This window comes from Sorex araneus, chromosome 3, assembly GCF_027595985.1.
Source record: "Sorex araneus isolate mSorAra2 chromosome 3, mSorAra2.pri, whole genome shotgun sequence".
NCBI lineage: Eukaryota > Metazoa > Chordata > Mammalia > Eulipotyphla > Soricidae > Sorex > Sorex araneus.
The window spans coordinates 194625068-194746963 of NC_073304.1; the positions used below are offsets into that span (position 1 = coordinate 194625068).

At 55.0% G+C, this 121896-nt stretch overlaps 1 protein-coding gene across 10 annotated transcripts; it reads left to right on the top strand.

The window, feature by feature from the left end:
- Positions 1-12121: 12121 nt before the first annotated feature.
- MYO18A (myosin XVIIIA) lies at positions 12122-118715 on the top strand. 10 transcript variants are annotated; one of them, XM_055133999.1, is made up of 43 exons: positions 12122-12239; positions 25075-26153; positions 69647-69790; positions 72076-72163; positions 72357-72463; positions 72552-72728; positions 72965-73172; positions 73378-73520; positions 74127-74227; positions 74649-74712; positions 74930-75074; positions 77286-77297; positions 78101-78277; positions 78482-78572; positions 78819-79011; positions 80265-80351; positions 82755-82896; positions 83000-83159; positions 84035-84221; positions 84440-84689; positions 87794-87903; positions 89761-89826; positions 91860-91988; positions 92597-92740; positions 93063-93152; positions 93287-93406; positions 93508-93619; positions 93986-94113; positions 94331-94485; positions 96687-96810; positions 96906-97106; positions 97684-97794; positions 98789-98893; positions 99100-99246; positions 99589-99702; positions 100996-101112; positions 101304-101387; positions 101960-102097; positions 105708-105893; positions 106313-106452; positions 107194-107238; positions 110026-110148; positions 117151-118715. In XM_055133999.1, exons 2-43 carry the CDS (start codon positions 25155-25157, stop codon positions 117293-117295), a joined length of 6309 nt encoding a protein of 2102 aa, XP_054989974.1. In that variant the 5' UTR covers positions 12122-12239; positions 25075-25154; the 3' UTR covers positions 117296-118715. The 10 variants fall into 10 exon arrangements, with proteins under 10 accessions (XP_054989974.1, XP_054989975.1, XP_012787374.2 ...); XM_055134000.1 differs by having other exon boundaries at positions 12220-12239; positions 25078-26153; XM_012931920.2 differs by lacking the exon at positions 12122-12239 and adding an exon at positions 75369-75389 and having other exon boundaries at positions 69647-69682.
- Positions 118716-121896: the final 3181 nt, after the last annotated feature.

Genomic DNA, 121896 nt, shown 5'->3' on the forward strand with positions numbered 1-121896 from the left:
TTCCCCACACAAACACACCTTTTCATTGAGTGACCTTGAACAAACCGGTTAAACTAAAATCCATTATTATGATAATAGAAGATCAAAACCTAATAGGAGCTATTATCAAAATCTAAGATCTTAGACTTGCTGTGAGTAATAATCAGACAAACCATGCAGAGAGCTCAGAATTGTGCCTGGCAGCAAATTAGCATTTACCAAACTTAAGAGACCGTTATTTTTGTAATTTTTGTTTTGTTTTATTTTGGGTCAAGATTCAACTGTGCTCAGGGCTTATTCCTGGCTCTGCACTTACAGGTGCCCACTAGTGGGGCTCAGGGGACTACAAGTGATGCCAGGGATTGATATCCAGTCTGTCGCATACAAAGCAAGTGCCCTACCCACCCTGTACGTTCTCTCTGTTTCTCTGAGAACCTTACTGGATCCTCTTCAGAAGGTGTATATGAGCAATCAAAAGTACAGTGAATGAGAAGCAGAAGTCCAGGTTATATGGGGTTCAATCTAGATTTTTCTCACCAGCTGTGAGTGTCCTTAGGAAAGATGCTTCCCTGGGCCTCAGTGCCTACAAACACACACACACACACACACACACACACACAGAGAGAGAAAAAAATAGAATTAATGTTTCTATACCACTGAGCTGACCAACACCAGAAATGACCCCTATTTAAACAGAAAAAAATAAAATAGGAGAGGCCAAAGTGCTCAGGGGTTACTCCTGGCAGTGCTGGGGAGATCATATGCAGAGCTGGGGATCATGCTAACTATTTGTCTGGCTTTACATAGTCTTGTAAACTGACATTCTCTCAAACACAAAAGGAAACAAAAAAAGTCAAAGCACTGAGGTGAAACGGAGCCCAAGGACCCTTGACCCATTTAGACAGGTCTCTGCCCCCATAGCATGACTCTGAAGGAATATTCATTTTCATTGTCTTAATGTTCTGGCAACCAGAAATTCCTAACTTTACTCATTCACATTGTTATTTTAGAGCGTTTAAAGGCTTTTTCCTTCATCCACACTCTCCTTTTGGGCAAGCTGGCATTTCCCGTCATTGTTTCTATGCCTCACTGATTTCTTTCTCCTCTTTCCTTCTCCTCCGGGAGGTCAGATCAAGAGGAGGAGGTGGAGTTCCGTCCTGACTTCTTGGTCCGGTTTTAATGTGTATATGTGATTTGAGGTCAAACCCAGCCTTTTGGCTGCTCCCAGCTCCGTGCACAGGAGTGCTCCTGGCCGTGCTCAGTGGATCATGTGGTGCTGGAAATGGGCCTGGGGGCTCCAGCATGCGATGCATGTGCTCCAGCCCTTTCCCCCATCTCTCTGCCCTGCTTCCTTGGTTTTGAGAAGAATCCGAGCCTCTGCTCTGTGGAGAGTGAGCTGGGAAATGTGTTGCCCAGTTCTCTGGCAGCCAAGAACCGACAAGGATAAGGGAAGTCCAGGTGATGATCATAAATATTTGAACAACAGAGAACAGGGATTTTCCACCTTCTTTTGACTCTTGCAGATCTTTGCTTGGCAAGAGAGAAGAAAGTTTCCAGAGGCCTCGACCTCCCAGGCCCCTCCTCCTTGCCTGAGAGACAGGCAGGAAGCCCCAGGAGCACCAGCTCCTGTGGGGAAGTGCTCAGACCCAGGTTCTCAGTTTCTCATTCCTGAAGAGTGAGGGAAGGAAGATGGGGCTAGGAAAGGAACTGCTGTTACTCTAACAACAACCTCCGCTTTTTCCTGACTACACGCTAGGTGCCAGGCACTGGGCAAGGATCATGTTTGTTTGTTCTTTCACCACCACACCTGGCAGTGCTCAGAGTTAACTCCTAGATCTGTGCTCAGGGATCATTCCTGTTGGTGCTCATGGGACCATCTGGGGTGCCAGGAATTAAACCGAGGTCAGCGAATCACAAGGCAAGCCCCCACCTGCTGTACTACTGCTCTGGCCCTTGTTTGATTATTTTTTGGGGGCCATACCTGGTACTGCTTAGAGACTATTCCAGATTTGGGGCTTGGGAGGTTACTTCCTGTGGTGTTCTGGGAACCGTACAGTGTTGAGGTTCAAATCCAGGCCTCAGGCATATGAAGCATGCAGTCCAGCCTTTTGGTCTCTCTGGCTTAAGGCAAGGTTTGGCTTTTATTTCCATTTATTGTTTTAGGTAACAAGATTGCAATTATGTTTACACTTAGGTTTTAATGTACAAAGTTACTGCACCTTCACCACCACCTAAGTGTACTATCCTCATGTTACTTCTGATCCCTTCTTCCTTGCCTCCTCCCCTTCATGCACTGCTTAGTAACGTGAGGTGTGCTGTTTTTGTTTCGTTTTAAATTTTGGGGCCACTCTCACACTCAGGGATCACTCCTTGCCAGGCTCCGAAAACCACCTGGGGTGCCAGGAATTACTAGCTGTGAGCAAGGCAAGCACTCTACCCACTATACTATCCCACCAGCCCCCTTTCGAGCCTCTTGAACTCTCTCTCAGGTCCCATTCACAGTCCTTCCTGCCCCCGGCCCACTAATCCCACCTGTTCTTGTCTAGGGCCACAGAGAAGATCTTCCTTAGTTTCAGTTCACCATGGGGATGTCTGCTTCCTCATGCACCTGGAACTACAGTGCCCAGGATGGTCTTTACCCTCTTGGGCACATCCCCCCACTGCTGCCATCCTCAACAAGGCCCTCATCCTCCTTTGCTCCACCTGGATGAGGCAGGACTGACTCTAGGGATCCTCCTACCTTTAAGTCCATAGCATTCCTCAGGCTTCCTGCCTCAAGAGAAGAGGTGACCAGCTCAGGGCAGCAGCCCACCTGAGATTCAAATGGACATTGCCAGAAAAAGCCCTGCCATTGCCATCACTCTCCTGTTGGGTCCTGAGGGAGTGGTATGGAGTAGGAAGGGTGAACCCTGCAAGCAGGTCCTCAACAGACCCAGTACAGTGCAGTGAAGAAGAGTGAGGCTCAGGGACTAGAGAGATGGTGCAGAGATTAAGACCTTTGTCTTGCATGCAGCCAACCCTGGTTTGGTCTCCAGTACCATATATTTCCCCAAGCACCATGGGTTTGTACACCTCCAACAATAAACATATTTAAAATTTAATATATATGTAGATTTAATATGTACCGGACTCCATGCCAGAGGCTGTTTCCACTCGGGGCTCCCCAGAGGGGGTGGTAAGAGCCCTTCCCACCCTAAGGGACCCAGCCCCGACAGCCGACCTCCACTACCCAACTGCTGCTATGCTCCAGGCTGCTTTCTACATGCTCGGGTCGAGCCTCATGCATGAGTGAACATATTCCTGGACTGTGTGGCCATAAGACACTCCCTACCCATTTTCCATAAAATCATAGAGGGAAATATATATATATATATATACATATATGTATATATATATAAATGCCTCCCAGAGAGCCTGGCAAGCTACCGAGAGTATCCCACTGGCATGGCAGAGCCTGGCAAGCTCCCTGTGGCATGTTCGATATGTCAAAAACAGTAACAATTATGGGTCTCATTCCCTTGACTTGAAAGAGCCCCCAATCGTTGGAAAAGATGAGTAAGGAGAGGCCGCTAAAATCTCAGGGCTGGGATGAATGGAAACTGGAGCCCGCTTGAGTAAATCAATGAACAACGGGATGACAGTGATACAGTGATATGTACATTGTACATATGTACATCACTGTCACTGTCATCCTGTTGTTCATTGATTTGCTCGAGCAGGCACCAGTAACATCTCCATTCGTCCTAGCCCTGAGATTTTAGCAGCCTCTTCTTACTCATCTTTCTCAATGGTTGGAGGCTCTTTCAGGGTCTGGGGAATGAGACCTGTTATTGTTACTAGGCTACATCTTATAGCCTAGTTCTCCTTCTGGGAGAACCTGGCAAGCTACCAGAGTTTCCTGCCCACATGGGAGAGCCTCTCAAACTTCCCATGGTGTATTCATATGCCAAAACCAGTAACAATGATGGATCTCATTCTCCTGACCCTGAAAGAGCCTCCAATGCAGCACCATTGGAAAGGACGAGTAAAGAGAGGCATGTAAAATCTCAGGGCTAGGGCAAATGGAGACGTTACTGAGAAAGCTCAAGAAATTCGACAATCAACGGGTTGATGATGATGAGGAGGAGGAGGAAGGACTCTCGCAGAAACAAGATTTCTGTGAGTTGATAGCAATCAACTTATCCAGCTGTGTGATGGATACTTGGGAGTTTATTAAATTATTTTGCTCCCTTTTGTATATGTTTGAAGTTTTTTAAGGAAACCCATATTTATTTTATTTATTGGGGCCACACCCAACTATGCTCAGGGCATACTCCTGGTGGGCTTGTGGGGGGACCCTGTGGAGTGCTGGATATCAAACCTGGGTTGGTTGCATACAAGGCAGCTGCCTAACCTACTATACTATTGCTCTGACCGCCCCCTCGCCAAGATTCTCTTCTTAAAAAGTCATTTTAGATGGGGCCAGAGTGATAATCCAGCAGGGAGGGCATATGCCTTGCATGTGGCCAACCCAGGTTCAATCCCCGGCATCTCATATGGTCCTCTCTCTCAAGCACCACCAGGAGTAATTCCTGAGTGCAGAGCCAGGAGAACCCTGAGCATCACTGGTGTGACCCAAAAATCGAAAGAAAAAAAAGAAGTAATTTTAGAGACACGCTCCTTAGTTTCGGAGTGCTCTTCAACAGGTACCCTCCTATAAGAATTTAACTTCAAGATTCCTGAAGAGCATTCTCTACATTTTCATGCAGAGGAATAAAGGCCCTGAGGTGAATGAGTGCATTTTGAGGAGCAGTATGTAAGATGTGTTTTCCTCTTCTCAGCTGCACATGCTTTCGGGCACATTCACAATTCCAGGAATGTTCTGGAAAACAGTCTTGTTTATCTGGTATCCTGATTGGAGGATTGTAGGGTGCTTTACATGGGCCATTCCTCTAATACAGTAATTCTGACATTGGTATGAATTATATTACCATCCATGGTGGGGGTGGGGCATGCAGGATGATCCTACTCAGTTGTGCTCAGGGCTTACTCGTAGCTCTGTGCTCAGGAATCATTCCTGGTGGTGCTCAAGGGACCGACCTTAGGGGTGCTGGGAATCAAATCTAGGTTGGTTGCCTGCAAAGCAGTTACCTTGCCTGCTGTATTATCTATCTTTCAACCCCCTTAAGGGGGAATTCCTTAAAGCAGGTGAGAGTTTTTCAGGGGGCCACAGCCAGAAGTTCTCAGGATTTATTCCTGTTTCTTGTGCTCAGGGATCACTCCTGAAGGTGCTGGGGGATCATATCCCTGCCAGGGATTTAACTGGGGTTGGCTGTGTACAAGGCAAGTGTCTTAACTCCTGTACTAATTCTCTCATTCTCATCATTCATTTCAGACATGAGGAAATGAGAGTTCAGAGAGATAAATGAATTTGCTAACAGCCTACTATGTATCAAGTACTGGGATAATTGTTTCATTTTTATTTATTTTGGTTTTGGAGCCACACCCAGCAATGTTCATGGTACTCCTGGCTGAGTGCTCAGGGATCATTTCCTGAGGAGCTTGGGGGAATTCTACAGAGCGGGGGATTGAACCTGGGGCTTCCAGTTGCAAAGTGTATACTCAGTCATTTGGCTTTCTTCCTAGCCATGGGCCAATGGCTTTAAATAAAATCGCTTATTTTATTCTTTTGCACCCTGAAGAAAGAAGTATGCTCATAACCCCATTTTATAGATGAGGAAATTAAGGCCTGGCGGGGGGCTAAGGAAATTGCTCACAGCTTAGTACTGTCAGTCTGTGTGGCCCTGGCATTCATGCACAAGACATAGGACAGTAGCTAAATTCAGTGTTCTGGGCTCTGCCCTTATTAGCCATGTGGCCTGGGCAAATCAGTCCATCCTCCTAAATCTAGGAGGATCTGTAAAGTGGGAATAATAATGACACTTCCTAATGGGCTGACTGTGAGGATAATTGAGATGATGTCCATCAAAGGGTTAGCATAGCAGGTGAGCCATGCCAAGAGCTCTATTGATGTCAGTAGTTTTCATTATTATTATTACAGAAATTCTCACCAACAGCCAGTGAAGGACCAAGCTACCTGCCTTGAGAAGTGGGAAAATGCTAATATATTACTCTTGTGGACCCAGTGAGCTCGTGCTCCAGAACTGGGTTCAGAACAAGGCCAGAGCTCCATTTTAAAGAATATCTGATAGGGGTTGGGACATTCGCAGGCAGCTGGCAGGAGAGTACAGAAGCAGAAATTCCAAAGCATGCTATTTGCAAAGCAGAGTCTGGACCACCTCAAAGACATGAATACATTTGGCAAATGCTCCCGGCCACTAAGGTTATAATGCAAGACTGGCCACCTCAAGGACATCCCAAATGCATTCATGGTTGTGTTATGTCTCCCAGACTCAGCTGCCCCTTGGCAGGCCCTACTCTGTGTTAGTCTGCTCGAAGTGAGCCTCTTTGAAATGTAGGCTAGGGCTCTTTTCCTCATTATTACCAGCTTTCTTTTTTCTTTTTTTTTTCTTTTTGGGTCACACCCAGCGATGCTCAGGGGTTACTCCTGGCTTTGCACTCAGGAATTACTCCTGGTGGTGCTCAGGGGACCATATGGGATGCTGGAAATCGAACCCGGGTCGGCCGCATGCAAGGCAAACGCCCTATCTGTTGTGCTATCACTCCAGCCCCACCAGCTTTCTTAAAGTCAAATAATTTTAGGAGCTTAAGAATCTTCTGGTGCCAAAAAAAAAGGGGGGGGGTGCTGGAGTGATAGCACAGCAGGTAGGGTGTTTGCCTTGCATGCGGCCAACCTGGGTTTGATTCTCAGCAACCCATATGATCCCCTGAGCATGACCAGGATGACTCATGCACTCTGGAGTGCATGAGTAACCCCTGTGCATCGCCAGCTGTGACCCAAAAATAACAACAACAACAACAAAAGAATCTTCTGGGGGTCTAGAGGATTGTTCCATGGCTTGGAAGCCAGCCTCACATGCTGGGGGAAAAAGCAGCTCAGATAGAGAAGGAACCACCAAGTAAAGGGTGCTTGGAGGGCCCGTTTGGGACGGGAGAGGTGTGCTGAAAGTAGGCTATAGACCAAACATGATGGCCACTGAATACCTATATTGCAAACCACAACACTCAAAAGGAGAGAGAGAGCAAAAGGGGAATGCCCTGCCACAGAGGTGGGGTGGGGTGAGGGGGGATGGGGGTGAGAGGGATACTGGGATCATTTGGGTACTGGTGGAAGGATAGGTACTCGATCATTGTATGATTGAAACATAAGCACGAAAGTTTGTAAGTCTGTAACTGTACCTCACGGTGATTCATTAAAAAAATGAAAAATAAGAAAGAGAATCTCCTGATGGTAATGAAGAAATAGTACAGGGGGCAGGGCATTTGTCAAGCATGCAGCCAACCTGGGTTCCCTCCCCAGTACCACATATGATTCCCCAGCACTGCCAGGAGTGATCCCTGAGCACAGAGTTAGGGGTAAGCCCTGAGAACTGCTGAGTGTGGTGCATAAACAAAAAACCAAATCAAAACCAAAAAAATCTTTCGGCAAGACTGGAGAGATAGTACAGGGGTTAAAGAGCTTGCCTTGCACCCAGCAGGTCCTGGTGTGATTCCCAGCACCTCATATTATCCCCCAAGCACTATGAGGTGTGATCCTTCAGAACAGAGCTGGAAGTAAGCCCTGAGCACCCCTGGGTGTGGCATGAATCAAAGCAAGTATTATCTGGAAAAACTGGCCTTTCCAGGGGGTTTGGGCTACTGTGTGTGGTCACTGCTGTTAACAGTTTTCTATGAGGGTAGAGAAAGTTGCTTTCCTTTTACTTAATGCCAGGTCAGAGATTATTCTGGCATTTGGGAAGAAAAATCCAAAAACTCAAGTAGCCATGTGCCAGAGTTAGTTAGAGGGCCTTTCAGTCTGCCCGAGCTCTGAAACGGGTCCCTGGCTCAGGCCAGCAGAGCTCCTGGCACACCATGTACTCTCCTAAGAGTGCCCTAGATGTGAGGCCATATCCCACCCCACAAAAAAAAAAAAAAAACCACCCAAACACAGTTGTTAATATGCCTATTCATAATTTCCCTACACTGCCACAGTGTGGGCAAAAAACACGGGCTTTGGGTCTTGATACCTGACCCCGTCGCCGCAGGCTGTGTGCAAGCCACAGTCTGGCTGCTCGATTTTCCGTACCTGGGAGTCAAACAAGATGAAACTAATAAGGAGAATAGCTGTGAAAATATTGCTATCTACTGGGCATTATTCTTTTCGTATTTTGCACATTGAAACATTCATCAACACTTTTCGAAGGAAGAGGTATGTTTCATTTTACTGTTTTAGATTTTGGCCCACACCACACCCAGCATTCTCTGCACCCACCCTGGCTCTGTGTTCAGGATCATTCCTGGTGGTGCTGGGGGACCATAAGGGGTGCCAGGGATCCATCAAGGTTGGGTGTGTGCCAGGCGAGCACCATACCTTCTGTACTACCTCTCCAGCCCTGAGTTCTTTGTATACTTTAAATAATTTGTATCTTTCCTAAATGTTTTCTTCCAATTGTAACTTGTCTTCTCATTTTCTAGGTATTCTCTTTTACAGAGTATATGTTTTTTGTTTTGTTTTGTTTTGGTTAGGTTTTTGAAGTAACCCCAGCAATGCTCAGGGTTACTTCTGGTTCTGTGCTCAGGGGTTACACCTGGGGATGACCGCAGGGACTTGAGTGATTTAATGTGATATAAAAATCTGGTCAGCCACATGCAAGTCAAGTGCCTTAACCCCCATACTATCTCTTTGGCCCAAGAGCAGAATTTTTTAGTAAAATCTAGCTTATCAGCTATTTTTTTGTTTGTTTTTTAGGTTTTTGGGCCACAGCCATTGGTGCTGAGGGCTTCCTCCTGGCCCTGTGTTCAGGGATCACTCCTGGCCAGGGGCTCAGGGGACCATATGAAGTGCTAGAGATTGAATCTCTAAAGGCCACATGCGAAGCGAGTGTTCTACCTGCTATACTATCTCTCCAGCTCCTAATTTTTTTTTATGAAAAAAAGTCTTTGATGTTGTATTTCAAAAGTTCTCACCATACCTCAGGTCACCTAGATTTATCTTTGTGTTTTCTTCTAGTGGTTTGTTGGTTTTTTGTTCTACATTTAGGTCTCTGATTGCTTTTAATTGCTATGAAGGGTATAAGATCTGGGTGCAGTGACTGGGAAGATGGCTCAAAGAACTGGAGCACATGCTTTGCATGCAGGAGACTTAGTTTCATCCCTGGCAGCACATGGCCCTTGTTGCTGGGAGCCATCCCCTGATTACCATGCCTGGAGTCGTCCATAAGTACTGCCGGTACAGTCCCCGAACAAAACCAAACCTAAAAGAATTATGGTGGTGGGATTGGTGTTGGAATATTGAATGTAATAAATTATTGTGAACAACTTTATAAAAATAAAATAAAATTGGGGGGAACCCTAAAAGAATCTGTAGATAGGGGCCAGAGAGATAGTACAAGGGCACTTGCCTTGCACACAGTCAACTGAGATTCAATTGCTAGGATCCCACATGCACATGGTCCCCCAAGCACTGCAAGGAGTGATTCCTGAGTCCAAAGCCAAGAATAAACCCTGAGCATCACTGGGTGTGGCTTCCTACCAAACACAAAACAGACAAAACAAAAAACAAAACCACACACAAAACTCTACATAGGGGGGCTGGAGCGATAGTACAATAGGTAGGGCATTTGAGTTGCACGTGGCCGACCTGGGTTCGATTCCCAGCATCCCATATGGTCGGTCCCCTGAGCACCGCCAGGGGTAATTCCTGAGTGCATAGCCAGGAGTGACCTCTGTGCGTCGCCAGGTATGACCCAAAAAAGGCAAAAAAACAAAAACAAAAACAAAAAAACCTCTACATAGATTTTTTAAATACTTAAAAAAATTCTTTGCACTGACAAAATTGGTCCTCCACACGTGAAGCATGCTTCTACCACCGAGTAACATCCCCTGCCCAGATTTTCTTTTTCTTTTCTGCCTATGGATGTCCAGCATCACTTGTTGAAAAAATTAACTCCACCTTGAGTAACACTGCAAGTATTAGACAGATCTAGGATTTGAACCCAAGAACCTGATTCCAGAGTTCACATTCGCAGGGGTTGGAGAGATAGAGGAGGCCAGGCACTTGCGGTTGTGGAAGAACCTGCTTTGAATCCCTGGCACCGTATATGCTCCCCAGGCACCACCAGGGGTCACTCCTAAGCACAGTCAGTAATAGTGCCTGAGCACCAGGTGTGGCTCAAAAAGTCAAAAAGAGGAGGCAGAACAATAGTACAGCAGGAGGGGCATTTGCCTTGTACACGGCCAACCTGCGTTCAAATCCCCAAGCACCGCCAGGAGTGATTCCAGAGTGCAGAGCCAGGAGTAACCTCTGAGCATCTCTGGGTGTGATCCCAAAAGAGGCGGGGACAGAGGTAGACAGAGTGCATGCTGTCATGTCTTTTGTTTGTTTTTAGAGCACACCAGATGGTTCTCAGGGCTTAACTTATTCCTGGCTCTGCACTCAGGAATCACTCCTGGTGGGGCTCAGGGAACCATATGGGATGCAGGAATTGAACCCAGGTCGTCTGTGTGCTTAAGCAAGTGCCCTGTCAGCTGTACTACCCCATGCTATCAGTTTCTGTGACAATAAATGTCTCCCTCGAAGGTTTGATGCGAGAAATGAAGATAGGTACACAGTAGGTGTTCAGGAAGAAATAGTGATCGTCATTGTTTTCTCTAGCCTACAAGTTTCACTCAGATGTCTCCTCGGGGGCAGAGTCAGAAGTAAGCCCTGAGTACCATCAAGTACCTGTGCCCCCCTTCCCCGTTCCAATCAAATATTTTCTCAGAGCAGCTCTGTTCAACTCCTTCTGCCAAAGGCGCCTATACCAATGTAGGCCTATCTCACCGTGCAGGGGACACCAGCCAGCAAGCCCGCTCCCCTGCCCATCCCCCACCATGTCTAGATCCTGGAGAGACTGCGCTCCCTGGAGTGGCTGAGTTCTCTGTGTCCCTGAGTTCCCCGGGCTGCACTGACCATGCAGCAGACCCTCCAGACGTTCATTGAGTTTGGTTTGTTTGCTGTTCCTTTATCCAAACGCACACTCAAGCTGTGGTCCATTCCTCAGGATTTCTCCGCTCTTACTCAGCTCTCTTGGCTCAACCTTCCGTGGTCTGTCAGGTGGGGGCACCTGGGGAAGTGCCTGTTTGGTCTGTCTCTGCAGGCAGCTGCCCTACTCTTCTATGTCCTCTTACCTCTCCATCTCACTTAGTTTCTTTCACATTCTGCGGTACCCCACACCAGTAGAGACATGGTCTGGAGAAGTGGCAACCTGTCCCTCATTCCCCCAGACGTAGGACCAAGCACCTGTTTTGGACACTTGGTTTCCAAACCTCTCTGGTTTCTCTCAGGAGAGCTAAGTTTTTTCTCCCCGTGTAGAGTGGCCCACTTGATATTTGCAGAACCCATCCAGGGACAAACCTCAGCCCCCAAAGTGCTGGAAAGGCTGTGCCCCTCTGTTTCGCTCCTTCAGGAAGTAAACGCCACTTACGGCTAGCAGGGTGCCTTGGGTCCTGGCTGACATCCTCAGGTAGCTTTCGCAGAGACCCTGGTCTCAAGCCAAGGCCCCAGAAGCCTGTGTCCACTCTGGGGAGAACATCCTGCAGTGCCCCCGCGGACGTGGCAGTCAGTCCCTCTCCACCTGGCTCCACCTGGACCCCCGTGTCTGCATTTCCAGAAGCACTGGGTTTTAAAGCGGTGGCCAGCACGACTCAGTTGCTTCCTCTGTTTAGCACTGCCTTGGGGGCACCTTCTTGGGCACAGTCCGAAGAGTGAGTGCCCGCCGATGGTCAGAAGCTGTCCTCCGCTTTCCCCGAGACCCTACCCGGGTGCTCGCCAAGCTCAGTGCGCTCAGCGCCTTTCGAACGCACAGTGCAGCACGCAGCCTCCTCCTGTCCCCGGGGCAGCCCGGACCTGGGGCCAGAGCCTTTCGGACACGGCCCCGGAGGACTCCGGGGGTTCCCAGTGCCCGCACGGCCCGTCCGGAGGCGCGCCCAGGCGCGGCCAGGAAGGCGGGCGGGCGTTCATTCCCCGAGCCGCCAGCAGGGAGCTCCCTTTCGGCTCGGCTCGCGCGGCCGCGGGGGGCGGCGCTGCGCTGCGCCGCGCTGCGCTCCAGCCCCGACCGGGCCGGGGCCGCTGGATGCCGCGTCTCGGCGTCTGCTGCCTGGCGGGCGGGCTCCCGCGGCGGGTGAGTGCGGGGCGGCGGGGACGGCCGCTCGGGTGGCGGGCCGGGCCCGGTGGGGCGGCAGGCCGGGCGCGGGCCGGGCTGGCGTGCGGGTGGCGGGGCCCGCCGGCTCCTCCTCCTCCCCGTCCCCTGGAAGCAGCGGCCCGGACTCCCGGCTCCAGTCCCCGGCGGTGCGCGGAGCTCGGCGCCCGGGAGTGGGGGCCGGCCGGGAGAGCCGAGGGGGCGCTCGGGTCTCTTTACACCTCGGACGACGCGGGGAAACAGGACCGGGTGCCGGTGGCTTTCAGTTTAGTGTAGGCTGAGTAGGGGGGGGGGCGGGGGGGCGGAGGAGGGAGACGCGGGGCTTGGGAGAGCCCAGGTGGCCGGGAGCTGCAGGATGGGGGTGTAGCCCCGGAGACGGGGGATGGTGGGGGGCTTCTGGGGCCAGGCCCAGGCTCCCAAACAGAGCGAGCGAGCGAGGCGCTGAGAAGGCGACAGGAAGGGCGAGCACCTCCACCGGCTCTTTATCCTCCCCGCGGCCTTCACTCACTCCTGGCCAGGCGGACAGCGGGCTCCTCTCGGAGGAGCAGCTGCTAGACAGCTGGCAAAACAATGGAGACCCCGCTTCCCCGCGCCCTCCCCCTGGACAGAAGATGGGGGGATGGGCGGCGTTAGGGACTCGAGCTTGCAGGTGTCCCCTGTGCCTGGCGGCTCACCTCACCTTGCCCTGCCCAGGGTGGGGTGTGTGTGGGAAGGTCGGACAGTCTGCCCCAGGCCTCTGCCAGGGACCGCCCTGACGCCCCGCCCTACCAACCTGTCATGCCAGTTGTTTCACCAATGGGAAGGAGAGGTGGGCCGGTCAGCTGCCTTCCACCCCTGTGTGGGGTAGGTTTGGGGTGCCAGCGACATGGTGAGTGGGTCCTATTCCTGACTGATAAGGCCTACAGGGCCACACCACGCATTGGGGCTTTGTTGTGTGTGTGATGGGGGTGAGGGTGTCACCCTGTTGCAGGGCACGTGTGTCCTGCTGATTAGTTTCAGAGCCGCAAGCCGGCTAGGGAGTGGGGTGAGGGTGGAGAGGGCAGTAGCTTTCTGCGGAGTGGCCACTCATCTGGTCACTGGGTATGTGTTTACCAGTGTGCTGGTGTTTGTGTGGGCCAGGGAGGGTGCTTCCTGGAGGAGCCCTGCACTTAGGGATTTCCTGCCATCAGTCTCCCGGAATTATGGAATGGGGGTCCCAGCCCCCTTCACGTGTGGGAAGGGCTTAGGCTGGTTTGCAGTCCAGTTTGTGTTTTGTGGTTCCTGCCATGTCTAGGCTGAGGAAGCCTTGTACGTACTAAGCTCCCAGCACCCCTCCCCCATTTGGTAGTGAACTATGTGCATGTGAGTATGTATATGTGAGAGTGTATATGTAAGAGTGTGTATGTGGTATGAGTGTCTTGTATATGAGTTGGGAATGAGTGTGAGTATGTGAATGTGTGAGAATAAGTAAGTGTGTGTGTGTGTGTGTGTGTGTGTGTGTGTGTGTGTGAGAGAGAGAGAGAGAGAGAGAGAGAGAGAAAGATCGAGAGAGGCAGTATATGTAAGAGTCTGTGAGTGTGTGAGTGTGAGAGGGTGTGTGCATATGTGCTGGCCTGTGCTGGGAAGTCACCCAGATGACTAAGAGTACAATTACCTTAGCAAGACATTGATAGGCTGAAGAGGTAGTACAGCAGGTAGGGCAATTGCCTTACATGTGACCAACCCAGGTTTGATCCCTGGTACCCCATATAGTTCCCCGAGCACTGTGAGGTGTGATCCCTGAGCACAGAGTTAGGAGTAAGCCTTAAGCACTGCCACGTGTGGCCCCAACCCCCTCCAAAAAAGTAAGACATTGAATCTGGAGGTGCAAGATCTATGTCCGGGGCGTGGAACCCTTTTCTTGGGCAGGTTGGAATCCTGTTGTCATGGCAGTGGGCCCGGGCTTGCCTAATGTTCCCCACCCAATTTTTTCGGGGTGCTTTCTATTTGAGATATTGAAAGTCACTCTCCTGAGCGCTCTGGCTTCCTGGCTGACCTCACTGGCTCTTTTTCAATGGCCTGCCATCTCCTCAGCTTCCCCTCTGTCCTTTTGTGATGAGGACTTTCCAGGAAACGTCCTCCTAGACATGACTGGTTATATATAGCCTTGGGTGGAGGTGTGCATGTCCATTTGGTCTTGGGCACACTGGGTTGAGGCCTCAATTACAGGAAGACCAATAGGGGAAGCTATTGTGTATGGGGGGAGGCTAAGGGTGGAAGGTGGGGTGGAGAGGGGGCGTGGGAGGGATAGAATGCTGTCCCTTCCTTTAGGAGCTTTGAACTTTGAACCTGAGGGGCTGCGCCTGGTTCCTTGGCAGCCAAGGATCCATTTTGTTGACACTCTGGCCTGGCTCAGGTGCCAGGGTGTGTGCCCGAGAGCCTCCTCAGGGCCCTGGCTCTCCTCAGAACCCTCACTTGCATCGGGCTTTTCCTGATTCCAGCCCCCTTCAGAGGCCCCGCTTGCTGCTGCTCTCCTGGACAAGGATGTTTCAGTAAAGTTGGGCCTGAAAGCTCCAGGGTCCCCCCAGAGGCAGGGATTTAAAGGTGGTGGGTGGGGAAGAAGTGTGGCTGGTCTGAAAGGGATAATGCCCCCTACTTGCGTTGCTGGAACTCAGGAAGCCTTGCTCTGGACTTGGGATATTCCCAACCTCCAGAGGAGCTGGATGAGGTCCCACACCCAGAGTGGACACCATAGGAGAGATCAGAGTATCCAAGTGAGCCGAGTCCTGTTGATGGCTGTGGGTCAGCCCCAAGCCTGTTCCAGGCCTCTCCTGGGTGTGGGGGACAAAGCTGAGGGGCTGCAGCCTGCGGTAGTTTGAAGGTCAGAGGGGTTGGGAAGGCCATATATATCAATTTTTTTTTTGTTTGTTTGTTTTGGGGCCACCCTAGAGATGCTTAGGGCTTACACCTGGCAATTTTTGAAGGGCACCATATGGGATGCTGGGGATGGAACCCTTGTTAGCTGCATGCAAGGCAAGCGCCCTACCCACTGTACTATCACTCGGGGGCCCATCCCTCTAGGACTTTTAGGGGGGATGGTGGTGATGGCGCCTTTAAATTCTGCTTTGGGCCCAGCCCCTGGATGCCTTGAGATTTGCACTCTTCCCCATTTCCATTTTCTGGGGTCCTTAGAGGGTGGGGTGGGGTCATAGAAGTTAAATTGGGAGGGGATAGGAGAGGAACAAACCTGAACCCCTCACACACCTCCTCCCCACCCTTCTGTGGAGGTGGGAATTGTGCATAGTAAATCAGCTCCAATTCCTTGACATTTCCAGTCGTTTACACTCAAGCAGCTGTTTCAATTGTGGACTGACGATTTTACAGGGCCCAGGACTCTTTGCCTCTGCCAGGTACTTTATTGTCACTTACAGGGGATTATTTTTATGGTTCTCTGGTATTCAGAGATGCCGAGGAGCCCAAGGTCACACGGCTCTGTGCAGCGGGATTGGAACCTGCAGCCTGAGCAAAATAGCTCTTTCCTCAAAGACCAGGGCCTCCGCCAAGTCGGGACTCCCCGGACCCTGGAGATTTTATAGTTGAGGCCTCGGAGGGGAGGGACTTGCTCAAGGTCACAAAGAATGTGGGGGTGGCGCGGCGCGGCGCGGCGCGGTGCGGGGAGTGTTGGCGGAGTTGAGCGCCTTCGCCCCGCACCGGCCCACCGGGGGGCAGAGTGCTGGCGCCTCTGCCGCTCTCCTTTCCCTCGTGGCCTGCGGGATCGCCGCGTTCCGAAGGAGACGGCGTCGCCGCGGGAGGCGCCGCGGGGCTGCGGCTGCGCCGGCCCTGCAGCCTGCGGGTGGCGAGGGCCGCCGGCTCTCCGCGCGCGGCCGGCGGGCCCCGGGAGCCGGCTGGGCCGGGCGGGCCGCCGAGGTCATGTGAGAAGCGCAGCCCTGGCGGGCGAGCGCACCTGGAGCCCGATAAGCCCCGAGCAGGCCGTGAGTCACGCGGCGCTGCGGGGCTCGGCGCTGCCGGCCGGGGAGAGGCGCGGCGGCGGCGGGCAGCCCGCGCGCGGGGGCTGGGGACCCGCCGGGCCAGGTGCCGCGCAGCCCGCGCCCGCGTGCGCAGTCGGCGGGCGGCGGGCGAGCAGCTCCAGGCCCCCGGGCCGGAGGAAACGGCCGCCCCGGGAGGTCAGAGGCCGAGGGAGAGGGGCTGGCTCTCTGGGGAAAGTATTTCCTTTGTATTTATTTATGAGTGTGGTCTGCGGGTGGGGTGAGGGGACGAGCCCTTTTAAGTATCCGTCCACAGCGGCCAAAGTCTGGGCGCCCTTGTCTTGGGATTCTAACGTTATAGTTTCCACTTCCTGGGGTTTCTACTTTGCCAACGGCAGGGGTGACCCACTTAAATCTGTCCCGCTTAAAGCCACAAGACACCAGTGAGATCTATTTTAGCCAAGTCCCTCAAGTCCCTGAAGCATTTGAAAGGCGTGAGATGGCAAACTCCTTAATGTTAAAAAGAATTGCTTACTATTTGCTTAAGCTTTGCTTCTCGCTTTCCCTTTCCTCCTCTTCCTTTTTTTTTTTTTTTTTTGGTGCTGGAGGTGAATCTAGGGGGTCCCTTTTTTTTTCTTTTTTTTTTTAAAGAGTGGGCCACAAGCATTGGTGCCCAGGGGTCTGGGTCCTTCCTGATGGGCAGCTAGGCTGTTGGCTTGTCTGGGTGGATCATATAATGTGCCAGAGAGGAATCTGGCTATCAGGTTTTCTACATGCAAAGTACATGCTCTCCTTTGAACTGTTTCTCCCGCCCCCAGACACTTTATTTAAAATTTATTTAATCACAAAAGTAACATGCCAATGAAACATTCAGTCCCCCAGAAGGATTACTTGAGACAAAGCTACAATGTTACCTCTCTTTGCCATACTCCACTGATAAAACCTCTAAAAACTTTCTTGTAACTTTTAAACTACTAAAAAAAAGTACTATGTATACTCATATTTTAATGTTAAGTGAATATAGTTTTATGTATATTGTATAAGTATTTGCTTTTGTTTTGGGGCCACACCTGGCACTGCCAAGGGATTCCTCCTGGCTCTGCACTCGGATCACTCCTGGTGGGCTGTGGGGAATCATTTGGTGCCAGGAATCAGCCCAGGTCAATTGCATACTAACTAGGCAAGTGCCCTGGCTGCTGTATTACCTCTCCAAACCCTAAAAGTATTTTGTATAGGAAACAACATGTAGAAAGTAGAATAAAAATTGCACGTCTTCCTACTATTTAAAGTTCCTAAGTTAAATACAGCATGTGCACACACCTACTAGGTAAATACTCTTCTTGTAAAGAGCTAAAAATGGGCTGGAGTTTTAGAATAGCAGGTAGAGTGCTAGCCTTGCACAAAGTTGACCCAGGTTCGATCCTTCGATCCTGGCATCTGATATTGTGTCCTCTGAGCCTGTCAGGAGTGCAGTCGGGAGTAACACCTGAGCACCGCTGGGTGTGCCCCCTCAATCTCCCTCCTGAAAAGAGACTAAAACAATGTAGATAAAATACAAGTTTGCTTTAACCCTTGTAAAAGCCCTTTTCCCCAGAGTATGCTATCTGTTCTGTGCAGTATTTCTGTGCAGATTATATTTATGTGCAAATATTATGCATCATATGTATATGTGCACATATACATAGTTAAAACTTATAGTAAAAAGTTACATAGTATTCTACAACTTGTTCTTTTTCACTTAGTAGTATAATTTAGTCAGTCTAAACAAATCTACCTCATCTTCATGAAACCTGCCTAATTGTAAGGTTTAGCTATTTCCCTTATGACAGGCATTTATATTGACAGATTTTTTTTTTACCATCACTGGCAGTGCTACAAAGATTAGCCATGCTAATTATGTGATGATGCCTCTACATGTACTATAAGTGGAATTGCCTAGTGAGATATTATGCTCATTTAAATATTTTCTTTACTATCACCGACTTGCCTTCCTTATACCAACAGGCATACCCACTTACACTAGCCAGTACAGAGGAGACTCCCTTCTTCCCATCCTCTGATGTTATTGCTCCTAATAGTTTATTTGACTATGCTGCTATATGAAACAGAACAGTACATCTGTGAATATCACTGATGCTGATTATCTGTTCATTTCTGTTGGCCATTCTTATTTCTATGTATATGAATGGCCAAGGTAAGCCCTTGGCAGTGGCCAAGGGGGTTCTGGACTGGAGCCAGTGGAATCCAGCTCAGCCTTCACGTGCTTACTTGGTTGCCTTCACTTCTCTGGACTTAACTTTAATAAGGCATTTTTTAAGCATTAAGATTTTATATCTTGGACCAGGGATGTGATTCAATGGGTGGAGTACATGCCTTGAGTTATGTGAGGCCCTGGATTTGATCCCCAGCATCAAATGCCCTTCTTTTGGCACCCATGGGAGATAATCCCCATCAAGGAAAGATTTTATGTCCCAACTTGTACTCGTAGTCATCTATGAACTTTATCATCCACTCTATGATCTCCTGTAGATGGAAAGAATGTACTCTGCTAATACTATGTCCTAATGCTAAATCCTAGTTTTTTGTTTGTTTTTGTGGCACCAACAATCAAACTCAGGCATTGGAGGCATGTGCTCTATTGCTGACTCTAGGTACCATTCTTTTTATTATTTTTTCAGTTTGGGGCCTACACCTGGCTGTGCTCAGGGCTTGCTTGCTTACTTACTCCTGACTTTATGCTCAGGAATCACTCCTGGCAGTGCTTGTGGGCCAAATATGGCATTGGGGGTTGAACTTGAGTTGACTGCATGCATGGCAAACACCTAACCCCCTGTACTATTTCTCTGGCTCCACAGTACCATTCTCAAGAGGTTCCTCTGGGCTAGACATTACATGATCAGTTTATGTACATATTTAATTCCCATGCCTTATGTGTTAGTTACAGTTATTATCTCCATTTTACAGATGCAGAAACAGAAACACCAGGGACCTTAGTAATTTGTCCAAGATTGCATAGCTTTTGATTTATTTGGTTTTGTGGCCATACCCAGCAGTACTGAGGGGCTGCACTGCCTGAGATGATCAGGAGACCATGCAGTGCCAGTGATTGAACCCAGGGCTCTGGCATGTAAAGCATGCAGACTAGCTCTGTGAGCTATCTCCCTGCCCAAGATTACATAGTTTTAAACTCCTATTTCTTTCCAGGTTGGGTTTTTTTTGTGTGTGTGTGTGTGTGATCCTGGCAGTGCTCAGATCCTGGCTCTGTACTCAGGAATCACTCCTGCTAGTGTTTGGGAGACCATCTGGGATGCTTGGGATTAAACCTGACTCAGTTTTAATCAGGTGCAAGGCCTTACCCACTGTAATATCACTCTGGACCAGATTTCTTTCTAGGTTGTTAACTGACATCTGATACCTACGCCCTTTCATTAGTTTATTTATAGCCCATATATTTTGTAGGAGTGATATCCCATATATTTTGGCTGGAGCGATAGCGCAGCAGGTAGGGCATTTGCCTTCCACATGGCCGACCCGGGTTCGATTCCTCTGTCCCTCTCAGAGAGCCCGGCAAGCTACCAAATATCCCACCTGCACGCCAGAGCTTGGAAAGCTACCCGTGGTGTATTCTATATGCTAAAAACAGTAACAACGAGTCTCACAATGGAGACGTTTCTGGTGCCCGTTCGAGCAAATTGATGAACAACAGGACGGCAGTGCTACAGTGCTATATTTTGTATGTGCCTGATAGATATTTCTCCCAACATTTATTACAAAACAACTGGATGAACATTCAGAAAAATAAAAGAATATTACAACCTCCACCCCACCCCTCACCCCCTAGAACTTCACTAATATTTTACTATTCTTGCTTTCTCTTATTTCTTTGTTTTGGTTTGTTCTTGTTTTAGGACTGTCCCTTCTCAGTGCTCTGGGATCACTCCCAGGGGATCATGCTCAGGGTACCATGCAGTGCTGGGGACGGAACACAGGCTGCCTGATGTGAAGCATGTGCTCCTGCCCTCTGAGCCAGCATCTCCCAGCCCTGCTTTCACTCACACCCCCCTTGGTCTATCAAACCTTCTTTCATGTTGATGCATCTCAAAGTAAAGTTCAGACCTCAGTATCCTTTGCTCCAAATACTTTAGCACATGTGTCACTAACTAGAATTCAATATTTGTTTATAGCTCTCTGTTTTCTGTTAAGTCAATATCTCACAATGAAGTGCACAAATCTTAGGTGCACTACTTATGACCGTTGACAAATACTAACACTTGTCAGTCCAAACTCCTATCAAGATAGGAGTTTTTTCCCCCGAACAGTTGCTTCCATTTTCCTTGAGTATGAGTCGTAAATCATTGCTCCTGTTGCTGAAAGGAACCACACACATGTTTGAGTGGAGCAGTGCTTGCCCTCATGATCTTACCTTGTCTTAAAGTGGTAAAGCAGCTTAGTTTACTGTACTTTGTTTTTGTTTTGTTTTTTTGTTGTGGGGCCACACCCGGCAATGCTCAGGGCTTAGTCCTGGTTCTCTGCTGAGGTATCAGTCCTTGCAGGGCTCAAGAGACCATATGAAGTAGCTGGGGATTGAACCCCTGTCATTGGACCACTGTACTATCACTTCAGCCCCTGTGAAATACCTTAGGCACGTAATTCATTTTGTATGAATACCTTAGTTTACCCTCCGCCCCTCTCAGAGAGCCCAGCAAGCTACTGAGAGTATTCTGCCTGCACGGCAGAGCCTGGCAAGCTACCCGTGGTGTATCCGATATGCCAAAAACAGAAACAAGTCTCACAATGGAGACGTTACTGGTGCCCGCTCGAGCAAATTGATGAGCAACTGGATGACAGTGATACCCTAGTTTACACACTGACCTTCCTGCCGCTTTAAATTATAAAAGCCTTTTTGGAGTCAGTGTGAGGGGAGAAAAGTAGAGAAGGAAGTCAAAAATTGTAAGGTCACTTTCCCAGTAACAGATAAGATGCTGGGAAACCCAAGGTCTCTAAGAAGGTGACATTGCCCACGTCTTTAATGAAGTCGTTCTCTTGTCTTTGGGGTATGGGGTGTAGAGGGCACATTCAGCATTCCTGGGGCTAGTCCCAGCTCTCTGCTTGGGGGTCACTCCTGGCAGTGCTGAGGATCCAGCCCAAGACTCCCGCTTGCTGAGCATGCGCTCTAGCCCACTGAGCTCTTTCTCCAGCCCTGTTGGTGGATTGGCAGGTGGGAGTTTAGGAGCAGTAACTTCGGCAGCTGTTGTAGATCTGATTTGGTGGGGGAGGCTGCAGCTAGCCAGGCTGATCCATACGTGTGGTAGGCCCAGGGGAGAAGCCAAGCCATGGCAGGCCTGGCTATGGTAGTGAGAAAAGATGGAGCAGGAGAGGTAACCTGCGAGCTCAGGGTCTCTGTGGTGGATGGGGATGTTTGGGAAGAGCTGAAGTGGCCTCAGTCTCTGAAGGCTTCCAGTGTTGGAACGAGAGGTGTGACTTGGCAGAAGGTTAATACCTAATCTGTGTCCACAAAGAGTTAGATATTTGGAATTTTTGAGTTAGAAGAGACCAAGATCATCTGAACCAATCATGAGCAAAATGACAGGCAGAGATTTGTTGAAAGTTCTAGGCCTGAGCACCAGACCCCTCTCTTCTCCCCCAGCCCCCACCCCCTTGCTCTGCTCTGCTCTGACTGTCCTTCCGGTTGGCTCTGCTGCTGCTGAGGGCCAAGCTGTGGCGAAGGCAGGCTTTGACCTGAAATTACTTCTCAGGAACCTTTCCACCCTGAAGATCCTAGAATTCTGGGACCTGTTTTTAGCTTCTACTGCTCAGATAGCCGGCGTCCAGTAAGAAACGACCAGGATTGGGTAAGGATTGGAGTGAGAGTTGGAGACCCTCCAAAAAGTGTCTTGGTGGGGGAGTACTCTAGGTAATTGGGGTCTCTGTGGTTTGGCTAATGACAAAATACTCTTCTGTCCCCTCCAAATTCCCAGCGCAGTTTTGTTTCTTTATTTCTCCCACGCAATCCCGGGGAATCATCTTCTAAACCAGCCTCTGTCTGTGTAGGTAGTGTCGAGGAGGAGGAACTGTCTGTGAACTGTCTCTGCCCCCACCCTGCAGATTTTCAGGAGGAGCGAGACTCCCCCACGTGCAGGCTCTGCCCTGTCAAGAGGCTTCCGGCTGTCAGGCACCCCCTCCCAGTGTCGGCCCAGCTGCCCAAGGCCACCCCTTTCTCTCTGCCTCCTGGGCCCTAAATTTCTTATCTTTCTCCACCTAGATCCTGGGTATGAAATTGATTTTTGTTTTGTTTTTGTTCTGGGGCCATACCCAACAGTGCCCAGGGCTTACTCCTGGCTCTACACTCAGGGATCATTCCTGGCAAGCTCAGGGACCAGATGGGTGCTGGGGACTGTACCCAGGTCAGCTTCGTGCAAGGCTAGTGTCCTCCCTTACTCCTGCCCCCTGTGCATGGAACTGAGAAACAAGAGTTCAGAGGGGACTTTGTTTTACCAGGTAGAAGCTGAGGTTGGGAGCAGGGTGGGTGGAGGGGGAACAAGGGTACCTGCTAGTTCTACAAGAAACCAGTGACTACCAGATTTCCCACCTCTTTGGATGTGCCCTGCAGCTATAGATTTCTTTAACATTGCCCTCAGTCTGATAACCTGCAGCCACCTGGGGCTGTTAATAGCTGCAATGTGGTTAGTCTGAATTGAGACACGCTCTAAATGTAAAATACACACTGGATTTTGAAGATGTAAAGGGAAAGGGAATGTAAAATAGTTCATTATTGTGTATATGGATTATATATCGAGATGGCAGTATTTTGGATATACTTTTTATTGGATATATTTACACTTAATAAAAAATATCACTAGAGTTAATTTCATCTGTTTGTTTCTGCTTTTTAAAACACGGCTGCTTGAAAATCTTGTTTTGGCAGTGGGGTGTAGCGGTGGGGGTCACAACGCTCCTGTGCTGAGGCTGCTCTGGGCGTGGTGCTTAGAGGTTGTTCCCAGCAGTATTCGAGGGATGGGAATTGAGATACTATTTTTTTGTTGTTGTTTATTTGTTTTGGGGCCATATCCAGTGGTGTAGTGCTCAGGGCTTACTCCTGACTTTGCGCTCGGGGATCACTGCTGGCAGTGCTCAGGAGACCATGACCATGCCAGGGAGAGAACTGGAATCAGCTGCATGCAATGCTAAGTGCCTTAACCATGGGAGGATGGGAATCAAACCCAGGGCCTCACACATGCAAGGCTAGCGCTGTACCCCTGAGAGCATCTTCAGTGCAGCACTGCGGTAGAAAGGATCAGGAACCACATGGGGCGGGGGTCTGGGCAGCAGGAAGCACCAGGGCTTGGAAGTTCCTGGCCTGGATGCCTTCCTAGTCCTTGTACCGGGATCGGGGAGGGGGGAGTCCATTTAACAGAGTGGGGAGCCTGGAGGGCCCTGCTTGGTTGTGGACAGTACGCAGAGAGGAAGACTCTCTCCAGTGCCCTCTCAAGGAGTGAGCTTCTAGGTCCTGTGTCTGGAAACAGGTGGGAGGCCTTCGTGGAAAGAAAGAAATTGCATTTGATTTCTAATTAGGTGCTGTGTCCTACTTCTGCTTCATGTTCCCTGTTGATTGGGTAAATAAAGGTGCTCTCAACTTCATACCCACTAGGTTTTTCTCTGTCCTGTCCCCTGATTGTAAAGGGTAGAGGGCTGGAGATGGGTTGGTGCCCTGGGCATGCATGCCCTGGATCTGAGGGTGTCTTTCAGGCGGCCACAGACTTTTTTCCTGAAGCTATATTTAGGTGTCTGGGGAAAAGGATGTGAGTTTTTCAGGATCCTGTTTATCCAGCAACCCACCCCCACCTTGCAGCTGTCTGTTCTGTGTGTCTGGAACTTCCTTCTCTCCCTCTGTGTTACATTTTGGGTGCCCAGGCCCTGGGAAGAGCACAGTATTGGCCACTGAGTCCCTGCACTGCCACTTACTGGTGGCATGACAATTCCCTTATACTCTTCTAACTCCTCATTTGTAAAGTGTAGATAATGCTATTGAAGGGAAGAAGCGAGGTTCCAGTGAGATAGTGTAACTGCCTGCTATTATGCCTGGCACGTGGATTCATTCTCTGAGCACTTCAGCAGGCAATGACTAAGGATCCTGCTCTGGGAATGGCAGGTTTGGGTTAGTATCCAGGAGCACAGATGCTGCCTTCATGGGCACATGCCATGGGGAGGTGATGGTGCACAGATCCCTTCCATTTCTTCTTTGTATCGGTTTGGCAGGGGGCACACCTGGCACTGTTCCTGCTCAATGTTCCTCTCTCCCAGTAACAGTGGGAATTGAACCCAAGTCTTTTTTTTTTTTTTTTTTTTTTTGCTTTTTGGGTCACACCCGGCAATGCACAGGGGTTACTCCTGGCTCTGCACTCAGGAATTACTCCTGGTGGTGCTTAGGGAACCATATGGGATGCAGGGATTCGAACCCGGATTGGCCGCGTGCAAGGCAAACGCCCTACCCGCTGTGCTATCACTCCAGCCCCGAACCCAAGTCTTATGCATGCGAAGCAGGAACTCAACCCATTGAGCTATCTTTCTAGCCCTGCCTTAAATTCTTAAATAAAACTCTTAATTAAATGAAGTCCAGACTCCCAGGAGGTTGGACTCCTAGATGTCTCTTTCACACCTAATTCGGAGAATTTGGAGTCTGGACTTTTACAACCTTATCCAAACTTTTGGGAAATGAGGATAATGGTATCTGTGTTACCCAGATTCAGAAGCAGGGGACAGTACTGTGTTGAGCAGAACCCTAGGCCCTAAACTAGCTCTCAGGTAATTGTGCCCCATCCTGGGAACTAGAGACCCAGGAAGTCTCTGAGTAATCTTTCTCTTTCTGTTTGTAGCAGCCAGGTGGGATACAAAGGTCCCAGACTAAGCACTCATAATCCTCCGGGGGTGCCACCCCTGAAAACAGCCCCCCACCATGTTTAACCTCATGAAGAAGGACAAAGACAAAGATGGCGGGCGGAAGGAGAAGAAGGAGAAGAAGGAGAAAAAGGAGCGGATGTCAGCGGCGGAGCTGCGGAGCCTGGAGGAGATGAGCCTGCGCAGAGGCTTCTTCAACCTGAACCGCTCCTCCAAGCGGGAGTCGAAGACGCGCCTGGAGATCTCCAACCCCATCCCCATCAAGGTGGCCAGCGGCTCTGACCTGCACCTGACGGACATCGACTCAGACAGCAACCGGGGCAGCATCATCCTGGACTCGGGGCACCTCAGCACAGCCAGCTCCAGTGATGACCTCAAGGGCGAGGAGGGCAGCTTCCGGGGCTCTGTGCTGCAGCGGGCCGCCAAGTTTGGCTCCCTGGCCAAGCAGAACTCGCAGATGATCGTCAAGCGCTTCTCGTTCTCCCAGCGGAGCCGGGATGAGAGCGCCTCGGAGACCTCCACGCCCTCGGAGCACTCGGCCGCCCCGTCCCCGCAGGTGGAGGTCAGGACTCTGGAGGGACAGCTGGCGCAGCATGCTGGCCCAGGCCTCCCTCGGTCCGGGCCCCGCTCCCGAGTCCCTGAGCTGGTGACCAAAAGGTTCCCGGCTGACCTGCGCTTGCCTGCCGTGGTGCCCCCACCACCCCCTGCCCTCCGGGAGCTAGAGCTGCAACGCCGGCCCACTGGGGACTTTGGCTTCTCCCTGCGTCGCACCACCATGCTGGACCGGAGCCCCGAGGGTCAGGTGTACCGGCGGGTAGTTCATTTTGCGGAGCCTGGGGCGGGTACCAAGGACCTGGGCCTGGGACTGGTGCCAGGAGATCGCCTGGTGGAGATTAACGGGCACAACGTGGAGAGCAAGTCCCGGGATGAGATCGTGGAGATGATCCGGCAGTCCGGGGACAGCGTGCGGCTCAAGGTGCAGCCCATCCCGGAGCTCAGTGAGCTGAGCCGGAGCTGGCTGCGGAGCTGTGGGGGGCCCCGCAGGGAGCTGGCGGAGGTGAGTGACTCCCTGGGCTGCAGGGAGGGTAGCTGGGCTGGGGGAGGCTGGCATCACCTGCCCTGCGCCTTGGCTGGATGACTGGTACCCAGTGCTGCGGTGAAGCTGTGCAAGCACGTATCGGGACACTGGTGCTCGCTGGACTTCAGAGACCGCTCATCAGCCTGGGGGGAAGCTCCACGTGGGTGTTCTCAGCGAGGGTGGAAGTGTATTCGGAGGGCGGAAGTGTATTCGATTCCAGCTTCGGGGAAGAAGGCTGGGTTAGGGCTTTCTTTGGGCACAGTGTTTTCTGAATTCTATCTAGGGGGCATGTGCCACTTGCAAATTTGAGAGACATACTGGAGTAAAATATACACTCTCCCTTTATTTAGCTTTTCTAGGTTAAAAAAAAAAAAGACATTATTTCGAACCTGTGTTGTGGTGGACCTTCTGGGATCTATGCCACTTTGGTCAGTGCCCCTGGAGTGAGACTGGCCACGAAAGGCTGCCGGTGGGAGCAGGGAAGGGCCAGATCATGGAGGATTGTGTTTATCATGGTGGTTTAGATTTTAATTCCAGGGGAACCATTGTAAGGGTTGAAACAGGGAAGTGGCCCATCTGATTCATAAAGATCTGGGGCTCCATGAGGATTAATCACCTCTCCTGGCAGAGGAAAAGCACAGCACTGAAAAAGAGCTAGAATCAAGCTTGCAGAACTAGCGTGACCTCACTACGTCTGAGACCCCAGCTCCCATCCCATGCACTTAAAGGGGCCCAGTTGACACAGGGGCAGAAGAGATTCAGGTTTTACATCTGAGTGGGTTTCCAGGGGATTGGAGGTCACTGGCCTTAGGGGGTATGATGATTGGCTGGTTCCATTAGCAGCTTGTAATGTTCTGCTTAAACAATACGCTTGAGGGACCAGAGAGACAGTACAGCAGGTAGGGTGCTTGCCTTGTATGCAGCTGACCTGGACTCAATTCCCCAAGCTCAGTGGATCACAGAATCAGTAGTAAGCCCTGAGCACAGCTGGGTATATGACCCCCAAACCAAAAATATTCAAAAAGTGCATATGAAGGACAAGTTGGCCTCTGGCCTACCTCTCTACCAGGATGTGGGTATTTTAGGACTGTCCAAACCTGGCCTCTGCAGCCTAAATAGCACACAACCTGGGCAGGACCATTTTAGCACTAAGTGACCAGCCAGATGTGTCAGAGTCTGAGTACGCGGAAATGCTAAGGAAACAGGCAGAGTCCAGCACTGTTTCCCCTGGGAGGGGCCCGGGGTGCTCAGAGCTGCCCAGCCCACAGCATATCAGGAGCAGGGGGTCAAACGCTGGCAGGAAACACAGAAGTTGGGTTCCAGATCTTCCTTTATCCCAAGTTTGGATATGGTTGGGGTGAGGCAGCTCAGGAAGGGGGAGTGAGTGTAAGTGAGTTCTGGAATGCAGGGAAGGACTGGACTCATTTATTCCAGAGATACCCATGGAGTGCCACTAGGCTGAGCTTAACATGGGGAAGGCTTTTAGTGTCTTCCTTCCTTCCTTCCTTCCTTCCTTCCTTCCTTCCTTCCTTCCTTCCTTCCTTCCTTCCTTCCTTCCTTCCTTCCTTCCTTCCTTCCTTCTTCCTTCCTTCCCTCCTTCCCTCCTTCCCTCCTTCCTTCCTTCCTTCCTTCCTTCCTTCCTTCCTTCCTTCCTTCCTTCCTTCCTTCCTTCCTTCCCTCCTGCCCTCCTTCCTTCCTGCCTTCCCTCTTTACTTTCAAATAGGTTTTTTTTTTTTTTATTATTTTGGGTCAAACCCGGCGATGCACAGGGGTTACTCCTGGCTCTTCACTCAGGAATTACCCTGGCGGTGCTCAGGGGACCATATGGGATGCTGGGATTAGAACCCGGTCGACCTCGTGCAAGGCAAACGCCCTACCCACTGTGCTATTGCTCCAGCCCCTCCCTCTTTTCTTTCAATCCTTCTTTTTCTTTCTTTCCTTTCTTCCTTATTTTTTTTCTTTTTTGGTTTTGGGCTATATCTGACAATGCTCAGAACTTACTCCTGGCTCTGTGCTCAGGGATCACTCCTGGTAGGCAAGGGGGATCATATGGGGAATATATGGGGAATCAGCTGTGTGCAAGGCCAACACCCTACTTGCTCTAGCCCCACTTTTCTTTACCTCTCCTCCCTTACCTTGTTCCACCCCCTTCCCTCCACTGGCCTCACACTTTCAAGGCCCATGGTCTACCACCAAGCCACATCCCAGGATCGCCAGGGGAGCAGACCTTAATTTAGGACCAGATCAAACCATGTTGCAATGTCTGTCTGCTTTCTCACAGGCTCACATGGCATTTAACAGATGGAATTTTCTTCTTAAACAATGAGTTCCCTAGAGGCTTGTTGCCAGCTCCCTGCTGAACCACAGACAGGCCTCCCTGGGACCCTGGGGCTGGCATCCCAGATGCTGTTTATAGTGCAGGGATCATCCTGGCATCTCATGTTTCCCAGCCACCCTCCCTGCCCAGCTAGCTGCTGCTCTGCCACTCCTGGGTAGTGGGTGGTTTAGGTTGGGAGGTCCTGGTAGATTCTACATTACAATTGGTATCCCTGACATGCTGGCTTGCTCTGTCCCTCTTGGGAGCAAGCCCAAGGGGTTTGGGGGATGTCTGGAGGATGTCTGGGGAATCTGCCAGAGGGCCCTGGGGAGAACCTATCATCATGGGTCTCCTAGAGCTACTTGACAGGACAAGCAGAGGGCAGAGAGAAGCCCCATACCTCTTCCTCGGGTGGTGGTGGGGCAGCTGAAGGGCGCAGAGGGAGCTGGTGCGGAAGTGCTGCCTCCTCTGAGCCTCTCACCCGCTGTCTCCTTCTCTTCCTCCCACTCCAGTTCCTGCTGCTTTCTTGGCAGGGGTTCTAATCCCCATTCATGCCAAGGAAAGAATCTTCCCGCCTCCTCCAGGCTCCTGGGCGAAGTCCCCTGACAATGCTAGCCCTGCAGGGGCAGCTCTGGGCAGCCACTCTGCCTGTCCACACATTGCCTGTCCCTAGGGAGTCCTGGGGGCGCTGACGAGCCACCTGTTCTCTTTTTGCATGTGGGGCAAGGGGCAGGCCCCGAGACTTCTCTCCAGGATCTTCATGGAAGGCCCCAGGGAGAGGCAACCCCTGGGGTTCCACTGTATGTGGGGAGTCCACAAAGCATGGCCCACGCCTCTTCCTGTGACCCTGGATCAGGTCCTGGGATCCAGCAGCAAGCAGTACATGTTCTAGCTCTGTCAAGACAGACACAGTCAAGTCCAGAAGGGTTCGTGGCTACTGGAAGGCTGAGTGATGCCACAGGGGAGACAGGCGTACAGGAGTTCCAACCCCATGCTGGGAGCCAGCAGAGTGCACTGGCCTCCAGGGGGTGAATGACAGGGAGGTCTGGAGGGTGGAGAGAGGACACACTCGGGCCACATGGGGACAGTGCTCTGGGATTGAGTATTGTCCGAGCAGCCTGAGAGGCAAGCAGGGACCAGGTCACCAAGGCCAGGGGAAGCCAGGCAAAGGAATGTGAACTTTGGCCTAAGGGCATTGAAGCGCTGCGATCTGCGGTTGAGAGGAGCAGATTTGAGAAATTCTGTCTGGCTGCTGATGGAGAATGTTTTCTGGGATAGCTAGGAGAGCCTTGGAGACAGGTGAGGGCGGATGGACGTGAAGGCCTGGATCTGGGTGGAAGCAGTGGTGAGGGAGACTTGGCCCATCGGAACAGTGGAGATGGGCACCGTAGGGCCTGAGCGATAGTACAGCGGGTAGGGCGCTTGTCTTGCCTGTGGCCAGCCCCGAGTTCTGTTCCCGGCATCTCATATGGTCCCCTAAGCAGGGGTAACCCTTGGGTGTTGCTCACAAACCAAAGGGGGGGGGAGAGAGAGAGAGAGAGAGAGAGAGAGAGAGAGAGAGAGAGAGAGAGAGAGAGAGAGAGAGAGAGAGAGAGAGAGAGAGAGGGAGAGAGAGAGAGGAGAGAGAGAGAGATCTGTGACCTGCAGATGTGGGAAAAGAGGCGAGGAGATCACATGTCACTGCCACTTTAGGGAGAATGTAAATTCTTTCCCGGGCTTCTCAAGGGAGGCATTGGAGGGGAAGAGGGGGACATCAGTTTCGGAATAATTACTATTTTAAGTTTTCCAGAGACAGAATTCTTTGAGTGTGGCGAGATTAGGTGAGGTGTTGCTAAAGAGATGGATCTCAAACCCTCTGGCCTGGGGAGATAGTGGTAAGGGCCTGTGCCTGTGGGAGGTCCGGGTTCAAATCCCCAGCACTGCCTGGTCTCCCCACCCCGAGGGCTGGGGAACCCCCAGGACCAGACTTAAAAATAAAAATAACGTCTTGTGTTCTGTGAGTCTGGGAGGTGTTGGGGTCATCAGGGTAGGAACTAGGTTTAGTCTGTTAGGGTCTCTGTTGTGGGGACAGGCAGGTGGTCCGGGAAAGTAGGATGTTTCTGCGGAGCTCAGAAAAGCCCACCTGGCTAAGCCTGGGTTGGTGTGGTTGTTGGCCTGCGTGGGAGCCGCCCAGGGAGCACTGCCTGCCCACTCGGGAGGCCATGCGGGGAGAGGGAAGGTGGGGGTCAGCGGGAGGCCACATTTCCGCCCTGTCCAGTCCAGTTTCCTGAGCCCTTGGGAGCTGGCCGCCACACGCCTGAGGTCTGGGGTGGTGTCTTCTGTTGGGCCGTGGGGTTTGTGCTCAGAGGCACCGAGTTCCTTTTTGAGACTGTCTGCATCAGTGTTTCTCATCTTTTTCCTGACCATGGCTCGGTTCCAACCTTATCTTCTTCATGTGGAAAGAACGTCCCTGCCCCCGCATCTTAATGGTTGACTCCCTAGTCTCAAACTTTGGCTCCCAACACTTAAGAAACTTTAACCTGTGGCCCCATTGGAATATTCGGTGACGCCCCCCCTCACCGTCCCTCCCCCCGCTCCCCCCCCCACACCACCACCAGAGGGTCATATGCAGCCATGTTGCCCTGGCTGTGAAACACTGGTCTAAAGGTTGGAAGAGAAATGGGCACTGTGGAAAGCACATGCACTCTGGAGTTGGAAAAACTTATGTTTGCATTTTGCTGAAGTTACTGAACCTTTCTGAGCCTTCCTTTGCTCATTCCCTTAAATATATAATGAAGTCTTCTTAAGGACCACGCACTGTAGGGACACCAGGAACTACGTAAGGAAAGCAGAATCTCTCCTTGAGGAAGCACAGCTAGCACCCTGACTGCTATCCACATCCTCTGTCCAGTATCCAGAGGAGCAGGAAGCAGAAGTGGCCGGATCTACTAGGGAGAAGGGGCCTCAGTTGGAAGACACTCCTGGAGAGGAAGTCTTTTTTTTTTTTTCTTTTTCCTTTAAACACATCCGGCTGTGCTGACAGCTGTTCCCAGTGGTCCTCAGGGGACCGTGTAGTGCTGGGAATCGAATCTGGGCCTCCTGCAGGCAAAGCCTGTGCTCAGCCCATTAAATACTCTCTTTGGCCTTCTTTTTCTCTTCTTTTCTTTTAAGTTAATTAAAAAAAAATTGTTTTGGTTTGGACCCTACCAGCTGTGCTTACTCCTGGCTCTGTGCTCAGGGATCACTCCTGGAGTGCTCAGGGGATCATTTATGCTGCTGGGGATTGAACCCAAATTGGCATGTGCAAGTCAAGTACATGCAGCCCTACCCATTGTAGCCCCCTTTTTTCTCTTTATTTTTTTGCAGTGTCAGGTCCTCCCCATGTAAGGCAGGTGCCTTACTCCGCCCTTGTGAGGAACACTCTTGTTCTCTGTATGTGGGCCTTGTTCTATTCTGAGAGAATCTGAGCAGACTAATCATAGGAGTGCTCTCACTCTGAGGAGCACAGGCTGAGGGTGGTGAAGCAGCTGGGCACTGCCTCAGCTCAGAGTTTTCTAACCTTTTTTACACTTGTAAAAAGTGACTTGAGTCTTGGCAGTTGCAAATCACAGTTCTAGAATGCTTCTGTTCTATTTTTTTTTTTTTTTTTGCTTTTTGGGTCACACCTGGCAATGCACAGGGTTCACTCCTGGCTCATGCACTCAGGAATTACCCCTGGCAGTGCTCAGGGGACCATATGGGATGCTGGGATTCGAACCCGGGTCAGCCGCGTGCAAGGCAAACGCCCTACCCACTGTGCTATCACTCCAGCCCCAAGAATGCTTCTGTTCTTAATGTCATGCTACATGATCCTTGGGAGGTTTTTGATTTTTATGTTTTAAACGAGACTATTATTCATTTTATTTGTTTTTTACTGGGAGGCACCTGGTGATGCTCAAAGATTATTTCTGGTTTTGATCTCAAAGCTTATTCCTGGCTTTGTGCTCAGGGTTCACTCCTGGCAGTGCTCGGGAGACCATACAGGATGCTGGGGATTAAGCCTAGATTGGCAGCATGCAAAGCCAGTTCCTTCACCCCTGTACTATCTCTCTGGCCCCAAACGGGTCAGTTTTACTTCATTTTGTGCCAAAGCTTCAAATGGCATCCGAGTCTCATCATATGAGAGCCCAGACTTAGGGCCTCAGAGTAGAACCCCCAAATGAAGACTTTCTTGGTAATGTGGGGCCAGTGGGTGGGTGCTAAGGGTGTGGGTGTGAGAGGGTGAAAAGTCCTTGAAGGGCTACCTAACCTGGATCCGTGGTGCGGGACCAGCAGGCCTGAGTGAAGGTCTCAGTCACACCTCTGCCACTGGGCTTGCTCTCCCAAGACGTTCTTCCTTTCTTCCTCCTTTTCCCTGAGATGTTGAGTGAATGGTGCCCCCGGATCCTGGCCACCGAGCTCATGGGTAATGGGCACAGTGCCCAGACCACACAGAACAGGGTGAGGGGATAGATTCTGGTCTTTGCGGGGGGGGGGGGGTGGTTTGCAGGCACAGCGCAGAGCCGTGGTGTGGGAGCCGGGGAGACATCTCACCCTGACCCTTTCTGGCCCCAGCCTGAACCCCTCCCGCTCACCCCGACAGCACAGCCACCCTGCCCTCTGCTCCCTTCTAATCTTTCTTATTTACTTTGACATGGTTCTGGAAAATACCAGATAGGCAAACACCCAGCCTGGGGGTGGGTGAGGAGTGGGGTGAAGCGGAGAGTGTAGCGGGTGGGAACACAAGTATTTTAAAAATGCTGCAAATCTCTTCAGCGTTTCTCAGAAACCACAAGCACGCGCACGGCCTGCCAGTGGGGCTCCGGCCACCCTGCTCCGCGCGGAGCTGCTGGATTCTCCTGCCTGGGCCTGAGGTGTAGAGCAGCATCTGGGAAGTGGGGATTGGTGACCCAGTTGGGGTGGGGGCTCCCCTGCTGCCCAGGCCGGCTGCCTGGCGCCTTCATTGTCAGTCCTGGGCATCAGGAACGGATGTGCCCCAGGACATTACCAGACTGGCACTGCATGGAGAAGTGGAGTCTTCACGGCCCCCCACTTCCTGCACCACAGTTTTGGGAGGGTGGGGGCTCAGTAAAAGTCTGGCATGGGGTTTGGCAGCAGCTTCTGTTCTGATTTACATTGGGGGACAGTGTCGGCGGAGCTGATTTGGGGAAGCAGTTTCCTTAGACTCTGGCCTCTTTGCACAAACTCCTGCATAGGGAAAAACAGGGGTGTTTGCTCAGCATTCTGTGTAGCATCCGAAAGGTGTGTGGCACATACTTGCTTCCTGAGCAGGGCTTACTGAAGATGCAGCTGAACAGAAATGCCTAGAGGGAGGAGCCTGAAAAATCCCTCTGAGGCTCAGGGCAGGCGGACGGGCATTCCCTTGTTCCCTACCATCGGGCTCTGTTCTAGGTTTTCGTTCATTTTATCTTCCCAACTGCTCAACGATTTTTTGGGTTTGGTTTTGGTCTTTGGACCCGACCGGCAGGTGCTCAGAGATCACTCCCGGTGGTGCTGCCCGCCAGGGAGCAAAGCCATCTGCTGAGTGCAAGGGAAGTGTCTTAACCTCTGCACTATCTCCCTGACCCCCAACAGTGCTTTGAAGTACGGTTGAATAATCTTTATTTTACAGATGAAGAAACTGGATTGTAGGAGGCGAAGTTTAAGTAATTTGCCTAAAGGCTGGAGAGATAGAGTGGCAGATAGTATGCTTGCCTGGTACATAGCCTACACGTGTTCAATCCTAGGCATCGCATGTGGTCTCAGATCCTTGAGCACAGAACCAGGAGTAAGCCCCTGAATATCACGCCTCCCTCCGGTGTGGCATCCCCCCACCCCCGCCAAAAAAAAAAAAGTAAATTGCCTAAGGTTTCCAACTATTAAACAGCATATGGGGATTTGAACCCAAGGCATCACCTCCTAGCTCGTCATTGCTTAGAGGGTAGGGGGGAGGCAGTAATGGTCTGACCTTAGCTGCCTGCTGCCTGTCTGTCAGTCCCTAGAAGCCTGTTCTCCAGAGGGAAGGGAAGCAGGAGGAGCTGGCTATCTTGCTCTGTGGCTCTGTGGGAGGAAGTGTGCTCAGGCGCGCTGGGTGCTGGGAGAGGTCCCAGAAAGGAAAATTTAGGAAGACAAGCCGCGCCTGGCTTGGCAGCACTAGGATGTGGCTCCCAGGTTGGTGGAAGGGGCACATTTGCCCTTCTGCATCCCTGCTACTGGGTCCTGGAGGGCAGATTGCTGTCCCCCTACCCTTGGGGCCCTTACCCGCTAACACGGATCCCTGTGACACGTGGGGTGGCAGGGTCCCTGGAAATTCCTCTGACACAAGACAAGCACCACTGTTTGTGAGAAGGTGCTGTGGGCACAGATGGGGAGCAGGGCACCCAAGGTGGGTTTGTCGTGGATTTTTTTTTTTAATTGGGGGGGGAAAAGTTTGCTCTTCTGTGCTCAGGGATCACCTCTAGGTGTTCAGGGAACCATATAGGATGCTGGAGATTGAACCTTGACCACTGTCTACAAGGCAGGCACCTTGATCCCTCGGCTATCTTTTCAGTCCCTAAGGTGGAGCTCTTATTTGCCATGTCCTCCCTGCTGTGCCCTTATTCTTAGAAGCAGTTCCCTGCCCACGTCAGACACTCATGTGCAGTGCCAGGGTTTGCTCCTCATTTCCTCAGGGCAGCCTTCCCTGATCTTCTGGGATCATGTCAGGTCTGCCTCTGGGAACATCCGGGAATACCCCCATCCTTCTGCTCTGATGTTTTGGGTTTTTTTTTTCTTTTCCCAGGTCTGGGCTTATCTGGCTGTGCTCAGGGCTCACGCCTGGCATTGCTCAGGGATTATAGTTCTAGGGATTGAACTGGGTTTGGCCATATGCAAGGCAGTTTCCTCACCTGCTCGCTGTACTGTCTGTCTCTTTCAGCCCCTTTGCTCAGTCTTCATCTCCAGTTTCGCTCTTTTTGGTTTTTGGTTTGGAGGCCATACCTGCCAGTGCTCAGGGCCCGTGCCTGCTCAGGAATGACTCCTGGTGGCGCTGGGGTGACCATATGTAGTTCTGGGGATTGAACCCTGCACAGCCATATATAAGGCCAGCGCCTTGAGCACGCACTCTCTCCGACCCTCCATCAGCAATTTAATCCACGCTCTGTTTCTCCCAGACGAGAATACGCCATGGGAGCAGTCCATGGGTGTGCGTTAAAGGATTTCTACTCAGGACCTGCTTTCCCATTCTGCCCTTGTTTGGCTCACCTTGGGGGCCTGGAGGCCTCCTAGTCGTGTAATGGGGTGCTGCTGTGATCCAGGAGAGCGAGGTGGGACATATCCTGCAGAAGGGAGGTGTCATTGGGGGAGCTTCCTGGGAACAGCCTGACTTCTGCGGACTCCCCCTCTCCCCGGCACCCCCTACTAGGGACACATGGGTCACACAAGGGCCTCCCCAGGGGGCCTGGGAGGAATGTGCCTGTCTTTGGGACTGAGGGCTCAGAGGGGTGGAATGTTGCCCCGGCAGGGATCAAGGCTTCCTCTTCCCTCTTTCCCGGCTGCTGCGTGTCGGAATGTCAGCAGGCTGGGAATTTTCACAGCAAGGATCTCCCCCAGTTAGAGCAACAGATTCCAGCTGGAGTCTCAGGACAGCTCCTGCCTGGCTAGGGCCGACTGAGAGGGCAGCGGTGGCGGCTGTGCTTTTTGGCGTGGGGGGTGGCAGGGCAGGTACAGTGCCTGGCCTTTCTGGGACAGGTCATCTGTCTCCCTCCGCAGCCCAGGTCGGGCTTCTGGAGTTCCTGGACTCAGGTGATGGGAAGCTGTGGGGACCGGAGGCGAGAGAAGGTGGCTGGCAGACCGCCATGGGCTGTGCTTTCTCCAGCCCGGACCTGAGTCAGAAAGGGAACCACCTTGGATTCCGTCCTCAGGTGGGGCAGTGCTGGGTGCTTTGGCCTGTGGGGGCCATGTGCTTTGGCAGCGTCACCCTGCTGCCTTTGTCACTCCTCTCCACTCTGGGCCCCATTACCCCTCCTGCACCTGGTTCCCATTCTTAGTGACCTTTTGGGCTCCTGTGCCCTATGCCCCCTGACCTCTCTTCTGCTGGCTCCACCCTCTCATTCCCTTTTCTGCAAAGAGCTGACTCATTTCCTCCCTCTTCCCGGCTTCTCTCCCTGCCAGGCTCTGTGGCAGGCAGGCGAGGCACCCACAGGGAGGCTGCTGCCTCCAGGGTACTTCCTTGGCTCTCTCCTCTGGCAGCAGGACCGTGAGGCTGTCCCTGGCTCGGGGTGCAGAAGAGGGCTGGGTTGTGGGGGGCATGTGAGGTGTTGGCGTGGCTCCGGGCTAGAGACAGGCCAGGTCGGAAGGGCCGGGAGGCTTAGCACAGTCTGGGCGGGAGCCCCCCACTCTGCCTCATGCTGTGGGTTTGGTTCTGGGGAGAAGTGATGCCAGCCTGTGAGCAGGCACTCGCGCTATCCTCGGAGAAGACATTTGTGAAACAGAGAGCTCTCAGCCCAGGGTAGCGTGGGCTCACAGCAGCAGTGACACTGGCAGCAGCACCAGCCAGTTAGGACTCCGGGTGCCACCCAGTTTCATGCCCAGCCCGTCAGCTCCAGGGGAAAGTGCTGGAGCTCTTGGGAGCCTTCCAGGGCGCTGCTGAAGGGAAAGGCCCCATCCCGGCTCCTCCGGGGCCTCCTCCTCTGGGGCTGGGTGGGTTGTGGAGCCGATGGCAAAGGCACAGTTCAGCACAGGGCAAAGTCTCCCACAGGGGTGGCTGCAACTGTACTTTGTTCTGGCCAGAGCTGTTCAGACCCTGGGCACTGGGTGCCTGCCCCAGGGACACAGCTCTGGGCCTGCCCAGCCTGTGTCCCTTTCCCAGGCGGCCCAGGTTACCAAAAGGACACAGGCCCGGGCTGAGGTTGAGGCCCTGTGCTCTTGGCCAGGCATCAAGATCAATAGAAGTGAGAGGGAATCCGGGCCCGTCGCCCAAGCTGCCTGGGGGACTGCTGCGGTCGGTCTTCCCGGAATCAAGTGACCAGCAAACATCCCCGTTCCCCCGAGTCCTTGGCTCGCCTGGCAGAGCCGCACTAGTGAGCCCCACTGCAGGCTGTGGCCATCCGGAGGTGCCTCAGGATTTCTGGGCAATGACTGGAGTTTCTGGTTTAGGTGAGGTTGATGGCAGCAGCCAGGAATGCAGCTGAGGCTTAGAGGAGATGAGGGGTGCCAGTCTGACCACCCCACCCCAGAGGCCCCCTCCCTTGTGGAGGCGAGTCACCCTGTGACAGATGCCTGTCTACACTCCTCTCCCAGAGCTTCGTTATTTTTCTTGCACACACACATGCATGCACACATCCACATCCATACACATACATCCACATTCATATATACACATACACATGCATACACATCTACATAACAGGCACATATACATTTATATACATACACACATGCACACACTTTTATACATACCTACATACCCAGACACATATACACATACACATCCATATACACATCCACACACTTTCATGCACACCTATATACCCAGGCACATGCACATATACACCCATATACACTTATACATGTATACACATTCATAGACATCTACATACCCAGACATATATACACATACATATTTATATGCACATACACATAACATCCCGCACTGCAGAGCCTGACAAGCTACCTGTGGCGTATTTGATATACCAAAAACAGTAACAAGTCTCACAATGGAGATGTTACTGGTGCCCACTCGAGCAAATCGATGAACAACGGGACGACATTGCTACAGTACTACACATAACATAAACACACATTCATACATGCCTCCATACCCAGATACATATACACATGCACACGTACACATCCATAGACATAGACACATATGCCCTTCCACATATCCACAACCCACTTCCATACACAAACACACAGGTACACAAATGCACACATTTATAGCCATATACACGTGTGCACATACACAAACATTCATAGACACCTATACACAGAAACACCTATGTACATATAATTGCATACCTATACACAAACTCATTACTTGTCCTAGATCTCTTAGTGCTGTGACAGGACGCCCAGCTAAGAAACGTCCGGGTCTCGCTCCTTATGTCTGCTGCCCTCTATATATTCTTCCATTCCTTCTGGCTCTCATCTGCTCTGGCCAGAACCCCAGGGGTTTGGTCTCCAGGGCAGGGGCCAGTGGAGTTTCCGTGCTTTTACCAGGCCCCTGAGTTCCCCACCCAGCTCCTGGTTTTGAGGTCTGTCCTCTGGAGGGCCCCTACTAGAAAGCAAAGTGGTTTTCAGGTTTTTCACACCTGCTGCCTGCAGCGTCCCCTCCCCCCATCCAGTTCTCTTTGAAATCCTGAAGCTGCATCTCCTGTTGTAGAAACAGATGCTAGCAGATAGGAAGTTGGGTGAAAGGCTTCTTTGGCTTGTAGGAACCATTCCTAGCTCCTTTGCGGGAGAGGAAAGCATAGGTAGAGGAGGTATACTCATGGGAGTGGGGTACACTGAGGTAATGTACTGTCAGTACTTCACAGTGTGTGGCCCTGGCACTGCCATCTGCATTCAAATCCTACCTCTGCTGCTTACAAGCTGGGGCACCTTGGGCAAACTATTAAATTTCTCCATGCCTCACCTTCCTCATCTGTCAAGTGGGTTTTTTCCCCCTCACACCCAGTGGTGCCCAGGTTTACTCCTCACTCTGCACTCAGGGATCATTTCTGGTAGGCATTTAGGGAATATACGCTCGGGTCCGAATCAGCCACATGCAAGGCAAACACCCTAACCACTGTACTATTGCTCTAGCCCTCTCATCTCCTAAATGAACCGTGGGCTCTCCACCACTCCTCCTGTGTCCTTTATATGTCTGGTATATAGTAAGAGCTCAAAGTGAGCATTCTCATCATTGTAGATCAGTCGCTGACACCTGGGGAAGAGACTCTCCCCCAGCCCCAGAATGCCACAGGCCTCTAAAGGACTCCTGTCTGCTGGTCATTTTGTTTAGTTTTATTTGGGGCCATATCTGGCTGTACTCAGGGGCTACTTCTGGCTCTGTGCTTGCAGCTTGCTCCTGGCCGTCCCTTTCAATGCTGGGGGTGGATCTTGGACCTCCAGCGTGTGTGCTCAGCTGTTTGAACTCTATCTCTCTCTCTCTCTCTGGCCTGCTTTGCTAATCTTGCCCCAGGATGGTGCTTTAGCTCAAAAGGCCTTTTTTAGCTGGAGACAGGAAAATAGCCCAGTGTGATGTCCACGCTGACTTGGTAGACTTAGTTGAATTACTTAGCCCTGGGTTTCCAGTCTGGTCTGTAGTTTTGATAGATTTTTGATGTATCTTTATTTGGGGGTAACACCCAGTGGTATTCATGGCTTTTTCCTGGCCCTGCATTCAGGAATCACTCCTGGTGGGGCTCAGGGGACCATAGTGGGGTACCAGGGATTGAACCCGAGTAGGCTTCATGCAAGGTAAGCACCTTACTTGCTGTACTATCTCTCTAGCCCAGTAGCAGATTTTTTTTTAACCATGCTGTTTTGCTTTTCTCTTTCCCCAGTAGAATTCTTGGCTGATGCCACTGCATTTAGAATAGCAGGCTTCTTCCGACCTACTTGTTTTCCAGTCGAACAAGCAAACTCCACTTTTTTTTTTGTGGTTTCTCTACAATTTAGTTTGTCTCATGACACCTGCCTTGCCCCTGACAGTTCATCTTGATGAGCTCTGAACCAGAATTGCAGACAGAATGGAGCCCAGAATCTGCTAGCCCCTGGCTCTGTCCTCTGCTCCTTCCATTCTGCTCTCGTAGCAAAACTTCTCAAACTCAGTGCCTGGGGCTAGAACGGGGGAGTGGGCAGACCGGGCTGGCTCCCTGTGAGCCTGCCTTTAGCACCCTGGCTCTCGACCTAGATACTCAAGACATGCAGCTCAGCATGAGGTATCCGTGCCAGGGGCTTTATTTGCCATCGCAAGGCCAGGCTTCTGCTGGTATTGCTGTCTCCAGGAGCACCCAGATTAGGGGAGTCCAGCAAAGAGTGAAGCGGGGAAGCCCTCAGGCCACAACATTCCAGATGTCTTACCCATGTACGGGTTGGAGAATCTGCAGAAACAAGGACCGATTGTGTGGCACTGAGGGGCTTTCTCTGGGGCCTGGGATGCCTTGGGGTGGGGGCTGGCTTCCATCCCGCCTTGCCTTTTCAGCCCCTCTACGCTTGGCTTCTACTCCCAGGCTGGGGATGGTTGCTGTCCCCTCCCCCACCTCTCACTGAGGCCTCACTGTCAAGACAAGGTCCAGGCAGAGAAGAGTACAGAAGCGCAATGAGAGGCAAGACTGACTGGGATATGGTGAACAGCATCCTCCAGGCGATTGTTTCTCAATGGGGAACCATATGGCCCTCTATGGATATATCCATGATCCGCCAGGATATTCCAAGGAGGCCACAAATAGAGATCATATAAATGGGGGTCATGCATAAGACTAGAGGGCCAGCCTCTAGGATGTGGGGTAAGGGGCGCACAGGAAGGAAACAGGATCAGAAGGGGCTTATGATCAGAAAAAGGTTGAGAAACATACCACAGACCAGATCTGTTAAATGAGGCATCTGCAAATTGGGAACTGGTCCATCAGCTGAGCTTTCCTACTTGGTACCACTAGTCACATGTGGCTACACGGGAAATGTGGTCAGTGTGACAGTAGAACCAAATTCTGAATTCTTGACTTTTTTAGGAAGAAGTAATCCCACAATTATTTAGTTTTAGTTTTGTTTTGTTTGGGGCCCACACTTGGAGGCCTACGCCTGGTTTGTTGTTCAGGGATTGCTTCTGGCAGTACTTGGGGTACCATGCATTATCCAGGACCGAATCTGAGCCTCTTGCATGCAAAGCATGTGTTCCAATCCCTTTGCTATCTCTCCAGCCCCATTGTTTCAAGTAATGCCAGTCTAAACAGCCATAGAAAAAAAGCAAGCAGCTTGGAGCCGGAGCCATAGCACAGCAGGTAGGACACTTACCTTGCATGCAACTGACCCAGGTTTAATCCCTGGCACCCCATATGGTGCCCCGAGTACTGCCAAGAGTAATTCCTGGGTCAGAGCCACTGAATGTGGCCCCCAAACAAAACAAAAGCAAGCCCCTACCCCATTGAGCATCGTGCTCCTGACATGGGCTCAGAAAGTCCTCTTTGAAGACTGTGGAGGCTGAGAATAAGGACACACGTCCTTCCTCTGAGGAAAGGAGGCTTGCCTTGGCAGTTTCTACACTTCACCAACTCTGGAATCCCAATGCCCCAGGGCTGGCAGGTCCCTGGCCATGTGCCACCACAACTGGGGCAATGCCGCCTCACCTGGCCAAGCATGTTTTCTGCCCAGCTGAGTAACACACAGGTGCTCACATGCCCTGGTGGGTTTGGCCAGGGCTCTTAACGCGGAGGTGGGGGGGGGGGTGCTAGGAAAGGGAGAAGCTTCTGCCGCTTCCTTACTTCTATGGCAGTTCGATTTGTGCTTTCTTTCCACTTCAAAGAGTTCGAGAAGCAGGCCTCGTAGGGGCCTCCAGAGGTGAACACACGGATCTCAAACAAGGATTGAATGTTTCGTGTTGGGAGGAACAGGAGATTTGTCTACAGGAGCCTTCCCAACTTTGAGAATAAACCCCCTTGAAGACCGTATGGAGATTTTATTTAAACCCGTGTGGCTGGTCCTTAAACAGAGTTTCCTTTTTTCCTCTGTGGAAATAGAGAAGAGTTGTCATTTATGTGGAAAAGCAAAGAACAATACTTCATTATGCTATTTCCCTCAACTCTGCCAGAGGGGGTGGGGTCGGGAATATCATGTATGCGGCACATTTAGCAGATTCAGAAGAGACCCAAGTCTTGGTGGGATTTGGGGTAGGGGTGTGGAAGGTTTGGGGAAGCCATTTTCAAGCCTCCTGGCCCTTGGCTTTGAGCCTCGGGAAAACTTGACAAAGTCGCAGTTTGGGATCTCTGTAGCGGTGAACAGCTTGTTGCCTAGAGCTGGCAGTGGGGCGCTCTCTGCAGGCTGCCAGGACCTGACTCCTACAGGGAACACACCAATGATTGGAACGGGAGGACAAGTCCAGCCATCCCGCTTGGGCACTATGCCCACATGCTGGTGTGATGTCACCAGTCTCTGAGCAAACCTCGAGGTGTGCCAAGGCAGAGGCAGGGAGGTGCCAGTGACCATCTCTGCGACAGCAATCCAGAGCTGGTCATACAAGTCCGCTGAACCTTCTGGATGCAGTTCCAGACCTCTTCCCACCGCTGAGGCTCCAAGTGTCCCTGTAATCTTCTGTTTATTCATCCATCCATTCATTTGTCCCACCAGTGAGCATGCATCGAGCATCAACTATTATCTGGGACTGTTTTGATCTTCGGATATGGAGCAGCGACAAAAACAAAGCCAGCCCGGGCTCACCCTCGCTTCTTTGTGCCACATCCCTTTGCGATAAGGAGAGAGGCCATCTTACTGCTACATCCCCCCTCTGTCCCTACCTCCCCGGGGACGCCTCTTGGGGGCGGGGCTAAGAGGCGAAATCCGCGGCCTCGGCAGCTCCAGCCGGTCGGTGAGAGGAGGGCGGCCGCCCTCTACCGGGCTTTAGTGGTACTGCTGGGCGGGTGCATACTTGTACACTGGCGCATGCGCAGCATCGGCTCCGCCCCTGGCCCTACTCCTGCCTTGGCTGTTCTGCTGACTCCGCCCTCACCTACCGGGACCCACCTGCCATTGCAGAGCGGGTGGGCACTGCGGGGCGGTATGCCCCTTTGCCGACTCTAGACTTCTGCCCAGACCTCCTTTCCGTCCCTGCGGCTTTGAGGGTGTATTCCCTCTTTTACTTTGGGATCTCTAATCATCCTATCATCCTTGGTCAGTTAAAATACCAGTCCATATACCAACACTGTTATTTCATAAAAGAGAAGACACTCCCGCCCCTGCCCCCGCCCATCCCTTTCCCACCACCCCCACCTCCCCCACACCCCCTCCCCCCCCCACACACAATAGTGTTGCAGATCTGGGGCTGGAGATAGTGCAATGAGTAAGGCACTTGCCTTGCACCATTGAAGAGACCCCGTCAGCAGGGAGAGTGCTTGCCTTCACAAGGATAGCTGGTGTTCCTGGGGTCTGGGAAACCATCCTTCCCAAGGAAGCTTTATTGCCCAGGCTCTCCATGGCACTGAGATGCTCCCCCTAACTCCTTTAAAATTCTGTTAATTATACTTTGCACATCAAAAATAAGCAATTGGGTCTTTGGTTGATTGGGTTTTTTGGTTTTTGTTTGGTTGGTTTTTGGCCACATTCAGAAGTGCTCAGGGGCTATTCCTGGCTCTGTGCTCAGGGGTTATATGGGATGCCAGGATTAAACCCGAGTTGTCCATGTGCAAGGCAAGTACCATCCCTATTTTTCTGACCCCGGCCATCCCTATTTTGTTATTGGTTTTGGATAGGAGTCCTGCCATGCAGGGTAGAATTGGGGTGGGCAACAAGTGCCTTTACTCCTAGGTTATCCCTCAAGCCATTTGGTACATTTTTTTTTTGTTTTTTGTTTTTTGGGTCACACCCGGCAATGCACAGGGGTCATTCCTGGCTCATGCACTCAGGAATTACCCCTGGCGGTTCTCAGGGGGACCATATGGGATGCTGGGATTCGAACCTGGGTCGGCCGCGTGCAAGGCAAACGCCCTACCCGCTGTGCTATCTCTCCAGCCCCCGCCATTTGGTACATTTTATAGACAGTGTTTATAAACTTTTAATAAAAAGGATTTTTGCTTTAATTGGGAATTTGACTTATGGAGACAATATGGGTCAGAAGAAGTACTATTTTTGTCTTTAGCTTTTGGTTTTGAGCCATAGTTGGCTGTCTTCAGGGTCTATTTCTGGGCTCAGACCTCCCTTCCTCTTTGAGCCATCTCCCTGGCCACATAAGTATTCTTATATTAAGATGTTAAGTAGATTCACAGTCTCAATGTTTTTCAAACTGTTTTGCACTAAATTAGCTATCTCCTGATCCTTATTTGGGTGGGGAGTGGGGTGAGGATTGGTCCATACCTGGCAATGCTCGATGCTCAGGGCTCACTCCTGGCTCTATGCTCAGGGATCACTCCTGGTGTGGCTCAAGGGATCATTTGGGGCACCAGGATTGAACCCGGGTTGGCCATGTGCAAGGCAAGCGCCCTACATGTTGTATTATTATTTGGAATAGTGCTTTTATACTGACCTCTTGAAGTCTTACCACTTGACACCTTGGAATCTTTAGTTCCTCTTGCCCTTTCTTCCCTTCCTGCCTGTTTCCATCTTGTCTTCTTATTACTACACCCAAATGATTCTCTTATACCACCCTGTGTCTCCACTCAATACCAGCATCCCAGGGAAGACCCTCTTTCTTTCTTTCTTTCTTTCTTTCTTTCTTTCTTTCTTTCTTTCTTTCTTTCTTTCTTTCTTTCTTTCTTTCTTTCTTTCTTTCTTTCTTTCTTTCTTCTTCTTCTTCTTCTTCTTCTTCTTATTATTATTATTATTATTATTTTGCTTTTTGGGTCACACCCAGCAATGCTCAGGGGTCACTCCTGACTCTGCACTCAGGAATTACCCCTGGCCATGCTCAGGGGACCATATGGGATGCTGGGAATCGAACCCGGGTCGGCCGGGTGCAAGGCAAACGTCCTACCCGCTGTGCTATCACTCCAGCCCCTCTCTCTTCCTTCCTTCCTTCCTTCCTTCCTTCCTTCCTTCCTTCCTTCCTTCCTTCCTTCCTTCCTTCCTTCCTTCCTTCCTTCCTTCCTTCCTTCCTTCCTCTCTCTCTCTCTTTCTTTCTTTTTTTTTTGTTTTTGGGTCACACCCGGCGATGCACAGGGGTTACTCCTGGCTCTTCACTCAGGAATTACCCCTGGCGGTGCTCAGGGGACCATATGGGATGCTGGAATTAGAACCCGGGTCGGCCGCGTGCAAGGCAAACGCCCTACCCGCTGTGCTATCGCTCCAGCCTCCTTTCTTTCTTTCTTTCTTTCTTTCTTTCTTTCTTTCTTTCTTTCTTTCTTTCTTTCTTTCTTTCTTTCTTTCTTTCTTTCTTTCTTTCTTTCTTTCTTTCTTTCTTTCTTTCTTTCTTTCTTTTCTTTCTTTCTTTCTTTCTTTCTTTCTTTCTTTCTTTCTTTCTTTCTTTCTTTCTTTCTTTCTTTTTAAATTTCTTGTTGCTGTTGTTTGGGTCACACCTGGCAATACTCAGAGGTTACTTCTATCTCTGCACTCAGGAATTATTCTAGGTGGTGCTTGGGGACCATAGGGGATGCTGGGGATCGAACTCTGGTCTACTGTGTGCAAGGCTAGTGCCTTACTCATTGTACTCTTCCCAGCCCCAGATCTTCCTTTCATCTGGCTCTTGCCTTCAATTTTTTTTGAAATGTGTTTTTAGCTGCAAGTCTTTTCTTTCCCGGGCATCTTTCTATTAGATCAGCATTCCTGAGCACAGGTTTAATCATGCCTTTTCAGTCCCCAGAAACCTGCTGTGACTTCCCTTGTTTTCCAGGTAGTGGAGTGGAAATAGCTGCTCTAGGTTAGAGTGACATGGTTTGAAGGCCTGGTTCTGCCTGTCACAGTCTGTGATTCTGGGCAAATTATATAAACCATCATAAGCCTCAGTTTATTGGTCCACAATTTCCCTTCACTTCACTTATTCCCTACAGTTGAGGAAAAGGAGTGCCTGGCAGTAGTGGGTGCCCAGTCTATGCCTTCCTCTATAGACACTTACTTTGCTTTGGTCTTTGGTCTAGATAATGCTTTGGTATTTTTCCATCACAAATGCCAGAGAATCCCCATTCATCTAGTTTAAGAAGAAGAGGTATCTGAAACACTCAGGAGTGGAACTGGCTTAGCCTTTTCTGAAAAGTTAAACAGTGTGATCAGAATTCAGATTCACTCAGTGCATCATTCATACTGACTTGGTTCTCACATAAGTAATAGCAAAATGTCATAGTCACATTCCTAAGTTCAAGATTTGAGTGTTAAGAAGTATGGCTCTGTGTCTGGAACATGGCTCTGTGATAAAGGTCATGCCTTACATGTGTGAGATCTGGGGCTCATTCCCAGATCTGCAAAAGAAAAAGGAGAAGTATGACTCAGTGATCCCACTGAAGGCTTTGGTGTTTGTTTTTGGACTACACCCAGCAGTGCTCAGGGCTTATTTCTGGGTCTGCACTCAAGAATCACTCCTGGCAGGGCTCAGGGGACTCTATGGGATAACGGGATCAAACTTGGGTCATCTGCATTCAAGACAATCTGCTGTAGTATTATTTCATATTATTTCACCCCCAGTTAAGGTTTTATTATATGTGCTTTGGGGGGTTGGGTGTTTGGGTCACATTCAGCTGTACTTAGGGCTTATTCCTGGTTCTGTACTCAGGGATCACTCCTGGTAGGCTTGGAGAGCCATATGGGGTACTGAGTTTTGAAACCAGGTCAGCTGCATACAAGGCAAGCGCCCTATCGGCTGTACTATCTTATCTCTCTAGCCCCTTACCATGTGTTCTTGATGCTGATTCTGTCACATAGCTTCCATAAACCATTCCCTATAGCCTGGGAATATCACACATTGTTGGCTGGACACAAGTCATGTGCTGGGATATGATCAGACAAAAATTGGGGTGTAGTAATCACAGAATGGAGGACTGAAGAGTGGGGAGCAGAAATATTCTAGTACATGGGCCAACTTGATCTGGGCCACACCAATATTTTTCTTTTCTTTCTTTATTTTTAAAATTTTTCTGGCTTTTTGGGTCATACTCTGCGGTGCTCAGAGGTTACTCCTGGCTCTGGAATCAGGGATTACTTCTGGGACCATATGGGATGCCGGGGATCGAACCCAGGCGGCCACATGCAAGGCAAACTTGCTGTGCTTTCACTCTGTCCCCCAGACTTCCTTTTTCTAGCTTTGGTTTCCCCCACTTTTCCCTTCCCTTTGCTTCTGCATTTCTAGGCGTGGCATGGATCATGCATTAGGTTGTGGCCTCAGCTATCACCGGGGGTTGCATTCCTTTAGTTGAGGTGCTCGTGTGCTTCCCAGGGCTCCCACTTCCTGGTCTTGATTGTGGTGCTCCACGCAGACCCAGCTGCAGTGCCACTGAAAACTGCTTGTGGCCCCTCGGGCAGAAGCAGCAGAGCTGCCAGGCACATACTGCAGAGCTGTCAGCACATATGGAGGTATAGGGGATCAAACTTGGGGTCTTACACTTGTAGTGGAAAGGCTCTAAGTCCTAGGGCCAGAGAATAGTACAGTGGGTGTGGGGGGGTAGGGCGCTTGTCTTACACATAGCGTACACAGGTTAGATTCTTGGCACCCCATTTGATTCCCCAAGCCCCGCCAGGAGAGACTCCTGAGCGCAGAGCCAGGAATATGCCCTGAGCACTGCCAGGTGTGGCCCCAAACAAACAAAAAGTTCTGAGGCACAAAGGGGTTACGAGTGGAAAGAGTTTAAAAGCCCTAGTATAAGAGTGGGGACTGGAGCAATAGCACAGCCGGAAGGGTGTTTGCCTTGCACGCGGCCTACTTGAGTTCGATTCCTGTGTCCCTCTCGGAGAGTCCGGCAAACTACCGAGAGTTTCCCACCTGCACGGCAGAGCCTGGCAAGCTACCCATGGCGTATTTGATATGCCAAAAACAGTAACAACAAGTCTCACAATGGAGACGTTACTGGTGCCTGCTCAAGCAAATCAATGAACAATGAGATGACAGTGCTACAGTGCTACAGTGTAAGCCCTGGGTGTCTAGCTCTCATGGTTGACTTTTTTTTTTCTTTTTGGGTCACACCCGGCAATGTACAGGGATTACCTCCTGGCTTTGCACTCAGGAGTCACTCCTTGCGGTGCTCAGGGGACCATATGGGATGCTGGGAATCGAACCCGGGTCGGCCACGTGCAAGGCAAATGCCCTACCCGCTGTGCTATTGCTCCAGCCCCCATGATTGACTTTTTTGTGCCCTACACTTCATCCAAAATTACTGTCTGTGCTTCACGCTTCATGCTTTCTTATCTTTTCCTTTTCTTATATTAATCACTCTGAAATTACCTTCTTCCTTCATCCCTACTTTATAAATATCTGTCTTTTATGGGCTACTTTCAAGCAGTCTCACACTTTTTGCTTTCTTATCTTTCCTTTTCTTGTATTCCAGTCACCCTGGAAATCCCTTCTTCCTTCATTTCCTACTTTACAGATATCTGTCTCTTTCTTTTTCTTTTCTTTCTTTTTTTTTTTTCTTTTTGTGTCACACCCAGCGATGCACAGGGGTTACTCCTGGCTCATGCACTCAGGAATTGCTCCTGGTGGTGCTCAGGGGACCATTTGGGATGCTGGGAATTGAACCCGGCTTGGCCACGTGCAAGGCAAATGCCCTACCCATAGTGCTATCACTCCAGCCCTAGATATCTGTCTTTTATGGGCTATTTTCAACCCATCTTGAAAGACCTCTGCCACAGCACTGCCCTTGGGCATTATGAGTGCCCTGGTGGGAGGGTCAAACAGATTCTAAATAGAGTGGAATGATCACTCTTATTTTTTGTGGGGGCCATCCCCGGCAATGCTCAGGGGTTACTCCTGGCTCTGCACTCAGGAATTACTCCTGGCAATGCTTTGGGGATCATATGAGATGCTGGGGATCAAACCCAGGTCGGCATATGCAAGGCAAATGCCTTCCCCACTATACTATCTCTCTAGCCCCTGGAATAATCATCCTTTGTGTACATTTCTTACCTCTTCTTCCAGTTTGTACTCTGAGATCAGAAACTATATACATGTCCATTCCATCCCATTTCATTCACTCAAAACTAGATCATGTATTGCTCTGTGCCGGGCGCGGTGCTGGTAAGTGCTGGGGATACAGCTCTGAGCAACATGCTTTCTCTGCTTGAGGAGCACTGTCTTCCCCATTGTTCACCTGGAGTTCTCGCATGGCTGTGGTTGACCAAGAGTAAGACTTCCTTCACTCCTCAGAGTCCTGTCTAGCTCACGCCAGGCTCTGCAGAGACACTTTGCCTGACCCAGGGACCCAGGGCCTTTGCCTCATATAGTACCACCATTACAGGAGTGCTGTCACTGTCACTGTTATGCCATTATTCATTGATTTGCTGGAGTGGGCACCAGTAACATCTCCATTTTGAGACTTGTTACTGTTTTTGGCATATCGAATACACCACAGGGGGGCTGGCGCGATAGCACAGCGGGTAGGGCATTTGCCTTGCACACTGCCGACCCGGGTTCGATCCCCGGCATCCCATATGGTCCCCCAAGCACTGCCAGGAGTAATTCCTGAGTGCAAAGCCAGGAGTAACCTCTGAGTATCGCTGGGTGTGACCCCCCCCCAAAAAAAAACAAAAACAAAATCAAACACACCACAGGTAGCTTGCCAGGCTCTGCCGTGCGGGTGAGATATTCTCGGTAGCTTGCTGGGCTCTCCGAGAGGGTGGAGGAATTGAACCCAGGTCGGCCGAGTGTAAGGCAAACGCCCTATCTGCTGTGCTATCGCTCCAGCCCAGTCTGACCTCAAATATATATATATATATATATATATATATATATATATATATATATATATCACTGTCATCCTGTTGTTCATCAATTTACTCGAGCGGGCCCCAGTAACGTCTCCATTCGTCCCAGCCCTGAAATTTTAGCAGCTTCTCCTTTCTCGTCTTTCCCAACAATTGGAGGCTTCTTTCAGAGTCAGGGGAATGAGACCTGTTATTGTTACTGTTTTTGGCATATCGAATGCACCACGGGGAGCTTGCCAGGCTCTGCCGATATATATATATATATATATATATATATGTACATGTATATATATATGTACGTATGTTTGGGGGCCACACCTAGTGGTGCTCAGGGGTTGCTCCTGGCTCTGCACCCAGGGATCACTCCTTGCTGTGCTCTGGAGACCATATGGGGTACTAGGGATTGAACCCAAGCATGCAAGGCAAGTGACTTACTCACTGTACCATCCCTCTGGCTCTGAACTAATGAATATTTTTTGAGATCTATTATGTGCCTGGTGCTGAAGAGTGGAATGGGCTATAAAAGAAACAGGAAATGGTTCCTGCTTTCCAGGGATAGAGGGCCAAAACATACGACATAATTGTTTATTCGTTGTAGTTGTAGCATAACCTCATTAACCATCAACAAATTCAATAATATGACTGTACAAAACTATATCAAGGGCCAAGGATGTGGCCTAGTGGAAGAGCACCTGCCTCAAATGTGTAAAGCTCTAATACTGCCCCCCATGCCACACAAAAGAATAAAAAGATTTAATATTATATAATCATAAAAAATTCAATATTACATCATTTTAATTGTGAACATTGGACCAAAGAGAGAGTGCATCTTTGTATGCAGAAGGCTGGGTTTCGTCCCTGACACCTCCTAATCTCCTAAGCATCGTGGGGAATAACCCCCAAGCACACACCCGGGATATTCTCCAAGCATTGCCTTGCATGGCCAGCCGCCACCTCCCAAACTGTTGAACACTGTGTTTTGTCTATTTCTTTTCACTTTATGCTGTGTTCCTTTTCACTCTATGACTGTGTACAGTGTGTTTTCATGCAGATATATTCAATCGTACACATTATACCATGTGTACTATAATTTGTGAGCAACAAAGGTTTTTTTAAAAATAAGTTTGACTGCGTTCTATTTTTACCTCCCATGCTGATTATAGTGAGTTCATTGTACCTAATAGCACACCATATTGCATATAATTAAGAACCACCATAAATATATAGTGATCTTTAGACATAGAAAGTGTTTGTGGTTTTTAATAACAATTTAATTGCTACCTACAATTGCCAGACCTAATGCCGTGGGCTTTATCTGTATTAACTTTTAGTCATCAATGCATGAATGAATGAATTTGCAGTACTGGGAACATGGATCTCAGGGCTGCACACATGCCAGGCCTGCGCTCCACCCTGTCCTTGCCCTTGGTGACTGTCACTCATCCCCATAGAAATAAACTGTTCCAGACCAAAAAGTGGAACCTCTGAGAAGTCAGGGAGTTTTCCTTCTGGTCAGCCAGCATGAAAGCTGGAATTCAGTCTGCATCTGGCTAGAGTCATGCCCTTTGCACTTCCGTTCAAAGTCTGGTCAAGGGGAAGTGTTCATGAGGGAGGTGGGACTGGAGATGGACTTTGAGAAAACAGCAGGGTGGGGCGAGGTAGAGAGGTCCCTCAGAAGATGAGAGTGGGGCTGGAGCGATAGCACAGCAGGTAGGGCATTTGCCTTGCACGCAGCTGACCCGGGTTAGATTCCCAGCATCCCATCTGGTTCCCCGAGCACCAAGCACCGCCAGGAGTAATTTCTGAGTGTATGAGCCAGGAGTAGTCCCTATGCTGGGTGTGATCCAAAAAGCAAAAAAAAAAAAAAAAAAAAAAGATGAGAGTGTGGTCCCAAATAAGGGGCAGGAAGTAAGAGGCTGTCAAAGAGAAGGCATGAGAGGTCAGTGCTGAGGAGGGTCAGATTATGATCATACATGAAGGAATCTGGGGCAGCCCGAGGTTCTAGCTGACTGTGACCACTAGTCCATACCCCCAGCACCCGCCGTTGGTTAGTTCACACCTGCCCTGGAAACACTCAGGGCCTGGTATGGCTGTGTGTGAAGCTGTGGGCATGGTAGGCCCTGATTCCTACTGGATGAAGTGGACAGCCTTTCTCACGATGACAGGAAGTGAGACTGATTTGAGATGAGTTGTCAGTGCGTCAGAAGAATTAGTCACTTGTACAAAAGAGCACATGGACACATGGCTGCTGGGCATTCAGAGTTATAGTGCAGGCACAGTGACACCTTGATCACCTGCAGGGCCTCTTCCAGAGCACAGCTGAAGCTTGGCCTGGAGTCCTCAAGCCACCAAAATAAAAGATGCCAGGAGAGCATGTGGAAACCCGGCCTCTCCCCTTAGGACATCAGTTTGTGGGTGCCTGATTGTGCTGCCCTGGATACTGCCCCACCGGGCTAGGTTATCTGGTCCTTTAGCCTGGCAGAAACAGTCTATGAGGAGAAAGTGGGACTGTGGGGACCGCCCACTGGCAGCGAGAGTGACAGCTGGTGGCTGGCAGGGGAGGGGGACAAGAGAAGTGACACGTGGAACTGTGGACTCAGGGCTCTGGTCTTCCTAAGCTGGGCATGGAGGGAGGTTTCTGTGGAGTGTGAGGCTGGGGTGGGGTGGCATTCTTCAAGAGTGCCCTGTCCAAAGGGCAGAAGCTAGGGGGTAGAGTGAGAGTAAACAAGGTGGGGACATTTGCCCCACTGCGCAGGTTGGAGTGGAAATGAAGTGGGCTCAAGAGGGAAATGCAGAGTTTGAGTGTTTTAAAATTGAGGTCAGAGTGTTTTACTTAGGCTGAAGAGTACATTGAATGCTATTTTTATGATTGTAAATGGTAATGAAATTCAGAAAATAAAACAAAATATTTTGTTCCTTTAAAGGGTTCAGTTACCTGAAAACTTTGCTTATGATGCCTCTCTCTTTCTCCTAATGATCACAGTAGATGATGATTCAAACGGATTAGGTCAGGGGTGTGGCCTACTGTTAGAGCACCTGCATAGCATGTATAAAGTCCTGGTTTCAATCCTTGACACACACAACTTATTATAAACTTATGAACTTTGTAAGTATTCATTTAACCCCAAGAACCCTATGTGGTAGATGCCATTACTTCCCCCCATTTAACAGATAAAGAAATTGTATAACAGCTATTAAATTATGCAGTTGGGAGAACCAACATTGAAATAGGTCCTGGAGGTCTCACACATAACCTGATATGCTGTATATACTTTATTTCTATGTTCCCATGCTGAGGATTGAACCAGGGTTTCACATATGTAAGGCAACCCCCAGCCCTATGATAACTCCTTTAAAGTAGTGGTTCCCAGAATCACCTCGAGGGCCTGTTAAAACAAATGCTGATCCCCATATTCAGAATTGCGACATCAGAAGGTCTGGAGTGGGGTCCTAGAATTTGCATTTCTAACCCATTCCTAGGCTGAATCTATTGGTGTGGGGACCAAACCTGGAAAACCATGGCCTTTTTGCCGAGATTTCACTAGTTTGGAATGACCCCTATTTGTCAACAAAGGCATAACATTCATTTTACGGGTGAGGGAAACTTAAGTCGCCCACCCTGTACCCATAGCTAAGTCATTCATTCATCCATCCACCAACTCATGAGTGTAACAAGGGTACCCCCATGTTGGGCCCTTAGCTGTCCTTCCAGTTCAGTAGTTCTTTCTGGACTGCACACAAAAATCACCTCAGGGAGCTTTTAAAAACTCCAGTGGTTGGGCCAGAGCAATAGCACAGCGGGTAGGGCGTTTGCCTTGCAAGCGGCCAACCCGGGTTTGATCCCCGGCATCCCATATGGTCCCCCAAGCACCACCAGGTGTAATTCCTGAGTGCAAAGCCAGGAGTAACCCCTAACACTAGGTGTGACCCAAAAGCAAAAATTAAAATAAAAACTCCAGTACCGTGGGGCCAGAGAGATATTACAGCATGTAGGGCACTTGCCTCACTTGTGCTTGACCTGAATATAATCTTTTACACCTGTATGGTCCCCATCCCCGCTTAGAGTGACCCCTGAGCACAAAGCCAGGAGTAAACCTTGAGCACAGCTGAGTGTGACCCACAAACCAAAACAAGAAACAAAAACAAGCCCTACCCCCCCTAAAGAACTTTAGTTCCCAAGTTTCATCTCAGACCAAGGACATCAGAAACTGGCAGGGAGGGCCAGAATCGGGGAGTTGGCAGTTTCAGGTCCTCTCGGGGGTTCCTGGTTGCAGCTGAGGGTGACGGCATTGTGTCGAGCACTGAGGTAGCACAGACCCGAGACTGTGCATGTTGGAGGGCCAGTCTTCCTGAAAGACACACGCTCCTAGAGCAGAGGCACCAACACGGGTCCTGACTGGTCACGTGTGACCCCCGTGAATACCTGGACAGTGTGGGAAAGGTAGGGCTGAGCCTTCAGTCCCATCCTAGTCCATACCTACTTCTCCCCAGAGCAGGTGATAATGTTGTGGAACGAAGGACCCCCTGGCTCCCAGATCTAACTGTGGTGACAGTCACCAGCCACCCAAGTTGGGCACTGCCCAGGAGAGAGCTCTGCTGCAGGGCTCCCCGCTCTCCCACTAACCTCATACCATCCCCCACTCTTTTTTCCTGGAGGGGATGAGGGAGGCAATGGCCTCTTATTTCCTGTTGTACTGAGAGTTTCAGAAGACGTGTCTTTTTAATTGATTATTTATTTTTGGATTTTGGGGTCACACCTGGTGATGCTCAGGGGTTACTCCTGGCTCTGCACTCAGGAATCACTCCTGTTGGACTCAGGAGACCATTTGGGATGTTGGGGATCCAATCCTGGCCAGCCACATGCAAGGCAAGCTGCCTACCCGCTGTGCTGTCGCTCCTGCCCCTTCAGAAGACCAGTCTTTAAGGCTCCTTCCCACCTGCATTCCAGGTCCCATTTCCCCCTCTCCATCTGGGCCACCTGGGCAGGGACTGAAGCGCCATGCCAGGGTGTCCCCGGAAGAGCCCTCCCTGCCCCCCTCTACTGCTCATTAGCCAGACACCAACTTCTGTGCAGACCAAGGCCCACCCACTGCGTACTCTGACCTGTTCCCTCCTCCTCTGTGTGGTTCCCCTTTGCGTCCCTTCTACTGGCGGGAAGGGGGGCTGGAGCAATAATGTACAATGTTTGCCTTGTACACGGCCTACCCAGGTTTGATTCCCAGCATCCCATATGGTCCTCTGAGCACCGCCAGGGGTGATTCCTGAGTGCAGAGCCAGGAGTAACCCCTGTGCATTGCCAGGTGTGACCCAAAAAGCAAAAAACCCAAAACAAAACAAAACAAAAAACTACTGGTGGGGAGAGCTGTCCGCACAGTGACACTGATGCCCCACATGTACCCCCAGTGCCTAAGTTGGGGTGGCATGAGCAGTGACTGATGCCCGGGGCTCCGCTTGAGTCGAACCCCGGCCGAGTGTATGCTTGGGTGCTGGCGGTACCCGTGTTGTTTAGAGGGGACACCTTAGTGGTATGTTCGTTCGGTGATCGGATGGCTTGGGTGAGCCTCTGGTGTGTTTTCCAGAACACCACCAGGCTGTGGTGGGCATGTAGATGAGTGTAGGTGCTCAGGGGAGTGTGTGTGTGTGTGTGTGTGTGTGTGTGTGTGTGTGTGTGTGTGTGTGTGTGTGTTTATCTATCTGTATGTCTGTCTGCCTGCCTGTCTGCCTGTCCGTCTGCGCATGTGCCTGTCTTGTTCCTGGCCTCTGGGGTCTGGGGCTGCAGGTCTGAAATTCCTCTGCTATTTTTAGGGGCTCTATCAGCTCAGCTGTCAGAGCCTGGGTGTGTGTCAGTAGACAGTCCCACCCGCCCTGCGCCTCTCCGGAACCCTGTACTAGTCCCCGCACACCTGCCACTAACACCCTGCGGCCGGCTCCGCTCGCAGCCTGGGTTGGGCCGCTCCGAGGGCGGGGCCTGGGCGGGTCGGGCTGGGGGCGGGGCTGCCGCGGCGCTATTTTGAGCCGCTAACGGAGCAGCATCGCCAGGAGACTCCTTGCTCTAGGGCTGCTCCGGGCCAGGCCATGCTGGTGAGTGTCCCTCTGACCCCCACCCCGGAAATGGCCCGGCTCCTAGTGCTGTTTCCGCAAGTAGGGAAGGAGGGGCCTCTGGGGATTCCCCCAGATGTGGCTGGAGTAGATGGGGAGGAAGAGGAGGAGCTGTTTTTTGGGGGGCTCCCTTCTGAGCCTCCTGGTGGAGAGGGAATGACCTAGCCCCCGGCAGCCTCACCACCCCCCCTAGCCCTGCTCAGAGGGGCGGGAAGGGCCTCCTTGGAGCTTCAGAAGGGGGGACATCACCATCTTCTGAACCTCAGCCACGCGCAGGCAGCGACACGCCCTCCCCACAAACCGAGTGCTTCTGAGGCCTCCACTCCTCCCAATGATCTCCTTGTAAAGCCAGGACCCAGCCCCTCCTGGGCCTTTGAAAGTCTGGTTGGTGGTCTGTGTGGGGCTGTTACCAGCCCACGCCTGACCCCGTTGGCTCCGGCTAAATGGGAGAGCTGAGCTGGAGAGGGCTGGTCCCTTGGCCCACAGGCCCCGTGGCACCCTCCTGAGGTTCCCCCCCTCTCCCAAATGAACTGGCACCGTAGGGCCATGTGGTCTTTTGGGGAGTCCCTGAATGTCTCCCAGCCTCTTCCTGAGCAGAGATCTTTAGCTCTGCAGGAGCAGGTTTTGAAAAAGCCAGTGAGGACACGGACAGCACTCCGCCCGCCTGCCACCAGCCACCGGGGGTAGGTTTTCAGCAGCGTCAGCAGTTGGCAGCGGGCTCAGGGAGGCAGGGTGGAGGCTAGCAGGAGACAGAGATGTGCAGCTCAGTGTCGGGGCCTGCCCCACCCCAGCCATAAAACAGGCACCAGGGTGGGGGTGCACGGCAGGGGAAAGGAGGGTGCCTCCAGAGGTGGGTGCTTCCTGGTCTTACTTCCTGGAGGCCACACAAGAGATGGCCAAGTGCCCTGTGTGGGGCGGCGAGTGTCCCCGGGGAAGGAGCCTCTGGCAGTCTGGCCGTTAGAGGAGGAAGCAGTCCCAGGCCCCTGGGCCAGGGCAGCGGAGGAAGCTGGGCCAGAGCACCTGCTTCCTTCCTCCCACAGGGGAACAGTGGCTTTGGGGCACAGCAGGTCACCCGCTGCTGTCTGTCCCCGTGGGGGGAGGCTGACCCTGGGCCAGAGGGGCCCCCTGCCCCCTGCCTGGCTCTTCTCCCTCTTTTCATCTGGCTGGCAGCACCGGCTTCAGCTGCTCCCTGTGGAACGCCTGTTCTTCCCCAGCAGCACTGTGGAAGCTGTATTCAGGTCACGGGTGGAGGGGCAGGTCCCCTCTGGAAACTCCCGCTCCCGCCCACGCTGTGTGCAGCAGGGGTGTCAGGCACGGGAAGCAGGCAAAGGGATCGAGGCCGGGACAGAGGTGCTGGCAGAGAGTCCGCCCAGTGCCCCGTGCAGCTCTGAGCCCTTGAGCAGGCCAGTTCTGGGCCCCCTTTGCTTGCTTGTGGATAGGACTCATCTGAGCATCCCCCCGCAAGTGCAGTGAGTGAGATGCTGGCTAAGGGGTCCCACGCAGCGCCCGCACTTGATTGGTGCTCATACAGATGAGCTGCTGACAGTTATTCCTGCTCTCCTCGCTTTGGCTTCACCCCCCTTAGATAAGTGGGTGCAGGGTGGGGACTGGTGGAGGAGGGTCCCCAGCCTGGCCCACCCGCCCTGAGGTTGGAAACCGTTCTGGGAGTGAGCTTAGATGGAACCCGTGGTGTGTACATATATATATATATATATATATATATATATATATATATATATATATGTGTGTGTGTGTGTGTGTGTGTATATGTATATATATATTTAGATTTCTTCTCTTTGAAAACAAATAGCTTTTAGCTATTCTGCTTTTTTTCTTTTTTATTGACTACTAAGCCATCTTTACAATAAAAATAAGCTGTAAGTAACAAATGCATAACCAAATACCAAGTGTCTCTGTTGCATCTAATTCACACAATTTACAAGGTTATTTCGGTCACTCTTTGCATACTATTAAGACTAAGGTTTTTAATTGATAAAAATTTATAGGAAGTCTTCCATACGTTCACATTGTCCTTTTTTTTTTCTTCTTGGATCATGCCTGGTAATGATCCAAGGGGTTACTTCTTCTGGCTCCGTCCTCAGGAATTACTCCTGGCAATGCTCGGGGGACCATATGGGATGATAGGGACCAAACCCAGTTTTCAGCCACATGCAAAGCAAATGCCCTTTCACTGTACTGTTTGCTCCAGCCTCACACTGTCCACTTTTGTGTTAGTTAGAATGGCACCATTAAGTGCATTCTATGAAATATATACCCAAACCTTCCCTAAGTCTAGGGGACAGGGATTCTTCCAGTTGGGGTTTGTACGTGGAGTGCATCTATAAATGTCTCTGCATGGCTCTGTGGGCTTTCTCTGTTATTTCCCTTTCAAATATTACCTATTTAAATTTTCTGACCCAGGGGCCATACCCAGTGATGCTCAGAAGACTGTGTGGCACCAAGGATCCAACTGGAGCCTTGTGCATTACGCCTTCCACCCCTCTGCGTCTTCTCCCCATCCTCTTTTCCTTTTTGAAGGGCCCACCCTGGGCTGTGCTCACGGCTGGCTTCTGACTACACTCAGGGATCATTTGTGGTGGGGCATTGTATATGCAGCAGTGTCAGGGATAGAACAATACTTGGCCATGTGTGTTGCAAGCACCGTAACCCCTGTACTACCTCTCCAGTTCAGATTTTTTTTTTTTTTTAATGAAATCTCTTCTTGGGCTAAGGTGAAGCCTGTGGGTGGTTTTCAGGAGCAGCCGCTCAGGTTTCTGACCAGCGTAGGGTAGCTTCATACTTCGGCTCTCTGCCTCTTTGCCTCCAGTAGGTAGCAGTGCAGTGTGTTAGTGGGAGAAAACAAAGTTGCCAGAGGCTGTGGCTTCTCCCAGGTCACAGCCCTGGGTGACGGGCTTGGATCCCCTCAGGGCTCTTAGTATGCTTCAGCTTTATTTATCTTCCTTTTTTTCCCAGTTTTTGGGCCACACCGGGCTGTGCTCAGTGGTGACTCTGTGCTCAGGAGCCACTCCTGCTGGTACCTGGGGAACCATATGGGATGCCAGGGTGCGAACTCCAGCCGGCCACGTGCAAGGCAAGTGCCCTACCTGCTGTACTGTCATTCCAGCCCCAGGGCTTCAACTTTGTCAGTACAAGAGCAGAAAGAATTTCAAAATAATCTAGGCCCTTGCTTCTGGGGACTGGAGAGATAGTACAGGGGTTAAGGTGCTTGCCTTGTATGTGGCCAACTCTGGTTCAGTCTGTGGTTCCACATATCCCCTCCCCCCCCCACGCACACACGCGCGCGCACCCCCAGCCTGTTGTGTCTAACCCTGGAGGCCTTGGTTACCATTGGGGTAGTCTGGGTAATCCATACCCCTCAGCTTCCCGCAAGCTGCATTGCATCCTTGTTTTTGTGGGGGGACATGATCCCTTCTCTTTTTTTTTTTTTTTTTTTTTTGCTCTTTGGGTCACACCTTGCAATGCTCAGGGGTTATTCCTGGATCTGCACTGAGTAATTACTCCTGGCGGTGCTTGAGGGACCATATGGGATGCCAGGGATCGAACCCAGGTCGGCTGCATGCAAGGCAAATGCCCTACCCGCTGTACTATTGCTCTGACCCCACATTGCATCCCTGGACCCTTGCGATTACTGGTGGTCCTGGTAGCTGCTTACCACCAGGAGGGCTCCCATGGGCCTCCTGAGCACTGTATGGGAGACCCCTTAAAAACAAAAAATTTGCAGCCTAGGGCTGAAGAGACAGTGTAGGAGGTAAGGCACTGGCCTTGCCTGGGGCCAACCCTCAGCACCTTATATGGTCCCTCAGCACCATCCAGGGACAGTCCTGAGCACAGAGCCAGGAATAGCCCCTGAGCACCACTGCGTGTGACCCAAACCACTGCCCACCCCCATCTCTACTCCCACCTTCTCCAGAGGTGAAAACCTGGCTTCTTTTCTTTTTTTCTTTTTCTTTCTTTCTTTCTTTCTTTCTTTCTTTCTTTCTTTCTTTCTTTCTTTCTTTCTTTCTTTCTTTCTTTCTTTCTTTCTTTCTTTCTTTCTTTCTTAACTAGTGAATCACTGTGAGGTACAGTTACAGACTTACAAACTTCTGTGCTTGCATTTCAGTCATACAATGGTCAGGTACCCCATCCCTCCACCAGAGTCCACCACCAGTGGTCCCAGCATCCCTCCCAAAACCTGGCTTCTTCAACTGGGAATTATGATCCCATATGGGGTCATGGGGGAACAGTGTGGGGGAATCACAAACATTTGTTTTAAGATAAATTTGATTTATTAGCGCTACATGTTTGATGTATATGCCTTTTCTGTGTACCCCAAGGATGTGTAAAAAATTCCCAGGCCAAGGGGGTCATGAGCATCAAATCTACACAGCTCTAGTCTAGACTCATCCAATGAGAGACCCAGAGAGGTCAAGTGGCTTAGTGACGGGCACACAGCATCTGAGGGTGGAAGTTGAACCCGCCTTGCCTTCTCTTTCCACTACTGTTTTCTCCTGACTCCTCTATTACTCCCCTACCCCCATCCCTCCTTTCCCTTGTTGCCCACAGTGTTGGTTCCAGCAGGTGCCAGCCTTTAGGAAGACCCGGATCCCCTGAGAGACCCCCACCCCATCCCCTCTGAGCCGGGGTGCAGGCTGCTCTGGGCGCCATGGCCTTTTCATCACGGTTCGCCTTCTGGGAGCAAAAGGAAAGTTGCACTTCAAAATCGTTGACACTTGTCCGTGTGCTTGGCATGCTGTGTGCAGGCAGGAGCCTGGCTCGCCAGCTGCGGGCACTGGAGATGGGGTGGGGCACAAGCGTGTGTCGAGGGGCACTGGCGGACCCCCTCTTCCGGCTGGCTGGGTTCCTGCTGAGTCGCGCTCCTCCCCTGCTCGCCCCCTCTGGCGACCTGGGCTGGCCCTCCTGGTGCACCCCTGGGAATGAGGGCTGCGGTGGATTGGCTGCCCGGAACAGCCTTGGCTCTGAGGCTTCTGAAACTGGGTCTCCCCGCGCTTGGGCACTGTGGGACAGAGAGGAGGAGCCACGAGTGGGGAGCCGGGCCAGTTGGCTGCCCAGGTCCAGAGGGTGATTCAGGCTGCAGATCTGGGCGTGCCTTTGCTCTGCGCAAGGTCCCTCGCTGGGGTGGTGACCTCGGACTGGCCAAGCCCTTGAGAGGGGGAGGGGGCAGTGAGTCAGCCTGAGGCTAAATCCAGAGCTGAGCTCAGAGCCCACCCGGCCTAGTGTCCCAGACATACCGGAGGGCAGCCAGAGCTTCCCCCGATGCTGCATCACTTGGCTGAGATGCTTGGGGTCCCAAACTTGAACCCCTGGAGGGAAGGCCTCGGAGCAGGCTTGGCCTCTGGGCCGCTGGTGAGCCTGAGCTAACCGCACTGTGTGCCGTGACGAGTGTGTGTGGCGTGTGAGCACTAGCTGTCCTCTAACCCGTGTGCCGGGGACCCACTGCACTGTGTGATGGGGAGTTGGGGTGGGGGGGACAATGGGCCTTGGTGGGGAGTAGCACACAAGACTCATATTCCTCCACCCCCCTTCACTCCCTTCCCCCAGCCTCTCCCCGCTCCCCACTCTGTTCTGATCCCCATTTCTTTCTTTTTCTTTTTATTTCTTTTTAAATTCTTTTCTTTTTTTTTTTTAAATCCCAATTTCTAAGTAGTAACTCCACTCCAGTGAATAATTGCCATTTTCTCTGTCCATGGCACTGTGAACTAGCTTTGAAACTGGAGCCCATTGGAAACAGCTCCATGGGCAAGATATGGCCTTAAAATTGCATCAGCCAGCAAGCTGGCCAGCACCGTAGGACTGCTAATTAGAGCTCCCAACTTGCTTGGACCCTGGTTACAAAGGAGAGAGCCCCCCCACTCCCCAAGTGGATGATTAAAATGGCTCTGGACAAGTTTCTAAGGATCTTTTCCCAGAGGACCAAAGGATTATTTCATGCACTCCTGCCCTGGTGGAGAAACAGGCTGTGGAGTTGAGGCTGGGGATGACCTCAGGCTGGCCTCCCTCCCATCAGCCTCCCTCCCCGCAATAAGGAAAGGGCCTTGTAGGGCCCCTGGCTCCTGGACAGCCCATGCCCCCACTCTGGGAGGCAGAGAGGCCAGTGAGGGGGCAGGGGGCTGCTGCTTCCATACTGGAGACTGGACCCCTCTGAGTCTATCCAAATCCAGGCTCTGATGGAAAGAAACAGTTCCCCCAGATACAGGGGAGTATCTATTGCATCCCCCCCACACCCCTCTGTCTGGTCTGCAGCCAGAGCTCTGCCGTGTCTCCCCCTGCCTGGCCCCTCTCCTTCCATTTTTCTCCCTCAGCTGCATGGCTGACAGGTTTGTGGCTCTGAGGTTGGGGGAACATCGACCTCCCTCCCAGCCCAGTTGGGAAACGTTCTGCTCTGTACAAGTGAGAAATCTCAGGGTTCTGAGAACTGCCCCCTGTCTTCCTGCACTTGAGTTCTGCTGGCCTGCCCACTCCCACCCCAGGATCATTCAGTGGCAAGGTCAGGGGCATCCCGGCCACATGCCTTACCTGAGCTGCCAGTGACTTGGGTCACTTGTCAGGAACTGAATCAGCTGGATCTTGCCCCCCACCCTGTAAGCAAGGACATAGGCTCCTTCTTGGTGGGGTCCATTTGGACGGCTGGAAGAGGTCCAAGGGAGCATGGCCACCCCGCCCCACCAGGCTCTTTAATTCTTCAAGTCGTCACTGGACAGTTTTCACTTGTGCTCAGCCTTCCTGCACACACAGGCAGGCGCTCTGCCCCCCAGGAGAACCAGGCCACTGGGTGCTTTCGGGGTTGGCGCTCCCAGTGCTGACCTGCCCACATATCCTACATCTGCTCCCTTAGGTGAAAGACGAGGACAAAATCCCGCAGAAGCCTGGCCCTCCTGGCAAGGAGGAAGGGGCTGTAAGTGCTTTTCCGTGACCCTTATGTGTGTGTGTCTGGGCGGGGGGTAGAGACTAGCCGGGCGAGGCAGTCCCACCATGTGGGGGGCACAGCGGGGCACCCATCACTCTCTGGGGCGATGAGATGGAAGAGCAGGAAGTTCAGCATGAGAGGTGGCAGTGGGCGTTTGCAGCACTGTGAGGGTCTTCCCTTAAGCCTGCCCCTTGCCCCCTAATGTTGACCCTGAGTTCAGGTTTCCTGAAAATTTGGGGGCTAGAGAGGCTCCGTGGGCAACCCCCTAGGCCAGGGAACCAAAGGCAGCGCGCTGCACCATGCCTCGGACCTGCTCCGGGTGACACAAGGCAAGGTCGGGAGCAGCCTCCCTACAGCTGCTGCCGTCGCTCCCCAAAACCCCGTCAGCTGCCGGGTGGGTGACCCAGAGCAGGCTTCAGTGTCCCCCCTCCCCCAGGATTTTCTGTCTGGGGACAAAGACCCTGAATAAAGCTGGACTCGAGGCAAGCAAGACTCCTCCAGTTTGTAGCTAGGGTTGGCGGCTGCTGGCCAAGGCTGCGAGTGGCCAGGCCTTTGGAGCTGTGCTGGGGGAGCCCTGCATTGCCCAGGATGGAGAGTTGATGACCCAGGCATTTGGCTTCCTCCTAATCTCTAAGCAATTCTACCTGGTCAGCCCGTGACTTTATTTCTTTATTTTTGTTTTGGGGCCACGCCTGGTGGTCCTCGGGGCTTTACTCTGCCACCTGGCTCAGGGGACCATATGTAGTGCTGGGAACTGGCCGTGTGCAAGGACCGTACCCTCTGTACTATTGCTCCAGCCCTCAGCCTCTGACTTTAGCCTAATGGGTCGGCTGGGTGTCCCTGGATGATGTAGACTTTTCTTCTGGAAGGGTCTCCCTAACAGTGCTAAGGAGCCCAGGGCTCAGGCCCTGTCAGACTCGGCCCAGGTCTGACAAGTATATGGACCTGAGGTGCTGGGGCCACCAGAGCCATCGCCAGGTGGTGCTTGGGGGAGGACGTGGTGCCGGCGGGCACTGTGCTCGCTGAACTGCAATGCCCCCTCCCCACTCCCAATCTCTGTGGTGGATTTTTTTTTTAATGGAAATTATGTATGACATGCTCACAAGACTGCCTGGCACATAGCAAATGCTGCCTGAGTGTGTGAGAGAGTTGGCAGTTGGCATCGTCAGTGGCATCATTGTCTCCATCTTCACTGGGTGGTGTTAAGGAGAGGGAGAGGATAGAGATGAGCCCGCCACCAGCCAGCTCTGCAGCTCCTTTTCTTCTTCTTCTTCTTTTTTTTTTTTTTTATTTTGAGCCACACCTGGTAATATCCAGGGGTTTCTCCTGGCTCTATGCTCAGGAATCTCTCCCGGTGGTGTATAGAGAACCAGGTGGGATGCCAGGGGTCACACTGGGGGCAGGCGTGTGAGGTGAACACCTTACCCACTGCTCTGTGCTCCCATCCCTGCAGCACCTTCTTATTGAAGGTGACAGCCCCAAATATTTTTTCGTTTGTTTGGTTTGGCTTGGGGGTCACACCCGGCAGTGCTCAGAGTTTACTCCTGGCTCTGCACTCAGGCCTCATTCCTGGTGGCCTCCAGGGACCATAAGGGGTGCCAGGATGGAACCCTGGTCAGCCATGTGCAAGGCGAGCACCCTACCCCCTGTGCTGTTGCTGTCGCCCAACCCTGAGCATTCTTGGCCCAAGAGGTTGCACCCGGTGGAGTGCTTCCCGCCCCCAGGGGGCAACCTCTCTTTTCCCCCACAGCAGCAAGAGGCTCGTCCATTCTCGGCCTACTTCTGTAGCCCCTCAGAGACAGGGCGGCCAGTTTAGTATAGAGCCCATTATGTTCTAGAACCAAGGTCATCATTTTGGGAGTGAGGCCTCAAGTACAGCTCCTGCCCAGAACAGACCCCGAGGTTGGCCTTGCACCCCCCAGACGCTACTGGCTGGCCTTCCTGGGGCGGCAGTGAGGGACTGGGGGGCCACAGAGAGCCCCACCCAAGGAGGGGAAGGGATGCACCAGGTCACATATGCCAGCAGTTCCAGGCACTCCGTTTGGCTGCTGGGTGGGGGTCTAGAGCTAGTGACTTAGACGTGTGACCCTCTGTGTCCTGGGCATCCCCGCCTGCTCCAAGGTCTGTGGCCCCTGCGAGGCTGGTGGGAGGAAAGAGCCCGGCATGGAGCGGCAGAGGTGGAATTTCCAGGGCAGTTGGAGGCTCAGGGTGTGGGTGGGAAGAGGTGGACAGGGAGGAGGCCTGTGTGGAACCAGAGTGGCTCTGTTCGCCCTGGGGAGGGGAGGTCAGCTCTGGGGTTCCGGAAAGAGGAAGTCTGGGCAGCTACCAGGCAGTGGTGGCCAGTGGGCCTGGCTCCCTTTCTGCTCCTGGGTTGGGGCTTCCTGATGCCTGCGTGGAAACGAGGGTGTGGGGAAAGCCACTCCCTGGCGCTGCGTGTGCTCTGGTGGTGAGTGGGGTGGGGTGGGGTCACAAGGTGGCTTTCGCTGCCCAGGGTGGGCAGGGCCCCCGGGGCACCTGCTCATGCCTCCGGTGTCTGTGCGACCGTAGCCCGACAGCGGCCCCCAGAGCCCGCCGTGTCCAGCCAGCCCTGAGCCCGCAGACGCTCCCGGGCGAGCCAGCAGCCCCGCGCCAGGCCTGGCGGTCAATGGCCTGGGGGCGGCCCCCGCGCTGGACCCTGCCGAGGAGGCCCAGGGCCTGTCCCGGAAGAAGGTGGCCAGCGCCGTGCGAAAGGTGGTGAGCAAGGTGCTGCCCAGCGAGGAGCCTCCCAGCAGGGGCGTCCGCTCCCCCGAGCACCCGAGCAGGGGCAAGAAAGGCGAAAAAGCCGACCCTGCCCCACAGCCTCCGCCGCCCCCGCCGCCCCCGCCGCCCCCCGCGCCGCCCAAGCCCGAAGCCAAGAAGGACGCGGCCAAGGACGAGCTCTCGGTGGGCCTGCGGAGCCTGATGGCGCGTGGCAGGGCCAAGGAGCACAAGCCGCGCGGCAGGCCGGGCCCCCCAGCCGGCCCCGGGAAGCAGGACTCCCCCGCGCCCCGGGAGGAGCCGGCCGCCGCCCCCGGAGCCCCGCAGGCCCCGGCCCCAGCACCCGGCCCGGCACCCAGCCCAGACCCACAGCAGGAGGTACCGGCGTGTGCAGCTAACCCCTGTGTGCCGCCCGCCCCGCAGCCCGCTTCCCGCCGGCCTCCATGGGGAACCCCGCATGTGTGGTTCCCCACAAAGCACAACCTCCCCATTGTGTGGCCACAGGGTGGCTGCCGAGGGACCCGCTAACCAGCATGCAGCGGCTCTTGGGCACTAATGTGGCAGGCCCCCCAGTTCCAGGACGTCCCAGGACCCGTGACACGGGAGGGGGGAGCCTCCCCATGGTATGTCTGCCAGACCCCACCTCTGCACCGTTATAGGCTGTGCAGGGGGGAGACCCCTGGCGATCCCGTCTCTAAAGCCCCACCTGCGATACCTTGGAGAAAGGAGTGCTGCCTTTTTGTGGTCTGTTTGGGGGCCACGTCTGGTGGTGCTCAGGGCTTACTCCTGACTCTGCCATCAGGGATCAGTCCTAGAGGGGACTCGAGATCATCTGGAATGCCAGCCGCATGCAAGGCAAGAGACCGCAGTCCCACGCCTGATTCTTGGGTTGTAGCGTGTCAGGTGTGAACCTCAGCAGCAGCAACCCCAGAGCCACACAGAGTAGGGGGCACCGAGATGAGCCTCAGGGTTGCCGCCAAGTTGTGGTCTTGGGGGATCTGCCTGGCCGGAAGATTGGGCACCAGGCAAGGAGGGTGCTGCATGCACAGTCCTCCCACCTGAGGGCGTTTGGCAGCTGGCAGGCCCCCGGGGAGGCCCCAGAGAAGGAGGCCATGAGGGCCACCCCTGGAGACACTTCCTTCTGCCAGCAGGACTTCTGAGGAGCCCTGGCCTGGAGGGACACTGAGGCCCCCTTTGAGTTTGGGGCCCTGACTGCCCACACAGTGTCCTCTGGCACCCTATGGCCCAAGTACGCGTCCTTCCTCAGGAAGGTGATGCCTCTTGGCTGTCCTTGGGAGGACAGTTCACTGCCTGGGGACCTGTCATGGCCTGCTGCTCCTCTGGCTAGAAGGAGAGAGGCAGGGGACGGGCCTGTGGATACTATAAAGGACACTGACCTCTTAGCTCTAGATACTTGCTCCAGGATTCCAAAGCTCCCAGACCCAGCCTTGCTCCCCCTTCTGTTTTTAATTTGTGCCACACCTGGCGGTGCCTGGGACTTAGTCCTGGCTCTGAGCTCAGGGGTCTCTCCTGCAGGGGCTTGGGAGACCGTCTGAGGTGTTGGGGATCCAACCTGAGTTGACTGCATGCAAGGCAAACGCCCTCCCATCTCTCCCGCCCATCCCCCTTTCTGTTCTTCCTGGGCTTGGCAGCACTCAGAGCTGGCCGCTGCTTTCCCACCCCTCATGACCGCCTCAGCGCAGGGAAGTGACCGCGCCCAGCATGCAGGACTTGGCAGTGGTGTTTTGGTGCAGTGGGCAGAGCCCAAGGGGAAGCACTGGTCTCTGAGAGGAGAAACCGGAAAGAGCCCAAGTATGCCCATTCCTGGGCCAGCTGCCCGGCCGCGGCTCCTGCTTCCTCTGCCGCTCAGGGTGGAGTTGGCGGCTAGGCCCTGCCCACACCAGAAGTCTGGCCACCTATCACCTGAGTCTGGGGCAGGAGCCAGAGGCGGGCGGAGAGCAGGCTGGCCCAGGGGCTCCTGTCCTTTCCCCTCCTCCCATAAAGTGAAAACCAAGTCGGAGCCTGGCTTGCGCCCTGACCCCTGCTGCTTATCCCCTGGCCCCCGAGGCTGTCCGGGCTAGCAGCTTGGCATGGTGTGTCCCCACCTGTCTTGGCCCAAGACTAATAGTGGTTTAACCTCCAGGCAGGAGCCGCCCCCGAGGCTCAGCCGAGCCCTGCTGAGGAGGCCCACCAGCGACTTGAGAGGATCTTCACAGCTCCTGTAATGCCTCCTCTCCCGGTGGCTTCTGAGCCTGTCCTGAGTGTGTACGCGTGAATGTGTGAGTGTGTCAGTGTCAGAGTTTGTGTAAAGAAGTGAGTGTGGGGCTGGAGCAATAGCACAGCGGGTAGGGCGTTTGCCTTGCAGGCGGCCAACCAGGGTTCGATTCCCAGCATCCCATACGGTCCCCTGAGCACCGCCAGGAGTAATTCCTGAGTGCAAAGCCAGGAGGTAACCCCTGTGCAATGCCGGGTGTGACCCCAAAAGCAAAAAAGCAAAAAAAAAAAAAAAAAAAAAAGAAGTGTGTGTGTGTGTGTGTGTGTGTGTAAGACCGAGTCTGTGTGAGAGAATGTGTGTGTGCAAGTTTGAGACTATAACCTGAGAGTTTGTGTGTTTGTTGAACAGATTTCGAATGAATGTGTGGATGAGTGTGAGTTTGTGAGTGTACGTGTGTTTGTCCGGAGTGTGTGTGTGAAGAGCGAGAATGCATGAGGCCAAGTTTTGTGTGTGTGAGTGTATGTGTATGTATATCCCAGGAGTATGTTAAGATTGAGTTTGTGGGAGGGAAAATGTGTGTGAATGGGAGGGAGAATTTGTATGTTTGTGCATGATTAAGTTGAATGTGAATGGGAGAGTTTGGGTGAGTGCATGTGTGTGCCCATGCCCGCTGAAAGGTGGCTCCATCTGTGTGCCCCCATGTGGCTCTCCCCTTGGAGAAATGAGAGACGCCCTCTGGAGAGTCTGCTCCTGAGGGAGCCTGCGGGTCAGTCACTCTCCCGAGATGGCCCTGCTCCTCTGCCCTGGTCTCAGGGTCTGGGGCGTGGCGAGGCAGGGACTAACTCACTCAACGACTCCCTCCCGCTGTTGAGGCCTGTCTCTCTGAACCTGGGTGGGGGACCTCTGCCCATTTCCCAGGGATAAGGCCTGGCTAACATTTCCTCTCCAGAAAGGCCCTTAAGTAACCGTATGGAAAGGTCAGGGCTGGCCCCGAGGCCTACTGTCTCTTGAGTGTGGTAGATGGGAGGTGACCTACTGGCCACAGGTCGGTGGGCCTGCAAGTGGGGCAAGCGTGCTGTGGGTTTGATAAAGGGTTCGAGACTCGGGCTGCTGTTGGCCACACACTACATGATGAGTGGAGAGTTCTGTCACCGCAGGGCAGCCCTTGGCCTGGGGAGTGGCACCCTGGGGTGTGTGCTTGGAGGCATGGGACAGGTCCCTGCTCGTGCCTTTAGAACGGAAGGGTCCAAAGCCTGGCCAGAGTGTTGGAGGCTTCAGGGGAGGGACGCTGGAATGAGGACAGAGGCTTCCAGAGTTCTCTGCCCAGGGTCCGGAGAGGTCACCTCCTGCCACAGTCGAGGGGGGCTGCAGGGTCTGATTCAGGAGACCCTGTGTGGCCAACCCTGCAAGGGATGGCTGCACGTTCCTGCCCACGCCTCAGGGGACGCCTCTGAGGAGTCTGATGGGAAGGAAGGTCTCACCACACCTCTCCTGCCTGGCCGCCCCTCCACCAGGCAGAATGCACCTGCCCAGCCAGCTGTTCTGGCACTAAGCTCCCTACCCCACACCCGCCAACACCAGAGTGCTTGCTAACGGGGCAGGGGGGGCTGTCAGTGTTCTGCCTGTCTTCACCCCTCCTCTTCTTTCTCTCCTTTGCTCTCTGCTGCCAGCTGGACCCTGAGGCCGCCTCTCCTGTGCACAGCCAGGTAGGGTCCTCCCGTCCCCCTCAGGAACCCTCTGCTTCCTGCAGTGACCGCGCGCCACCTCTGGCCTGTATCTGGGCTGGTGTCTGTGCTCAGACCTCGTGCTGGAGTGTAAGGCTCCTTCCCCTCCCAGCTCCCACCCCTGGACTGTGGGGGTCGCTCTGGGAGGCGGGGTCCGGAGTTTGAGATGGAACAGCTCTGTGTCAGGCTCTTGGGGACTGTCTCAACTGTCACCACTGGATATTGATCACTATTACATGATTCTGAGCCAAGGAGCCTAAGGGCCTGGCCACAGCTGGGTGTTTCAGTTCGGCTCACTCTGAGCCAAGAAAATTGCAAAAACTGATTCCGACCCTCCCCCTGCCACCCCCCTCATCTCCCTTGAAGCTGTGACGTTCTCTGTCTCCACCTGCTGGCTAAAGTGGGAACTTCACCTTTGGAATAGCTCTAAAGGAATTAAATTTTCAATAGTCTCTTAACCCCCAAAGAATTGTTCTGTCGCCCATGATTTGAAAAACCAATTTTGTTTAGTTTTTGTTTTGGAGACATACCCAGCAGTGCTCAGGGGCTGTACCTGGCTCTGTGCTCCAAGAGCACTCCAAGGTGGTTCTCAGGGGACCAGGTGGGGTGCTGAGATTCTAGTCTTGGTTGCTGTGGCCACAGTGCATGCTAGGCAAGTGCCTTAACCTTTGTGCTGTCTCTCCAGCTCTGAAGCACAGGAACTTTGTTTTATAAAGCTAACCTTGCTTTTCTTCTTAAATGAGGCTGCTTTAAAATTTTTAAATGTCACAAGGTAACAACAAAGGTCCAAAGGTAACATAATGGGAGAGCTGATGGTGGGGGGGTATGGCTCAGAAGGAGGATTTGGAACTTTTTTTTTTTTTCGGTTTTTAGCTTGTTTTGAGGCTACACCCAGTAGTGCTCTGTGACTACTCCCAGTTTAGTGCTCAGGGGTTGCACCCAGCGGTGCTCAGGAACTGTGTGGTGCTGGGTTTACATCAGGGCCTCCCACATGCAGAAGACGCTTTTCAGCCCTATGAGCCACCTTCCTGGCCCCAAAGTTACTTTTGGCCGGGGGGGGGGGCTGGGTTTGAGCTACACCTGGCAATATTCAGGGGTTACTCCTGGCTGAGAAATCACTCCTGGCAGTGCTCAGGGGTGGCCTGAAAGTGAATCTGGGTCAGCCATGTGCAAGGCAAGTGCCTTACCACTGTACTCTCTACTCCCCCCAAATTACATTTTTTTTGAATGTGAAAATGAACCTCTCTCTCATTGCTTCATTCAGCAAGTCCACGTGGTCATGGCTCCATAGGGAGCCTCCCATCTGAAGGTGATTTCACAGTCCCAGAATGAGGGGGGCTGAGGTCCCACCCCACCTTCCATGGAACTGCAATCCCAGAGGGATGTAGCTAAAGCCAGAATCCATCTTGGGACTGGAACCCAGATCTCTCTGTGTGTCTCTGTCTCTGTCTCTGTCTCTGTCTCTGTCTCTGTCTCTCTGTCTCTCAACACGACAAAGAACCTTCTTTGCAGTATTCTATTTGCTTGCCCTTCTCAGTCAGAATCACAAAGCAATGTCTGCACCCCACTCTGTTCCCTCCCCTGGATGCTGGGAGGCTAATGGTGCCTTATGGCAGGACCCTCCGAAAGGGTGAGAGGCGGGTGATTGCCTGACCCCTGCTGCCCTGATACTCACATACACTAGGACCTTGATAGGCCGTGGGCGCCCAGCCCCCCTCCTTGTTTGCCCTGCTCCCCCAGGCTCCGTATCTGCCTGGTCCAACAGTGCCAGTAGGTGCTTCCTTCTGGATGGTTATGTGGGGTCCCCACGGGGTGCCCATCCCGCTATGCCTGCCTCTGTGTCCATCTGACCCTGTAGTGCCACCTCCCTCCTGCCCACCATCTTTGGCCTTGCTGCTTTATGAGCTTGTAGGACCTTCACGGGCCACATGGCTCTGCTGGCACTACCCCCACCCAGTGGACCATCCCCTGGCAGGGCAGGGCAGGCCTCATGCCTGGGACCCACCTGTCCTTTCCTGCCACCAGCTTTCAGGAGACATTTCTCTCCTCTCCGGTGGGCCACGCTGAGTGGGGTGAAGAACCAGGTGAAGGTCAGCAGTGGTGCCCTGGGAGGCAGATCTGGAGAGGCCTGGGGCACAGTCCTCGGGTTCCCCCCCATCCTTCCAGACCCCCTGCATCCCTGCACTGGCATGTTCCTGTCTGTGCCCGTGTCCTCAGGCTCCTCAGGACCCCTGGGCTTCCCGCTCTCCCTCCTCGGATACCTCGATGGCCCCTGTTCTGTGACAGCCACCCACGAAGTGCTTCCCCGCCCTGTCCCCTCGCCCTGCTGGTCTGGTGTCTTCTCCTCACTGCCTGTTCTCCCCGCCCCCGGCTAGGTGAAGACTGAGGAGCAGATCGCGGCGGAGGAGGCCTGGCACGAGACGGAGAAGGTGTGGCTGGTCCATAAGGATGGCTTCTCTCTGGGTGCGTGGGGGGGCCCCCGAGTGCAGGGGCCTGGCTCCTGGGGTTCCTGCGCGGGCCGGGTGTGGCTTTCTGGGTGGGGATGAAGGAGCAGCCGGGGATACAGCGGGGAGGAGGCAGGACTGGGCAGGTGCCCCCCCCCTGTGGGTGGCACCAGCGTCGGCCCTCCGTTCCTGACCGGGCCCCTACCCTGCAGCCTGTCAGCTCAAGTCCGAGCAGCTCAGCCTGCCCGAGGGGAAGGTGCGCGTGAAGCTGGACCACGATGGCGCCATCTTGGACGTGGATGAGGATGACGTGGAGAAGGTCTGCAGGAGGGGGCCGATCGGGGCAGGCTGGCCTGGGGGCAGGCAGGGCGGGGGGCTTCTGCGGCCTCACCCGTCCCATCCTGCAGGCGAATGCCCCGTCCTGCGACCGCCTGGAAGACCTGGCCTCGCTGGTGTACCTCAACGAGTGCAGCGTCCTGCACACGCTGCGCCAGCGCTGTGGGGCCGGCCTGCCGCACACCTACGCGGGCCCCAGCCTGCTGCTGCTCAGCCCCCGGGGCGCCCCCGCCATGTACTCCGAGAAGGTGCGTCCCCGGGCTCTGCCTCTTCTCCTGCACACCCCGCTGGCTCCTGTGTGCATGCACAGGTGACCTTGGGCAGTGGAGTCCTCTCGCCTCTGACAGGCCCACACTGCACAGTGCCCACATGAACCCTGCCCCTGGAGCTGCCCATGGGGAGGGCTGCACGGGTGTGCGGGTGTGGGTGGCTGGCTGAGGGGACCCCCCTATAATCCTCCCGGTGCCCCCCACTCCTGCCCCAGGTGATGCACATGTTCAAGGGATGTCGGCGGGAGGACATGGCCCCCCACATCTACGCCGTGGCGCAGACCGCCTACCGGACCATGCTGATGAGCCGCCAGGACCAGTCCATCGTCCTCCTGGGCGGGAGTGGCAGCGGCAAGACCACCAGCTGCCAACACCTGGTGCAATACCTGGCGACCATCGCCGGTGCCAACAAAGTGCTTACAGGTGAGGGGGACAGCGGGGTGACTGGGCCTGGAGCGGGGGTGTGAGCTTTTTCTTCTGGACCCCTCTGTGCCCTCAAAGTCCCACTGCCCACCGGCAGTTTGAGTCTGAGAACCCCCCGAGCCTGGGGTCCGAGGGGCGCGCCGGCACGGACTGGCCGTGGGAGCCTGGGCCGGGCACCGTAGCTGACGCAGACGTGTGTCGGCAGTGGACAAGTGGCAGGCTCTGTCCACGCTCCTGGAGGCCTTCGGGAACAGCCCCAGCGCCATGAACAGCAACGCCACCCGCTTCTCCCACATCCTCTCCCTGGACTTCGACCAAGCCGGCCAGGTGGCCTCGGCCTCCATCCAGGTGCGTGCACACTGCGTAGGAGACAGGGGAGGACACGCTAGACATCAGACTCTCTCCGGTGCCTCACCCCTCTGTCCTGTGTGGTGCACGGCTCACCCCATCCCACCCCACCCTGCGCTCGGCCCTTCTCTGGCAGGAGACCGTGCACAGGGCTGTTCTCAGGCCATTTCTCCCGGGGGTCTGAGGAAAGTCAGGGCCCCAGTGGTTCCCTCCTGTGCTGGACAGCCTCACTGCAGAGCCCACCTGGGCGGAGCTTGGCACACAAGAGGCCCCAGGTTTGATGCCCGGTGCCACGGGGCTCCTCCAGCACTGTTGGGAGTGACCTCCAAGCACAGAGCCAGTATTAGCCCCCTGCTGGGTGTGGCCCCCCCAAACCTGAAGCAAAGCAACTCTCTCACGGACAGAGGGAGGGGAGGGTGCTGGGCAGCTCCTCCGAGCCGGCCTGACGCCCCCACCCCTACCCTGGTTTCTGGGTTGGGCCTGGGAAATCTGGCCTCTGGTTGAACCCTTGAGAGTAAGACAGCTGCTTCCTGCCTCTGGGTCTTCCTGGGGGCCTGGCTGGCACAGCGCCCCCGCCTTGCCCACACTCTCCGTGCCGTGCCACAGACTATGCTCCTGGAGAAGCTGCGTGTAGCTCGGCGCCCAGCCGGCGAGGCCACGTTCAACGTCTTCTACTACCTGCTGGCCTGTGGGGACAACACCCTCAGGTGAGACACGGCCGGGGGGGGCAACTGGAATGGGGGAGCACCCCAAGATGCCAGCAGGCAGGACTCCCACAGTGGGTTGAGCTGACGTTTGAGCCCGCACTGGCCAAGCCTGTCTAGGCGCCCTCCACGCTGACCCTCCCTGCCGCTCCCTGCCTCTGGCTGGGTCTCCAGACAGACCGTCAGACTCACTGCATGCAGCACCACTGTCCTGGGCCGTGCCCTGCCTGGGCCCCCTGAGGCTGGTTCCTGGCTCCTTGTGGGTCCACCTGGCGGCCTGTCCTGGGGGGCTGGTGCCTGACCCGGGCAGGTAGGAGAGGCGGCCGCAGGGAGGCTGGGCTTGGACACTGGACAGAGCGAAGCCTGTGGTGGGGAGGGGGAGGTGCGGGGTCCCCACAGTGCTGATGCGGCCTTTGTTTCCTAGGACAGAGCTCCACCTGAACCACCTGGCCGAGAACAGTGTGTTTGGAATCGTGCCCCTGGCCAAGGTGAGGGGCCTGTCGGTCGCCCTGGGCCTTGGGGGTGGCAGAGGCAGGACTGCCCCGGGTGCCGCGCAGCTATAGCAGGAGCTCCCATTGCAGTTGGGAGGGGAGGCCCTTCCCAAGCCTTGCCCCCCACCACAGCCCGGTCATTGCCTGGGGGGGATGCTGCACGTGCCAGCCCCCCATGTGACCTGCCGGACCCTGCCCCCATCTGTCCCTGCAGCCCGAGGAGAAGCAGAAGGCGACGCAGCAGTTCAGTAAGCTGCAGGCGGCCATGAAGGTGCTGGGCATCTCCCCTGACGAGCAGAGAGTCTGCTGGCTCCTCCTGGCCGCCATCTACCACCTGGGCGCGGCAGGTGCCACCAAAGGTAACCTGCTCGTCACACAGGAGTGCTTCTGGGGGCCCTGCCCCCCAACCCCCGTTCCTCTCCCCCAGCACAGACTCATCACAGACACCCCTTTTTCACCTGTGCCGTCCCCTGGCTCCTCCGCAGAGCCAAAGGCTACAGATACCCAGAGCCTCATCCCTGGGCACTTAGAGGACAGAGCTGGAGCTCCGTCCTCTTGGGGAGGGCACTTGGGGGCTGAGGGCTGAGGGGACGGAGAAGGGCGTGCGCTCAGGCGCTCCCGGAATTAACTCTCTTCTGTTCCCTCCCACACAGAGGCCCTCGAGGAGCCAGCGGGTAACTGACCTTGGCCTCTCTCTGGGGCTCGGGGGCCACTCGCCCCATCCTGGTGCTTGCCCTGGGCTCTGTCTGGGGCTGGGCTCTATGCCGGTGCAGGGGACTGGCCTGGGAGAAGCCCAGTGAGGAGGGTGGGGAGGGCGCCGCAGAGGACCCAGAATAGCTGCCTCTGCCTGTTTTGCATCCAGTCCTGGAGTGCCAGGAGGCTCCCCGGGCTGAGGAGGGCAGGGTTCCCCGGGCTCCCCAAGGCCAGTTTTCTCCAGTCTACCCTTTCCCCTGGCTTGGGAGCGGCGCCCCTTCTACTTGCATGTCGTGTGTCAGCCACTAGAGGGCAGCAAACACCGCGGTTGCGAACGGGCTGTGGCTTGGGCACCGTGCTTGGGGGCTTGTGAATGGCCAGGGCTTGGTCAGGCTTCAGGAGCCCTTGGCTTCCTTCGGGAGCGCATGCGAGGGTGCTTCTGCGACTACCTAGTCACCTCTTTCTCCTCCATGAGGGAAGCGGGGTACTGACCTTTTGGTAGCATCTTGGGCTTTGGTTTCCCGTCCAGCAGGAGGCACGGCTGCCCAGGCGGGTGGGTGGTCGGTGCATGGAGAAATGGACATCTGGGCGTCAGGTTTCGGAGGGGCCCCGCAGTGGCACCTAGCCAAAAGAAAATGGGGGGGAGTTAAGTGTTTCTAGTCGCAGCTGTGCGCGGGAAATGCTTTGATTCTAAGGAGATAACAGGTTTTTGGGTTTTGTTGTTGTTGTTTGTTTGGTTGGTTGGTTGGTTGGTTGGCCACACCTAACAGTGCTCAGGTCTTAACTCCTAGTGGAGCTGGGGAACCATATGTGGTATCAGGGATAGGACTGGGGTCAGCCCTTTGCAAGGCAAATGGCTAAACCCTGTACTATATCTCTGGCACAAACCCAGTGTGATTTTTTTTCTTCCTCCTCCTTCTCCCTCCTCCTTTCTCTCTCTGTTTTCTTCTTCCTTCTTCGTCTTCTCCTCACCCTCTTCCTCCTCCTCCTCTTCCTCCTTCTCCTACTCCTTGTCCTCACCCTCCTCACCCTCCTCCTCTTCCTCACCTTCCTCCTCCTTCTCCTCTCCCTCTCCCTTCTCTTCCTCCTCTTCCTCCTCCTCCTCCTTCTCCTCCTCCTCCTCATCCTCACCCTCCTCACCCTCCTCTTCCTCACCCTCCTCCTCCTTCTCCTCTCCCTCTCCCTTCTCTTCCTCCTCTTCCTCCTCCTCCTCCTTCTCCTCCTCCTCCTCATCCTCACCCTCCTCACCCTCCTCCTCTTCCTCATCCTCCTCCTCCTTCTCCTCTCCCTCTTCCTTCTCTTCCTCCTCTTCCTTCTCCTCCTCCTTCTCCTCCTCCCAGCAGTGCTGGAGGTGGGTGGGGCATTCCACTGGCGCTAAGGATCAAACCTGGGGCTCCCACGTGCAAGGCATATACTACAGCTCTTTGAGCCACTTCCCTGGTCCCAAGCCCAAGTTTTCTCTGATCTACTCAGCACTGACTGAGCACAGAGGAGGGGACAGGGAAGGGGGGTAAGGGGAAGAGAGAGGAAGTACTCAGTGTGTTAGCACCCCAACCTTGTTGGATAGTACCTAATCCTCAGCTTCCTGGTGTAGGGCTCTGTGTGTGTGTGTGTGCGTGTGTGCGTGTGCGTGTGTGCGTGTTTGTGTGTGTGATTTTCTGGGTATTAGGACATTTGTGGGTCTCTGTCAGAATGCCTGTCTGAGACTGTGAGTGAGTATGTGCTTCTGAGTCGGAGTGTGGTTTTCGCGCCTGCCCATCCTCTCAAGCCCCCCTCCGCCATGGTCCCTTCCTGTGGGCCCTGCGGGCTCAGTTGATGACTGTTTGCTAACACGCTGTTTTTCTTTGCATGCTGCATGCTGGTCCTTTGCCTTACAGAAGCTGCTGAAGGTAAAACCGTGTTTCTTGTTAGCTTTCCCTAATTGCTGTGATTAGACACATGTTGGCTGAGGCGAGTCTGTCTGCGTGGGCTGCTCTGTTTCCCCTGCAGCTTTTTTGTGTCTCCACTGCCCGGCTGCCCACTGTTGGGGCTGGGGATGGGTGTTTGTGGGCTCTCCTGGCAGATGGCTGTGACTAAGAGGAAGGACCCTAATGCACTCAGTGAAGGGGGGCACTCTAGTGCCCCGGATGGGAGGTTCCCCCCAACACACAGATGATTCTTGTGCCTTGGTGGGCTGCTTCATTCTGTGCCGCCTTCCACAGGTTGGCACCTCTGGAATGTTGGCACCTCTATGCCCTCTAAAATGTTATTTTTGGGGAACCACCCCTGGTGGTGCTCAGGGGCTTACTCCTGGCTCTACACTCAGGGACCACTCCTGGAAGTGCTCAGGGGACCCTATGGGATGCCAAGGATCGAACCAAGGTCAGCCTCCTGCAAGGCAAAGCACCTTACCACTGTGCAGTCACTCAGGCTCTGCAGAAGCAGTTTGCACAGCTGGCGGAGCGCCCCCTGGTGGCAGCAGCGTGGAGCTACTGCCTCTTTTCAGACGTGTGATTCATTCTCACCACCCCTAGGGACACCTGAAACCCAGGCACCTGCTGCCTGTCCCTCAGTGCCTGAAACCCTTCCCGGGTTATTCAGGCTGGCCTTTTTTTTTTTTTTTTTAACTCCCTTTGGAAAAATTTCTACTCCCCGGGTCAGGTGATCTCAGGAGAAAACCCCGAGATGCCAGATTGTCTTTCCTATCCCACAGCTGGACGCAAACAGTTTGCTCGCCACGAGTGGGCCCAGAAGGCCGCCTACCTGTTGGGCTGCAGCCTGGAGGAGCTCTCCTCGGCCATCTTCAAGCACCAGCTCAAAGGGGGCACCCTGCAGCGTTCTACCTCCTTCCGCCAGGGCCCCGAGGAAAGCGGCCTGGGAGATGGCACAGGTACCCGGAGCTCCTGGGCCAGTGGAGCGAGGGGGAGGGTCATGCCGGACTCACTCCCCTTCCAGGTGACGGGGGGTGGGGGTGGACAGAGAAACCAAGCCCCAGGAATCTTCAGGAATTGGGTCATGGGCAGGTAGGGAGCAGAGCCAGAAGGGGTCCCAGGAAACCAAGGGAGCAGGAGACAGAGCTAATCTTGCCCCACAGGACCCAAACTGAGTGCGCTCGAGTGCTTAGAAGGCATGGCGTCTGGTCTGTACAGCGAGCTCTTCACCCTCCTCATCTCCCTGATAAACAGGTGTGTGCCAGGCCCCCCATGTGGAAACTGTTGAATGAATGGAGCCTTGGCGCGCTCAGGATTGTGGAGGCAAAACCACTCTCCACCAGCAGAGGGCGCGTCATTCCCATAGAACGGGAGAGGCGGCACCTCCTCCCCTCCCGGTCTGGGTGGGGATTTGGCTTGTTGGATGCAGGGGAAGGGGCATCCGTGGGGCTGGTTTGGTGACTTCCCCCGGCCGGTTCTGACCCATCTCTCCCTGAAAAGGTCTCTGAAGTCCAGCCAGCACTCACTCTGCTCTATGATGATCGTGGACACTCCGGGCTTCCAGAACCCCGAGCAGGGTGGGTCGGCCCGAGGGGCCTCCTTCGAGGAGCTGTGCCACAACTACACCCAGGACCGGCTGCAGAGACTCTTCCACGAGCGCGCCTTCCTGCAGGAGTTGGAAAGATACAAGGAGGTAGCACTTACCCCTGCCTGCCCCCACCCTGCCCCACACCCCTCTCCGGCCTTTGCATGCTGAGAGGGCAGCGGTGCCATCCCGACAGGCTGGCACCCACCCACCTCAGTTCTCTCCTCAGTTCTCTCTGGCCTCTTTCCCTGCCCTGGGAGGCATTTTTGTGAGGAATTTCTTTTCTGAGAAGTGAAGATATGTCTGGAGTCACCAGAAACCACTCCTCCGCCTTGTACGTTTCCTGGCCACACATATGTTGTGTGTCAGACCTGGATTTCCCACGTCCCAGTTTTCGAATCATTCAAGATGGTGACTGATTGGACTGGAAAGATAGTACAGCGAGTAGGGCACTTGCTTTGCACGCAGCCCATCTGGGTTCCATCCCTGGTACCGCACATGGCCCCCTGAGCCGAGCCAGGAGTAAGGCCTGAGCACTGCTGGGTATGGTCCAAAAACCAAATAATATTGATAATATGATGATTGAATTGGGACCCCTCAGAAAAGGGTGTTCAGGCTGGGCCAGGACCTGGAAATCTCACCCCCCACCCCCGTGGATGTGAGTTGACCCTGCTAGGGAGCCTATTTATCTGGGACGTGAGAAGGTTCAGGAGGAAAGTGACAATAGTCTTCAAATGTTTTGGGGGGACGGGAGAGATAGTACAATGGTCAGGGTGCTTGCCTTATATGCAACCAACCCAGGTTTGATCCCCCAAGCCCACCAGGAGTGATCTTTGAGCACAGATGGGTGTGCCCCCCGAACAAACAAACAAACAAAAAGCCCTAAATGTTTCCAGGAGGATAGTGTGAAACAGAAAGTAGAACAGTTCTGTTGTAGTCAGTTCGACAGAGGTGGACTCTAGCTCGGTGAAAAAGGAGGTTTATAAAGTTCAGCTGTTCCATGGCTGGGAGCAATAGTACATAAGGCATTTGCCTTGCCCATGGCCGATCTCAGATTCAGTCCCATATGGTCCCCTGAGCCTGCCAGGAGTAATTTCTGAGTGCAGAGCCAGGAGTAACCCCTGAGCACCACGGGGTGTGACCCCCAAACCAATAAATCAAGTTCACCAAATTTTGGAGACACTTCAGTGCCGTTGAGAGAGGGAGCGCATTTGTCAGTCTTGCCACTAGGGGGAGCTCCCGTGCAGCATGAGCCGCAGACCTTGCTGATTTGGAGGTCACCTCCTCCAGGTGAGCTCCATGGGTGACCCAGCCCGCTCCCCACACACCTGTGCTCACCACCAATCTGCCTTCCTTGCCAGGAGAACATCGAGGTGGCATTTGACGACATGGAGCCGGCCACTGACACCTCTGTGGCTGTGATGGACCAAGCTTCCCATCAGTCCCTGGTAGGAGTTCTGGTGGAGCCCAGCCGGGCCTTTGCTCTCCTGCTGCTCTTCCTCAGGGCTGCTGCCTGTGCATTATGGGCCGAGGGGGTGGCCGGGGGTGAAGATGCACAGCTTAGAGCTGGGGCTTAGCTTTTCCTATTCCTGGCCCCGGGGCGACTCTGTATCCGCTCCAGAGAGCTGCACCTCCACCCCCTCCCCAGGATGTGGGCCAAGTGGGACTATGCTCACGCCATCCTGTACCAGGCCCAGCCTCTGCGGTGTTCGCTGGGAGCACTGCCATCTCCTAGGAGATGCGGGTCCTAGGAGATGCAGGTCACAGTGCAGGTCGCAGGGGGCCAGGGCCCTGGCTGACTTGGAGAAGCAGTACCCAGCCCTGACCGCCCACTGGGACCCTTGGTCTTCCGCTTCGGTCCAGTGTCAGGCACCTCCTGTCTGGGGGACCAGCTGGCCAGCTGTGTAGCTGGCCTTGGGAGTCTCCTGTGACGGGAATACCACATTGTTGCTTTGCTGCTCGTCTCCCTCCTCTGCTGCCTCCCACACCCTTTTCCCAAAGGACGGACCTGCTGAGCTTGCACAAGCCAGTGGCCTGCTGGAGAATGAGGGCTCCCTGGGGACAAATGCTTAATGCACACATGTCCCAAGCCCCCAGGGGGAAGCTAGCTTGTCATTTCCTGGTGACACCTGGGACCCCTGAGGTGGACTCCCCAGAGAGCCTCGGCAGTGCTCAGGAGGCCTGGGGCCATGAGCCCACTCGGCCCCCAGCAGCAGCGGGCCAGGTGCAGGACTGAGTGTGGTCTGGGCAGTCTTTCCTGCCACTGATCTCCCCTATCTGGCGGGAGCAGCCTCTCTGGGGAGCTGGTCCCTTCGTGCCGAGCCTGTCACTCACCACGTAATGGCTTCATTGCTCCTTTCTGCTCCGGCCGCTCCGGGGCCTTCACTGCCCGACAGTCCTTGGCTCCGTAATCACGCTTCCTAGCTCTGGGGATGCGCGCCTGCAGCTGGGGGCAGGGGAGGCAGCCTGGCGCTTCTCCTCTCTCCTCTTCCATAATTGGAGCCGGGAAGGTTCAGCCCTTCTTGTCCAGGGAAGGGAATGCCTTAGACAAAGCACTTTCAAAGACTGGGGAGATAGTATAGTGGGTAGGACTGTTGGCTTACATGCAGCAGGCTTCCATCTGATCCCTAGCCCTGCCAGGAGTGATCCCTGAGTACAGAGCCAGGAGTAAGCCCCGAGCACTGCCAGGTGTGACCTCTCTACCACCCCCCCCCAAAAAAAAAAGTGAGGCTGGAGCAATAGTACAGTAGGTAGGGTATTTGCCTTGCATGCAGCTGATCTGGGTTTAATCTCTGGCATCCCGTATGGTTCCTAAGCCCACCAGATGTGATCCTTGAGCATAGAGGCAGGAGTAAACCCTGAGCACCACAAGATGTGGAAAAAAAAAACAGAGAGATAGAGGAGAGAGACAGACAGAGAGACAGACAAAGAGAGAAAAGCAAAAATGCACCTTAGACTGGATGTGTGCGCATGCGTCATAGGACTGTCTTGTGTGTGGCGTGTTTGAAATCTGGATCCAGGCCTGAAGAGGTGCTTCAGTGGCTGGAGCATATGCTTTGCATGCAGGAGGCCCAGAGTCGGTCCCTGACACCACATGGTCCTCTAAGCACCTCTGGGAGCAACCCCCAAGCACTGTGCCACACCTCTGGTTATGGCCCCAAATTCTCATCTACTCCCTCCTGTCAAAGAAATCAGAATTGAGCATTAAAATGGGGGGGATTTGTCAGCACCAGCCAGTGTTCCTCCAGGACAACTGCTGGCAGCAGTCATGATGTTCTGTTTCAGTGGGGACACCTGGGCCGGGAGCTGTCGGACAGAGGGGAGGGAGCTTGCCTTGCACGTGGCCAACCTGGGTTCGATCCTCAGCACCCCATATGGTTCCCCGAGCCTGCCAGGCATGACGCCTAAGCATGGAGCATGGAGCCAGGAGTAAGCCCCGAGTACCACCGGGTGTGACCCAAAACAAAAATGGGTATGGAGGGGACCTGCTGTCTCACCCTGGCTCCCCCCATTTGACAGCCACACACACTCGGGATTCCACCTGTGGCGCCTGGAGCCTTCTCGGGGCCTGGCACACCCGAGCGCAGTGGATCTGCCAGGGGGTGATGATGCCCAGGGAGTGAGGGTGACCGTAGGTTCCCGAGTCCACTGTGACCTCCAAGATGAGGGACAGCGCCTCTCGAGTGGGCTGGGGCTCCTGAGGCTCGTCTGCTCCCTCTCACCGGCCCTGCTCTATCTCTGGTGCTGGCCTACGGCCCTGAGAGATGTCAGCAGTGAGTTGCGAGTGCTCTGTGCCCACCGGCTGGGCTTCCAGGGCACGGGCACTGTGAGATTTCTTTGCTATTCCATAGGTCCGCTCGCTGGCTCGCACCGAGGAGGCCAGGGGCCTGCTGTGGCTGCTGGAGGAGGAGGCGCTGGTGCCGGGGGCCACGGAGGACTCCCTCCTGGAGCGCCTTTTCTCCTACTATGGCCCCCAGGAAGGTGACAGAAAAGGTAGGGGTCCCCTCTGCTTCCTCTCCGTGGGGTGGTGGGGAGGGGCCAGGCGCAGCCTCAGGCCTGCAGCCCGATGTCTGCATCTTGCCTCTCCCGCCCCTAGGCCAGAGCCCCCTCTTGCGCAGTGGCAAACCACACCATTTCCTCCTGGGCCACAGCCACGGCACCAACTGGGTGGAGTACAACGTGGCCGGCTGGCTGAGCTACGCCAAGCAGAACCCCGCCGCCCAGAACGCCCCCCGGCTCCTGCAGGACTCCCAGAAGTAAGGAAGCCGCTGGCCCTGCCCTTGCCCCATCTGGGGGCCGTGTTCTGGGCTCCCCTGAGCGTGACCTCAGAATAGGGGGCAGGGGGCAGGGGCAGGCAAGGTCGGAGGAACCTTCCCTGGATGTGGCGGATAGTAGTACCCAGCAGACACCCCTGGCTTGGTGGCATTTGTGTCCCATTGGGGGAGCAGATGACACCAGACAGCACTGGGTGTTGTGTATGTCAGAGCAGGGTCTCACGGCCTTCGCCCTGCGTGGCTCCCTTTCAACCCTGTTTCCTTCCCGTGGCCCCCTGTCCTACCAGTTGGGCCCCCTAGTCTCATGCTGTGACCCCCTTATTTATGTGATTTTCAGTGGTGGTTCCCCGGGAATGTTCTGGGGGACCTTATGGCCCCCAGTTGGCGAGGCTGTGTTAGGTGTTGGCTCCGATCTCCTGCTGTGTTGGAGACTCCCGTTCTCCCCCCAGCCGCCGCCCACTCCTTGCCCAGGATGAGCAGAGCAGCTCAGCCCTCTCTGTCTGCTTGGCTCCTGCCCGGCAGTATCTCCGGGTACCAGGCACAAACGGCCCGGGAAAATGGCCACCTCTGACCACCGTGGTCTGCGGGGTGCTGCTTGGTGTGTCAGAGCAGGAACGGCGCCTGGAATGTGCTTCTTCTTCTTCTTCTTTTTTTTTTTTTGCTTTTTGGGTCACATCCAGCGACGCACTGGGGTTATTCCTGGCTCTGCACTCAGGAATTACCCCTGGCGGTGCTCAGGGAACCATATGGGATGCTGGGAATTGAACCCGGGTTGGCCGCATGCAAGGCAAACGCCCTACCCGCTGTGCTATCACTCCAGCCCCTGGAATGTGCTTCTTTCCCGCCCTCCTTGGCAGGAAGATCATCAGCAACCTGTTTCTGGGTCGGGCCGGCAGCGCCACGGTGCTGTCAGGCTCCATCGCAGGCCTGGAGGGCGGCTCGCAGCTGGCACTGCGCCGGGCCACCAGCATGCGCAAGACCTTCACCACGGGCATGGCGGCGGTCAAGAAGAAGTCCCAGTGCATCCAGATTAAGCTGCAGGTGGTGAGTGTGCCGGGAGAGCCAGGGGCCCACAGAGACTCGACCGCCCCTGGCACCACCTCCTTCCTGTGCCCCCGCTATGAGTGGCCCCCGGGCCTCCTGGGGACACGTGGTCCCAGTGAGGCAGCCTCTGGTCTGTGGGGCACTGCCGTTGGTGGGGGTGGGCACCCTGGCACCAGCCCCTGCTCTCGGGGCGCTGAGCCTTGCCCTGGCCTTCTCAGGATGCCCTCATCGACACCATCAAGAAGTCGAAGCTGCATTTCGTGCACTGCTTCCTGCCCGTGGCGGAGGGCCGGGCCGGGGAGCCGCGTGCCGCCTCCTCCCGCCGGGTCAGCAGCAGCAGCAGCAGCGAGCTGGACCTGCCCCCCGGGGAGCCCTGTGAGGCCGGCCTCCTGCAGCTCGACGTGCCCCTGCTCCGGGCCCAGCTCCGGGGCTCCCGCCTGCTGGACGCCATGCGCATGTACCGCCAAGGTGGGCCTCTCCCACCCCACCCCTGCTCAGCTCCACTTCCCGTCCCTCCCAGCACGCCCTGCTCCCTCTCCCTCCTAGCCTGCTGTCTTCCTTCCCCTCACCCCACCCCAGCTTCTGTGTTCTGTCCTCTCCCTCCTCCCTTCCCACAAGCCATGTGGCCCCACAAACCCCTGAACCCCTCTCCAGCTGGTCAGTTCTGCCCACAGCAGCAAATTCAGTGCCTTGGCACTGCCTGCCCTGCAGTGGCCACTATTTCCAGGAGTGGGCAGGTGGCTAGGCTGCTCCTCCACGGAGATGCTAAATCTTTCTAAGGTACTTAGCATCCTCCATTTTTTAATATAGGGGTGCAGGGGAGGTGAGTCACCCTCTGTGATGTCCAGGGCCTATTCCTGGCTCTGTGTTCAGAGTCACGTCTGCCACATGGGGTGCCGGGGATCAAAGTGAGGCTGATCACGTGTAAGGCGTGTACTATCCCGGTACTGTTTCCCTGCCCCAGAGAGACCATTTTTATGGGCCCAACTGGAGGAGAGGGCAGAGAGGGTGCGGGTCACAGTGCCTGATGTCCCCAGAGTATTCAGTGCACCAGGCATGATTCTAGACTCACCTCATGCAGGAACATGGTTTTGTTTTGTATGTTTGTTTTTTTTTTTTAATTGGCTTTTTGGGTCACACCCCACAATGCTCAGGGATTACTCCTGGCTCTGCACTCAGGAATCACTCCTGACAGTGCTCGGGGGACCATACCGGATGCCAGGGATCAAACCTGGGTCAGTTGCGTGCAAGACAAATGCTGTACTTGTACTAATGCTCTGGCCCCACATAGGAGCATGTTTAATCCTCATGAGCAGCTCGGAAAAGGTAGGAATTGGGAGCATCCCCTCGTGCAGAGTCTGAAGTATAGAGAGGTCAAGGAAAGGTCAAGGTCAATGTGAATGTCACCGCTGGTGGCTGAGTGGGATCTGTGTGGGGGCCTCGCCTGGTGACTGCCTTTCCAGCAGGCTGTGGGGAGTTGCAAGCTGCCTGATTTCGGCCCGTTTTCCCTTAGTCAGGAGAGCAGCCGGGGTCCTGCCTGCTCGGCCTCAGGCCCCCTGAGGCGTCCCCACAGCCGCTGCAGTCGCTTTTCCTCAGTAGCCAACCCAGGAAGCAGGGTCCTTGCCCTGCTCGAAATAAATCATCGATCTGTCCCCACGTCTTGATATGGAGTTGGTGTTTATTATTTCAAAACCAGATTGTTACCGCTCTGAACCAAAATCAATGTGCTTTACTCAAACAAGCAGATCGATGAGGCCAGCAGCAGCGCCCCCCGCCCCCCGCCCAGCCCCCAGCCTCCGTCGATAGCGCTGATGATTAATTAAGATGCCAGGCGTCTGGACCTGCTATCCTGGCCCATCAATTTAATTGCAATTCAGATACAATCAATAGCTCACTTTGTCTTGGCCCCTCTGCGGCCCCCGCCTCCTGTTTCAATTATCAGGCACATGCATCAGCCTCCTCTCAGTTGGAGGGGTTCCCAGAGCACACTACCCCCCGCTGTCAGGAGCCCAGCAGAGGCCAGCTCTGTGCCAGCCTCCCGCAGCTGCAACGCCCATGACCGCTCGCGCCCCCTCCAGGGCCTCCATTTCCATGTCTGGAACATGAGTTGTGTCTGGTATGGCCCCTTTGGGGGTTGAAATCCTGTAATTCTGCAGGTTTGAGTCTTGAGATCCTGAGTGGACTTTGGGTGACCTGCCAGCCTCCATGACCCTGCTCCATCCCAGAGCTGCCTCGCCCCCCCTCCTGTTCCCACCAGCCGCCCTTGGTCAAGTCCAGACAATCGGGGGTCTCTGGTTCAGATGACACTTGGGGGAAAAGAATCGACAAGTATTAGGCTAGAGCCATAGTATACCAGGTTACATGCTTTACACACAATTGACCCAGGTTTGATCCCAGCATCCCATATGGTTCCCTGAGCTCCACCAGGAGTGGTACCCGAGCACAGAGCTGGGAGTAATCCCCGAGGACTGCTGGGTGTGGCCCCCAAACAGACAAAAATACCCAAAGAGTTTACAAGATTTTTTTGTTTGGTTTTACTTTTGCACCATACCTAGCAATGCTCAGGGGTACTCCTGGCTCTGCACTCCGGAATCACTCCTGGCGGTGCTGGGGAACCATATGGGATGGCTACGTGCAAGACAGGCACCCTGCTTGCTGTACAGTTGCTTTGGCCCGTGAACTGCCATTTGAAATGAGAGTTGGGGGTTCCCATTTACAGACTTGGAGAGATTGGGTAACTTATCGAAGGTCACAGGCTATTAACGGGGAAAGGCCAGTGGGCTTGGGGCTGTGGCTCAGTCGTAGGGCACTTACCCCTGGTGTGTGAGGCTCTGGGTTCAATCCCCAGAACTAAAGGGGAAAAGAGGGGGGGTTACAGAGAGATAGTCCCGGGCTTAAGGCACTTGCTTTGAACGTGGCCCACCTCAGTTCAATCCCCAGCACCACATGTAGTGCCCCCCGCCCAAGCACTGCAGGAATGATCTGGGTATGACCCAAATCAGATTCCACCCCCCCAGCCCCTGGACACGTGTGCTCTGATGTGCCGTTCTTTCTCTCTCATTAAGAGCTCAAGACATGAAGGATAGCACAGCGGGTAGGGCATTTGCCTTGCATGCGCTGCCGACCCAGGTTCGATCCCAGCATCCCATATGGTCTCCCGAGCACCGCCAGGAGTGATTCCTGAGTGCATGAGCCAGGAGTAACCCCTGAGCATCGCTTGGTGTGACCCAAAGAGCAAAAACAAACCAAAGAAACAATCATAGATCTCTCTGTGTTATTGGGGAATCATAGACTGGGAGGGCCAGAAAGCACCCGAGGATCACTGGGTTTCTGGCTGAGCTTCCTTCTGGGTGAACTGCACCGGCCTGTCTGGAAAGGGCCTGCTCCCTTGAGGCCTGCAAACCGCTGTGGGCAGCCCCGTTGTCCACTCAGCCTCCTGCCCTCACCCCTGCACCCTCCTCTCCTCGCTCCTTGCCCTGGCAGTTCTCTGCGCCCCCCGAGCCTGGGCACCGTGCCTACTGGGGTGTGCTGGGTCCCAGAGCCATGACCCCTCTGGTCTCTCCCCACTGCAGGTTACCCCGACCACATGGTATTCTCCGAGTTCCGCCGCCGCTTCGACGTCCTGGCCCCACACTTGACCAAGAAGCACGGGCGCAACTACATCGTGGTGGACGAACGGCGGGTAGGTCAGGGCCCACCCGGTCAGCCTGGCTGGAAGGGCTGTCTCCCTGGGTTCCGGACTGTCGCCGGGGGTCCCTCCTTCACCAGCCTGAGCCCAAGGCCTCTCCCACATCCCCAAAAAAGAGGGATCTCTGCAGAATGACCTGGAAGTTCTTTTCCCAAGCCCACTGAGTCTCATCCCTGGAGTCACCTCTGGGTCACCTTAGTGTTTATGCCCCTGGCCAGTTCCCCAGTCCCCTCTGCCTGACCCTTGCCTTCCGGCTTCCCACTCATGGCTACACCCAGTACTTTGTGCTCCCGGAAATCACCTCCTCCAAGATCCTGACCCTGGCTGGGCCTCTCCGGTGCCTCCTGTCGGTGCTTCTCACGCCTCTTCCCCCAGGCCCTGAGGCCTCATTTCTGGACAGTCTCTGCTCTGCCAGCTCCCTCTGACCCCGCTGCCTCTCCCTCGCCAACCCTCTCAGTGCTCCCGAGCCTCCCCCTCGCCTTTCTCCCACCCCCACCCTCACCCTCTTCTGCGTCTGCCCTGCTGGGTTTCGGGATCCAGGGACTGAGGGGGCTGTGGCAGCGTGTGGACCTGAAGTGCTTCACAGGCTCCAGCCCCCACGGGACCTGGGAGGGAGGGTTGAGGTCCCCAGGGCCCCATCCTGACCCGCCCCCCCCTTTCCCTCATCCCAGCACCTGCGGTTCGTCCTCCCGTCCTCCTTTCTCCTGCACACGCCCTCTTCCCTGCCTCTGAGCGCTAATAAAACAGGCCCAAACTTCCCCCGTCTCTGCCTCTCCACCCTGCTCCTGTGTGGGTGGGGGTTCAGCCCCTCAGGAAGTCTTCCCTCTGGTTCCCCGGAGCCTGCCCCCTTCCTGCTCCCCCTCCTCTCCTCCTATGCGGGCGCCTTCCCCCTGGAAGGGCATCCCCGACATTGCTCTGAAGGAGACTCCTGCCCCCCGCCCGCTCCCCAGCTTCCCTCTGCCTATGCCTGGCACCGGCAGCTCTCCCCCCGGCTCAGCTCCTTGTGCCCCTCCCGGTCCCCCAGTCCGTCTCACCTTCCTTGCTTGGTGTCCCCAGCCTTCCCTCCAAGCGCCTCGCTCTTCCTGACAGGTGTCCCCTTGCCCACAACCTACACTCGCCAGCCCCACTCCCATTCTTGGGTGTCTGGGTGACCCCGAAGCATCACCTAGAGCGCAGGCCTCTTCTGATCACAGCTACGTACCTTTCTATGCAGCCGCTTTCTGGAATTCCCTACCTGAGTGCCTTGGAGCATCCCAGACTCCGAGTGTTCAAACCCACCCTTGTCCCCTGTGGCCCCTGCATCCCTCCTGCTTTTTATTTAGCTCCTTTGGCACAGGCTCAGCTATGTCCATGGAATTACTGCAGAGATATGGTGGCCGTATGCTTTGTCCTCATGCCCCTGGCATCTCTGTGAAGCGTAAATCTCGTCTCATCCCTCCTGAGACAAGATGACCCGGCACACAGCGCCTGTTTTGGGCGCCAGCTCCTCTCGGCAGCGCCTGTGCCGCAGGGCCTCTTGGGCTGAGCCTTGGGGCCTTCGTTCAAGCTTGTTCCTCTGTCTGAGGTGCTCTCTCCCCGACCCCGCTAGTTCTTCCTGGCCCCCAAGACTGGCGCTAACAGCATCGCCCCCCGTAGGCCTCCCAGGGGGGCTCCTGATGGCAGGTGCTGCCCCGCTACAGACATCACCAGTTCACTCTCCCTCATCCTCTGCTCTGACTCCGACTCAGAGCCTGACCCTGGGGGTGCCCACTGGAAGTGCTTGTGAAATAAGCCCCGGGCTGTGATGGGGGCGGGAAGGATGGTGCCTCGGGTGCCCCCTGTGTCACGTCCTGATGCGCCTCCTGCCTGCAGGCTGTGGAGGAGCTGCTGGAGTGCTTGGACCTGGAGAAGAGCAGCTGCTGCATGGGCCTGAGTCGGGTGAGTGGTCCCAGCAGGGTGGGCCGGCCCGCCTGGCCTGCTCCCGCGCTCCCCGCTTGGCCCCACACCCCGGCCTCCCAGGACCCCTCCTGGGTCTCCCCTAAACTTGCCTTGCCCCCCACTCTACGCTCTGCGATGCCCAGTGCTGTGAACATGCCTTTGGCCTGAGTTCCCGTGTGGGCGATGGGGGAGAGAGAAGAGAGCAGAGAACACGCCGCCGCCTGCCCCCAGCCCAGTGCTCATCTGCACAGAATGAGCGCAGAGGGGCAGGCCGGCCCGCCCAGCGCCACCCACCCAGGGCCAGCCTGCACCGCGCTTCCCAGCCCAGGAGGCTCTAGAGGCCGTGTTGCAGCCGCACATGGGCTGGGAGCGGTTGGGGGTCTGGCCTGTGCGTCTGGGTCCCAGGGCCTCGCAGGGATGCAAACTGGAGGAGGGTGCGGGGCGCGCCCTCCCCTTTGCTCTGCGCTCAGAGGTGCGGGGCATCCCCTGCCATCTGCCCCTCGGGGCTCCATCTCCCGTCCCCTTGCCGTGTGTCTGCACATCCCATTTCTGTCCTTGCGGTCCCTGCTCTGTGCTTTCCCTGCGGGGACTGTGTGGTCTCCTTGCTTGGGTTTTATCTTCCCTTGTTCTCTTGCCTCTGTTCTGGTCTCTGCTGTCCCCACCCCCGTTCTGCTTCCCTATGTCTCTGCTGGCGGGGGTTTCCCTCCGTTGGGTCTCCGCCGGGTGGACTCCTGACCTGCTGACCCTGGGGGAATCCCTACACCTGGGGGCTCCAACACAGTGGGAAAGTTGAGGCTTGGGTAGGGTCCAGGGCCCACGGGAGGGGCTCAGCCCCATGTTGGGATTTAGGGGACCGGGCTGGCTTGGTCCCAGCCAGCCCCAGGGGACTGGGTTTCTGTGGAGCCTCTGAAGCAAAGCTCTCGCAGCAGAAAGTTTGGGGTCCTCTCCTTGTCCTTCCCCAAAGCAAGGCCCCCGGAACACTGTACCTGCAGGTTCCGAGTGTCCTCATGGACATCCTCTCTTCTCTCTGCACACCCATGCAAGGCAGGGATGGGGAGTCTCATACACACACACACACACACACACACACACACACACACACACACACACACACACACACACACACCCTCTGCCCCCCGCCCCCCATCACTCTTGGACATGCTCTCTTCTCTCTGCACACCCATGCAAGGCAGGGATGGGGATTCACACACACACACACACACACACACACACACACACACACACACACGTCACTCTGCCTTCACGGAGGGATTCTTTCTCTGCCTGACTCTTCCCAACCTCTCCCCACACCCCCCTCAGCAGGGTAGGCCTGCCTTCCCCTGGCCAGGGCAGAGGAAAGGCTGGGAAGTGGTGGGGGTGCTGCCCGCCGGGCTCCCTCCTCTCTGCCCTCTCGCCCCCAAACCTGTATGACAGGTCCGGGACTGAGTCAACAACCCCCCTTCTTCAGGAGATGAAACCCGGGGGTGGGGGTGGGTGTTGGCATATGAAAGTGGAGCCCAAAATGAAACTGAGCAGAGGGGGGTGGGAAAGGGGCGGCACCCCACTGCCCTTCCCCGCCCCTCCCCTGCTCCCACCTGCTGCTTCCCAGGCATCTCCAACACACGCCACCCGCCTCACCCACTGCCCACCTGCCGGGCCGCTGGGTGCCAGAGGCCACGGAGGAACCTGAGGTTAGGCCCTGCGGGGGCTGTGGCACAGGGGGCACCAACTGCCCTTTGGGAAGGCCACTGTGCGCCCCCCCCCCCCCCGCTTCCTCTCTTTCCATCCTTTCATCTCTCTTTGGAGCTGCCTTACCACCTTCCTTCCCAGGGACCCAGCCCGCCCCTCTCCCCTCCCCTTCCCGGGCCTCTTGCTCCTTCCCTGTCTCTTGTCTCTTGGACATTTGGATTTTCAAGTTCTGCCCAAGTCATAGGCGGTGTTCTTCGACCCGCCGGGGTCCTGCTGCCGGCTCTCACTCTGCCCTCCTGACCCCCCTGCCCAGTCTCCTGCCTTCAGCTGGCCCCTGTCTGCAGGTGTTTTTCCGCGCGGGCACGCTGGTGCGCCTGGAGGAGCAACGGGACGGGCAGACCAGGAGGAACCTCACGCTGTTCCAGGCGGCCTGCAGGGGCTACCTGGCCCGCCAGCACTTCAAGAAGAGAAAGGTGCTGTTCCGGGGTGCCCACCGGGCAGAGGGGCGTGTGCCCTGGGGTGGGGAGGCTGGGCCTAGGACTGTGGGCATGAGGGAGAGAGGCGGGGCCCCAGCTCAGGGCCAGGCGAGGAAGGGGCAGCTCTGTGCGCCAGCCCAGCCATGGGCCCCAGGCAGCCTGGTAGGAGGCCCGTGGGGGTGGGAGGGAGCGGGCCCCGGGTAAAGGTGGGCTCCGGATCGCAGGCTGCTCCATGAAGATTAAGGAGCTGTGTCAGCGACTCCTTTTCTTATTAGCAAGTCCATAAAACAGCCAGCACCACCGCCTCTTGTGTTTCAGCAAGATTAGGTTTTATAGCACATCTAGGCTAGGGTGCTGGAAATAATCAGGCAGCAAATAAAGCAGATGAAATTATTCCTAATGACGGCGGGGCCAGGCGCCCCCGCCCCCCCACTCTGAGGGATGGAAGCAGGAAGGGTGCTCCCCCCACCTTTCCTCAGTGGCCTGGGGAGTGATGGGTGGGGTCCAAGGCCAACAAAGTTCCCAGGCCCCTGTGCTGGTGGGGAGGCCTGGCAAGGACACCACAGCTCCTTGGGACTCAGTGTCCATCCCTGCCCCCCACTTAGATCCAGGACCTGGCCATCCGCTGTGTGCAGAAGAACATCAAGAAGAACAAAGGGGTGAAGGACTGGCCCTGGTGGAAGCTGTTCACCACTGTGCGGCCCCTCATCGAGGTGCAGCTGTCCGAGGAGCAGATCCGGAACAAAGACGTACGAGCAGCGTGGCGGGCGCTGGGCCGGGCAGGAAGGACCACATGGACCAAGCCTTGCTGACTTGGTTGGGCCCCTCCTCGCCCCTCCTTTGCTCCTGCCAGTCCAAAGGCCTCCCCGGAGGTGGTGGCCCAACCACCAGGCAGCCTCCAGGCTTATCCAGCCTCTGTGTGAGGGTTGGAGAAGTGTTGGCTTCCTACTCTGTTCACAACCGAGCCTGTTTTACCAGCTTCTGGCAGCCCCTGAGCTCCGACCCCAGGCCCCTCAACCCCCCACCCCTGCAGTCCTTTAGGCTCACTGTGTGCCCCTTTCTGCACCCCAGGAGGAGATCCAGCAGCTGAAGAGCAAGCTTGAGAAGGTGGAGAAGGAAAGGAATGAGCTCCGGCTCAACAGCGATCGGCTGGAAACCCGGGTGAGTGGCACCCGACAGACCCCCGGCTTCCACAGGGGGCCATCCAGGAGCCCCCTCCCCACCCCCGTGCCCCACGCACCCGCTGTTCCAGCTGAGTGAGGCAGGCACTCCAACGGGTGGCGACTCCTCCCCAGATCTCAGAGCTGACATCGGAGCTGACCGATGAGCGTAACACGGGAGAGTCCGCCTCGCAGCTGCTGGACGCCGAGACCGCAGAGCGGCTCCGGGCTGAGAAGGAGATGAAGGAGCTGCAGGTGAGGCGGGGAGCTGGTGTGATGGCTCTGCTGGGGGCTAGTGCCCGTCTACTCTCCCCCCACGCCCCCCCTGGACCAGCTCACAACGGCCTCTCTTTCAGACCCAGTACGATGCACTGAAGAAGCAAATGGAGGTGATGGAGATGGAGGTGATGGAGGCGCGTCTCATCCGGGCCGCCGAGATCAACGGGGAAGTGGATGATGATGACGCAGGTGGGTCTGGGGCCTGAGGAGCACCGACATCCCCCAGCCCCGGAGCCACGGTCCTGATCCGGACCCAACTGCCCTCTAGTGCTCACGCAAAGCTGAGGCAGCAGGAATGGGAGAGCACGTGCTCATCAGTGCAGTGGGTCCCCGGGGGGCTGCCCCAGCCATGCTCCTGACCGTGTCTGAGGCCCTGGTCCAGTGGTCCCCGGGGTGGAGCTGCCCCCATAGCCACCGTCCACCCGCCAGGCACCTTTCGGAGTCACTAGCCGGCTCCCCCTACTACCCCCTCCCCGTCCCATCCTTCTTCCCCTCTGAGGCCCCTGCTCTGAGGCCTCAGCCGCTCAGGGCTCCCTGGTGTACGCCACCCCGCAGGCGGCGAGTGGCGGCTGAAGTACGAGCGAGCTGTGCGCGAGGTGGACTTCACCAAGAAGCGGCTCCAGCAGGAGTTCGAGGACAAGCTGGAGGTGGAGCAGCAGAGCAAGAGGCAGCTGGAGAGGCGGGTGAGCTTGGAAGGAGGCAGCCGGGGGACGGGGAGGGCGTGGGGCTGTACCAGGAGCCCCGAGCCCGACCAGAGCAGCACCTTCAAGTGCCGGGGGAAGGGCAGCGAGCCAGCTTCTCCGTGATGGGTCCCCTTCCCTGCAGTTCCCCACCTCCTCGACTTCATCCCTCTGCTGCGTGGCCCCTCTGGCCGCTGAACTGCACCCCTCCTCTGCCTAGCTCGGGGACCTACAAGCGGATGGCGAGGAAAGCCAGCGGGCGCTGCAGCAGCTCAAGAAGAAATGCCAGCGGCTGACGGCCGAGCTGCAGGACACCAAGCTGCACCTGGAGGGCCAGCAGGTCCGCAACCACGAGCTGGAGAAGAAGCAGCGGAGGTGTGTGGGGGCTGCCCCCCGGCAGAGGAGGGGGCCACAGGCTGACTGCACCCCCTCCGGGGAAGGCGAGTGAGGGGCTCACACCCCCACCCAGTGTCGGCCTGTCCCCTGGCCTGGGCCCCGTGAGCCGGGGCATCAGGCTGGCCCCGGTAGGGGGCCCCACCCAGCACCCCATCTCTCTCTGCTGGCCACGCACACTCCTTCTGACTGATGTTGTTAAACTACCGTGCCACTTCCATCTCATTATGGTAATGACGCTGGGGAGGGGCGCCCTCGCAGGAGCAAAATCCAATCTAAATTAATTTCCCTGGCTGGGGTTGGGGCTGGGACGCCTTTATTAGCAGCACCGAGGAACCCACACACCCCGGGAACCATGGGGGGCCCCGGGACCAGGCTCGGAGCCCGATTGCCCCTAGCAGGGAGGCTTCTCAGGGGAGGCTCCCAGGGCCTGGCTGGGGGGGTGGTCAGAGGGACCAGGGGGGCCGCACAGTGGTTCCTGGTGGCCCTCAGCTCCCTGGGCCCCCAGCCACCTCCCAAGAGTGAGCTCACGCGTTCCTCCCGCAGCCGGCCCTCCGCAACCCTCTTTCTTGTCTTTACCCCCACTTTCCTCTTAGCACCCTCAGCAGGACCCCAGTTCCCAGCACCCCGGCAGCAGTGCTGCTCGCCCTACTTGCTGTGCTCCCTGCCGGGCAGCTTATTAGCTTTCAACTGCCCGAGTTTTCTTCCCTTTTTTTGTTTCCAGGGGTGGGGGTGAGTGTGGGGGGAGCTGTTCAATTTTCGACAGAAACCTGATTAGCTATTCAGGGTAGGTGCTAAGAGGAATTTCAGCAATTTGCTCCTTATTGAGAGAGTCACTGGGCGGGAAATAGAAGGCTGGGGGTGGCAGGGGACACAGGAAGCTGCCCTGCGCGCGTGGACCCAGCACCCGCTGCAGCACACGGCTGGCTTCTGGCCCTGGTGGTAACAGGGGTATGGCTGGGGCAGGGCCAGAGGTGGGAGTCCGAGTCAGCAGCAGCTCCATCTCACGTGACCACATCGGACTGCAGAGGGTGAATTGGGGGCCGGGGAGAGAGCTCAGTGGTCAGGGGCACGTGTTTGTCTCTACAGGGACACAGGTTCTCTCCCCCATGTGGCATGGCCCTCTGAGCACTATCAGGGTTGCCAAGCCTAAGCAGTACCATATCCCTTAGCTCCAGACCCGATGTTGGTAGAGTGTTACTGAGAGTGGCCCCAGGGCCTCCTGAGCCCTGCTTGGAAGCGCACCCCAAAAGGAAAAAAACCCAAAGTGTGTTGTACCAGACAGGACAGTCTGTCCACTCTGCACCTCTGCATTCCCTTCCCCCACCCCCCACCCCACTTTTTTTTTTTTGGCTCTTTGGATCACACCTGGCAATGCTCAAGGGTTACTCCTGGCTCTGCACTCAGAGTTTACTCTTGGCAGTGCCCAGGGGACCATACGGGATGCTGGGGATCAGACTAGGGTCAATTGTATGCAAGGCAAATGCCCTCCCTGCTGTCCTATCCCTCCAGCCCCAGACTCTGCACCCCCTTGACCCTCAGTCTTGCCCTGTAGGAGTGAGAACATGAGCAGTGCGCCAGCCTCTTCTCCAGAAGCACTCTGGGGAGAGGGGTTGGGCCACACCTGCTGTGCTCAGGGCTTACCTGGCTCTGCACTCAGGAGTGATCCCTGGCGGGACTCAGGGGACCATATGTGATGCTCGGGATCAAACCCAGGTTGGCCACATGCAGGACAAGTGCCCCACCCACTGGACTCTGTCCTGGGTCCCTCAAGCCTCACTTTGTACCTTGTGCAAGGACTCCTTGGACCTGCTCCTTTTTTTTTTTTTTGGCTTTTTGAGTTACACCTGGCAATGCACAGGAGTTACTCCTGGCTCATGCACTCAGGAACTAACTCCTGGTGGTGCTCAAGGGACCTTATGGGATGCTGGGAATCAAACCCAGGTCGGCCATGTGCAAGGCAAATGCCCTACCTGCTCCTTGAGACGTCTCCCTCCCCCACCCTGGCCTGGTGACCTGGATGCTCAGCAGAGCCTCAGTGACCATGACCCCAGGTCCAGGCCCCCCCCCAGTTCCCACTTGGCCCTTGTTGTGCCCCGATTCTGGAGACCCAGATTGACCCACGGACCTGGGCTCTTGCCCTGTGTGATGGGGACTCCCCACCTGCCCCCCCCACACCCCAGGTTCGACAGCGAGCTCTCACAGGCGCATGAGGAGACCCAGAGGGAGAAGCTGCAGCGGGAGAAGTTGCAGCGGGAGAAGGACACGCTCCTGGCCGAGGCTTTCAGCCTGAAGCAGCAGCTGGAGGTGCGGTGGGCTGCCCGTGCCCTTGCCCTGCCCCCCCCCCCCCCCCCCCGCAGGCCCACAGCGGCCCGGGCCTAACGGCTTCTCTTTTGCTCCAGGAAAAAGACATGGACCTGGCAGGATTCACCCAGAAAGTTGTCTCCCTGGAGGCTGAGCTCCAAGACATTTCTTCCCAAGAGTCCAAGGATGAGGCGTCTCTGGCCAAAGTCAAGAAGCAGCTCCGAGACCTGGAGGCCAAGGTGAAGGACCAGGAAGAGGAGCTGGATGAGCAGGCGGGGACCATCCAGATACTGGAGCAGGTACGCGGGGGCTGAGCCCCAGGAGGAATGTGGCCAGGCAGGCGGCCCCACGCCCCACTGCAGATGCAGGGCCCATGCCAGAGGATGTTCCCACACACGGTCCTTCATTCACTCACATGCCCACAAAGTGTTGAGTGAGCACCTGATCTGTGCCAGCCACAGTGGGGAGGTAATTAAGCTTTTAGGCAGCTTTCCTGGAGAACAAGTCTTGGTTGAGCTGCTTGTGGTGAGGGGCTCGGGATGCACAGCAGCTGGAAGTCACGAGTTCCCCCTGCCCGCCACAAGACCACTGTGGAGGCCCAGGGAGCTCGACCTCAGGACGCAAGAGGAAAAGCCACAGGATTTGCCACTCGATGCCCCCCCAGCAGTCATAGTCTGGGCCAGTGCCAGACCTTTCCCTCTTGTCCTCGGGAAAGCTGCTGCCACGGGAGCAAGCTGGCCCCGGAGCAGACAGAAGCGGCGGCGGCAGAGATGTTTTCTGCTCCTGGGCCTGGAGAGAGTCACCTGTCAGAGTACAGGGGCAGGGCTGGGGGTGCTTCTGGGAAGGGAACCCCATGCGGCTGCCTGTCTCCACCAGGCCAAGCTGCGGCTGGAGATGGAGATGGAGCGGATGAGACAGACACATTCCAAGGAGATGGAAAGCCGGGATGAGGAGGTGGAAGAGGCACGGCAGTCCTGTCAGAAGAAGGTGAGGCGAGGGCCGAACCAGGACAGCAGGGAAGGTGTTTGCCTTGAACGCAGTTGACCCAGGTTCGAACCCCGGCATCCCATATGATCCCCGAGCATCGAGCGTGACCAGGAGTAGATCCCTGAGTATCACTGGGTGTGACCCAAACAATAACAGCAACAAAAAGAAGGCGAGGAATTGAGCACTCCACACTCCAGTCAAGACGCCAGGCCCTGCCCAGATTTACTTTTTTTTTTTTTTTTTGGTTTTGGGGCCACATCTGATGGCACTCAGCTCAGGGACTGCACCTGGCTCTGTGCTAGGAGTCACTCCCAGCATGGTTCCCAGGCTCAGGGAACCATGAGTATTGGGGAGGGAATCTGGGTATCTTGTGTGCAGAGCACACAACTCTCCCCAGCATGATCAGAGAGTTCATGCCGGAGATGTGGAGCCTGGCCAGGCAGGAAAAAGGGGTCCAGGTGGGGGCAGGGCTCCACTGTGGGCTCCGAGGAAGCCTCGACACACTCCTCAGCTGGTCACGCAGCTGCTGAGAGTGCACGAGTGTTGAGATCTCTCTCCACACCCCCTCCCTGCCCTTTCAAGCAAGTGCTTTCTTTCCTCCCGGGTTACATTCTCCTCCCCTGCTGTTTGGGAGAGTGTATCTCTCCCGGGGCTCCTATTGGCTCCGAGGGATGCGCTCACATCTGTGAATAAGCCCAGGCCCCTTATCTCCACTCTCTGGGTCTCTGTGCCATCACCTCGCTGGCTCTCTGCAATGAGGGTGCCCGCCTTGAGCTCAGCTCCCCGCTGTCAGTGGTCTTCCCTCCCTCCTGCTCTTTCCTGGCTGGTCAGAAACTCTAGAAACTTCAGGTCCAGGGCCCGACCCTGGTATGCTGAGCCATGCGTGGATCTGCCCTTCCGCCTTCCTGGCATGGGCGTCCCGCAGGGATGGGGACAGGCTGGCTGGCAGCAGGCACTGAGGGGGCCCCATGGGCCTCTGTCCCTGGTACTATAGTTGAAGCAGATGGAAGTGCAGCTGGAGGAAGAATATGAGGAGAAGCAGAAGGTGTTGCGGGAGAAGCGGGAGCTGGAGAGCAAACTCGGCCTGCTCAGCGACCAGGTGAGCCGGCGTAGCATGGGGACAGGTGTGGTAGAGGGACGCGGTAGGGCCCGTTGTTATCCCTTGTGGGGCTGATCCCAGACATTGCGTGCCCAGGCATGATCCCAGCACTTCCGGGCTTCTAAGAGTCTCTGAGAGTGAGATTGGGGAGGAGCAGACTTGGGGGGAGGGCAGGAGGAGATCCCCAACTTCTGGGGTGCACCCAGGTGAACCAGAGAGACTTTGAGTCCGAGAAGCGGCTCCGGAAGGACCTGAAGCGCACCAAGGCCCTGCTGGCCGATGCCCAGATTATGCTGGACCACCTGAAGAACAACGCGCCCAGCAAGCGGGAGATCGCGCAGCTCAAGAACCAGGTACCTGCAGAAGCCGGGCGCTGGCTCTGAGATGCTTCTGATGGTTTGGGGTCTCAGCCCCCGGTGACCCACGCACACAGTCAGCCCTTTGGTCCTCAGTGGCTCTGAGGGTGAAGTCAGAGCCGAACTCTGCAGGGAGTGCATGGGCCCAGCACAGGCGCCCACCCCTGGTGGTGGGGGGACCCAGCGCCTTTATCCCGCCCGTGGGAGCAGGTGCCTGCACAAGCAGCCCACGGCCTTGGCCCCCCGCCCAGGGTCTGCCTCTCTGCTGCCTGCACCTGCCTGGCCTCCTGCCCAGGGAAGGGCTGACCGATCTTCTTTGGGGTGGGCCGGGACTGGCAGCTGGAGGAGTCCGAGTTCACCTGTGCGGCTGCCGTGAAGGCCCGGAAGGCCATGGAGGTGGAGATCGAAGACCTGCACCTGCAGATTGACGACATCGCCAAAGCCAAGACAGCGGTGAGGGGCTGGGTGTGGGGGAGATGCGGGCGGCGGGACTGGAGCCCAGACCACTTTCCTCCCTCTTGACGTGGAGACTTCCTGGACAGCAGTGGCCCCCTTGGTCACTCCCCAGGTGCCCCAGCAGAGGCCTGGAGAGGGTGATGGGGAGAAGGGAGCCAGCGCGGACTGGACCATCTCCCTGTTTAACCACCTGCCTGTGGAAGCTTGGCCGAAGGCCCCAGCGTCATAAATAAAGGCCGCTAATGTGGCCGAGGGATGTAAACAGGTGCCTGGAGATTAGCAGAAGCGCCGATAAGAGGCAGGGATGGCTCCTCTGCCCTCCCCTCCCAGGCCAGCCCACTGACAGCCCTGGCGGCAGCTAATTAGAGCTCTTATTTAATGCCTCCTCTTAATTCCCTACCTCTCCCACGGCCCCAGCATCATCGGAGAGTTCATGCCGGAGATGTGGAGCCTGGGCCTGGCCAGGCAGGGAAAGGGGCTGGCTGGGTGGGGGAGGGGCAGGGCTGCACTGGGGCCTCCGAGGCAGCCTCGACACACCCTCAGCTGGTCACCCAGCTGCTGAGAGGTGCCAGTCTCCCAGGCTTGATTTATCCCTGGGACATTTGTGCTCCTCAGCAGTTTTCAGGTGAGTAATTCAAATTCCTTAATTGTGTTAAAAAAGGCTGTTATAAAATTACCATTTTATTTAAATCCAAGTTAATAAATTTCTTGGCAGAGGCTTCCCCAGCTCCCCACAGCCTGGGAACAAGATGGATGAGGCAGAGAAGGAGCCAACGCAGTCATTTTGGTTGGGAATTACAGGCTAATAGATTCATTCATTTCCGGAAGCTGCCATTGGCTATCTCTGCCCCTCCCCCCAGACACTCACTGGACAGCCAGGAGGGGGGGTCCCGGGGGAGGGGAGAATCTCAGCTCGGAAAGCTTCACTTATTTGAGGGGCCCTTCCCTGGAGTCTGAAAGGAGCCGTGAGCTTGCAGGTTAGTGCCGAGATGCCAGTGCCAAGAAGAAGGGGCATTTGTTCTGTGAGACCTTTTCTGCCTTCCCATTAGCCTCCAGCAACTTCCAGAAAGCGGCTGTCGCTCAGCCCTGGCCTGGCGGCCCCATAAAGACAACCCCTGGCCCTGAGCAGGATCTGGGAGTCAGCTCCTCCCCCTGAATCTACCCCAGTGGGAGACCTGGCCCCAGCGTGGCCCTCTGCCCACTGGAGGTGGCAGTGGCGGGTCCAGACCTGCAGCCCCGACCATGAGGCTGCCTGGCCTAATGTCCGCTGATGTCCTTGCCTCTGTCCAGCTGGAGGAGCAGCTGAGCCGCCTTCAGCGTGAGAAGAACGAGATCCAGAACCGACTGGAAGAGGATCAGGAGGACATGAATGAGCTGATGAAGAAGCACAAGGCGGCTGTGGCTCAGGTACAGGGTCAGGAGTGCCCCGCCCCCTCCCTGCGGGCACACAGTCCTGCCCCCCCTTCACCCAGAGGTCCCAGGAGGGCCACTCCTTGGGGGTGCTTCCGTGTGCTGCTTGCTCTGGCTTTTGCCACGGGGAGAAGGGGGCTGGATGGGTATTTCTGCAGGACCCTGGTTGGCACTCGCTCCTTTCTTAGGCTTCCCGGGACCTGGCTCAGATGAACGATCTCCAGGCTCAGTTAGAAGAAGCCAACAAGGAGAAGCAGGAGCAACAGGAAAAGGTGGGGACCTGGGTCTCCCCTGTTAGAGAGAGGGTTCAAGGGTCACTGGAGATGAGGACGAGCCCCGCAGCCCATAAGCTGTCTTGCTCTTCTCTGCCTTCAGTAACCCCCAGGGCAGGATCAGAGAACCCCTGGACACCCATCAGACCTGGCCTGCTGGCTCCAGCCCCCTTTCATGTTTCTGTCCCCTCTCTGGTCCGTAGCATTCTCTTTTCTCCGCCAGCTCAGACCAGATGCGGGGGGCTGGAGCGATAGCACAGCGGATAGGGCGTTTGCCTTGCACGCGGTCGACCCACGTTCGATTCCCAGCATCCCATATGGTCCCCTGAGCACCGCCAGGAGTGATTCCTGAGTGCAGAGCCAGGAGTAACCCCTGTGCATTGCCAGGTGTGACCCAAAAAGCAAAAAAAAAAACAAAACAGACTGGGAATGCCTCGGGCTGGGGGGCCTCCTTTCCCGGGGCACTCCCTCAGCCTTATCTGCCTGGAGATCTGGCTCCTCTCACCCCCCACAGTCACCCGAAGCCGCCCCTGCCCAGCTCACTACTTTATTCTCTCCTGCCTCTACCTCAGCTACAAGCCCTGCAGAGCCAGGTTGAGTTCCTGGAACAGTCAATGGTGGACAAGTCCCTGGTTAGCCGCCAGGAAGCGAAGATTCGGGAGCTGGAGACGCGCCTGGAGTTTGAGAAGACCCAAGTGAAGCGGCTCGAGGTGGGTGCACGCGTCTCCCGACCCACAGCCCACAGGGCAGGGCAGTCCCCGCAGCGGGAGCAGCCACGCATGCGCAGCTGCCGGCCGGGCCGGCCGCTCCGCTGAGGCCTCTGCCAAGCTTCCAGGCCAGCTGACGGCGGGTGCCTGCTCCCCCGCCCGCCCAGCCTGCTCTCTGGGCACCCGGGAGCTGCCTGCTTTACATTCTGCTTCCGTGCTTGCTTTCTGCCAAGGGACCAGAGCAGCTTAGCTTTTCGTCTTCATATTTTCCTCCACCATGAGCTCCCCCCGCCTGTCCCCCTCGCTGGCTCTGGGCAGGGTCATAAATATGCAGCGGATGGCGCCACTTCTGTGAGGGCTGTAGTCTGTGCTCCGCTCACCTCCGCCTCCTCGCCCTTCTCTGTTCTCCTCACATCCCACCCTGCCCAGCTCCACTGGCTCTCCCCTCTCCCTGCATTTTTCCCCCGTTCTTCCTTCTCCTTTTGTATTTTCCCTCTCCCAACCTTATTCTGCTTTCTTGCCCGTGTGGCATTTCTTCATTTCTCCCCACCCACTCATTCCTCTCCCTCTAATCAATCTGTTTTTATTGGGGGGCACACCTTTCAGTGCCCTAGAGCTATCTGTAACCCAGTGCGGGGAGGGGAAGGGGGTGGAGTCACTTCTGGAGGGCGCCATTGAGGTGCTCCTATACCCAGAGATTCCATGTACAAAGTATGTGCTCTGGCTCTTTGAGCTGGCTCCTCGGCCCTTTTTATTCTTTTTTTGTTTGTTTTTGTTTGGGAATCACTCCTGGTGGGCTTGGGGAATGATATGGGGTGCCAAGAATGGAACCCAGGGAGCTGGAGCAATAGCACAGCTGGTAGGGCGTTGTTTGCCTTGCATGTGGCCGACCCAGGTTCGATTCCAGGTTCCCATATGGTACCCCAAGAACCGCCAGGAGTAATTCCTGAGTGCATGAGCCAGGAGTAACCCCTGAGCATCACCGGGTGTGACCCAAAAAGCAAAGAAAAAAAAAAAGAATGGAACCCATATCAGCTTCATGCAAGGCTAGCACCCTACCTGCTGTATTGTCTCACCCTGCTCTTCACTCTTTAACCCCATCTCTGTTTCTCATCATCTGTTCTCTTTTTCCCCTCTCCTTCCTGCTGGAGCCCCCATACTGCAAATCCAATCCTTTGTGCTCCAGCGTCCCCAGCCAGGGCACCAGCCCCTTCCGGTCAGGTAGAGCAGGCTGAAGAGAAAGGCAGGCAGAGTCATCTCTCTGTATACTTCTCTCTACCTTTTCCTTTTTATTTTGGGGCCATTCCCCACTCCCAGCTCAGGGCTCACCCGTGGTGTTACTCAGGGAACCATGCAGTGCCAGGGATCAAACCCAGACCTCCCACATGCAATTCTGTGCTCTGCCCGTTGGACTCTCTAGCCCTCACCCTATTTTCCAGTTCTCCTCCATGCTTGCAGGTGTGTGTCTGAGCATGGTTTGTGACAGTTCTCTGTGAGAGCTGACTTCCTGGGTGTGGGTGGGACTTGGGGGTGGGGGGTGTCCCTGCCATGGCCCCATTCACTCCTCACTGGGGGGGTGGCACTAGGGTAGAGATGACACAGGTAACTGTGGGCTGGCAGCTGTCATCTAGCGCATTCATAACCTTGACTGAGTCGGGGATTATCACTGTACCTACCAGTGTGGGGTCATGGAGGCTTCTGAGAGTCATTTTCTGCCTTGCAGATACTGTAGTCCCCACTGTACAAATAGAAAGGATTGAGTGACTGGTGACTTAAGGTCACAGAGCTATCTCAGGACAGAAGGAGTCATTGGCCTGGTGATATGGGGGCACCCACATTTTTCTTCCCTCAGCTCTCGCTCTGTCTGCCTTCTGTTCAGAGACCCCACATGGTGGTTTAGATGCACAGAATGGCAAACCCAGAACTGGAGAAATAGCACAGGGGTTAAAGCATCTGTCTTTTTTATTTATTTATTTTTTGCTTTTTGGGTCACACCCAGCGATGCACAGGGGTTACTCCTGGCTCTGCATTCAGGAATTACCCCTGGCAGTGCTCAGGGGACTATATGGGATGCTGGGAATCGAATCCAGGTCGACCGCATGCAAGGCAAATGCTCTACCCGCTGTGCTATTGCTCCAGCCCCCTAAGGGGGGCTGCATGCAGTCTTACATGCAGCCAACTCTGGTTTAATCCCCAACTCTGCATACGGTCCCCTGAGAACTGCCAGGAGTGATCCCTGAACAGAGCCAGGAGTAGCCCTATAATATCTCGCCCAAACACCTCCCCACACCACCCACTCCCACAAGGAAAAAAAAAGAGAAGAAGAATGGCCACACAAATGTTCCCTCAAACTCATGTAGCCTAGTGCTAGGATTTCAGACCTAGAAGCAAGGGTGCAGGAGGTGAGGCCCCCACAGCCAGTCCTGGAACCAGCTGGAACCAGCAAGCCCTTTGTTTGTGCTCCATCCTAGCTCCTTCCTCACTCAGCATCCTCCAGCCCAGGCTGGCAGGAAACGGAGTTTTGTGGGGAGGAGAGATTCCTGAGGCTTAGAGGAATGGCTTTGTGCTTCGCGTCTGATGACTGGTTAGCCTCCTCAGAATCCAGGAATTTTGGGTCAAGTTGTTCACTACTGAGCACAGAATCTAGTATTGGAGCTTCTGGGCTTTGTCTCTGAGGGACACGCTGCTGACCGTGAGCCCCCGCACCGCACCGCCCCCCCCCCCCCCCGTCACCTGGCGTCAGTACAGATGGCCCCAGCTCAACCCCTCCCCCTGCCTCAATAGGAATCAACCATGTGCTTTACATAGATTTTAACCATATTTGGTTTTTAAAAGACCCCTGGGCTGGGGCTGGGACTGGGAAGAAAATGTGACAGGTGGGACAAGTGCTCTGCATGTGAGAGGCTGAGCTTGATCCCCAGCACCACAGTGGGTCCTAAGCACCAAGCCGGAAGTTGCCTCAGAGCACCATGGAGCGTAGCCCCAGCACAAAATCAAAAACAGACCCCAAGGACAGTGCCAGGGAGAAAGCTCAAATAGCAGAGCACCTGCTTAAGGTGTGTGGGCCCCGAGTTGGATCTCTGAATTTAGTGCTTCCTAAACACTGCTGACTATAGTCCTGGTGGCCCCTGAGAATCATCACTGCCAGCCTGAGCACTGCAGCATGAGGATCCAACTGTGGGACCCAGCACCATTGGGAATGGCCACCATCCTCAACACTGCCAAGGGTGGCCCATAATTAAAAAAAAAAAAAAATTAGCTGGGAGGAGAGGTTGCAGAATGATTAGGCACTTACCTTGCACAGCTAACCTGGGTGGGTTGCTGACACCACATATGGTCCCATGAGGTCATCAGGAGTGAGCACAGAGATAGAAGTAAGCCCTGAGCACTGCTGGGTGTGGCCCCCAAACTGAAATACAATAAAAGGTGAAAAGAAATAAAAATTAAAAGGACCTTCGGGGGAATAGGTGTTATTCTCCCCATTTTTCTGGGAAGTCCAGGATGTTCGTTGCCTCAGAGGGTTTCAGTCGCTCACCCACAGAGTCAGCACTCTACCCCAGAGCCCTGGCACTACCCCTCCTGATGCAACTCTCTTCCCCCCATTCCTGCCCAGGGTCTAGCCGGTCGGCTCAAGGAAAACATGGAGAAGTTGACTGAGGAGCGGGACCAGCGCACGGCTGCTGAGAACAGAGAGAAGGAGCAAAACAAAAGGCTCCAGAGGCAGCTCCGGGACACCAAGGAGGAGATGGGCGAGCTTGCCAGGAAGGAGGCCGAGGCCAGTCGCAAGAAGCATGAGCTGGTACGGCCCCTGCTGCGGGCCCTGAGCCCGCTGAACAGAGAAGCCAATCTGCAGACGAGGGAGTGAGAGGTCGGGTCAGGCCAAGGCAGAGTCTGCATTTAGCCAGGCCAGACCTCAACTGCCTGGCAGCCCCCAGGCAGAAACACTGCAGGCTGGTAGCTGCTCCTGGCAGCAGTGGGGCATCAGACTTTTCTCTGTGTGTGTGTGTGTGTGTGTGTGTGCGCGCGCGCGCGGGCACATGCTCCTGGCAGTGGGCATCAGGCTTTTCTGTGTGTCTGTGTCTGTGTGTGTCTTTGTCTGTGTCTGTATGTCTGTGTTTCTGTGTATCTGTGTGTCTATATGTGTCTGTGTGTGTGTTGGGGAGGTGGTGAGTGGGGAGACTAACCCTCCTGTGACCCACACTGCTCCCTCCCTCCTAGGAGATGGATCTGGAAAGTCTGGAGGCAGCTAACCAGAGCCTGCAAGCTGATCTCAAACTGGCGTTTAAGCGCATTGGGGACCTGCAGGCCGCCATCGAGGATGAGATGGAGAGCGATGAAAACGAGGACCTCATCAACAGGTGAGGGGGACCCCAGGGCCATGCTGACCCTCTGGACTGACCACTGGTTAGAACATCTGCCACCTCCGTGTTCCCTTCACTGAGCCACCAGCAGCCCCATCCTTGTAGTCAGACCCCAGCCTGCCGCACCCTGCAGGGGGGCAGTGGCTCCCCTCCTCCCTGGGCCCCCTCCCGGGCCTCCCGGGGACCTGACTTGCCAGCTCTGCCTGTTCAGCATGAGTTATTTCCCCGTTTAGCCGCATTTCCGATGGCGCCTGCCCCACTCGGGGGAGAGCAGAGATTTAAGGGCTACGGTGCCTCGTTACTGTGCCGGAGATTTCCTCTCATAAAACCTACCCAGGGAATGGCTGGGGAACTAGAGAAAGAGATTTGTAGTCTCTCTCTCTCTCTGTCTTTCAGGAAGCCAGGAGACGGGTAGACCAGATGTACGGGGTGGAGTCAGGCCCTGGAGGGACATCCAAGGCTGCCCCAGCCAGATCCCCTGTCCCCTGCCTACTTACTTAAGGGCTGGGGCCCTGGCATGGGCTGCCCAGGGTGCTTGATTGGCTGAGAGAAGGCAAAGATTGTCCCTCTGAGCACAGCATCATCACTCCCCTTCCCCCCACCCCCCCACTTTAGCCAGCAGAGCCTTCTGCTGGGGAGTTGCTGTGCTCTGCTGGGGGTCATCCCTCTTCCTGGTTCCCCCACTGGTTTTCTTGTCTTCATCTGGTCCCCTTGCCCATCATTTTCTTCTGTTTCCAGTTTGCAGGACATGGTGACAAAGTATCAGAAAAGAAAGAATAAACCGTGAGGACCGGAGTGCTCTTGCTCTCTGCCTCTCCTCGGTGGTGTCTAACCGCCCCTAACTCTGGGCTCCCCCACAGCCCTGCTGCATGTGCATGGGGCCCCACCGCCTGCCCCCTCAGCCTGTCTCACACTAACACAGCTGGCTCTGTCGGAGGGAGGCAGGGCAGCAGGCCGCCCTGTCATGAGATGGAGAAGGAGGGTGTCAGAGAGGTGCGCCCCCAGCCCACCCTCACCCCAGCAGTGACAGGAGGGGGCTCCGTCACGTTCCCTGGCACCTTCCTAGGTCCTAGCCCTCTCCTGTAGGAGTCAAGCTGGGCCACATCCATGGCCAAGTTTTCAAGGAAAGTCTCTGGACCAGATGTTCCCATGCTTGGCTTCCTCTGGGGCTGGGTGGCTGGAAAGAAAGATGGGCTTCGGTTTTGGAGGCCCATCACCTTTTGGCAGTTGTGCGGGGAGGTGAGGGCGCTTTATTAGTTCTTTGTTTGCAGAGAGCATCAGCGACTTCTCACAGCCCTGGCAGGGGAAGGGAACTCTGCCAGATGTGTTTACTCTGCTTCCCGTCGGCACCTCGGACCCAGGAGTCGGTGCTGCTGCCTGTTGGCGAGGGGGAAGTGGGCAGGGGGTGCAGATATGCAGATGCTGGTAGATGTGCCCCCCGCCAACTTGGCCAGGGCTGTTTCTCAGAGGCCACTGGCAGTGGGCACTGGGCTTCCCGCACTCAACACACACACACACACACACACACACACACACACACACACACACACACACACACACACACACACATACACTCTTGCCCTGTAGGCCTCTTCCCCCGGCCAGGATGGGCTGGTGGCAGTGCACAGGACTCTGTGAGAGCTAATGATAAATGTAATAGTGTGTAACAGTGATAGAGGGCCGCTGGAGCCCGGTTGTCACACACAATTAATATCCCCCGCCGTTCTGTCTCCGTTTGTTTGTTCCCCCGTGATTCGGCTCCCAGTTAACTAATAGCACACGAGCCTGGACATAAATTGTATTTGACACGAGGTTTAATTCCGACCATTTAAAATTTCAACTGCCCCCTGAGCCTGCCTGCCCCTGGAGTTTGTTTACGGGCCTGATTATTTAAGGAAAAGAACCCAAACATCATCTGTACGCTAGAAACCAAAGGGACGGCGAGGGCAGGCAGGCCGGCTTCTCAACCCAATTGCCGCTCTGAATGTAAGAAGGAAATTCGTATTCCGGGCCCACAACCATCTGTCCCCTGTGTGTTCCAGCCCTGCCATCCTTGAGCTGTAGAAGCTTCCAGTGCTGATAAAATGCACATTTAAGATCATATTCTAAGGCATTGCCGGGCGCGCATGCATGCACGTGCCCGAGCGCCCACACCCCAGTGTGCACCGTGCAGGCGCATGGGGGCGTACGGGCCTTGCTGGGTACCCGGCACTGACAGAGAAGTGCTGTGGCTCCTTGTTCAGCAGCTCTGGACCCAGCTCCAAGTTATCGAGCGAGCCGTGCTAAGGCGGGCAGAAAAATAATGTTTCGATTTACTTAGAGATACAGTTGTTATTGCCATAACCTTAATGAAAGCAGTAAACAGCACAGTATTAAGGGAGATTTATACAGAAACGCTTTTAACATGTAGACATAGATTTTGCGATGCATACAGCACCTCCTTTCTAAAGGCAATCAATATGGTTATGAACAGGGGTGATAAATTACAGGCTCTGAAGCTGGAGGAGGAGGTTTTTTGCATGGGTGTATAAATCAGCTGGTATTGGCGTTCCATGGGGTCCATGCACCGTAGTAAATCTGCCAGGCTCGGACGGGCAAGGGCTTGCATTAGCAGTTGTGGAGCTGTCTGCTAAACTCCTGTTTACCCGGGGCATCAGCCAACCTCATCTTTGTTATAATTCTGCATTTGGTGGGAACCCATAAAGTATGCCTCTTTATTCTCCTCCCCACACGAGCCATGTTCTCGCACAGTCCCCAGAAGAAAATCTGGTGTGTGTCTGTGTGGGGGCGTGAGTGTGTGCTTGCTTGCATGTGGCATGTACACACACACGTGCATGCGCCTATGTGGCTATTTATTCAACAACGAAATTCAGGATCAGGGCTGCTCCTGTTGCCACAGATGAAAGGGAATTTATGCCAAGGAGACATGCGAGCATAGCAGCGGTGGGGGATTGTGGTTAGCAGACATCTTGCAGAATTCTAGCATTCTCATGCAGAAACTGCATCCCCACTGCTTTGTGAAGGAGCCTGAATGGCTCCAACTCAAACAGTCTCTCTGGGTCGTGCCCACCAGCATGGCACTGGGAGAGTCGGAGGCTTGTTGAGGGTTTCCTAGGATCTGCTGGGACCCCAGAGGGTGCCCGATGGTGCCAGAAGTGTTCCCAGCTCCCTGGGAAGTGCCACCGCCCCTTCTTCCCCCACCCATTTCCTAAAACGAGCAAAGTTATAGGATGGTAGGAGAGTCCAGGTTTAAATGAACTCAAAGCCTTTCTTTTTTCTTTCACTCTCGTCGATTAGTTGACCAAACAGCTGCCTATCCCCAAGTCTAGGGGTGGGAGGGTGCCTGGTGCCCTTGGAGGCTCCTGAGTGGCTTTCTGAGGTGGGAAGGGGTCCTGGTGGATGGGGCGCTCTGTCTAACCTCTCTCTCCCTGACTCACTGGCGTGCATGCACCCCACTCCCCACCCCACGCAGGCCAGCCTGCTGCCCCCGCAGCGTGCTCCCCACCCCCACCCCACGGCAGGTGACTCACCACCTCTGCCATGCCTACCTTTGTGCTCCTCATCCCACAGTGAGGGCGACTCAGACGTGGACTCAGAGGTGGAAGATCGGGTCGATGGGGTCAAGTCATGGCTGTCGAAAAACAAAGGGTCTTCCAAGGCCACGTCCGACGACGGCAGCATGAAGAGCCCCAGGTGAGTGCCCGCGAGCTGGGGGCGGGGGGGCAGCAGCGGCCCAAATACAGAGAAGAGAGGAGGGCAGATCTCTGTCTCCTGTGCCCCCGGTGCAGGGAACAGACACAGGTCGGGATGCCTGTGACCAAACGGCTCTAAGTCACATCTCCTGCTGGGTCAGTGCTTTGCTTCCTATAGGTTTTGCTTCATCCCACTCCAACAGATGTTCGTTGAGCTGCCAGAGAGGTGGGGCCTTGGATCTGGCCCAGGAGGGTGCCCCAGGGACACGCCAGCCCAGCCCAGCTCGGGGGGGGGCTCTGAGGTCTAGTAGAAACAGCAGAGAAGGGCCCGGCTCCAGCAGAGGCTGCTGCACTTTTCTGTCTGTCTCTGCACCGTCTGTCCTCCCTCTCAGCTCCTCCCTGCCTCCTCCCAGGCTTCCCGCACCTGCTCGGGACTCGGCTCCTCTCCTTTCCAGCCCCTCACGGTCTTTTACTGTGTGGATGACACCTCTGGGATCCAGGACCCCACCATCCCATCCCTCACCACACTGGCTAGCTAGTCTGCTGCTTTTTCTTTTACTTTTTTTTTTGTTGTTGTTATTGTCTTTTTGGGCGCCACACCCGGTTGTGCTCAGGGCTCACTCCTGACTGCACTCAGGGATTACTTCTGGTGGGCTCATGGGCCCATATGAGATGCCTGGGATTGAACCTGGGTCTGCCACATGCAAGGCAAGTGCTCTACCCACTGTGCTATCTATCCGGCCCCCGGCCAGCTTTGGAGCCCTATTCTGCTCCCTCCTATCTGTGGCCCTTCCCTGCTGGCTCCCTCACTCTCATCCCCCCCACCCCCAAACTCAGAGTCATGCCCTGGCCCTTCCCAGCAGCGACAGGCATGTTGTAGAGGCAGTGTCAGAAAAAGTTATTTTCTTCCTCGCCAACTCCCCGAGGTTCCTTCCCATCTGTCCCTCGCTGCAGATGCCCAGTGCCCCCCTCTCATTGGTTTGATTTATTTGGCCAAACCACATTTTGTTATTGCGCGTGATGCTGCCTTCCCCGCCCCACTGCTGCTCCGCGCCGCGCCGCATGGAGCTCCAGGTAGTTGACAATGAAATAAATTGAACTAAACGTTTTAGAGGGGGGAAAAGTGATGAAATAGAACAATAGTCTAATTTACATGACATTCTCCATGAAGCTATTTTCACTGACGCAAATTATTTTGCTTCATTTCCTCGGAAGCTCTCACCGCCACCTTGCCGGGGCTGCTGTGGGTCCTCCTCTCGCTTCCCCCCTCCTGGGCCTCTGTTCTCCAGCCTTAACACTTGTTCCTCTCTTTCTCTCTCTCCCCTGCCCTGTCTGCGCCGCCCCTAACCTGCCGCGGGCTCTCTCCTCCCCTCAGAGCCTCCCTGTCCACCCTGGGGAAGGAGGCCAAGGGGCTGGATGAGAGGCCGGCGTCGGCGCTCAGCTCCCTGAGCTACCGGCGAAGGCTGGCCCTGAAGGACTCCATCGGGGGCGCAGGGGACGAGGACTCTCTCTTCACCACCCTGAGTGAGCGGGCAGCCTCCCCGGAGAGGCCCCCCCGGAAGGCCCACTCCGGCCCCCGGGAAGAGCCAGGCCCGGCCAGGAGTACCCGCGAGCTGGACGAGTGTGGCTCTGTCCTGTCGGGGCGCGGGAGCCGAGCCAGCCGGGCCCCGGAGAAGCAGAGGTGGGGGTCCAGCATGGACGGGGCCTCCACGGTCTCTGCGCCCGTCAGCCGGGCCTCGTCGGCCACCCGGCACGGCTCCGGGGAGGACGGGGCTCGCTCCTCCCTGAGCTTCTCCCTCTCAGGCTCCCCCAGTTCCCGCCGCAGCGCCTCTCGCCTTGACAGTCTGTCTCAGGCCCTCAGTCCATCGCTGGGCCGGGCCTCTGTGCTGGGTGAGGAGAGCCCTGGCTCCCGCCTGTCCCTGGGCCGGAGCTTCCTGGACGAGTGGGATGATGGTGCCAGCGTGGCCCTGAGCGAGGCCCACTCACAGTACAGCCACCCGTCATCGCTGGCCCGCAGTCTGTCCGTCCCGCACCAGCCCCACGTCGCAGCCTCCGCCCCGGAGCCTCGCGGGCCCGGCACCCGCTCCGTCAGCCGCAACTCTTACCTCGACCCGGACCTGGAGGCTGCCATCAACGAGGTTTTGAGCTACAGACCCAGCTCGTCCCAGCGGAGCCGCCTGAGCCTCGACTCGGAGGAGGAGGAGGAGCGCAAGAGCCTGCAGAGTACTCGGAGCACCCAGCTGGACCCCCGGGAACGAGCCGCCAGCATCCGCCGCTCAGCCTCGGCCGCCGATGTCTCGCTGTCCCGCAGCCGCCACAAGAGCCGCAGCAAGAGGAGGAGCCGCTCCAGCTCCAGCTCCAGCTCCAGCTCCAGCTCCAGCTCCAGCTCCAGCGACTGCTCGGAGCACAGGCGGCGGCGGAAGAAGGGACGCTCGAGGAAGAGCAAAAGGAAGTCCAAATCAAGAAGAAAGAGAACCGAGACCGAGTCAGAATCCTCCTCCTCGGCATCCAGTGTCTCCACCGTGTCGGGCCACAGCCGCTCGAGCGTGAAGAAGGGCCCACCGGCTGCTGAAAGCGAGGAGCCCGGCCCACCGCCCAGGCCCTCTCGGAAGGAGGAGAAGAAACGCAAAAAAGAGGTGGACAGCCTGATGATGCGGTACCTGTACCGGCCCGAGAGCGACTAGTGTAGTAGGTGGCACCTGGCATGGATGGCAGCATGGTGTGTGCCACTCAGTGTGAACTAACGTGACCCCACCCATCCCACCATCACTGAGGGCGCCCCGTCCCCATCTCCCTTCCCTCCTGCAGTCCTCTGTGACCCTGCAGAGCTTCCTGACTACCTGGGAGAGCAGAGGCTAGCCCTGCTGAGTCTACTCGGTTGAATTCGCTGGTGACTTAATCACAGCTCCCCGTTACCAAGCCAGGAGCCCGGCTAGATACTTTTCTTGCTTTATCCATACACTAAGTCCCAAGCAGATGTCAGGTTAGTCCCATTTTATAGAAGAGAATCTCTGGCCGAATGCTGGTTGGTGATCTCACTTGCCAAGGTCCTACAGGCCGGAAGTGATGATGCCGGGATATGAATGGATCTACTCAACCGGCTGGATCCTCAGCTGGGATCCTGATGGTGGGTGCCCAGCAGAATACTCACAGGAGCTTTTGTCCAGTGCCATCATGGGCTAGCCTGGGAAAAGGCTCCAGCCAACCCCAGGTGAACTGGTGCAGTAGGGGGCAGACCACCCCACCCCAGACACCCCTACATCCCAGGCATGGCCTCAGGCCTCCTCGAGGTGAGGCTCCCTGGTTTGCCGCCCCTGAACTCCGCCCCTACGGCAGACGGCCCTCCCCAGCCCTCCCACCTGCAGCCCCCTCATGGGGCGTCACCTGTCTTTGCTCATCTTGGGAAGTTTTAATGAATAGAAATTAGCAGCCGCTGAGTGACAGCCCCCTCCTGGCTCCCCTGCCTCCGCCAGCCTTCTCCCTGTGAGGGGAGCGAGGGGGCAGGGAGCTGGCAGCGGGGCCCTTCATGCCCACACCCCACCTTGGAAGAAAGGCAAAGACTGACTCACTGGAATCCCATTGTTGGCAGTTTTCCTGGTGGGTGGTGACATTTACATCACCCTGGGTCTGTGGAGCTGTTTTCAGTGTGACGCCCTCCCTGAGCAAGCTTGCTGCCTCCTAGGAGGTCTGACCACAGAGCAGCCCCCTGAGGCCGGGACTTGTTTCCTCGATGCATGAACTAACACACACCTGTCGCATGCTTGTGTGCTGGATCCGCAGGACAATGGTTCTGGCTTGGGCTGGGTTCCGCCCATGGGGAGCAGTTGTGCTTTGAAGACAGAAGAGCAAAGCAGGCCTCTGGCAGTTCTTTGCAGGGGACTGATGGAGCGGGGAGGGTAGGCAGGGGATGGAGCGCCCGGCCTTGGGCTCAGCCTGGCTCTGTCACCTTCCCCACGTGGCAGGTGGTGGAAGGGAACTCTGGGAAGAGCGGGACAACCTCTCCGTCACACCAGAAAGTGCCAATTGGTGCTGTGATACGAACAGACAGGAACCACAATATTGTGTCTTCTGCAGCTGGCCAGCAGAATGCCCTGCTCCTGCGGACAGGGAATGCTGGGGAAGGTTCTTAAAACATCCTGTCAGACCCTTCTGAGCTTTGCCCCTCCCCCTCCCCTGCAGCAGGAGTCCTGGAACTAGGCAGGGCGTCGTGACTGGTGGGTTTCAGACCCCAGTGGCCTCAGCCCCTTGGTGCCCTTAACCTGCAAACTGCAAAGGCCAGTTACTTCCCCCAGACGGTTCCTCCTATCCAGCAGGCGAACAGGAGCAGCCCTGAAACCATAGACGCCACCACCTCGAGGAGGATCGGATTCACTGCGGGTAGAGTGGGCACCAGGCCAGGAGCGAGCCAGCCGATACGGAGCTGGCAAGAGTAGGACCAGGGGAGGGAGGCAGAGCTGGCCTTGGCAGGCTCTGGGCAGATAAACTGCCAGGAGTGGGGGCAGCGGGGCAGGGGCTGGGCTCCCCATCTGGCGAGGTGGCCAGAATTCAGGGAGGCCAGTGCGGAGCACGAACGAACGCGACAGTGAAGGCGAGGGGAAGCACCCCACCCCGGGCTCCCCCGGTGGGAATTAGCTTGTGTACCAAATTGTTTGTGACAGCCTTGAGCAGGAAACACTGGCTTGTGGGGAGAAAAGCTTTTTAAACAATTTGGTTAAAATGTTCAAATTGACGGCCGAGACTCTGGCTCTGGGGAAGCGGGAAGCAGCCTGCTGTTGCTGGCTGGCTGGCTGACAGCTGTGGCAGCAGGAGCCACCCAGGACACTGGCTAAAGAGCACCCAAGACAGAAGCCAGGGGAGCCGGCGGCCCGCAGAGATGGGGGTGCACCCCAGTGACCACCCCCCTGGTAGCTCTGCAGCTGGGCCAGCCTCGGGATAGAACCATGTGGAAATCCAGGTGTCTGCCTAGCAGGCATGGGGTGTGCGGCGAGGGTGTGTGTGTGTTGGGGGGGGGGCAAGGGGGGCGTGTCAGGGATCTGTCAAGGAGCTGTGAGAATGGAAAAGGGTGTGAGGCTGCCCTGAAGCACTGGGCCTCAGCCCCCACAGCTGCCTTGCCCCTCCCTCTGCCCACAGAATACTCCCACTTTCCTACCGTTTGCAAACAGCCGACCTTAACCCCCAGAAAGCCTATTTAAAACACGAAAATAAGAAGCAGGAGCAAAAGTACAGCAGCTGACCTGAGCTCGATCCCCGGAATCCCCTATGGTCCCCTGTGCAATATCAGGAGTAGTTTCTGAGTGCGGAGCCAGGAGTAACCCCAAAGCCAGGAGCATTGCTGGGTGTCACCCCACAACAAAAAACATTTAAGAAAATCAGGCCAGGATACCACTAATTTGAACAATCCTAAAGCAAAAACCACCCCTTTTATTTTCTCCCTGCGTTGCACAGTCATCAGTGAGCTTTATAATTTCGTCCCGGAGATACCTCCGAGTCTAAGTGCCTTTGGCCCATCAACGTAAGACTCATTTATGTTCAGTGTAGTTTGTATTAAATGTGTTTTGTGCTATTCTGATTCCTTTAAAAATGGTAATTCATTCATGAGAAATACGATAACTATTAACCAGACTGGCCCATTCCTGGACCATTTTGCATAATTGAACATGTATTCTATCAGGCACTTCCTTCTCCCAGGAGAGAGGGAGGGAGAGGGAGCGAGGGAAAAAGGGAGGGAGGGGGAGAGAGAGAGAGGAAAGGAGAGAGAGAGGGGGAGGATAGAAGGGAGGGGGAGAGAGAGAGAACACCTCTCTTTACAGGCCCCCTGGGCACTCACCCAGCTCTGTTTGGTCTGGCTTTCCCACTTGGCCACCCAATCCCAGGGGGCAGGTGGTGTGGGCAAAGGGCTATTGTGGAACAGTGGGGCTGTGGGTATGGGCAGGAGACTGGCCCTTCCTCGAGCTGGTCCTCAGGGTCACTATGGAATGGAGCCTCATTCCCAGTGTTAGTTGCTCCCCCCCCCCCCGCAGGCCAGAAAGGGAGTCAAATCCTTCTTGGGAGGTGTCCCCCTAACCCCTTGGAAAAGGTCAGGATGAGGTTCTCTGGGAAATCCAGTTCCTGTCTCCTTGGGTTTAGAGAGAGAACCTTGACAGGGTGGGTAAACAAAGGGCTGGAGGGTGGGGAGCAGGTTTAACCCAGAACCCCGATTTGCCCCTCTGGATGCCTGTAGGGACTGGCAGCAGAGGTGGGAGCAGACAGGAAGGCTGTTCTCACTTGAGGGGAAGGAAGGAGAGAAAGCTGGAAGGGGAGCCCCATCCTTGCTTGGAGTCCTGGGCTGCTGCCTCCAGGGCCGAGTGCTGCTTCCTGTCTTGTGGGAGATCCCGAGGCTCCCTTCCGCAGGGAACCCCGGGTCTTCCAGCTCCTACTTCCGGAGTTTATGTTCCTTGGGAGTAGATGGTGCCATGGGCAAGGTTGAAATCCTCGCAGGCTTCAAGAAGTTCAGCCTCTGATGAGTTCAGAGGCTGCAGCCAGGGCGGGCAGGCCCTCCTTAGAAGGAATTGCCCTAAGATCCTGCATTTCCTAAGACAAGTCCTTGGTGACCTCCAGGCTGGCACTGTTGCCCCGGAACTGGCTGCCTCTGACCCTTCAGGGGAGGGAGTTGGAAGCACCGGGGTGGGGCCCAGCCTAGTGAATCACAGTGTCCTTGGAAACACACGGGAACCTGGATGCTTAGGCCATGGCACTCCAGACCCCATGTCTCTGCAGTGGTTTTCCTGGGGGCGTTCAAAGCTTTAGTCAAAACGGGGTGCTGCTGTGTCTCTCCGCTCTGAGCCTCTTTGGGGAAAGCCATGGAAGGCTGGTTTTGCATTTCTGTTTGGAGCTTACAGGACCTGCTGTGACCCAGCCTGGAGGGGGGGCAGGCGGGGGGACGGGGGGAACTGTCCAGGATGAAAGACTGTGGCACTACAGGCTGGATGTGACATTCCTTCACGGCCTCATTCTCTCCCTGCAGCCCCAGCAGCAACTGGAAGTCCCCTGCCCCTGACCGATCCGACGACGAGCACGAGCCCCTGGACGGCACCTCCAGGTCCCGCTACGCCCACAACTATCTGAGTGACAGCGACACAGAGGCCAGGCCCACAGAGACACAAGCATAGCTCAAGGGAGCAGTCCATGCTGGTCCTGCCCTCGGCGACTGCCCCTCCCAGGAAATGGGGATGGGGGGCAGGGGCAGAGGCCCCCCCCACCTGATTGTGGAACTGCATGGGGGATACTGAGCCTCTTCCCAGTGTCTGATGTCTTCTAGTGGGGACCCTGGGGGTGGTGGGGAGGGCAAGAGGAGTTTTGGAAAAGAGAACTTAGCTCCTCTGCCTCCGAAATATCATGCTCTCGGCTTCTCCCTTGGGCCACTGAGGGCAGCAGTGGGTGGCCTGCCCCTGCGCGGAGTGGAGTCACAGTAAGTCGCTCGTCTCAGCCCCCTGCTCAGGGACCGTGGACTGGTTGCCTGCTGGGACATTCTAGGTTGCTGGGTCCATGAGGGGGCGTGGGGGATGGGCACCGCCGTCCCTCCCCGATGACTTGGGGCGAAGGCTTTCTCTTCTCAGTGCCTGCTGTCTTTTTACTTCTTAACTTAAATACCGAACCTCTCCATCACAGCTGCATCGGGGGGGCAGGGGGGTCTGGGAGGGACTAGGGGCAACCTCATCTCGCTCCATGCTTTGGAGAACAATCCTTCCTCTGTGCAGCTGAGGGGGCCCTGTAAGCAGAGCGGGGTCCCGTTCTTAAGAGGCAGCATGGGGGGGCGCCTCAGGTGCTTCTTGGCTTTGGGTTCAGTGCACCCACACAGATGGGGGTGCCCACAAACCACCCAGGCTTCCAGCCCCCACCCCTCTTCTCTCATCAATGTGCTAAGTGCAATGAGCTATTTAAGAGTAAACCTGTCCCGGGGCTGGAGCGATAGCACAGCGGGTAGGGCATTTGCCTTGCACGCGGCCGACCCGGGTTCGATTCCCAGCATCCCATATGGTCCCCTGAGCACCGCCAGGCGTGATTCCTGAGTGCAGAGCCAGAAGTAACCCCTAAGCATTGCTGGGTGTGACCCAAAAAGCAAAAAAAAAAAAAGAGTAAACCTGTCCCCACTAGGCTGATCGGGGGTTGTCCAAGCACTGCCCCACTGCCCTTCTGCCCCTCTGGCCTGCACCCAAGCTGAGCCCAAGAGGGGAGGCAGGGCCAGAGGGCCGTGAGCAGGACTAAAGATGGGGTTTCCATCAGCGCGCGTGTGTGTGAGACGCGAGTCCTCTCCCTGTGTCCTGAACCTGTGTCATTTTTCTCCCTAGTCCCCGCTCTGTTCCCCACCACCACTCATCCCAGACCTGACAATATGTGGCCTGAAGGTCCCCCACACATACCGAAGTCATCCCAGCACCACCAGACTTGGGGGCCCAAGGGCAGTGCCTGGTGCCGCTCCCATGTGCTGTCCCCTCCCTCCTCTTCTCCTGCATTTGGTTTATACTCACTGGGCTGTGCTCGCGCCCCTGTCTCCCTGATGTATGGAAATAAATGTCCTTTTCCTCCTGACTCTGCCAGTCTTTCCGCCTGTTCCTTCAGACTCAGGTGAAGTCCAGGTGCTTGTGGGGTGGTAGAGGCAAGGTTGAGGGGAGGGTCATCCTGGTCTCTAAACTGTCCCACATGAACTCGCACCACGCAGAGCGCCTTGGTAACTCTGGCAGGCGGAGGTAGAGAGGGTGGGAGGATTGGCTAAGGAAGACACAGTGCCACCTTTTAGCTTAAGAGTCTGGAATGGTAACTGGGGTTGGCAGGGCCTCACCCTCCCCTGGCCTCCATGCTAGGGTCATGAGCTCTCTTATTGCAGAAATCCACCAATTATAGGATCCACTGAATTTAACATCAATTTTGCTCATTCCAAAAATCACTTTAGGGCCATACTCTACACCACTGAACCATACCCGAGTCCTAAGATGACTTTCTAATCAAAACTTGGGAGTCTCGGGGAGCCAGAGTAATAGTACAACTGGTACTCGGGCATTTGCCTTACACACAGCCAATTCGGATTTAATCCCCAGCATCCCATATGGTCCCCTGAGCATCGCCAGGAGTAATTCCTGAGTTCAGAGCCAGGATTAAACCCTGTACAGCACCGGGTGTTACTCAACAAGCAGAAAAACAACTTGGGAGTTTTGGGTCAGAGAGATAGTTCAAAGGACTGGACACATACTTTACACACGAGAGGCCCATGTTCAATCCCTGGCACTGTGTTGTCCCCTGAGTTTGCCAGGAGCAGCCCCTGAGCACCAAGCTGGGAATAAGTCCGGAGCACCGCTGGGTGTAGCCTAACCCTCGTTCCCTAAAACAGCTTGGCCTTTTAATCAGAACTCTCCCTAGCTTCCCTCTGCCCTCAGTCATAGAGCAACTTGCAGGAACTATCCTGCCGGGTCTTGCTTCAGTGCTGGCTGGTCCCCTCTGGAACCCCAAGAGGCTGCTTAAGTAGAAAAAAGCAAGAAAGGGGGGGGCCCCACCTCCTCTAGTGTGATCACTTAGAACCCCTGCACCAGGAAGCTGGTCCCTGAAGACTCGGCTTTGAGCAGGCGGAAAGGGGCTATCAGCCAACCCTGGTGCTCCAGTGATGGTGCCGCCTAGAAAGTCAAGAAGCTGGAGGCCAGAGCGATAGTACAGTGGGTAGGGCATTTGCCCTGCACAAGGCCGACCCAGGTTCAATCCCCAGCATCCCATATGGTCCCCCAAGCACCGCTAGGAGTAATCCCTGAGCGCAGAGCCAGGAGTAACCAACTCCTGAGCATCACTGGTTGTGACCCAAAAAACAAACAAATAAAAGAAAGTCAAGAAAGGAGGGAAAGAAAGTAGGAGATGAAGCTGTGTTGAATGGAGGGTACTAGCCTCCAGGGGAATCAAGAAGGGATTGTAGAGAAAGAGAAGTTGTTATTATGGTTTCTGGGCCACACCCACAGTGGTCAGGGCTTACTTCTGACTGCACTCGTATCACTCCTGGTGAGATTCAGGAAACAATATGGGTACCAAGGATCGCCCTTCCTCATGTACTATCCCTCCAGCCCCGGAGCAGTTACTTTTTTTAAATTTTATTTATTTTTAGTTTGGGGGGTGGGCAGACCAGAAGTGCTCAAGAGCTGTTCCAGCTTGTTGCTTGGGGGACCAGGTGGTATCCAGGATGGAAACTTAGGTTTCCTGCATACAAAGCCTTCACTCAGTCTGTTGAGCCGTCTCTCCAACCCTAACTACTGAATTCGCACTTCAATTATTAATCAAATCATTAACCTCTGCTCTCAAATATCTTGGTGCACTTTCTGTACCCCCACCTCCCTGCCCCACCCCTGAGCTAAGTGATTCAGACCCTATCACCGGCAGATGAATTCCTGATTCTGTTCACATGAACTCTAGCTTCTGGTTAACTAGAAAGTTCAACATCAACCTCCATAGTCTGTCAGAGAGAATGAGCAGAGTCCAAATAAAAATTCAAAGTTATTGATTTCTTTGTCCACTCAACTTTCATTCTTTTATCCTTTTTTTTTTTTTTTTTTTTTTGCTTTTTGGGTCACACCTGGCAATGCACAGGGGTTACTCCTGGTTCAATGCACTCAGGAATTACTCCTGGCAGTTCTCAGGGGACCATATGGGATGCTGGGAATTGAACCTGGGTCGGCCGCGTGCAAGGCAAACGCCCTACCCGCTGTGCTATCACTCCAGCCCTTTATCCATTCTTTTAACTCGACTATTCCTTGAAGAGGGTAAAGGTGCTGGAACCGAGGCCCCACTGGGTCTGAACTGTGGTGATGATAAAAGAATTTGCCAGGAGAGTGAGATGGCCAGGGTGAGAGTAAAGTGAGTTTATTGAGAGTGTACTGGCCCGACAGACACAGCGGAGGCCTCCAGAGAGAGAGAGAGACCTGCTTAGTCCAATCACGGCGAGTCTTTTATTGTGTGTGTCTCTGGGCTGTCTAGGCTGGAAGTTTCTGCTTTCTATGGAGTTAATTCTGGGAAGTGGGTGAGCAGGGGCGAGGCGGGGGCTTAGTGTAGCCAGTTCTAGGATTGAGCAGCAGCACTGAGTGACAGAAGGGCCTCTGGACTCACCGAGCACAGCTGATGATATGAGTGGGCATGCCTTTCTGGCATAGGGGACTCAAACTAGACATCTCAGTGGGCTTTTGCTAGACCATTCACTCCTGCCATCTATGATCTGGGCTCCATTCTAGGGGCTGGGGCTGAATGAGGTTCCTGCTCTTGTAAAGGGAATGTTCCAGTGGAGAAATTAGATGCACTGACTATGGATTACGGATGTGGGTGGGGAGAAAGGAGTAAATCATAATGCTTTTCCTGCAGGATCTAACTGGTGAGCTAGGGCTAGGAGAGGCCCAGTGGGAATAATTACACAAAATGTATCAGAACAAGCACAGCGGGTAGGGCGTTTGCCTTGCACGCGGCCGACCCGAGTTCAATCTCCAGCATCCCATATGGTCCCCTGAGCTCCGCCAGGAGTAATTCCTGAGTGCAAAGCCAGAAGTAACCCCTGTGCATTGTCAGGTGTGACCCAAAAAGAAAAAAAAAATGTATCAGGACAAAGCTCCTGTGAGTCTATTAGGGAGGAAGGAAGACACTGGAAGTGTGTGGGGAGGGGGGGATGTTGGACCGGGAAGGGGTTCTGAAAGAAACTGGTATTTGGAGCTGGGCCTTGTCAGTTCTTCCATAGGTCAGTCTTGGTGGGACA

Excerpts from the sequence above, each read along its gene's own strand:
- MYO18A (XM_055133999.1), top strand. The coding sequence starts at position 25,155 with ATGTTTAACCTCATGAAGAAGGACAAAGACAAAGATGGCGGGCGGAAG. Across the intron at positions 79,012-80,264 it reads AGTTGGAAAGATACAAGGAG|GAGAACATCGAGGTGGCATT; the intron begins GTAGCACTTACC and ends CTTCCTTGCCAG. Across the intron at positions 93,153-93,286 it reads GCGATCGGCTGGAAACCCGG|ATCTCAGAGCTGACATCGGA; the intron begins GTGAGTGGCACC and ends ACTCCTCCCCAG.